Source organism: Somniosus microcephalus, chromosome 4 (assembly GCF_052327205.1).
Source record: "Somniosus microcephalus isolate GS21.2 chromosome 4, FLI_Smic_1.0, whole genome shotgun sequence".
In the NCBI taxonomy this organism is placed as follows: domain Eukaryota; kingdom Metazoa; phylum Chordata; class Chondrichthyes; order Squaliformes; family Somniosidae; genus Somniosus; species Somniosus microcephalus.
This window is the reverse complement of record NC_140990.1, coordinates 316085009-316202028: the sequence shown is the minus strand read 5'-3', so window position 1 is coordinate 316202028 and position 117020 is coordinate 316085009. Positions and strand designations below refer to the sequence as shown.

The window sequence follows — 117020 nt, the reverse complement described above, 5'->3', positions numbered from 1 at the left end:
ACGCGCGTTTCGGCCACAAGGCCCAACGCTGCAGAGCACCCTGCTCTTTCGATCAAACCAAGATGGCTGCCCGGCCCAACGCACCAGCCCCGCGCCGCCGCCTAGGCCCGCTCGACCGCACCCCCGCCACCACGATGGCCATCGGCACCGCAGGTAAACTGCTGTACATAACCGACTCTTTTTCAGGGCACAGATTCCTTTGCGACACCGGAGCCCAATGCAGCATAATTCCTGCCTCCCAGCTCGACATCCAGGCAGGCTGCAGCGGCCCACCCCTCATGGCGGCAAATGGCGCAGCCATCGCTACTTTCGGAAAGCGACGGGCCGAGGTTTGTTTCAACGGCCAGCGATTTACGTTGGATTTTGTGACGGCCTCGGTGGCACATCCTTTGCTGGGCGCCGATTTTCTTTGCGCCCACGGACTCCTGGTCGACGTCCGCGACAGGCGCCTGATCGACGCAGCAGCTTTCGCTTCACTGGCCTACCAGCAGAGCAACAGCCCGGCCCTCGTCGGGTCCTGCTCCGCCCCGGCGCATGACGACTACGCCCGCCTACTCGCAGATTTCCCGAGGCTCACACAACCGACCTTCTCAGCCGCGGCAGCCAAGCATGGGGTCGAGCACCACATTGCCACTACGGGACCACCAGTGTTCGCTCGAGCCAGACGCCTGGACCCAGCCAAGATGGCGGTGGCCAAGGAAGAATTCGCCACGATGGAAAAACTGGGCATCATCCGCCGCTCGAACAGCCCTTGGTCGTCCCCCTCCATATTGTGCCCAAGCCGGGCAGTGGCTGGCGCCCCTGCGGTGACTACAGACGGCTCAACGACGCCACCACGCCCGATAGATACCCCATTCCGCACATCCAGGACTTCTCGGCACACCTAGCAGGAAAGTCCGTCTTTTCCAAGGTTGACCTGATTTGCGGCTACCATCAGGTCCCCGTCCATCACGCAGACGTCCAGAAGACGGCGGTCATCACCCCCTTCGGACTGTTCGAGTTCCTGCGCATGCCCTTCGGGCTTAAGAACGCCGCACAGGCCTTCCAACGGCTCATGGACTCCGTCCTACGGGACCTGAGCTTCCTGTTCGTCTATCTGGACGATATCCTCGTGGCCAGCACGAGCAAGGCCGAGCACATCGCGCATTTGCGCTCCCTTTTCCAGCGCCTCAGCCAACACGGGCTAATCGTCAACCCGGCCAAATGCCAGTTCGGAGCAGCCCAAATTGACTTTCTCGGCCACAGAATCTCGCCAAGGGGAGCCATTCCCCTACCTTCCAAGGTGCAGGCGGTGGCGGACTTGCCCCAGCCCACCTCGGTCAAGGCGCTGCAGGAATTTTTGGGGATGGTCAATTTCTATCACCGGTTCGTGCCCAAGGCCGCCGCACTCATGCGCCCCCTCTACGAAGCCACCAGGGGCAAAACGGGTAAAGAGCAACTCACCTGGTCCAGCGAGATGGCGACAGCCTTCCACCAGACCAAAAGCGCCTTGGCCAACGCCACACTACTGGCCCATCCCATCCCGGGCGCCAAGACCGCCCTCACCACGGACGCCTCGGATTACGCCGTTGGCGCCGTCCAGCAACAGTGGGTCGAAGGCGCGTGGCAGCCACTGGCATTTTTCAGCCGACAGCTGCGCAAGAACGAGCAGGCCTACAGCACGTTCGACAGAGAGCTCCTGGCACTGTTCCTGGCAATCCGGCACTTCCGTTTCCTCCTGGAAGGCCGGCTGTTCACCGCATTCGTGGACCACAAGCCGCTCACTTTCGCCATGGCCAAAGTAACCGAACCCTGGTCCGCGCGCCAACAGCACCAACTCAACTTCATCTCGGAGTTCACCACGGACATCCGCCACGTCGCCGGCAAGGACAATTTGGTGGCCGACTGCCTCTCAAGACCCTCGCTCCACGCAGTGCACCTGGGCGTCGACTACGCCAGCATGGCGAGAGACCAGGCCGCCGACGCGGAGATCCAGGCCCTCAGGACGACAACTACCAGCCTCACCCTGGCCGACATCCACTTCCACGCAGCCGGCACAACCCTCCTGTGCGACGTCTCAGTCCCCTCCCCTCGGCCGGTCATCCCATCTGCCTGGTGCAAGCGAGTTTTCGACATCATCCACGGCCTCTCACATCCAGGGATGCGTGCGTCTCAGAAACTTATGTCCGCCAAGTTCGTCTGGCCTGGACTCCACAAGGATGTGAGAGACTGGACCAACACATGCATGGCGTGTCAGCGCGCTAAGGTCCAGCAGCACACCAAGGCGCCATTGGAGTGTTTCCCGGTGCCCGAGAGGCGTTTCGACCACGTCCACGTCGATCTGGTAGGCCCCTTGCCGCTGTCGCATGGTTTTACACACCTGCTCACGATCGTCGACCGCACCACCAGATGGCCCGAGGTGGTTCCCCTCGCCTCCACCACCACGACCGACGTCGCGCGAGCATTCGTCTCGACATGGGTGGCCCGGTTCGGCATGCCGACCGACATATCCTCGGACAGAGGCCCCCAGTTCACCTCCCACTTGTGGAATGCCATCACCGCCGGCCTCGGCACCAAGTTGCACAGGACAACAGCCTACCACCCGCAGGCCAACGGGCTCTGCGAGCGCTTTCATCATTCTTTGAATGCCTCCCTCCGCGCCAGCCTGGCCGACACCAGCTGGATCGACAAACTACCCTGGGTTCTCCTGGGATTGCGCACCGCGCCCAAAGAGGACCTCCGCGCCTCCGCGGCTGAGATGGTCTACGGCCAACCGCTCAGAGTACCAGGTGACTTCCTCCCCCTGACAACGGAGCCGTGGTCAGCCGCCAGACAGCTTTCCCTGCACCAGGACGCGGCCCAGCAATTCCGTCCAGTGCCCACTTCGCAACACGGCCCGCAGCCGTCCTACGTGCCTCGAGACTTACGACATGCGGAGTTCATCTTCGTGCGCCGGGACGCGCACAGAGGCCCGCTGCAGGCACCATACACCGGCCCCTTCCCAGTATTGGAGACGGGGGACAAAGCTTTTCTTATCGACGTCGGCAGGAAGCCGGACCTTATTTCAGTAGACCACCTCAAACCGGCGCACCTGGACCTCAGCGTCCCGTTTCGGCCGGCTCTTCCCCCACGGCGGGGCAGACCTCCCGCGTTGGCGGCGGCCCCACAAGAGGACCAAGACACGCCAGAACCTTACTTCCCGGCCGCCGCCCCACCTTCGCCGGCAGCCCGTCCAGCCAGCCCATTGCCAGACCAGCCGACGAACCAACCGGCCGACCTCCCAGACAGCCCTCCTCACACGCCAGATGGCTACTACAGCCGCTTGGTCAAACCTCCGCAGAGACTGACTTTTACAGTTAACGAGGATTCTGGGGGGGCGTATGTGGCGTTGCCACATTGGGGAAACACTGTGTATGTAGATAAACCTGTATAATCCCCTTTTAACTGCTGTATTCCCCTCCCCCCGCAAGACAGTTGCAAGCTGAGAGGAATGAGGCACGTTCAGACTTGCCTGCTGCTGAGAGAAGGAAAACCAATCAGGTTCCAGCAGGTGACCAATCCATGAGTCATCACAGGTTCGCGGGCTTCACGAATTCAGTACTGTATTGTGAGAGTTGGAGTAAAGACCTATTTCTTGTAGCTCGCTGTGTTGCCTATTTCTTTACGCGGGAGACCGTAGTCCCCCACATCCTTAGCAGAGAGGCCAATAACCAGGGGGCATAGATTTAAAGTAGTTGGTAGAAGGATTAGAGGGGAGTTGAGGAGAACTTTGTTCACCCAGAGGGTGGTGGGGGTCTGGAACTCACTGCCTGAAAGGGTGGTAGAGGCAGAAACCCTCATCACATTTAAAAAACACTTGGATATGCACTTGAAGTGCCGTAACCTACAGGGCTACGGACCAAGAGCTGGAAAGTGGGTTTAGGCTGGATAACTTTTCTTTGGCCAGCACAGGCACGGTGGGCCGAATGGCCTCCTTCTGTGCCATAAATTTCTATGATTCTATGAAAATGTTAACCTATCTTTCTCTTATCCCTTTCCTTCCAGTGCATGTTGAAGTGTACTTTTTTGAAGTTCTATAATCTTGGAAATAACTACTTATATTACTGAATAATTAAAAACTAGAAACTGCTGGAATTGCATACAGATTAATCGGGAAACCTGCACAGAAATAGATAGTATTTCAGATATAACCATTTAGAGGACGTTTGGAACGAAAGGAAGACTTGCATTTCTATAGCACCTTCCACGACCTCAGGACGTCCCAAAGCTCTTTACAGACAATGAAGTACTTTTTTTGAAGTGTAATCACTGTTGTAATGTAGGAAACGCGGCAGCCAATTTGCGCACAGCAAGCTCCCACAAACAGCAATGAGATAATGAGCAGGTAGTCTTTTTTTTTAAAGTGATAAATATTGTCCCTGTACGCCAGGTAAAACTCCCCTACTTTCTTCAAAATAGTGGCCGTGGGATCTTTTACATCCACCTGAGAGAGGGCAGATGGGGCCTCGGTTTAACATCTCATCTGAAAGACGGCACCTCCGACGCTGCAGTGCCCCCCTCCCTCCCCCTCAGTACTGCACTGGGAGTATCAGCCCTTTTGTGCTCAAGTCTGTGGAGTGGGACTGGAACCCACGGCATTCTGATTCACGACTGAGTCACTCAGTCACGGCTGATTCATTTTATGAAGCTCCTTTAATGGCACTGAGCTGTGTGAGCTATCCTTGGAACCTAGTGGGGGTGGGGCGGGGTGGCAGGGAGAGGGAGAATTACCAAGACAGTTAACCCCATTGATTCGATAATGTCTGCATTCATAAGTGACAGATTACAAACCTGCTTAAACAGATGGAGTGCCTGGATAGATCAGTGGATAAACTCAGTGCCATAAGACACCAGGAATGCTCCAGCGTACAAACTATTTACAGCACAGATACAGGCCGTTCTGGTCCATGCTAGTGTTTATGTTCCACACGAGCCTCCTCCCACCCCTCTTCATCTCACCCCATCAGCCTATCCTTCTATTCCTTTCTCCCTCATGCGCTTATCCAGCTTCCCCGTGAATGCATCTCTGCTATTCGCCTCAACCACTCCCTGTGGTAGCGAGTTCCACATTCTCACCGCTCTCTGGGTAAAGAAGTTTCTCCTGAATTCCCTATTGGATTTATTAGTGACTGCCTTATAACTATGGCCCCTTGTCTGGTCTCCCCCACAACTGGCAACAGCTTCTCTACGTCTATCAACCCTTTCATAATCTTGACGATCTCTATCAGGTCAACCCTCGGTCTCCCCTTTTCTAGAGAAAAGTGCCCAATTCTTGGCTTCTGCTGAGTTAACATAAGAACAAAAGAAATAGCAGCAGGAGTCGACCATTTGGCCCCTCGAGCCTGCTCCGCCATTCAATAAGATCATGGCTGATCATCGACCTCAACTCCACTTTCCTGCACTATCTCCATATCCCTTGATTCCCTGAATATTCAAAAATCTATCGATCTCTGTCTTGAATATACTCAACGACTGAGCCTCCACAGCCCTCTGGGGTAGAGAAATCCAAAGATTCACAACCCTCTGAGTGAAGAAATTTCTCCTCATCTCAGTCCTAAATGGCCGACCCCTTATTCTGAGACTGTGACCCCTGGTTCTAGACTCCCCAGCCAGGGGAAACATCCTCTCAGCATCTACCCTGTCGAGCCCTGTAAGAATTTTGTATGTTTCAATGAGATCACCTCTCATTCTTCCAAACTCGAGGGAATATAGGCCTAGTCTACTCAATCTCTGCTCATAGGACAATCCCCCCATCCCAGGAACCAGTCTGGTGAACCTTCGTTGCACTCCCTCTATGGCAAGGATATCCTTCCTTAGGTAAGGAGACCAAAACTGTACACAATACTCCAGGTGTGGTCTCACCAGGGCCCTATATAATTGCAGTAAGACGTCTTTACTCTTATACTCAAATCCTCTTGTAATAAAGGCCAACATACCATTTGCTTTCCTAATTGCTTGCTGTACCTGCATGTTAACCTTCAGTGATTCATGTACAAGGACAACCTGTTAGCTGATTCCAGGTACTTGTACAGTTTGGGACTTTTTTGGACAACCTGTAGGGGTGGCACCGAGTTGCACTAGTCTCGTACAAGGGCATGACTAAGATAATAAATAGACAATAACACAGCAACAGCACACAAATAACAATTACAGGAAACTCTTTTTTATCCAGCACCGACGGGACCGGCGTGGTGCCGGTTTATCAAAAAGTCCGGATTACAGAGAGGTATAGTAAAAGGTACGAGAGCTCCGTACACAGCAACAAATCCAGGCTTCCCTGTTGCATGGCAACAGGTGCAGGAACCCCGGTTACACGGCCACAGATCCAGGAACGGCCACTAATATGAAGTAAAACTTACCTGAACCTACTCCTGAATTTTGCCGGTTAACAGAGATTTCCGGTTATTTAGGTGCCGGTAAATCGAGAGTTTCCTGTACATTATAATATAAACAAAAAAGTGTCAGCCAGTGGCTCAGTGGGTAGCACCCTCGCCTCCGAGTCAGAAGGTTGTGGGTTCAAGTCCCACTCCAGAGACTTGAGCACAAAAATCTAGGCTGACACTCCCAGGGCAGTGCTGAGGGAGTGCTGCACTGTCGGAGGTGCCGTCTTTAGATGAGACGTTAAACCGAGGCCCTGTCTGCTCTCTCAGGTGGACGTAAAAGATCCTACGGCCACTATTTCAAAGAAGACGCAGGGGAGTCCTCCCCGGTGTCCTGGCCAATATTTATCTCTCAATCAACATAGTAAAAAGCAAATTATCAGGACATTATCTCATTGCTGTTTGTGGGAGCTTGCTGGGCACAAATTGTCTGCCGTGTTTCCTACATTACAACAGTGACTACACTTCAAAAAGTACTTCATTGGCTGTACAAGTACTTCATTTGGGACGTCCTGAGATTGTGAAAGGCGCTATATAAATGCAAGCCTTACTTTTTTTCTGTTTTGGAAATACTCAGCAGGTCAGGCAGCATCTGTGGAGAGAGAGCAATGGAGTTATTGTTTCAGGTATGTGACCCTTCGTCAGAACTGGAAAAAGTTAGAGATGTAACAGGTTTTAAGCAGATGCAGCGGCAGGAAAAGGGGGGAGGGTGCGGTGGGGGTGTGTGTGTGGGGGTCAGGGAAAGAACAAAAGGGAAGGTCTGTGATACAGCGGAAGGCAGGAGTGATTAAATGACAAAAGGGATGATGGTAAAGAGACAAAAGATGGGTGCAGTGGAACCGTAAATGGCAACAGCAGAATCATTACCAGCACCTGCTGTCTGACAAAGTGGGAGCAGTGGTTATGATCTGAAATTGTTGAACTCTGTGTTGAGTTCGGAAGGCTGTAAAGTGCCTAATCGAGATTTGAGGTGCTGTTCCTCGAGCTTCCGTTGAGTTTCATTAAATTCTTCTTCTTAGGCAGTCCCTCGGAACCGAGGATGACTTGCTTCCACATTAAAAATGAGTTCTCAGGTGACTGATGAGTCCAATGCGGGACCTACAGTCTCTGTCACAGGTGGGGGGGCAGACGGTGGTTGAAGGGGCGGGTGGGTGGGGTGCTTGGGTTGATGTGCACTGCCTGCGCTTGGCTTCTGCTTGCTCCCGGCGAAGAGACTCGAGGTGTTCGGCGCCTTCCCGGATGCTTCTCCTCCACTTTGTGCGGTCTGGAGTCAGGGATTCCCAGGTGTTGGTGGGGATGTTACACTTTTTCAAGGAGGCTTCGAGGGTGTCCTTGCAGTGTTTCCTCTGCCCACCTGGGGCTCTCTTGCCGTGCCAGAGCTCCGAGTAGAGCGCTTGTTTTGGGAGTCTCGTATCAGGCATGCGGATGATGTGACCTGTCCATCGGAGCTGATCGAGCGTGGTCAAAGCTTCGATGCTGGGGATGTTGGCCTGAGCAAGAACACTGACGTTGGTGTGCCTATCCTGCCAATGGATTTGCAGGATCTTGTGGAGGCAGCGTTGGTGGTACCTCTCCAGTGCTTTGAGGTGCCTGCTGTACATGGTCCATGTCTCTGAGGCATACAGCAGGGCGGGTGTTATAAATCTCATCATTCATCAAGAAACTACTCATGAAATAATGCTGGCCGGCCAACTGGTGGCGCCGTCCAAGGAGTATAAATACTCGGGCGTCGGCCCCAGCTTTTCAGGGACATTTTGTAAGACAAGGAACTAGTGAAGTACAACTAGACCTCCATGTTCTGAAACAAGTTGATTAAAGCCTTGCTTTATACTCAAACCAAGTGCATAGTGAGTTTTATTACGTCAGCGGGTATCGCTGCTGCTCTGTAGACCATGAGCTTAGTGCCAGGTTTGAGGTCCTGGTCTTCAAACACTCTCTTCCTCAGGTGACCGAAGGCTGCACTGGCACACTGAAGGCGGTGTTGGACTTCGTTGTCGACGTCCACCCTTGTTGACAGTAGGCTCCCAAGGTATGGAAAGTGGTCCACGTTGTCCAAGGCCTTGTTGTGGATTTTGATAATCGGGGGGCAGTATTGTGTGGCGGGGGCAGGCTGGTAGAGGACCCTTGTCTTACGGATGTTTAGTGTAAGGCCCATGCTCTCGTACGCTTCGGTGATGGTGTTGACAATGGTTTGGAGTTTGACCTCCGAGTGAGCGCAGACGCAAGCGTCGTCTGCATACTGTAATTCGACGACAGAGGATGGGACGACCTTGGATCTGGACTGGAGGCGACGGAGGTTGAACAGTTTCCTGTTTGTTCTGTAAATTAGCTCCACTCCAGTGGGGAGCTTACTGAGGGTTAAATTATAATGTTGTTGTGAATATCAATGAGACACTCGATCCACTGTGGTGCCCACCGGCTGCGGAAGGCCTCAAGCGTACCTGTGGGCGTCACGTGGACCACTCGGTCATGGACAAGACCGCGGAAGTTGGTGGGCAGCCAGGGTGACCACCCCCCACCTCCCCATGGATCCTGCCCATCTTGGATCTATAAATTTGCTGTTTTGGCGAAGCCCTAGATCTCCGACAGGACGCCCACCACCAGTCAGAAGATTTTGGGTTCAAGGGAGGAGGTAATACTAAATTTACATCGAATCTTGGTTAGACCACACTTGGGAGTACTGTACGCAGTTCCGGTCTCCATACGACAAGAAGAATATTGAAGCACTGGCGGATGTAAATCTTTTCTGCACTTGTAAAATCTGCAACGCACTACCTGAAAGGCTGGTGGAATCAGATTCCAGAGGAACTTTCAAAAGGCAAGTGGACATGTACTTGAAGAGGACTAATTTGCAGGGTTATGGGGAACGAGCAGCGGGTGTTGGAGTAAATTGGACAGCGCTTTCAAAGAGCCGGCACAGGCACGACGGGCCGAATGGCCTCCGTCTGTGCTGTAAGGTGTTAGTAGAATTGAGGGGATGCAACTGCCATGAAAGATTGAGCGGGTTGGGGCTTTTTCCCTGGAAAAGGGAAGACAAAGATGATGAAGGGGTTCGATAGGCTGGACAGGGAGAAACTGTTTCCACTTGTGGGGAAGTCCAGATGTTCTGGAGGTAGAACTGGGCGGTCTTAGTAATGCGGCGGATTTGTAGTCGGAAGCTCAATTCAGGGTAAAATATGACACCAAGGTTGCGAAAAGTCTGGTTCAGCCTCAGACAGATGTTAAGGAGAGAGATGGAGTCAGTGGCTAGGGAACGGAGTTTTTGGCTGGGACCAAAAACAATGGCTTCGGTCTTCCCAATATTGGAGGAAATTCTGCTCATCCCGAACTGAATGTCAGACAAGCAGTCTGACAATTTAGAGACTGTGGAGGGTTTGAGAGAAGTGGTGGTGAGGTAGAGCTGGGTGTCGTCAGCGTACATGTGGAAACTGACGCTGTGTTTTCGGATGATGTCGTTGAGGGGCAGCATGTAGATGAGAAATAAGAGGGGGCCAAGGATAGATCCTTGTGGGACACCAGAGGTAAGGATGCGGGAGCGGGAAGAGAAGCCGTTGCAGGTAATTCTCTGGCTACAATGAGATAGGTAAGAATGGAACCAAGCAAGTGCGGTCCCACCCAGCTGGATGATGGTGGAGAGAAATATAGAAACATAGAAGATAGGAGCAGGAGTAGGCCATTCGGCCCCTCGAGCCTGCTCCGCCATTCAATGAGATCATGGCTGATCATCCAAACTCAGTACCCTGTCCCTGCCTTCTCCCCATATCCCTTGATACCTTTAGCCTTAAGAAATATATCTAACTCCTTCTTGAATATATTTAATGAATTGGCCTCAACTGCCTTCTGTGGTAGAGAATTCCACAGGTTCACCACTCTCTGGGTGAAGAAATTCCTCCTCATCTCTGTCCTAAATGGCTTACCCCTTATCCTTAGACTGTGACCCCTGGTTCTGGACTCCCCGGCCATCGGGAACATCCTTCCTGCATCTAGTCTGTCTAGTCCTGTTAGAATTTTATAAGTTTCAATGAGATCCCCTCTCATTCTTCTAAACTCCAGCGAGTACAAGCCCAATTGACCCAATCTCTCCTCATACGTCATTCCTGCCATCCCAGGTATCAGTCTGGTAAATCTTCGCTGCACTCCCTCCATGGCAAGAACATCCTTCCTCAGATAAGGCGAACAAAACTGCACACAATACTCAAGATGTGGTCTCACCAAGGCCCTGTACAACTGCAGCAAGACATCCTTGTTCCCGTACTCGAACCCTCTCACTACGAAGGCCAACATACCATTTGCCTTCTTAACCGCCTGCTGCACCTGCATGCTTACCTTCAGCGACTGGTGCACAAGGACACCCAGGTCTCGTTGCACTTCCCCTTCTCCCAATCTATTGCCATTCAGATAATAATCTGCCTTCCTGTTTTTGCCACCAAAGTGGATAACTTCGCATTTATCCACATTATGCTGCATCTGCCATGCATCTGCCCAATCACCCAACCTGTCCAAATCATACTGGACTTTCTTTGCATCCTCCTCACAGCACACACGCCCACCCAGCTTTGTGTCATCTGCAAACTTGGAGATATTACATCTAATTCCCTCGTCTAGATCATTTATATATATAGTGAATAGCTGGGGTCCTAGGACCGATCCCTGCGGTACCCCACTAGTCACTGCCTGCCACTCGGAAAAAGACCCGTTTATTCCAACTCTTTGCTTCCTGTCTGCCAACCAGTTCTCTATCCAAGTCAGTACCTTGCCCCCAATCCCATGTGCCTTAACTTTACATGCTAATCTCTTATGCGGGACCTTATCGAAAGCCTTCTGAAAGTCCAAATACACCACACCCACTGGTTCTCCCTTATCTATTCTACCAGTTATATCCTCAAAAAATTCCAGTAGATTAGTCAAGCACGATTTACCTTTTGTAAATCCATGTTGACTTTGTCCGATCCTGTCACTGTTTTCCAAGTGCTCTGCTATTACATCTTTTATAATGGACTCCAGCATTTTCCCCACTACCGATGTCAGGCTTACCGGTCTATAATTCCCCGTTTTCTCTCTACCACGTTTTTTGAATAGTGGGGTAACATTAGCTACCCTCCAATCCATGGGAACTGTTCCAGAGTCTATCGAATTTTGGAAGATGACCAGCAATGCATCTACTATTTCTAGGGCCACTTCCTTAAGTACCCTAGGATGTAGATTATCAGGCCCTGGGGATTTATTGGTCTTAAATCCCGTCAATTTCCCTAACACCATTTCCCTACAAATACTGATTTCTTTCAGTTCCTCCCTCTCATTAGACCCTATGTTCCCCGACATCTCTGGGAGGTTATTTGTGTCCTCCTTTGTGAGGCGTCGGAGGAGGATGGAGTGGTCAACCGTATCAAAGGCTGCTGACAGGTGGAGAAGGACGAGGAGGGACAGTTTACCTTCGTCACAGTCACAAAGGATGTAATTCGTGACTTTGATAAGAGCTGTTTTCGGTACTGTGGCAAGGGGGCGGAAACCTGATTGGAGAGTGCAGTGGAGTTGCCCTGGCCAATACTTTTCATCCCAAGCCCAACACCACCATTATTTGGCCTTTTATCTCAGTGCTGTTGGTGGGAGCTTGCTGTGCACACATTGGCTGCTGCACCAGCCACTCCCTGCGCGTTGCAGCAATGATCACAAAGTGGGTGTGAAGCGCTTTTGGGGACATCCTGAGCTGCTGACAAGGCAAGGTTTTCCTTCAGTTCCTTTCTTTCCGTGACAACCCTTGTAGATGATTGATTAGTGGATGCATCGCTTTGCGGTGTCTGCGGCCTCTCTTTGACCTTTTAAAAAAAAAAATATATAACACCAAAAATATGCCTGCGTTGAGTGACACCAGTTGGGTGGCTGACCGCGCCTGCGTCCTGGGGATGGGGAGGTTTTGCTGGACGTTTCTTCAGCTTATTGTCCACGTCGCGGTGAGATCAGAGTGAGTGCAGGCCGGCAGAGAGAGAGAGAAAGAGGAAAAGGAGGGAGGGAGAGGAAGAGCAAGAGCGAGATCTCATTGACAGGTAGGAGCATTGGAACAAAAAGCCAGCCGACAATGAGCAGTACCAGCCGCTCCCCCAGGCTCTGCTGGACACTATTCTCTCGGGTTCGGCATCGCGTGTAATGTCTCTTTTTTTTAAACATTTGAAATAGTTTTCTGAGCTAAAGTCATTCTGTATTGCTGTGTGTGTGTGTGTTGTGTATGGGGAGGCAGACGAACTAATTTGCTTGAATTTATTTTCTAAAGAAAATCCCCAAAGCCATTTATTTGCTACTTTTATCCTATTTTGTGTCTGTGTCAAGTTTCTGAAACATTAGTAACAATCTAATTGTTCTCCTGGATACTTTGTAATTGTTGGTGGCCAGTTGTTACATTGTGTCCAGACTTTGCTCTGCGGCAACCCTTTGCTCCGCCCCCTCGGCGCGCTCATTGGGCGCCGGGCTCGTTCCGAGCTGCCATCCCATTGGCCCCCCGAGCTGTCAGTCATCCTCCACCATCTCCCCACATTGTGCGTCGGGCGGGTTTGGGAGGCCCTTCGGCCCGTCCTGCCTGTGCCGGCTCTTTCCAAGAGCGGTCCCATTCAATTCAATTCAAATCGCTTTATTGGCATGATAAGGTACATCTTATGTTGCCAAAGCATCGAAAAACATTTATGGTTGAACACATAAACGCAGATCTATTCATACATTGTATAAACAGATATATCCCTGAGTGTATAAATATACATTCGTATAATTTGTATATACTCTTTTCTTAGTTTTACTGGTTGTCACTCTGTTTATGGCAAGCTGTAACATAGTGTGCTGCTAAGGTTACACAGTTTCTTTGTTCCCCTAGTAGGTATGGGAGTTTTTGGTTGTCATTCAAATTTCTGAATTCAGGGCATATTTGTGTGAATTTTTGGTAGAAATTCTCCCTGATGCCCTAATATTTTCCACAAGCTGTGAGGAAGTGCATCGCTGTCTCCACTACTCCCTGACTGCAGTGAGAGCATATCCTGCCCTCTCTTGGCAGCCGGGTCTGTCTGTGTCTGCCTTTTTCGATGGCCAGGCTATGTTCACTAAGTCTGTACCTTGTCAAGGTTTTTCTCAGTTTGCTATCCTTTACCATGGTCAGGTATTCAGCCATGTTGTATTGTCTGTTTAGGGCCAAGTAGCAATTGAGTTTGTTTTGAGTTTTTGTTGTTTCTGCCCAATATGACAGGTATTTTTCCTTTTGCTTAGTGACAATTGTGTTGGGTCGAATTCTCTGTGCTACGATGTCACTGTCCTGGGGCTGGTTATTGTTAGTAGTGTTAGTGGTTGCTTCACTGAGTCCCAGGACTAGTTGACTGAGGGTATTCTTCTTTATGGTCCTCTCTTGGCATTTCAGGGCTTTGTAATGATAGCAGTGGGGGTTGCTCATTTTTAGGTGTTTCCAAAATTTGGTGGCTCTTTTTTGGATAGTAATTATTAATGGATATTGGCCTAGTTCTGCCCTGCATGCATTGTTTATGGTTTTCCTTTGAGTCCGGAGGATACTTTTACAGAATTCACCCACCCCACTCTGTGCCTTTACCCCATCGACCTGCAGTTTTTTTCTTCCCCCCCCCCCCCCCCCCCCCTCAAGTATTTATCCAATTCTCCTTTTTGAAAGTTATTATTGAATCTGAAAGAGAGAAAGAACTTGCAATTCTACAGCGCCTTGCACAAGCTCAGGACCTCCCCAAAGCGCTTTACAGCCAATGAAGTACTTTTTGGAGTGTGGTCACCGTTGTACTGTAAAGCCTCCTTGAAAAAGTGTAACATCCCCACCGACACCTGGGAATCCCTGGCCCAAGACCCCACAAAGTGGAGGAGAAGCATCCGGGAAGGCGCCGAACACCTCGAGTCTCTTCGCCGGAAGCCAAGCGCAGGCAGCGCAAGGAGCGCACGTCAACCCAAGCACCCCACCCACCCGTCCCTTCAACCACCATCTGCCCCACCTGTGACAGAGACTGCAGGTCCCGCATTGGACTCGACAGTCACCTGAGAACTCATTTTTAATGTGGAAGCAAGTCACCCTCGGTTCCGAGGGACTGCCTAAGCTAAGCTACATAAGAAATAAGGAGAAGGAGTCGGCCATTTGGCATTTCGAGCCGGCTCTGCCATTCAATAAGATCATGGCTGATCTCCGGCCCCATCTCCACTTTCCTGCACATGTAGGAAACGCGGCAGCCAATTTGCACACAGCAAGCACCCACAAACAGCAACGTGATAATTCCAGCACCCTTTCAGGCAGTGCATTCCAGGTCTCAACAACTTGCTGCGTTTATAAAAAAAAAAATAAAAAAAAATTCTCGCCTACAAGAATCCGCAGCACTGCCCATCTTAGTAAGGGCATCATCCTGTTTGTAAACACAAAGACAGGGCTTTCATTGCCAGAAGTTGGATTAGGGATTCTTTTTGGGGGGAAAAAAACAATATTTGAAGAGAACAATCACAGGATCACCTTTTAAAAAGAGATGGCAGCCAGTTGCTCAGTGGGTAGCACCCTCGCCTCTGAATGTTGTAGGTTCAAGTCCCACTCCAGAGACTTGAGCACAAAATCCAGGCTGACACTCCCAGTGTAGCACTGAGGGAGCGCTGCACTGTCAGAGGTGCCGTCTTTCGGATGAGATGTTAAACCGAGGCCCCGTCTGCTCTCTCAAGTGAACGTAAAAGATCCCAGGGCCACTATTGGAAGAAGAGCAGGGAGTTCTCCCCGGTGTCCTGGGGTCAATATTTATCCCTCAACCAACATCACTAAAACAGATTATCTGGTCATTGTCACATTGCTGTTTGTGGGAGCTTGCTGTGCACTAATTGGCTGCCGCGTTTCCTACATTACAACAGTGACGACACTTCAAAAAGTACTTCATTGGCTGTAAAGCACTTTGGGACATCCTAAGGTCGTGAAAGGCGCTGTGTAAATGCAAGTTCTTTTTTTCTAAAAGTGAAATAAGGTGGCTACTGTGTTGATTTTAACTGTAATTTATGAAAACAGCTTGCATTTATTTTTGAAAGCAGATTGGGGGGGTGGTGGGGGGTGCGGGTAGCAAGGTGAAGTAGTTTTAGGAGAGTGTTCCACTGCCTTTGATGGTGGAGCAGAGGGAATAGAGAGTAAACAGTAATCCAGCATCAGCAGGAGGGTGTGGCCTGGTTCATACAGCTAGAAAAGATCACTCGGATAACTCCGTGAAGCCTTGCGGGGACCTAAAGAAAGACTTGCATTTATGTAGCGCCTTTCACAACCTCAGCAAATGAAGTATATTTTTGAAGTGTAGTCACTGTTATAAACGTGGCAGCCAATTTGTGCACAGCAAGCTCCCACAAACAGCAATGTGATAATGACCAGATAATCTGTTTTTGTGATGTTGATTGAGGGATAAATATTGGCCCCAGGATACCAGGGAGAACTCCCCCTGCTCTTCTTTAAAATAGTGGCTGTGGGATCTTTTACACCCACCTGAGCGAGCAGACGGGGCCTGCAGATTTTAATGTCTCATCCGAAAGACGGCACCCCCGACAATGCAGTGCTCCTGCAATACTGCGCAGGAGTGTCAGCCTAGATATTTGTGCTCAAGTTTCTGGAGTGGGGACTCAAACCCACAACTTTCTGACTCGGGGGCGAGGGTGCTGCCCACTGAGCCATGGCTGACACGTGAGCCTGGGGATCTGGAGGTCGAGTCAGTGGGCGACCAGTGACGTTTGGCAAGGATGCGTGTGCAGGACTATTGTGCTGGAGGTAGGAGGCCGATGAAAGTGTTGAAGTCAATTTTTGAGGCAATAAAGGCCTCCAGCAGTTTTGGGGGGGTTTTAAGCAGGTGGAATAAAGCGGCCTAGGCAACAGACTGGATGCCTTGGCCGCAATGATATGGAGTCTTGCTGCGATGATACGGAGGTCTTTCTGCAATTATGCAGGGCTTTGGTGAGACCACGCCTGGAGTACTGTGCACAGTTCTGGTCTCCTTATCTGAGGAAGGATATACTTGCCTTGGAGGTGGTGCAACGAAGGTTCACTAGATTGATTCCTGGGATGAGAGGGCTGTCCTATGAGGAGAGATTGAGTAGAATGGGCCCATATTATCTGGCATTTAGAAGAATGTGAGGTGCCCTCATTGAAAGGTATAATATTCTCAGAGGGCTTGACAAGGTAGATGCTGAGAGTCTGGTTCTCCTGGCTGGAGAGTCTAGAACAAGGGGGCATAGTCTCCGGGTAGGTAGCTATTCATAGTGGCAGAAGGTGGGTAGTGGTGTTCCAAAAGGATCAGTGTTGGGACCACTGTTACTCACAATTTATATTAATGATTTAGACTTTGGAATCAAAAACACAATTTCTAAATTTGCAGATGACACCAAATTGGGGGGCGGGGTGGAGATAGTCAATACTGAGGAGGACTGCAACAAGTTACAGGAGGACATTAATAAACTTACAGTATGGGCATATAATTGGCAAATGAAGTTCAACACAGATAAATGTGAGATTACATTTGGTAGGAAGAATAGGGAGGTCACTTATTACTTGGAGGGTGCGAGTCTAGGTGGGGTAGAGGAACAGAAGGATCTCTGAGTACAAATCCACAAATCACTAAACGTTGTGACACAGGTTAGCAAGACCATAAAAAAGCAAACCAAGCACTAGGGTTTATTTCTAGAGGTACAGAATTGAAAAGTAGGGAAGTTATGCTAAACCTGTATCGAACCTTGGTTAGACCACACTTAGAGTACTGCATACAGTTCTGGTCGCCATATTATAGAATGTATAATTTAGAAACTGTGTTTTTGAGTCTAAATTGTTAATATAAATTGTGAATAACAGTGGTCCCCACCATCACAAAAGCCAGTCTTCAGCCAATTTGATTCACTCCACGTGCTATCAAGAAACGGCTGAGCGCACTGGATACAGCAAAGGCTGTGGGCCCCGACAACATCCCAGCTATTGTGCTGAAGACTTGTGCTCCAGAACTAGCCGCGCCTCTAACCAAGCTGTTCCAGAACAGCTACAACACTGGCATCTATCCGATAATGTGGAAAACTGCCCAGGTATGTCCTGTCCACAAAAAGCAGGACAAATCCAACCCGGCCAATTACCGCCCCATCAGTCTACTCTCAATCATCAGCAAAGTGATGGAGGGTGTCATCGACAGTGCTATCAAGCAGCACTTACTCACCAATAACCTGCTCACTGATGCCCAGTTTGGGTTCCGCCAGGACCACTCGGCTCCCCACCTCATTACAGCCTTGGTCCAAACATGGACAAAGGAGCTGAATTCCATGGGAGAAGTGAGAGTGACTGCCCTTGACATCAAGGTAGCGTTTGACTGAGTGTGGCATCAAGGAGACCTAGTAAAACTGAAGTCCATGGGAATCGGGGGTAAAACGCTCCACTGGCTGGAGTCATACCTAGCACAAAGGAAGGTGGTTGAAGGTCAATCATCACAGCCCCAGGACATCGCTGCAGGAGTTCCACAGGGCAGTGTCCTAGGCCCAACCATCTTCAGCTGCTTTATCAATGACCTTCCCTCCAACATAAGGTCACAAACGGGGATGTTCGCTGATGACTGCAGTGTTCAGCGCCATTCACAACTCCTCAGATAATGAAGCAGTCTATGTCCGCATGCAACAAGACCTGGACAACGTTCAGGCTTGGGCTGATAAGTGGCAGGTAACATTCGATAAGGTCCCGCATAAGAGATTAGCATGCAAAATTAAGGCACATGGGATTGGGGGCAAGGTATTGACTTGGATAAAGAACTGGTTGGCGGACAGAAAGCAAAGAGTTGGAATAAACGGGTCGTTTTCCGAGTGGCAGGCAGTGACTAGTGGGGTATCGCAAGGATCGGTCCTAGGACCCCAGCTGTTCACAATATATATATTAATGATCTGGACGAGGGAATTGGATGTAATCTCTCCAAATTAGCAGACGACACAAAGCTGGGTGGGAGGGTATGTTGTGAGGAGGATGTCGTGAAACTCCAGTACGATTTGGACAGGTTGGGTGATTGGGCAGAAACATGGCAAATGCACTATAATGTGGATAAATGTGAGGTTATCCACTTTGGTGTCAAAAACAGGAAGGCAGATTATTTTTTTGAATGGCAATAGATTGGGAGAAGGGGAAGTGCAAAGAGACCTGGGTGTTCTTGTGCACCAGTCGCTGAAGGTAAGCATGCAGGTGCAGCAGGCGGTAAGAAGGCAAATGGTATGTTGGCCTTCGTAGCGAGAGGGTTCGAGTACAGGAACAAGGATGTCTTGCTGCAGTTGTACAAGGCCTTGGTGAGACCGCACCTTGAGTATTGTGTGCAGTTTTGGTCGCCTTATCTGAGGAAGGACGTTCTTGCCATGGAAGGAGTGCAGCGAAGATTCACCAGGCTGATACCTGGGATGGCAGGAATGACGTATGAGGAGAGATTGTGTCAATTGGGCTTATACTCACTGGAGTTTAGAAGATTGAGAGGGGATCTCATCGAAACCTATAAAATTCTGTCAGGCCTGGACAGACTAGATGCAGGCAGGATGTTTCTGATGGCCGGGGAGTCCAGAACCAGGGGTCATAGTCTAAGGATAAGGGGTAAGCCATTTAGGACTGAAATGAGGAGGAATTTCTTCACCCAGAGAGTGGTGAACCTGTGGAATTCTCTGCCACAGAGGGCGGTGGAGGCCAGTTCATTGAATATATTCAAGAAGGAGTTGAATATATTTCTTAAGGCTAAAGGGATATGGGGAGAAGGCAGGGACAGGGTACTGAATTTGGATGATCAGCCATGATATTGAATGGCGGAGCAGGCTCGAGGGGCCGAATGGCCTACTCTTGCTCCTATCTTCTATGTTTCTATTCGCGCCACAGAAGTGCCAGGCAATGACTATCTCCAACAAGCGAGAGTCTAACCACCTCCCCTTGACATTCAACGGCATTACCATTGCCAAAACCCCACCGTCGATATCCTGAAGGTCACCATTGACCAGAAACTTAACTGGACCAGCCACATAAATACTGTGGCAACAAGAGCAGGTCAGAGGCTGGGTATTCTGCGGCGAGTGTCTCTCCTCCTGGCTCCCCAAAGCCTTTCCACCATCTACAAGGCACAAGTCAGGAGTGTGATGGAATACTCTCCACTTGCCTGGATGAGTGCAGCTCTAACACTCAAGAAGCTCGACACCATCCAGGACAAAGCAGCCCGCTTGATTGGCACCCCATCTACCACCTTAAACATTCACTCCCTCCACCACCGGCATACCGTGGCTGCAGTGTGTACCATCTACAAGATGCACTTCAGCAACTCGCCAAGGCTTCTTTGGCAGCACCTCCCAAACCGCGACCTCTTCCAGCTAGAAGGACAAGGGCAGCAGGCGCATGGGAACACCACCACCTCCAAGTTCCCCTCCAAGTCACACACCATCCTGACTTAGAAATATAGGGCCGATCCTTCATCGTCGCTGGGTCAAAATCCTGTAACTCCCTCCCTAACAGCACTGTGGGAGTACCTTCACCACACGGACTGCAGTGGTTCAAGAAGGCGGCTCACCGCCACCTTCTCAAGGGCAATTAGGGATGAGCAATAAATGCTGGCCTTGCCAGCGACACCCACATCCCATAAACGAATAATAAAAAAGAAGGATATAGAGGCACTGGAGAGGATGCAGAGAAGATTAACAAGGATGATACCAGAAATACGAGGGTATACATATCAGGAAAGGATGAACAGTACGGGTCTCTCTTATCTTGAAAGTGTGGTGAGAATGTGGAACTCACTACCACAGGGAGTGGTTGAAGCGAATAGTATAGCTGCATTTAAGGGGAGGCTAGACAAGCATATGAGGGAGAAGGGAATAGAGGGTTATGCTGATAGATTTAGATGAGGAAAGACAGGAGGAGGGTCAAGTGGAGCATAAACACCGGCATAGACTGGATGGGCCGAATGGCCTGTTTCTGTGCCATATATCCTATGATAAGGGGTCGGCTATTTAGGACTGAGATGAGAAATTTCTTCACTCAGAGGGTGGTGAATCTTTGGAATTCTCTACCCCAGAGGGCTGTGGAGGCTCAGTCGTTGAGTACATTCAAGGCTGAGAGAGACAGATGTTTGGACTCTAGGGGAGTCAAGGGATATGGGCATCGGGTGGGAAAGTGGAGTTGAGTTCGAAGATCAGCCATGATCTTATTGAATGGCGGAGCAGGCTCGAGGGGCCCTATGGCCTAATATTGCTCCTAATTCTTATGTTCCTCTGTGAGGTAAGAAGCTCGGCTTGGGTGAACAAGATGCTGAGGTCGCATATTTACGCTTTAATATGAGTAGAAAGAAAGAACTTTTTCTTTTATTCGTTCATGGGATCTGGGCGTCGCTGGCGAGGCCAGCATTTATTGCCCATCCCTAGTTGCCCTTGAGAAGGTGGTGGTGAGCCGCCACCTTGAACCGCTGCAGTCCGTGTGGTGAAGGTGCTCCCACAGCGCTGTGAGGGAGGGAGTTCCAGGATTTTGACCCAGCAACGATGAAGGAACGGCCGATATATTTCTAAGTCAGGATGGTGTGTGACTTGGAGGGGAACTTGGAGGTGGTGGTGTTCCCATGCACCTGCTGCCCTTGCAGGTATATAGAGCGTTTAATGACCTCCGAACATCCCAAAGCGCTTTACAGCCATTGAAGTGGAGTCACTGTTGTGATGTAGGAAACGCGGCAGCCAATTTGTGCACAGCAAGCTCCCACAAACAGCACTGAGACAATGACCAGATAATCTGTTTTTTTTTAGTGATGTTGGTTGAGGGATAAATATTGACCCAGGACTCCCCCGCTCCTCCTCGAAATAGTGCGGCGGGATCTTTTACGTCCTCCCGAGAGGTGCAGACGGGGCCCCCGGTTTAACGTCTCATCTGGAAGACGGCCCCTCCGACAGTGCAGCGCTCCCTCAGTACTGGGAGCGTCAGCCTGGATTGTGTGCTCTAGTCTCTGGAGTGGGACTCGAACCCACGACCTTCTGACATCAGAGGTGAGAGTGTTACCCACGGCTGACACCACATGGTGTCGATGGATGGTTTATGTTTTGGCGAGATTGAGCAGAAGGAAATTTTAGCTCATCTTAAAAGACTTGTGGGGGGGGGGGGGAAATTCCGTATCGCCCCGTTTGGGGCGCCATTATTGGCCGTGCGCAAAGTTTAGCGCCTGGCGCTAATTATCGCCTCCGACAGCAAACTTGGCTTTTATCGCCCCTGGAGGTGATTGGAGCGCTAAATCAGGCGCTTCACACCTGTCTTAAGGCGCAAAGGCCGAGGAGCGAGGCGCTACCTCAGAGCGCTGGCGAAGCAAGGAAGGGCAAATCAAAATAAACCTGCAAAGTGCTGCTCAGTACCCAAAACTCCTTCACACAGCGTTGAATCTCTCCAGAAGTCTCTCTCTCTCAAGTCACCGACAAAAAAAGGCAGGAAGCAGTCGCCTTTAAATAGCGCTCCCCCAGTCCCTTTCTGACAGCATAACGCTCCCCTCAACCTGTTGTTGCTAGCGGCAGGCGGTAAGGCAGGGGGCGCCACTCAATATCCGGTGCGGGGCGCTAACGGGGTGTTGCGCACTCGACTGACGTCACAATCTGCCGGCGCAGGAGATCGTGGCGGTAGTGTTTAGCGCTGCCGCAAAATGTCTAGTTAATTTTGCGAGCGGCGCAAACATTGCCGCGCCCGGGCGCTAGTTGCTTTGCGCCCCATTAGCGCCCTCTTGAGGTGCTAACGGGAGGCGCAAACCAACTGAATTTTTCCCCCTTGGTGTCTGAGAGGCAGTTGGAAAGTACAGCAACAGCTTCAGCTTGGCAAGCGTTTGTAATGGTGGAAAGGTCGAGTTACATGTGGACGGTGATTAAATGTTTGCAGACACTGATGATGAATCAGCTGCTTCATTGTCTTCCCAGAGGAAACTGACTGTTTTCTTTATAACAAATAACAACTCTTTACTGATGATGCTATGAATCATACATAGCAGAACGAACAAATACGCAGAAAGCAGCCCTTATATGGAGAATGCTTGAAATGCTGCCTGATTTTTTTAAATTAAAAACACTTCTGTAACTGGAGCTGAGGTTGGTATGTGGGGCACCTTGGCTCAAAAACTGCAAATTTAATCACTGAGTGGGAACATCGGAATGTGCAGCACTGGAATACACTACAACAAGTTGAACTTACGTAGTGTCTTTAACGTTGTAAAACGTCTCGAGGCGCTTCGCAGTGGCGTTATCAGACACACAAACATTTCTCTCACCGAGCCACATCAAAGAGCTATTAGGACAGGTGACCAAAAACTTGGTCGAAGAGGTAGGCGTTACCCTCCGTAAACCTGAACTCGTCCAGAACTCTGCAGCCCCGTGTCCTAACTCGCGCCAAGTGCCGTTCACCCATCACCCATCACCCACTGCGCTCGCTGACCGACATTGGCTCCCGGTCCGGCAACGCCTCGATTTTAAAATTTCTCACCCTTGTGCTCAAAGCCCTCCATGGCTCTCTCGCCCCCTTCCCTATCTCTGTGACCTCCTCCAGCCCCACAACCCTCCGAGATCTCGGCGCTCCTCCAATTCTGGCCTTTTGCGCATCCCCCGATTTCCTTCGCTCCACCATTGGCGGCCGTGCCTTCAGCTGCCCAGGCCCGAAGCTCTGGAATTCCCTCCCTAAACCTCTCCGCCTCTCTCTCCTCCTTCAAGACGCACCTTAAAACCGACCACTTCGTTGTTACAGTGGTTGTTGTTTTACGGAGCATCCTAAAGGAGTAGAGCGAGGTGGCGAGGTTAGGAGCAGACCACTACATCCATCAAGCTGCTCCCAGATTTTAAGCTTTCCTTTTTTTTTCTTCTGGGAAGTTTTTTCTACTTGAAGGCTGGGTTCCTTTCCCCACCTTTCCCTCCCTCCCCCGTCCTTCCCCTCTCTACTCCCACCTTTATCCCCATCTTTTCTGCAGGCCCCCCGCGGGGTACAGTTGCACAAGAGCCGCCCCGATGTGTGCCTTGGCTAAGTGATCATTCTTCATGTGTGCAGCTTGATGGTGAGCATTGGCAAGATATTCAAGGTCGGCAGTTTTGTCTGATTAACGCTCCTGTGAAGCGCTTTGGGACGTTTCACTATGTTAAAGGCGCTGTATAAATGCCAATTGTTATTTCTGTGAAGGGGGTGGGGATCTGTATTTCGGTTCTGGTCTCGTTTGAATCGGGCGTCTCGGTTGACTTTTTTTTGTCGCGCCACAGCTCGTCAGAAGGCCGAGTGGCGGAGGAGCCGTGTTTCTGGCGAAGCTGTGGTACATTGTTCAGGACTGATTGGCAGCGTTGCGGCTGCTTGGCCTGTGAGGCATATTAATAAGTGACTTGTGGTGCGGCCATAAATAGATCCTCACCACGGACTTGACGCTCAATGACTGAAAATAGAGGCCAGGGATTCTACTCATCTGAGATCAGCTGCATGTGTCTGCTGATGTGATACACATGTATATATTATTCATTATTTAAATGGTGTATATATTTATTATATATTAATTATTTAAATTATAGACATATATTTAAATGAAATATAGTTATTACTAAATAGCAATTATTTAAATTAGATATATTTGTTTAATTTAAATTGTAGACTATTATATATTTAAATTAAATATATTACATATGGCAATTATTTAAATTAGATATATTTAATTATTTAAATTATAGGCTTATTATTTAAATTATATTCATTACTAAATAGCAGTTATTTAAATTAGATATATTAAATTTTAGACATATTTAACTTATTTAAATTGCTATTATGTAATTATATTTTAGATATATTTAATTTAAATTATACATTATATATTTAAATTAAATATATTTATTACATAATAGCAATTATTTAAATTAGATATATTTATGAAATAATTATTCAAATTATATATATATGTATGAATTATTTAAATTAGATATATTCATCTATCAATAAATAAAAGCTAAATATAATATATCATTTATATTTATTTTTTAAATTATATCTATATTTATACATAATTTATGAATGTTGGATTAATACGTGTATCCCCCCCCCCCCCCCCCCCCCGCCAACTCCCCAAAACACACCACTGCCAACAACCTGCTCCATCCAGGGTTATCCCGCAGGTGATTTGCTGGGTGGCTCCTCGGTTCATGGCACGATTATCTTTTGGGTCGACGCATTTTGCCCAAATCAAAAACTGGGTCCACTTGTGCAAGAAAGGCTGTGAGGTTCAAGCCCCACTCCAGAGACTCGAGCACAAAAACCTAGGCTGACACTCCCAGTGCAGTACTGAGGGAGTGCTGCACTGTCGGAGGTGCCGTCTTTCGGATGAAACGGTAAACCGTGATCCCGTCTGCTCTCTCAGGTGAACGCAAAAGATCTATTTCAAAGAAGAGCCGGGGGGTTCTCCCCGGTGTCCTGGTCAATATTTATCCCTCAACCAACATCACTAAAAACAGATCACCTGTATGGAACAGACCACACTTGGAGTTACTGTGCACAGTTCTGATCTCCATATTATAAAACGGATATAGAGGCACTGGAGAAGGTGCAACAGAGATTTGCTGGAATGATACCAGAACTGAGAGGTTATAACTATCAGGAAAACATTGAACAGGCTGGGGCCCTTTTCTCCAGAAAAGAGAAGGCTGAGGGGTGACCCGATCGAGGTCTTTAAGATATGAAAGAGTTCGATAGGGTAGACGTAGAGAAGATGTTTCCACTTGTGGGGGAGACCAGAACCAGGGGCCATCAATATAAGGTAGTCACTAATAAATCCAATAGGGAATTCAGGAGAAACTTCTTTACCCAGAGAGTGGTTAGAATGTGGAACTCGCTACCACAGGGAGTGGTTGAGGCGAATAGTATAGATGCATTTAAGGGGAAGCTGGATAAACACATGAGGGAGAAGGGAATAGAGGATCTGGTGAGATGAAGAGGGGTAGGAGGAGACTTGTGTGGGGCATAAACGCCGGCACGGTAAATACTTTATAATTCTATGTACTGTGTAATCTGGTTATTATCACATTGCTGTTTGTGGGAGCTTGCTGTGCGCAAATTGGCTGCCGCGTTCCCTACATTACAACAGTGACTACACTTCAAAAAAGTACTTCATTTGGCTGCAAAGCGCTTTGGGACGCCCTGAGGCCGTGAAAGGCATGATATAAGTTCATTCTGGTGAGGAAAAGTCTGAGCATATTCCAGACCTTTTAAGATGTGTTTTGTCCCCAACCTGAGGTTCCTTCTGTGGGCTGAATAATGTGCACCATTCCCTAAGAGAAGGAGGGAGGAGCAGAAGAACCCATTCCCTGGTCTCTGCCCTCTGCTGGTCTGGAGGAGACACGAGCGCATCGCCTTGTGTGACTCGGCCTAGGATTCAACGTTCCTTCCCATCAGCGCAACAGGGACTGACAGTCACAGGCTAGTTTTCTAAATATGGTGGAGCGCTATGGAACTTGACATGGCCATGTCTTGTTTTCCGGTAGAAACACAACAACAACAACAACAACTTGCATTTACATAGCGCCTTTAACGTAGTAAAATTTCACAGGAGAGTTATTAAACTAAATTTGACACCGAGCCACATACAGAGATATTGGGGCAGGTGACCAAAAGCTTGGTTAAAGAGGTCGGTTTTAAGGAGTGTCTTAAAGGAGAAGAGAGAGGTAGAGAGACGGAGAGGTTTAGGGAGGGAATTCCAGAGCTGAGGGCCCAGGCAGCTGAAGGCACGGCCACCAATGGTTGAGCGATTAAAATCGGGGATGCTCAAGAGGCCAGAATTGGTGGAGTGCAGAGATTTCGGTTGGGGGGTGGTTGTAGGGCTGGAGGAGATTACAAAGATAGGGAGGGGTGAGATCATGGAGGGATTTGCAAACCAGGATGAGAATTTTATTGTTGTGAGAAGATATTAATTTCTGACTCGCCTCTTAACTTTTGTCTCACAGCCAGAACACAGCTGTGGAGGAAATGGCGGACTATTACAATATCTTGGGAGTCCCTCACAATTCCTCTCAGGAAGACATTAAGAAAGCGTAAGTATGTGCCTTGTCCCCTAGATGTGCGCGGATCACCTCTGCTGGACCACAGATATTTCTGAAGTGTGTGCGGGTAGTGTGTCTACTTGCAATGTGGCCTGGTACGTAGGAACTGCTAGAAGAAACAAGTTCATCTAGTTCACTTCTACCATCCTGGTAGTCGCACGATAACAACGATAATGGGAGTTGTTGACTAATTACAGCAATCAATCTCTATCAGTTAGTCTACAACAGACCCAGAGATGAGGCGAGGAAAACCCCCAGTGGTGGCGAGCTTTTTTTTTTATTCACGGGATGTGGGTGTCGCTGACAAGGCCATCACTAATTGTGGCGGAGCAGGCTCGAGGGGCTGAATGCCCTACTCCTGCTCCTATTTCTTATGTTCTTATGCACTTGAGAAGGTGGTGGTGAGCCATCTTCTTGAACCGCTGCAGTCCGTGTGGTGAAGGTACTCCCACAGTGCTGTTAGGGAGGGAGTTCCAGGATTTTGACCCAGTGACGATGACGGAACGGCCGATATATTTCCAAGTCAGGATGGTGTGTGACTTGGAGGTGGTGGTGTTCCCATGCACCTGCTGCCCTTGTCCTTCTAGGTGGAAGAGGCCACGGGTTTGGGAGGTGATGCCGAAGAAGCCTTGGCGAGTTGCTGCAGTGCATCTTGTAGATGGCATTTAATGCACAATCACTCCTCAAATACCTCATCCCTGACACTTTTATTTTTATAGTTCATTGTGAAGAAGAAGAACCAGTTTGTGAGTGGGTGTTTCCACTCACTGAGAACAGCCTTTGATGTGCTAATGTTAGCACCAGCTTGACAGGACCTCTGGGCAACGTTCCCTCTTTTTTTTATTTTAATGTCTTTGGGATGAGACATTAAACCGAGGCCCTGCCTGCCCACTCAGGTGGACAGAAATGGTTCCATGGCAATATTTCAAAGAGCAGGGGGAGTTCTCCCCGGTGTCCTGGCCAATATTAATCCCTCAACCAACATCACTAAAAATCAGATTATCTGATCATTTATCTCTTGCTGTTCGTGGGACGCTTCAAAAGTACAAAACCCAGGCAGAGAGGACCTGCGGGAAGGAGGGAGGAGGACAGTAGCAGATTGTGTGTGTGTGTGTCTGTGCTAGGCCGTTGTAGCAGAGCCTGGTCTCCAATCGTCTTGGATCCCCTTGCCATTGGACCAAGACCTCGCTCTGTCAAGCCCGTGTGGTAGCTGGTGTGCAACGGCCACCCCAGGTTAAAAGAATTCACGCACAGGCATCTTCCACCCTTTAAAATGAAGTTCGGGACCTGGAACGTCAGAACCCTCATGGACAACCCCACCCACCCGCCCCTTCAACCACCGTCTGCCCCACCTGTGACAGAGACTGTAGGTCCCGCAGTGGACTCATCAGTCACCTGAGAACTCATTTTTAGTGTGGAAGCAAGTCATCCTTGGTTCCGAGGGACTGCCTAAGAAGAAGAAGAATAACTCCTCCAGGCAAGTGGAGAGTGTTCCATCATACTCCTTATTTGTGCCTTGTAGATGGTGGAAAGGCTTTGGGGAGTCAGGCGGTGAGACACTTGCCGCAGAATACCCAGCCTCTGACCTGCATTTGTAGCCACAGTATTTATGTGGCTGGACCAGTTAAGTTTGGGAACCATAGGTCCAAAGTCACCTCTTTCCTCCTGAGCATGCTACACTGACCACACGTCATGTCTCAAAATGCTCCTGTACTGTAATCCCAGAATGTTATTTTCTGAAAGAAATCTATGAATTTGCATTTGAATGAATTGATACTCACTGCTTCCACCATTGCCCTCGGGAGCCTGTTCCATAGATTGACCACTCGCTCACTGAAATGTTATTTTCTGGGAGATGGGGCTACCTGCAGTCCTGCTTCCCCTTCCCCTCAGGCAGATGGCAGGTATACTGCTCCCTGTGCCTCTGGGAATCCATTGTCCACCTGCCTGCCGGCAGGAACCTTGCTGGAGCGGCAATCGGCACTCGCGTAGTTGACCCTTAGATGAGAATGCCTTTAGGAGTGAATCATAGAATGGTTACAGCACAGAAGGAGGCCATTCGGCCCTTTGAGCCCGTGCCAGCTCTCTGCAGGAGCACCTAATCTAGTCTCACTCCCCCCGCCCTTTCCCCGTAGCTCTGCAAATTTTTTTCCTTCAGGTACTCATTGAGTTCCCTTTTGATAGAATGAGTGTATAAACTTAAAATAGTTAAGCGCGATTACCCTAGCAGAAAAACAAATTAAATGTCTATCTAAGTCAGATATCCAGGCCAAAGTGTGAATATTGTAGGCTGCCTGCGAATTTCCTCTGAGGGCAGTGCTCAATGATGTGCTCCAGGATCTGATTAGGAGCTCTATAGTCGCACTGTTGGAGGTGCCGTCTTTCGGATGAGACGTTAAACCGAGGCCCCGTCTGCCCCCTCGGGTGGATGTAAAAGATCCCACGGCACTATTTCGAAGAAGAGCAGGGGGAGTTCTCCCCGGTGTCCTGAGGCCAATATTTATCCCTCAATCAACATCACTTAAAAAACAGATTATCTGGTCATTTATCACACTGTTGTTTGTGGGAGCTTGCTGTGCGCAAATTGGCTGCCACGTTTCCCACATTACAGACTGGTCTTGAAGTTAAAATCCCATGGGATCCAGGGCAAAGTGTCAAGTTGGATTCAAAACTGGCTCGGAGACTGTGACTGGAAGGCTGTTTCCAGTGGGGTTCCGCAGGGCTCAGTACTAGGTCCCTTGCTTTTTATGATCTACATCAATGATCTAGACTTGAATATAGGGGGTATGATTAAGAAGTTTGCAGTTGATACTAAAATCGGCTGTATGTTTGATACTGAAGAAGGAAGCTGTAGACTGCAGGAAGATATCAATAAATTGGTCAGGTGGGCAGAACAGTGGCAAATGGAATTCAATCCAGAGAATTGTGAGGTAATGCATTTGGGGAGGGCTAACAAGGAAAGAGAATACACATTAAATGGTAGGACACTGAGTAGTGTAGAGGAACAAAGGGACTTTGGAGTGCATGTCCACAGATCCCTGAAGGTAGCAGGCCAAGTAGATAAGGTGGTTAAGAAGGCATACGGAATGCTTGCCTTTATTAGCCGTGGCATAGAATACAAGAGCAGGGGGGTTATGCTTCAACTGTATAAAACACTAGTTAGGCCTCGGCTAGAGTACTGCGTGCAATTCTGGTCACCACATTACAGGAAAGATGTGATTGCACTAGAGAGGGTACAGAGGAGATTTACAAGGATGTTACTGGGAGTAGAGACACTTAGCTATGAGGAAAGACTGGATAGGCTGGGTCTGTTGTCCTTGGAACAGAGGAGGCTGAGGGGAGACCTTATTGAGGTGTATAAAATTATGAGGGGCCTAGATAAAGTGGATAGAAAGGACCTAATTCCCTTAGCAGAGAGGTCAAAAACCAGGGGGCACAGATTTAAAGTGATTGGTGGAAGGTTTAGAGGGGATTTGAGGGGAAATTTCTTCACCCAGAGGGTTGTGGGGGTCTGGAACTCACTGCCTGAAAGGGTGGTAGAGGCAGGAACCCTAACCACATTTAAAAAGTACTTGGATGTGCACTTGGGATGCTGTAACCTGCAGGGCTACGGACCAAGAGCTGGGAAGTGGGATTAGGCTGGATAGCTCTTTGTTGGCCGGCGCGGACATGATGGGCCGAAATGGCCTCCTTCCGTGCTGTAACTTTCTATGATTACAACAGGGACTACACTTCAAAAAAAGTGCTTCATTGGCAGTAAAGAGCTTTGGGACGTCCTGAGGCCGTGAAAGGCGCCGTAGAAATGCAAGTCTTTCTTTTTCATGATGGGGATGCTTTAATCTTCCCACCGGTTCATTCCAGCGGGCTGACCTGGTGTAACTCAGACGGTTTACAGCATCTAAAACATATCTTTGCAGAACCAGCAGCCTGAGCAAGATAATGCATCCGTGTTGGAATTTACTGCGTTCCTGTAGACAGTAGACCCTTAAACGGGATTTGCATGCATGCTACAACTGATGTATTGACATGAGATACAAGGTAGAGGACAGAAAATCTACCAACTTTTTAAATATTTCCATAATAAAGTATAAACCCGACACTAGACATGGCATCAAGGAGCCCTAGTAAAACTGAACTCGGGAGGGGGTGGGGCAGGGGGAACTCTTCACTGGCTGGAGTCATACCTAGCACAAAGGACGATGGTTGTGGTGGTTGAAGGTCAATCATCACAGCCCCAGGACATCGCTGTAGGAGTTCCTCAGGGCAGTGTCCTAGGCCCAAACATCATCTGCTGCTTCATCAATGACCTTCCCTCCAACATAAGGTCAGAAATGGGGATGTTTGCTGATGACTGCACAGTGTTCAGCGCCATTCACAACTCCTCAGATAATGAAGCAGTTCATGCCCGCATGCATCAAGACCTGGATGACGTTCAGGCTTGGGCTGATAAGTGGCAAGTAACATTCTCACCACAAGTGCCAGGCAATGACTATCTCCAACAAGCGAGAGTCTAACCACACCCCTTAACCATGCCCCTTGACATTCAATGGCATTACCATCGCCAAATACCCCACCATCAACATCCTGGGGGGTCACCATTGACCAGAAACTTAACTGGACCAGCCACATAAATACCGTGGCAACAAGAGCAGGTCAGAGGCTGGGTATTCTGCGGCGAGTGTCTCACCCCCTGACTCCCCGAAGCCTTTCCACCATCTACAAGGCACAAGTCAGGAGTGTGGTGGAATACTCTCCACTTGCTTGGATGAGTGCAGCTCCAACAACACTCAAGAAGCTCGACACCATCCAGGACAAAGCAGCCCGCTTGATTTGGCACCCCATCCACCACCTTAAACATTCACTCCCTCCACCACCAGCATACTGTGGCTGCAGTGTGTACCATCTACAAGATGCACTGCAGCAACTCGCCAAGGCTTCTTCGGCAGCACCTCCTAAACCCGTGACCTCTTCCAGCTAGAAGGACAAGGGCAGCAGGCGCATGGGAATACCACCACCTCCAAGTCACATACCATCCCGACTTGGAAATATATCGCCGATCCTTCATCGTCGCTGGGTCACAATCCTGGAACTCCCTCCCTAACAGCACTGTGGGAGTACCTTCACCACACGGACTGCAGCGGTTCAAGAAGGCAGCTCACCACCACCTTCTCAAGGGTAACTAGGGATGGGCAATAAATGCAGGCCTTGCCAGCAACACCCACATCCCATAAGCGAATTAAAAAAAAAAAAACTAGACAACAATAATAACTTGTATTTATACGGTGCCTTTAACGTAGTAAAACGTCCCAAGGTGCTTCACGAGCGATTATCAAACAAAAGAGTTTGACACCGAGCCACATAAGGAGATATTAGGACAGATGACCAAAAGCTTGGTCATAGAGGTAGGTTTTAAGGTGTGTCCTAAAGGAGGAGAGAGGCGGAGAGGTTTATGGAGGGAATTCCAGAGCTTAGGGTCCAGGCAGCTGAAGGCACGGCCACCAATGGTGGAGCGGTGGAAATCGGGGGATGCGCAAGAGGCCAGAATTGGAGGAGCGCAGAGATCTTGGAGCGTTGTAGGGGCTGGAGGAGGTTGCAGAGAGATAGGGAGGGGTGAGGCCACGGAGGTATTTGAAAACAAGGTTGAGAATTTTAAAGTTGAAGTGTTTTCCGAACCAGGAAGCCAGTGTAGGTCAGCGAGCACGGGGGTGATGGGTGAGCGGGACTTGGTGCGAGTTAGGATATGGGCAGCAGAGGTTTGGATGAGCTGAAGTTTACGTAGGGTGGAATGTGGAAGGCCGGCCTGGAGAGCGTTGGAATAGTCAAGTCTAGAGGTAACAACAGCATGGATGAACCTACTCATCAATAAGACATAGCGTTAGCTAGGATTTGCAAGTTTTGGGAATGATGACCCTGTGGTATTTGAAATATTCCATTCTCTTTCCATTTCTCTGCCCCCGACAGTTACCGGAAACAGGCACTGCGATGGCACCCCGACAAGAACCCAGATAATAAGGAATTTGCGGAAAAGAAGTTTCAGCAGATTGCGGCGGCGTATGAAGTACTATCGGACAGTAAGTGTGCATCCCAAATTACTTTCAGCGTAAGCTCGAGGAACAGCACCTCATCTTCCGATTAGGCACTTTACAGCCTTCTGGACTCAATATCGAGTTCAACAATTTCTGATCATAACCTCGGCCCCTATTACATTTTTATATATATTTTTTATCCACACCTTTGTTTTGTGCCCTTCCCCCTTTTTCTCTCTCCCACATGGCAGCTGTCTCTCATTCTGCCAGCGCATTTCACACCTAATCTAGAGCCGTCTTTTGTCTCCACTAGTCCTATCACCATCTCGTCTCGTTTTGAATACCTCTTAATGGCCTAGAAATTCGGTTGTTTGCGCCAGCGGTTAGCGCCTAAAGAGACCGAGAATTGGGGCGTAACCTAATGTTGGGGCGGGCGCAATGAAGATAGCGATAACTCCCATATAGACTATACATTTAACGCCTGCGCTAAGTGTTTGCGCGCGCCCGCGAGCGCAAGCAGATCATGACGTCATTTCATTGTGCAACGCCTTTTAGGGGCGCCTGAGCGGATATTGGGTGGTGCCCGGAGCCTTTACGCCTAGCGCTATTAGTGACAGTTCGAAGGAGCGTTAGCAGGCCCTTCTCGGAGTCGGGGGGCGCTATTTAAAGGGGACAGCTCTAGTACAGAAGCTTCAGCCACTTGGCCTGTTCATTGCGATCGTTGGTGGAGAGAGTTGGTGAGCTACTGTGGAGCAGAGTTTTTGGAATTTAGCATTAGAGTACTTGGGACCCTCAAACCTGTCCGGAGCAGTTGGAGCACTAGACCTAACAGCCTTTTGACCAACTGGCATCGGAATGGAAGATGCTTTGGAGGGCGACCGCCTCATGGCCGAACACTATGAAGGGGCAGAGAGATGGCGGGAGAGAGGGCCGGGATTGGCCAGAAGGAGGAGGGGCAATGGAGGTCAGCCAATCCGAGGGCATGCTGCGAGGGTCTTTAGGCAGCAGGTGTCATACCTTGACATGTCGGAGGAGCAGTGTGTGCGAAGGCTCCGATTTGGGATGGACGTTGTTACTGAGCTGTGCCACCTGCTTGCTGAGGATCTGCAGCCGCGTCTACGGTGCATGACCTCTCTGTCGGTGGCCGCTAAACTGACTGTTGGCCTCAATTTTTATGGCAACGGATCCTTTCAGTGAGCCATTGGGGACATCGCGAATATCTCTCAGGTTGCAGTCCACTGCTGCATCCGGCAAGTTACAGCTGCCCTTTATAGGCGAAGGCGTCAATTCATCACCTTCCCTCTGACCCTGGAGAAGCAGGCGGAGGAGGAGGAGCATGCGGACGAGGAGGAGGAGGAGGAGGAGGAAGATGGAAGGGCTCCTGAAAGTGGAAGGGCCATCCGTCACAGGCTCATGAGGACTCGTATCGAGGCCCCTCTGGCGGAATGATGAGTGTCTTAACTGCTGCACACTTTGGATGTTTGAAAGCCGCTGAAGGCCAGCATCACTGTAATTAGTCATGTACACCATAGCACATTTAAACTTCTCTTTATTGTCACAAAAGTCTTTCATTAAAGCAAAACAACGTCATGTCAACAGAAACCATAACTAACAAAATAACAGTTAACTCTTCGGCAAAGCCGCCAAACTAAACAAACTATTTCCAACAATTCCAACAGGTGAGGGTCTCCTTGATTTTGGCCAAAGAAACGTCTCAGGACCTCCCTCTACTGCTGGCCCCTTGATGGAGAATGACTTCTCTTTCGCGCTCGGCCCCTTCCCTCCCTGCTGCTCCTACGTAATTGAACCCCAGTGGCGGGGTGAAGGCTGGGGGACGCCTGCTGACTGTCTGGAAGCGCAGAAGCCCCTGAGGGACGGCCTGGCCGACCTCTGGGCTTGGAGGGTGCGGACGCAGGATGCTTGATCTGAGCATGGCTGGAAGCAGTGTGCACTGCAGGTGGTGGCAGCTGCACTGCAGACGTGCCAGCGCTGGCATGTGCAATGGTCACCTGCCGAGAGAGGACACCTGCACCATTGTCGGACGACACACTGGCTCTCTGAGGGGACCGGCTCGGCTCATCCGCCACAATCGCATGCTCCACTGATTCCTGGCCTTGTATGGGACTGGAAGGGCCCGGGGTGATCCTAGCTGATGCAGATAGGGTGGCTGCAGTGAGAGTTCGCGTTGCCTCAATCTGGGTGTGGACGAGGCCGGCAAGTGACTGCGTGGCAGCAGTGAGGACCTGTGAGCCAGGTGCGAGTGCTTCGGAGAAGCCCTTGACAGTTCTTTCCATTGCTTCGGACAAGGCCGGTGCTGACCGCTCCACTGCCTCGGACAAGCCCTGCACAGACCTTTCCAGGGATTGTCCGAAGCCCTGAACAGTCCTTTCCATAGCGGCCTCGAAGCCCTGGACAGTCCTCTCCATTGTTGGCCCAAAGCCCTCGACAGACCTCTCCATTGTTGCCCCGAAGCCCTGGAGAGTCCTGTCCATTGTTGCCCTGGAGAGTCCTCTCCATTGTTGCCCCGAAGTCCAACACACTCTTTGCCAGTGTATCTATTGACTGAGGCATCCTCCCCACTGCAGCCATCAGCTCAGTGTGCCTGAGCCAGGCCTGGGTGCTCATTTCAGCCAGGCGACGCACCTCCTCTGCACTCTGTGCAGCAGTCATCACTACCTGCCTTTCCCTCCGGGGAGACGGTGGTCGAACTTGCCTACCCACCTTGCGTTGCTGCATGCCGCTTGGTCCGGCAACTGCCTGATCCTCGGAGCCCCCTCCCCTCCTCTCCAGGGAACTACTATCCCCAGTCTGTACATGTGTATGCTCCCCTGAGATTGGAACGGATGGTCCGGCTTCCTCCTGATCCTCGCCTCCAGAGGCACTGGCACTGGCAGCTTCAGGGCGTGGAGCCCCAGTTGGTGATGCACCATCTGAAAGCAGGGAGGTGGAAGAGTGGCTTTAGCAAAAGGACAGGTTGGCGGAAAGGCATGGCAGATTGCGGCACACTGAGGAAGCATGCTGGCGGGGGGACCAAGTGGAAGGAGACAGCTGCAAAAGGTGAGAGCCTTACCCTCGCTGTCGAGAATGGGGTCGGCAGCTGCAGTGGTAACAGGACCAGACAGACGTCCTCCAAGAATCTGGTGCACTCTCTCCTCGAGATCCGTGAGAGTGACCACTTGTCCGCCACCGGTTCGACGCTGCTCCTTTCACATCGTCGCCAGCTTGGACTGCAGGGGAAAGAAGGGGAAGTTCTGTAACATGATGCCTTGAGAGATCATCTCATGCCCCCCATGGTGCAAGAGCCCTTACATGATGCCTTGAGAGATCATCTCATGCCCCCCATGGTGCAAGAGCCCTTACATGATGCCTTGAGAGATCATCTCATGCCCCCCCATGGTGCAAGGGCCCTTACATGTGGCCTTGAGTGAAATGTCCATGTGTGTGCCCAGAAAGGGCCGTGGGTGCTTGCTGACAGATGGCCATTGGGGTATCATGGCAACAGGGTCCTCGAAGTTAGGTGCAGATGGAGGGAATCAGAAGTTTGCATAACCAACACTCACCCTAACGACCCGAGTGAGGTCGTTGAATTTCTTCCTGCACTGAACAGGGGTCCTGGTCGCCATGCTGTTGGAGTTGACCCTCTGAGAAACCTCCCTCCAAGATCGCCGGTAAGCCTTTTGATTCGGCCTCTTGCCATTGTCAGGATACAGAACATCTCGACGGCGCTCAACTGCAGACACCAACTGGTCCAGAGCCTCAGTGCTGAAGCGCTCTGCTCTCTGTCTCACCTTCTCCATCCTCACCAAGTTTCTTGCGCCAGAGAAGGGCGAGCGCCGATTCTGAGGCCTACAGGGCGTTGAGTGTAGCAGCTCAGGCTGACTGACCCACCCCTTTAAGAGCCGGCCGGCGCCTGGAAGTCTCGTGGTCTCCGGTAATTGAGATCACCTGCGCTGCGCCCGTCCGTGCCGATATTGGGTAGCGCCTGAACTTTTGCGCCTTAGGAGCCCCGTGCAACATCTGAGTTAGTGCCTCAATCCCCTTTGGGGGCGATGCAACCCAATATCTCGCCAGGCAGCGATAAGTTTCGTCTGGCTATAAACTTTGCGCAGCGCCAGTTCTAACGCCTCAAGCGGGGCTATACCCAATTTCTAGGCCAATGTCTCTTCACTTCTCTTTTGTTCTCTCAGCCCCATTTCCCAGCCCCCAAACTGGCCTTTTAATCTTTCATTTCCTGTGTTTTTTCAGTCCTGATGAAGGGTTTCGACCTGAAACGTTGACTCGATTTTCTCTCCACGGATGTTGCCTGGCCTGCTGAGTTTTTCCAGCATTTTCTGTTGTTATTTCCTTGTTATTTCCAAATTATTTTCAGTTTGTTTGGCGTAAGGAGTTGTGCCCTATGGACTGTTCGACGTCGGAGGGGAGATACTTGTGCATTTGCTTGTGTCTCCCACCCATCCCCTTGTTACTATACCCTTAGACTTGCTCGCAACGCTATTAAATTAATGGGTTGGTAAGAAATTGGGCCGGTAATAACAGCGAACTATCAGCATTCGGTGTTATTACCCCTTTGGAACTGAGCGCCACTTCAGGATGTAGCGCAAGCGCGTCTAACCGCGGATATCCTGAAGTTGCGGTCAGTCGTTCACTGCTCCGACACTGGCTGCACTGTGACTGACGCTCCGCCCCCCCCCCCCTCCCCCCCACCCAACCCCCGCAAAGCCGGCAATCAGTGAAACTGACGAAAACTTGGGCTTTTCCACGGCAATATCGCTATTAAACACCCCATTAAATGCTCGGCCTTGTTGAAATAGATGTAACTGGGGTTTTAACAGCGTATTGACTGCTAAACAAATGTTAAGGCCCTGAAAAACTAATTTTTAATTTTGTGGAATGTCAAACTTCTCCATTATGGTAAAAATTACAAACTTAAAAACCATTTTTTTAGTTTTTTTAAAAGTTTGTTCATGATTATTTTAGTTTCTACTGTAGGAATGTCTAGTTCCTATCCAAAGACTGAGGTCCACTCAGGCGCTTAAACAAAATGAAGTTTAATGGAAACTAACAGGTTTAAACAAGTAACTGCAGGAGAACATCGAGTGTAGGTCTATTCAGTTCAGAGGCTCCACGAGGACTGCTGGCTGGTCCCGTGGTTGACGTCATGACATCATCACGTTCTTCCCGCCAGTGGGGGATCACGTGATGCACGGCGTGACATCATCGCGTTTACCCACGCTGTTAAAGTAATCACGCTCTATACAAGTAAACAGTATAAATAAAAATACAGACTCAGGCTGTAGCTAACATGTTGTTAAAGGGAATTATATACAAACGGTCTGAGTCCTTTAGTGGCTCCGCCACACTACCTTATCTCTGTGTGAGAGCCCCAATTGTTTTGCTTTGCTCTCTGAAACATTTTTTAAAAGTCTGGATAAAAGCAGGTTCTCATTTCCTGCTTCCTGGTCTGTTGAGAATTTCGCAATGTGATTGGCTGCTGAGGCGGCCTGTTGACGTCACGACAGCTGGCGTTAGGGATTCCCCATTATGGAGCGCTGCAACCTCTTGCACGTCGGGAAAGGCAAACTTCTCGCCGCGGAGGTCGTGAGATCTCCGCGGGCAGCTTCCTTCGGGGCCGGTGGTGAGCGCCTTTGCCTCGACGCTGACCGCAAGTCCCGGGCCCATTGTCTTTCAATGAAGGCTGTTAGCCATTCGGTTAAAACAGACGACCATGTGATTTCATGCGCGCGTGTTAAACGTTCATATCGCAAGAGAATAGTTTCTAGGCTAAGGGCTATTGTTAGGTGTAGGCGGAGAGCAAATGTTTGAGGCAGAACAGCCCCCTCTCCATCTGTGGCATTCTCGGAGATAAACAAATGATCTTAGCAGCTATGCTTCTCTCGAAGGGTAGTGTAATGGGGGACTTCATCCTTTTAATTTGGTTTAATGAGTAACCAGGGGACATAGATTTAAAATAATTGGCAGAAGGTTTAGAGGGGAGTTGAGGAGAACGTTCTTCACCCAGTCTGGAACTCACTGCCTGAAAGGGTGGTAGAGGCAGAAACCCACATCACATTTATAAAGTACTTGGATATGCAGTTGAAGTGCCGTAACCTGCAGGGCTACGGACCAAGAGCTGGAAAGTGGGATTAGGCTGGACTACACTTTGTCGGCTGAATGGTCTCCTTCTGTGCCGTAAATTTCTATGATTCTAAGAAAGTGTCTTTCATCAGATTCCTTTCCAAGAATCCAATAGTTACAGAGAATCAGTATGTAGCGTTCGTTTCTGCTGATTTTACATTTCTTTTCCTTTACCTGCATTGATTTTCATGGAACATAAGAATTAGGAGCAGGAGTAGGCCCTTCAAGCCTGCTCCGCCATTCAATAAAATCATGACTGACTTTCGACCTCAACTTTCCCACCCGATCCCCATATCCCTTGATTCCCTTAGTGCCCACAAATCTATCGATCTCAGCCTTGAATATACTCAATGACTGATCCTCCACAGCCCTCTGGGGTAGAGAATTCCAAAGAGTCACCACCCCCTGAGTGAAGAAATTTCTCCTCACCTCAATCCTAAATGGCCGACCCCTTATCCTGAGACTGTGACCCCTGGTTCTAGACTCTCCAGCCAGGGGAAACAACCTCTCTGCATCTACCCTGTCAAGAACCTTAGTGGAATTGCTTAATCGGAATAGACTACCGAAGATGAGGGAACTGAGTGCAGTTCATGCTGGAGCACCCCGTTATACTGACTGCTCATCCAGCTCCCTCCCACCGCCGTGTTCAATAACTTCTCCCCCCAGCGCCCTGTGTTACTGACTGTAACTCTACTGATGTTAATCCAGCTCCCTCACACTGTCACTCAGTAACCCCTCTCCCCAGCACCCTGTGTTACTGACTATCTCTACTGATGTTAATGCAGCTCCCTCACACTGTCACTCAGTAGCCCCTCTCCCCCAGCGCCCTATGTTACTGATTGTATCTCTACTGATGTTAATCCAGCTCCCTCACACTGTCACTCAGTAACCCCTCTCCCCCAGCGCCCTGTGTTACTGACTGTATCTCTACTGATGTTAATCCAGCTCCCTCACACTGTCACTCAGTAACCCCTCTCCCCCAGCACCCTGTGTCACTGACTGTATCTCTACTGATGTTAATCCAGCTCCCTCACACTGTCACTCAGTAACCCCTCTCCCCCAGCACCCTGTGTTACTGACTGTATCTCTACTGATGTTAATCCAGCTCCCTCACTGTCACTCAGTAACCCCTCTCCCCCAGCGCCCTGTGTTACTGACTGTATCTCTACTGATGTTAATCCAGCTCCCTCACTGTCACTCAGTAACCCCTCTCCCCCAGCGCCCTGTGTTACTGACTGTATCTCTACTGATGTTAATCCAGCTCCCTCACACTGTCACTCAGTAACCCCTCTCCCCCAGCGCCCTGTGTTACTGACTGTATCTCTACTGATGTTAATCCAGCTCCCTCACACTGTCGCTCAGTAACCCTCTCCCCAGCGCCCTGTGTTACTGACTGTATCTCTACTGATGTTAATCCAGCTCCCTCACACTGTCACTCAGTAACCCCTCTCTCCCAGCGGCCTGTGTTACTGACTGCATCTCTACTGATGTTAATCCAGCTCCCTCACACTGTCACTCAGTAACCCCTCTCCCCCAGCGCCCTGTGTTACTGACTGTATCTCTACTGATGTTAATCCAGCTCCCTCACTGTCACTCAGTAACCCCTCTCCCCCAGCGCCCTGTGTTACTGACTGTATCTCTACTGATGTTAATCCAGCTCCCTCACACTGTCGCTCAGTAACCCCTCTCCCCCAGCGCCCTGTGTTACTGACTATCTCTACTGATGTTAATCCAGCTCCCTCACACTGTCACTCAGTAACCCCTCTCCCCCAGCGCCCTGTGTTACTGACTATCTCTACTGATGTTAATCCAGCTCCCTCACACTGTCACTCAGAGGTTGAGGCGAATAGCATAAATGCATTTCAGGGGAAGCTAGATAAACACTTGAGGGAGAAAGGAATAGAAGGATGGGGTGAGATGAAGAGGGGTGGGAGGAGACTCGTGTGGAGCATAAACACCGGCACGGACCAGTTGGGCCGAATGGCCTGTTTCTGTGCTGTAAATTCTATGTAATTTATATAACACTTAATTTTCTTAACTTTTTTTTGTAGAAAGTAAACGGGAGGTTTATGACAAGTATGGAAAGGACGGATTAATTGGAACAGGTAAGAGGAAGCTGTTTGTTCCTTTTTCCCCCCTTTTCTTCACACCAAGGGTAGGAGCGATCTGGACCTCTCTTCCCCAGAAGGCTGTGGATGCTGGGGGACAGTAGGAACCTTCAAGACTGGGATCGAGAGACTTTGGTTTGGTAATTGAGGTGTTTATGATGATTAAAGGAGTTGATAGAGTAGAGAGAACAGGGGGACATGATCATAAAATTAGAGCCAGGCCGTTCAGGGATGATGTCAGGAAGCACTTCTTCACACAAAGGGGAGTGGAAATCTGGAACTCTCCCCCCCAAAAAGCTGTTGAGGCTGGGGGATCAATTGAAAACTTCAAAACTGAGATTTCCAGCTTTTTCCAGTTCTGATGAAGGGTCCCAGACCTGAAACGTTAACTCTGTTTCTCTCTCCACGGATGCTGCCTGGCCTGCTGCGTATTTCCAGCATTTTCTGTTGTTGTTTCAGATTTCCAGCATCCGCAGTATTTTGCTATTGATAGATTTTTGTTGGGCGAGGGTATTAAGGGTTACAGATACCAAGGCGGGTAAATGGAGTTAAGATACAGATCAGCCGTGATCTCCTTGAATTGCAGAAGGGGCACGAAGGTTTGAAGGGCCTCCTCCTGTTCCATAGGTTCAGTGTCTCTCCACAGGGGAATCTTGCTAAGGGGGTAGGAATGACTGGGAACCCCGTAGTGATGTTCGGTGTGAGAAGTGACGGGCCAGGCTACTCTATCAAAGCTGGAACTTATAAACTTATCTCATTGAAACTTATAAAATTCTAACAGGACTAGACAGACTAGATGCAGGAAGGATGTTCCCGATGGCGGGGGAGTCCAGAACCAGGGGTCACAGTCTAAGGATAAGGGGTAAGCCATTTAGGACAGAGATGAGGAGGAATTTCTTCACCCAGAGAGTGGTGAACCTGTGGAATTCTCTACCACAGAAGGCAGTTGAGGCCAATTCATTAAATATATTCAAGAAGGAGTTGGATATATTTCTTAAGGCTAAAGGGATATGGGGAGAAAACAGGGACCGGGTACTGAGTTTGGATGATCAGCCATGATCTCATTGAATGGCGGAGTGGGCTCGAGGGGCCGAATGGCCTACTCCTGCTCCTATCTTCTATGTAACTCCCTCCCTAACAGCACTGTGGGAGTACCTTCACCACACGGACTGCAGTGGTTCAAGAAGGCAACTCACCACCGCCTTCTCGAGGGCAATTAGGGACGGGCAATAAATGCCGGCCTTGCCAGCGACGCCCACATCCCGTGAATGAATAAAAATACAATAGATTTTCAAGGATGATCCCAGAATTGAAATGTTATAACTATCAGGAAAGATTGATCAGGCTGGCGCCCATTTCTCTTGATAAGAGAAGGCCGAGGGGAGACCTGGTGGTGATTTTTAAGATTGTGAAAGGGCTGGTGGTGTGGACGTGCAGAAGATCTTCCCAGTTGTGGGGGAGACCAAACCTAAGGGGCCATAAATATAAGGTAGTCACCAATAAATCCAACAGGGAATTCGGGAGGGAGTTCTTTGCTCAGGGAGTGGTTGGATTGTGGAACTCGCTGCCAGGGTGAACAGTTGAGCTGAATAGCACGGATGCATTTAAAGGGAAGTTAGGTGGGTACATGAGAGGGTGAAAGGAATAGAGGGATATATTGACAGGCGGAGATGAAGAGGGGTGGGAGGAGGCTGGTATGGAGCGTAAACACCGGCATGGACCAGTTGTGCCCAATGACCTGTTTCTGTTCTGTACATTCTCTGTAAAGCTCTCGCTGTGATTTCATTAAAAGCCCCGATTTATGGATCCGCTGCATCCTCACTCCGGTTCCACTCATTGGGATCTGTTTGCACTCCGTGCTGCTGTTTTGTCCACCGTTGCACTGTCACCAGCAACACACAAATGGAACGGCGAAGCCTTTACCTGTGACTCTTTTCCTTTTCCTTGCCCATTTTTTCCTCTACATACAAAATTGACGGGCAGGAAAAGTCTAAAATAGAGAAAGACTTGCATTTCTGTAGCGCCTTTCACGACCACCGGACGTCTCGAATCGCTTTGCAGCCAATGAAGTACTACTGAAGTGTAGTCACTGTTGTAATTTGGGAAACGCAGCAGCCAATTTATGCACAGCAAGCTCCCACAAACAGCAATGTGATAATGACCAGATAATCTGTTTTTTGTTATGTTGGTTGAGGGATCAATATTGGCCCCAGGACACTGGGGAGAACTCCCCTGCTCTTCTTCAAAATAGTGCCGTGGGATCTTTTACGTCCACCTGAGAGAGCAAACGGGGCCTCGGTTTAATGTCTCATCCAAAAGACGGCACCTCCAACAGTGCAGCACTCCCTCAGCACTGCACTGGGAGTGTCAGCCTAGCTTTATGTGCTCAAGTCCTGGGAGTGAGACTTGAACCCACAACCTTCTGACTCAGAGGCGAGGTCCACTAAAGCCTGCCCCACACTCATGATGGCTGGATCATTGTGACTAAAGACTTTCTCCCTCCCCCCCCACCCCACATAGCCAAGTAATCTCTTGGGAGAGGGAAAAAACACCCAGGACCAATAAGGGGGAAAAAGTACTCCTGGGAATTTCTTCTCCGACCCCCTCAGACAATGGAAACCAGTCCGGGAGATCGCACAGACCCCGTGTTCTCTATAAAGACACTGACCTTCTATGTGATGCGATCTCTGCCCCAGTCAGGAACCGGCCCAGCTCCCTCTAGAAGGCAGAGAGTCAGCACCCACCGCATCAGCCCGCAACACATTCCAGAGGCTCACTGCTCCCTGGGGAAAGAGAAACCGCCCAACACTCAGTCTATTCCTATTACATAGTTTGAACTCCCCGCTCACCCCCCACCCCCAACCCCCCGCCACCTCTCCCGACACGAAGCCCCGCAGTGCCCGAGCGGACACTATTCAACTTACGGCGGCGTCACGGCCGAGCTCGATTCTCCCCTCACCCGACGGCCGTCCAGTAGGAGTCTCCAACTGGTAGCAAGCGGGAGCGGAAATGCTCTTTACAAAGTCAAAACCACGTCCCAGAGAACGGTTTTGAGGCAAGTTACAGCGCAGAAACAGGCCATTCGGCCCAACTGGTCCGTGCCGGTGTTTATGCTCCCCATGAGCCTCCTCCCACCCCTCTTCATCTCACCCTATCAGCATATCCTTCTATTCCTTTCTCCCTCATGTGTTTATCTAGCTTCCCCTTAAATGTATCTCTGCTATTCACCTCAACCACTCCCTGTGGTAGCGAGTTCCCCATTCTCACCACCCTCTGGGTAAAGAAGTTTCTCCTCATTTCTCTATTGGATTTATTAGTGACTGTCTTATATTGATGGCCCTCTAGTTCTGGTCTCCCCCACAAGTGGAAACATTTTCTCCACGCTTACCCTATCGAACCCTTGCATTATCTTAAAGACCTCGATCCCTCAGTCTTCTCTTTCCCAGCATGTTCAATCTTTCCTGATGGGTATAACCTCTCGGCTCTGATATCATCCTTGTAAATCTTTTTTGTACCCTCCCCAGTACCTTTATATCCTTTTTATAACATGGCGACCAGAACTGTTCACAGTTCTCCAAGTGTGGTCTAACCAATGTTCGATACAAGTTTAACATAACTCCATTGCTTTTCAATTCTATCCTTCTAGAAATGAACCCCAGTGCTTGGTTTGCTTGTTTATGAACTAATTAACCTGCCTTGCTACTTTTAGTAATTTGTGTATCTGTAATTAGTGATCTGTGTTGCAATTTTTAACATGAATGTTTATTTCAATGTTTTTTTTCCAATAGGTGGCAGAGGCCCCAGCGTGGACCCAGAGTTTCCAGGGTTTGTGTTCTCGTTCCGTAGCCCTGACGAAGTATTTAGGGAGTTCTTTGGCGGGCGGGATCCTTTTGCAGAGTTGTTCGGTGAGCATACGCTGTTTTTGTTTCTTTTGCCCTGCCTTTCCCCCTCGCGGCTACATGTCCAGGCCCACTGCACAATACCATTAACCGCGGCAGAATTCTGAGAGTCCCCGTCTGTGGAATGCAACTGGCCCAAGGAGCACAATCAAAACTCGGCTGCCCCATGTCCTAACTCGCACCAAGTCCTGTTCACCCACCACCCACCTGAGCTCGCTTGCCTACATTGGCCACCGGTCACCGGCAACGCTTCAATTTTAGAATTCTCATTCCAGTTTTCAAATCCCTCCATGGCCTCGCTCCTTCCTATCTCTCTGTAACCTCCTCCAGCCCTGCAACCCTCTGAGATCTCTGCGCTCCTCCAATTCCGGCCTCTTGCGCATCCCCCGATTTCCTTCACTCCACCATTGGTGGCCGTGCCTTCAGCTGCCTAGGCCCTAAGCTCTGGAATTCCCTCCCTAAACCTCTCCGCCACTACCGTTCTCTCCTCCTTTTAAGACGCTCCTTAAAACCCAACCTCTTGTCCTAATATCTCCGTTTGTGGCTCGGTGTCAAGTTTTGTCGGATTTACGCTCCTGTGAAGCACCCTGGGGACATTCTACTACTTTCAAGGCGCTGCATTAATGCAGGTTGTTGTTAAATAATGTGAATCGTGACCTTCGATATTCTGAAACTTCACTGCTCCATGGTTGAAGGTGATGTCCTTTGTTGAGAAGTTAAAACCAGTCCAGTGGGCCGGGTGGTTACATAGAAACATAGAAGATAGGAGCAGGAGTAGGCCATTTGGCCCCTCGAGCCTGCTCCGCCATTCAATGGGATCATGGCTGATCATCCAAGTTCAGTACCCGGTCCCTGCTTTCTCCCCATACCCCTTGATCCCTTTAGCCTTAAGAAATATATCCAACTCTTTCTTGAATATATTTAATGTATTGGCCTCTAGTGGTAGAGAATTCTACAGGTTCACCACTCTGGGTGAAGAAATTCCTCCTCATTTCTGTCCTAAAAGGCCTACCCCTTATCCTTAGACTGTGACCCCTGGTTCTGGACTCCCCGACCATCGGGAACATCCTCCCTGCATCTAGTCTGTCCAGTCCTGCCAGAATTTTATAAGTTTCAATGAGATCCCCTCTCATTCTTCTAAACTTCAGCGAGTACAAGCCCAGTCGTCCCAATCTCTCCTTGTACATCATTCCTGTCATCCCAGGTATCAGCCTGGTGAATCTTCGCTGAACTCCTTCCATGGCAAGAATGTCCTTCCTCAGATAAGGCGACCAAAACTGCACACAATACTCAAGATGTAGTCTCACCAAGGCTCTGTACAACTGCAGCAAGACATCCTTGTTCCTGCACTCAAACCCTCTCGCTATGAAGGCCAACATACCAGTTGCCTTCTTAACCGCCTGCTGCACCTGCATGCTTACCTTCAGCGACTGGTGCACAAGGACACCCAGGTCTCGTTGCACTTCCCCCTTCTCCCAATCTATTGCCATTCAGATAATAATCTGCCTTCCTGTTTTTGCCACCAAAGTGGATAACCTCACATTTATCCACGTTATATTGCATCTGCCATGCTTCTGCCCAATCACCCAACCTGTCCAAATTATCCTGTAGTTTCTCGGCATCCTCCTCACAGCACAAACGCCCACCCAGCTTTGTGTCGTCTGCAAATTTGGAGATATTACATCTAGTTCCCTTGCCTAGATCATTAATATATATTGTGAATAGCTGGGGTCCAAGGACCGATCCCTGCGGTACCCCACTAGTCACTGCCTGCCACTCGGAAAAAGACCCGTTTATTCCAACTCTTTGCTTTCTGTCTGTCAACCAGTTCTCTATCCAAGTCAATACCTTGCCCCCAATCCCACGCTAATCTCTTATGCGGGACCTTATCAAAAGCCTTCTGAAAGTCCAAATGCACCACATCCACTGGTTCTCCCTTATCTATTTTACTAGTTACATCCTCAAAAAATTCCAGTAGATTAGTCAAGCATGATTTACCTTTTGTAAATCCATGTTGACTTTGTCCGATCCTGTCACTGTTTTCCAAGTGCTCTGCTATTACATCTTTTATAATGGACTCTAGCATTTTCCCCACTACCGATGTCAGGCTTACCGGTCTGTAATTCCCCGTTTTCTCTCTACCACCTTTTTTGAATAGTGGGGTAACATTAGCTACCCTCCAATCCATGGGTACTGTTCCAGATTCCATCGAATGTTGGAAGATGATCAGCAATGCATCTACTATTTCTAGGGCCACATCCTAAAGTACCCTAGGATGTAGATTATCAGGCCCTGGGGATTTATCAGCCTTCAATCCCATCAATTTCCCTAACACCATTTCCCTACAAATACTGATTTCTTTCAGTTCCTCCCTTTCATCAGACCCTATGTTCCCCGACATCTCTGGGAGGTTATTTGTGTCCTCCTTTGTGAAGACAGAACCAAAATATGTATTTAATTGGTCTGCCATTTCTTTGTTCCCCGTTATAAATTCCCCTGATTCTGACTGCAAGGGACCTACGCTTGACTTCACCAACCTTTTTCTCTTCACATATCTATAAAAGCTTTTACAGTCAGTTTTTATGTTCCCTGCAAGCTTACTCTCATATTCTATTTTCCTTTCTTAATTAATCCCTTTGTCCTCTGTTGAATCCTAAACTGCTCCCAATCCTCTGGATTACTGCTTTTTCTGGCCAATTTATATGTCCTCTCCTTGGATCTTATGCTATCCCTAATTTCCCTTGTTAGCCACGGTCGACTCACCTTTTTTAAATTTTTATGTCAAACTGGGATGAACAAATTCTGTCGTTCATCCATGCGGTCTTTGAATGTTTGCCATTGCCTATCCACCGTCCACCCTTTGAGTGACATTCCCCAATCAATCCTACCCAACTCGCGCCTCAGACCATCGTAGTTTCCTTTATTTAAATTCAGGACCCTAGTCTCTGAGTCAACTACTTCATTCTCCATCTTAATGAAGAATTCGATCATATTATGATCGCTCCGACTCAAGGGGCCTCGAACAATAAGATTGCTAATTAATCCTTTCTCGTTACATAATACCCAGTCTAAGATGGCCTGATCTCTGGTTGGTTCCTCGACATATTGGTCCAGGAAACCATTCCGTAAACACTCCAGGAATTCCTCCTCCACAGTATTTTTACCAATTTGGTTAGCCCAATCTATATGTAGATTAAAGTCACCCATGATGACTGCTGTGCCCTTATTGCACGCTTCTCTAATTTCCCTTTTAATGCCATCCCCAACCTCCGCATTACTGTTTGGAGATCTATATACCACTCCCACTAACGTTTTCTGCCCCTTGGTATTTCTCAGTTCTACCCATACAGATTCCACATCATTAGAGCTAATATCCTTCCTTACAATTGTGTTAATCCCTTCTTTAACCAGCAATGCTACCTCACCTCCCTTTTTGCCTATCTTTCCTGAATATTGAATACCCCTGGATGTTGAGATCCCAGCCTTGGCCACCCTGGAGCCATGTTTCCGTAATCCCAATCAAATCATAATCGTTTACCTCTATTTGCGCAGCTAATTCGTCCACCTTATTACGAATGTTCCTCGCATTAAGACACAAAGCCTTCAGGCTTGTTTTTTTAACGCTCTTAGACATATTAGAATTATTATTTACTGTGGCCATGTTTGATTTAAACCGTTGATTTCTCTGACTGCCACTTTTGTTTTTCTCCTTCCTATCTTTTGCTTTTATCCTCGTTTCCCTTTCCTCTGTCCCCCTGCTCAGGTTCCCAACCCCCTGCCATTTTAGTTTAAACCCTCCCCAGAGCACTAGCAAACACTCCCCCTAGGACATCGGTCCCGGCCCTGCCCAGGTGCAAACCGTCCGGTTTGAACTGGTCCCACCTCCCCCAGAACCGGTTCCAGTGTCCCAGGAATTTGAATCCCTCCCCGTTGCACCATTCCTCTAGCCATGTATTCATCTGAAATATCCTTCTATTTCTACTCTGACTAGCATGTGGCACTGGTAGCAATCCTGAGATTACTACCTTTTGAGGTCCTATTTTTAAATTTACCTCCTAGCTCCCTATATTCAGCTTTTAGGACCTCATCCCGTTTTTTACCTATATTGTTGGTACCTATATGCATCACGACAACTGGCTGTTCACCCTCCCCTTCCAAGATGTTCTGCAGCCGCTCTGAGACATCCTTGACCCTTGCACTAGTGGGGCAACACACCATCCTGGAGTCTCGTTTGCGGCCGCAGAAACGCCTATCTGTTCCCCTTACAATAGAATCCCCTATTGATGGAAGGTCCCGGAGTCGAAGGGGTGATCTAATCGAGGTGTGTAACATGATAAAGCGATTTGATAGGGTAGATACACAGAAAGTATTTCCTCTGGTGGGGAGAGTCCAGAACAAGGGGGCATCACCTTAAAATTAGAGCCAGGCCGTTCAGGGGTGATGTCAGGAAGCACTTCTTCACACAAAGGGGAGTGGAAATCTGGAACTCTCTCCCCTAAAAAGCTGTTGAGGCTGGGGGTCAATTGAGCTTCAAAACTGAGATTGATAGTCCTTTGTTAGGCAAGGATATTAAGGGTTAGGGAATCAAGGCGGGTAAAAGGAAAGACTTGCATTTATATAGCACCTTTCACTACCACCAGAAGTCCCAAAGCGCTTTACAGCCAATGAAGTATTTTTTGAAGTGTGGGCACTGTTGTAATGTAGGAAATGCGGCAGCCAATTGGCGCACAGCAAGCTCCCACAAGCAGCACTGTGATGATGACCAGATAACCTGTTTCAATGATGTTAGTTGAGGGATAAATATTGGCCCAGGACACCGGGGAGAACTCCCCCGCTCTTCTTCAAAATAGTGGCTGTGGGATCTTTTACGTCCATTTGAGAGGGCAAAGGGGAGTGGAAATCTGGAACTCTCCCCTAAAAAGTTGTTGAGGCTGGGGGTCAATTGAGATTTTCAAAACTGGGATCGATTAGATTTTTGTTGGGTAAAGGTATCCAAGGCCCTCGAACCAAGGCGGGTAAATGGAGTTGAGGAACAGATCAGCCGTGATCTCATTGAATGGGCGGAACAGGCTTGAAGGGTTTAATTTTCCCCTTTTTTAAAAAAAAAACAGATTTAAAAAGAATAAAAGAGAAAGACTTGCATTTCTATAGCATCTTTCATGACCTCAGGACGTCCCAAAGCGCTTTACAGCCAGTGGAGTACTTTTTAAAGTGTGGTCACTGTTGTAATGTAGGAAACGCGCAGCCAAATTTGCGCACAGCAAGCTCCCACAAACAGCAATGAGAGATTGGTTGAGCCAGGTCTCAGTTATTGCCACAACATCATATCCCCTTTTGGCTTTTTGTGCCTGCAGCTCACTTACCTTGTTGACCACGCTTCGTGCGTTCACATACATGCACTGTAAACCCATCTTAGACCATCCAGTAATCTCTCTCTTAGTTTGACCTCGCCCTAATACCTTACTATTTCTTACTTTAGTGCTCTCTGCCTCTCCCAATCTTTTCAGCACTTTATTCCCCCTTTCTAATGTCCTGGTGCCCACCCCCCCTGCCAAATTAGTTTAAACCCTCCCCAGCAGCACTAGCAAACCTCCCCGCGAGGATATTGGTTCGGGCCCAGTTGAGGTGCAACCCGTCCGGCCTGTACAGGTCCCACCTCCCCCAGAACCGGTCCCAATGCCCCAGGAATCTAAAGCCCTCCCTCCTGTACCATCTCTCCAGCCATGCATTCATCTGCGCTATCCTCCTATTTCTATACTCAATCGCACGTGGCACTGGGAGTAATCCGGAGATTACTACCTTTTTGAGGTCCTGCTATTTAATTTCTTTCCTAGTTCCCTATAGTTTGCCTGCAGGAACTCGTCCCTCTTTCTACCTATGTTGTTGGTACCGATATGGACCACAACCTCTGGCTGTTCACCCTCCACCCTCAGAATGTTCTGCAGCCGCTCGGTGACATCCTTGACCCTGGCACCAGGGAGGCAACATACCATCCTGGAGTCACGTCTACAGCCGCACCTGTCTGCTCCCCTAACTATCGAATCCCCTACCACTATTGTTTTCCCACTCTTCTTCCCCCGCCCCCCCACAACACAGCTGAGCTACCTGTGGTACTGCAGACTAGGCTCTGGCTATACTGCCCAGAGGAACCATCGCCCTCACCAGTATTCAGAACAGAATACTGGTTGGAGAGCGAGATGCACTCAGGGGACTCCTGCACTACCTGCCTGGTCCTCCTTGTCTGTCTGGTGGTCACCCATTCCCTCTCTGCCTGCACACTCTCTTTACCTGCGGGGTGACCACCTCCTGAAACGTGCTGTCCACGAAGCTCTCAGCCTCACGGATGCACTGCAGTGACGCCAGCTGCTGCTCAAGCTCCAAAACCCGGAGCTCGAACTCCTCCAGCTGACGACACTTCCTGCACATGTGGTTATCCAGGACACGGGAAGCATCCTAGAGACCCCACATGGCACAGGATGTGCATTCCACGTGACTGAGCTGCCCTGCCATGCCTTAATAGACTATTAACTAGAAACACTTACCAGCTACTCACCAATCAGCTCCTTCCCCGGATGCCACTTTAGCTGTTTTGCAGTTGTTGCTTTTGTTGTTGTTTTTGCTGGAGGTTCTCCGTCTCCTCACTGCTGCCGCCGCTCTCCGGTCTGCACTCTCTCTGGGCCTCCCGCTCGATTTATACTCCATCTCCTCGCTGCTCCGGTCTGCGATCTCTCTGGGCCTCCCGCTCGATTTATACTCCGTCTCCTCGCTGCTCCGGTCTGCACTCTCTCTGGGCCTCCCGCTCGATTTATACTCCGTCTCCTCGCTGCTCCGGTCTGCACTCTCTCTGGGCCTCCCGCTCGATTTATACTCCGTCTCCTCGCTGCTCCGGTCTGCACTCTCTCTGGGCCTCCCGCTCGATTTATACTCCGTCTCCTCGCTCCCGCCGCTGCTCCGGTCTGCACTCTCTCTGGGCCTCCCGCTCGATTTATACTCCGTCTCCTTGCTGCTCCGGCCTGCGATCTCTCTGGGCCTCCTGCTCGATTTATACTCCGTCTCCTCGCTGCTCCGGTCTGCGATCTCTCTGGGCCTCCCGCTCGATTTATACTCCGTCTCCTCGCTGCTCCGGCCTGCGATCTCTCTGGGCCTCCCGCTCGATTTGTACTCCGTCTCCTCGCTGCTCCGGCCTGCGATCTCTCTGGGCCTCCCGCTCGATTTATACTCCGTCTCCTCGCTGCTCCGGCCTGCGATCTCTCTGGGCCTCCCGCTCGATTTATACTCCGTCTCCTCGCTGCTCCGGCCTGCGATCTCTCTGGGCCTCCCGCTCGATTTATACTCCATCTCCTCGCTGCTCCAGCCTGTGCTCTCTCTGGACCTCCCGCTCGATTTATACTCCGTCTCCTCGCTGCTCCGGTCTGCGCTCTCTCTGGGCCTCCCACTCGATTTTGAGATGTTGAAATGATACGAGGCAGTACATAGAATCATATAAACTTACAGCACAGAAGGAGGCCCTTCGGCCCGTCGTGCCTGTGCTGGCTCTTTGAAAGAGCAGTCGTGCTCAGTCCCACGTTTCCGATTTTTGTCCGTAACCTTGTGAGTTCCTCATCCTCAAGAACCCGTCCAACTCCCTTTTAAAATCATTGATGTTAAAGTTAGAGCTAGGTCACTCGGGAGGGAAATCAGGGAGCATTTCCTCACACAAAGGATAATGGAAATCCGGAAAACTCATCCCCAAAAGGATGCTGGGAAAATGAAAGACTTGCATTTCTATAGCGCCTTTCACCAGCACTGGATGTCCAAAGCGCTTCACAGTCAATGAAGTACTTTGGAAGTGTAGTCACCGTGTACTGTGGGAAACACAGCAGCCAATTTGCGCACAGCAAGCTCCCACAAACAGCAATGTGATAATGACCGGATAATCTGTTTTTAGTGATGTTGATTGAGGGATAAAATATTGGCCCCAGGACACCGGGGAGAACTCCCCCTGCTCCTCTTCGAAATAGTGGCCGTGGGATCTTTTACACCCACCTGAGAGGGGCAGACGGGGCCTCGGTTTAACGTCTCATCTGAAAGACGGCATCTCTGACAGTGCAGCACTCCCTCAGTACTGGCACTGTGAGCGTCAGCCTAGATTTATGCGCTCAATTCTCTGGAGTGGGACTAGAACCCACTGACTGTCTGACTCAGAGGCGAGAGCGCTGCCCACTGAGTCACGGCTGATACTGGGGAGGGGGGAGGTGCAATTTAAACTTTCACGAATGAGATCAATAGATTTTTGTTGAGTAAGGGTATTGGGGGATATGGAGCAAAGGCGGGCAAATGGAGTTGAGGAGTAGATTGGCCGTGATCTAACAGGCTCGAAGGATATTAATGAATAGTTCCATTAATGCAGAAGCTTCTGTTGTTCTAATAGTGTTGGATTAATTTTCTTGTATGATGTAATGAATTGATGACTGATTTGTTATTTAACTCATTTTTCTCTCCTGATTCTTTTTTTATCTGCAGAAGACTTTGGTCCATTTACTGAAATGGGAGGGATCAACCGATCTCGACAGGGATCTGGATCCGTCTTTTCATTCTCTTTTCCCACTGGATCAGGTATGTTGGAAGCAATGTTCCCCGTAATTTTTTTATTGAGTGCGCGGCCCGTTCACATTGCAAAAGCCGGTCCCGGTGATGCGTGGAACCGGCAGAGAGCTGCGCGGCTCTGCACCTTAGAGGGAACTTTGGAAGTGGGGGAAATTGTTCAGTTAAGGGAAGTACTGTGTACAGTCCTGGGCACTGTGCCTTAGAAAGGATATTTAAAAAAAAAATCTTTCCTGGGATGTGGGTGTCGCTGGCAAGATCAGCATTTATTGCCCATCCCTAGTTGCCCTTGAGAAGGTGGGGGTGAGCCGCCTTGAACCACTGCAGTCCGTGTGGTGAAGGTGCTCCCACAGTGCTGTTAGCGAGGGAGTTCCAGGATTTTGACCCAGCGACGATGAAGGAACGGCCGATATATTTCCAAGTCAGGATGGTGTGTGACTTGGAGGTGGTGGTGTTCCCATGCGCCTGCTGCCCTTGTCCTTCTAGGTGGAAGAGGTCGCGGGTTTGGGGGGTGCTGCCGAAGAAGCCTTGGCGAGTTGCTGCAGTGCATCTTGTAGATGGTACACACTGCAGCCACGGTGCGCCGGTGGTGGAGGGAGTGAATGTTTAAGGTGGTGGCTGGGGTGCCAATCAAGCGGGCTGCTTTGTCCTGGATGGTGTCGAGCTTCTTGAGTGTTGTTGGAGGCTGCACTCATCCAGGCAAGTGGAGAGGATCCCAACACACTCCTGATATCCTCGGAAATCAGATTCACCAGAATGTTACCAGGGCTCGAAGGGTTAGATTATAGGAGAGAAGGTTAAGAGGTGATTTGATTGAGGTTTTTAGGAATTTGAAAGGATTTGATAAGGTAGATAGCGAGAAATGTTTTCCGCTGGTGGGGGGAGTCTAGGACAAGGGGACATAACCGTCGAATCAAAGCAAGGCCCTTTAGGAGAGAAATTAGGAATCACTTCTTCACACAAAGAGGGGTGGAAGTGTGGAACTCTCTCCCACAACAAGCAGCACATGCTAGCTCAATTAATAATTTTAAATCTGAGATCGATAAATTTTAGCTAGACAAGGGTATAAAAAGATATGGAGCCAAGATGGAGTTAGGATACAGATCAGTCACGATCTAATTGAATGGCGGGACAGGCTCGAAGGGCTGAATGGCCTCCTCCCGTTCCCATGTTCCGTACGGTTGCGAAGCTGTCTGAGACTTTACCTCTTATTAACCGAACACTTCCTCCAAATCCACCCCGTGGTTTCCGACCTCTAACCTGTACACTTTACCGTCGGCAGACTTCTTCTCTGCCAATGTCGGCGGGAGTGGAGTGAGCAGTTTCCGATCGATTTCGACCTCCACGAAGCTGGTTAATGGCAAACACGTCACCACCAGAATGTGAGTAACCGGGAGGAGAGTCGGAGAGTTGTTGTAATTGGCGCCAATGTTGTCAAATTGGCCATCTGAGTTAGTGACAGCTGTATTAACAGGATGGACTCTGTTCCCTGGTGGTTGCGGTGGGGACGGGGTGTGGTTGTAAGTGAGTGTAAAGAAAGAAAGAACTTGGAATTTCTATAGCACCTTTCAGGATCTCAGGATGTCCAAAGGTGATTTACAGCCAATTAAGTACATTGTAGTCACCTGTTGTAATGTAGCGAAACTCGGCAGCCAATTTGCGCACAGCAAACTCCCACAAACAGCAACGTGATAATGATCAGATAATCTGTTTTAGTGATATGGGTTGAGGGATAAATATTGGCCAGGACACCGGGGATAACTCCCCTGCTCTTCTTCGAAATAGTGCCATGGGATCTTTCACGTCCAACTGAGAGAGCGGACTGGGCCTCGGTTTAACGTCTCATCTGAAAGATGATGCCTTGTCATCGTTGAACCCATGACCTTCTGACTCAAATGAGAGTGCAGAGGGAGCTTTACTCTGTATCTAACCTGTGCTGTACCTGCCCTGGGAGTGTTTGATGGGACAGTGTAGAGGGAGCTTTACTCTGTATCTAACCCGTGTTGTACCTGCCCTGGGAGTGTTTGATGGGACAGTGTAGAGGGAGCTTTACTCTGTATCTAACCCGTGTTGTACCTGCCCTGGGAGTGTTTGATGGGACAGTGTAGAGGGAGCTTTACTCTGTATCTGACCTGGGCTGGTCCTGCCCTGGGAGTGTTTTTTTTCTTTCTCACCTTGATGCCTCTTTATCAAAATATAACCTATGTATTTTTGCCCCCCCAGAATTGTGGAGAATGGTGAAGAGAGGGTGGAAATCGAGGAAGATGGGCAGCTGAAATCGGTCCGAGTGAACGGTAAGCGAGATAGGAGGTCCACGAGAGACTAGGCCGCATGCAGTCAACTCGCCGGCAGCAGCAGGGAGTCCTGGGGAACAGCTAAAGAGATCAGTGGGAAGTGAATGGCAACGAGACAGGAAGGATAGAACACACCAGCATTAGAAATTTTGACTAGAGACATTCAGCGCTACATGCAAGAGTCCAGAATAAATATATTGTAGAAATAAAGAAGCACCTTCCCTTGTCCGTCCCATTTGCCCCCCGGCCTTGTTTATTCTCGATAGAACCAGCTAGTGCTAGAGCAAGTACGTTGGTAGGCCGTGCCCTCCATTTTGATTACACTTGACGATCAAACTGGTCGGAGGAGGTAGCATGTGGTCAACACGCGGTGACCTGGTGTAGGGTGAACTTGGGTTTGGTCAACACCACTCCCCCTTCCCCAAACCCCTCATTGGAACAGGAGTAGGCCATTCAGCCCCTCGAGCTTTGTACTTTGTGGCGTTCTTTGAAAACTCGCACCATTTATCTTTTACTATTGTGACTATGGGGTCGATTTTCCTGGAGCCGTCAGGCGGGGTTTCAGGCGTGTTGGGGGGGGGGGGAAATCCCAAATTCGGGGGTCCCGACACCATCCCGCCCAAAACCCCCCTCCACGCAAGTTTCAGAGGAGGTGGGTACCCGCCCCGCACTGGGACCCGCCGACCCGAGGCGGGAAGGGATTAGTGCCAATTAATTGCCTGTTAACAGGTAGTTAACAGGCAGTTTTTAGCCTAATCCCTATTTTGAGGGGTGTCGTATGGGATTCCCGACGGCTCCAAACCACGCCAGGTTAGAGCAGGCGGGCCGTCGGGTTGAAGGACTTGGAGGGGTCGCGATGTCGGTGTTCAGGTGAGTGATGGGTGCATGAGTGCAAAGGTAAGTGTGTTTTGTGTGTCTAAAGTGTCTAAAGAAGTTTAAATTACCTGTACTTACCTTAACAGCCTTTCTTCCTGTAGGTGTCGGGAGCCCATCACTCAGCCGTCACTGAAAGCAGAATGGCTGCAATCTGTCAAAAGTGACAGCCTTCAGCTTTCAGTGCCGGTGAGAGTTCTAACTGAGTCTGTGAAGAAGGACTCAGGTTAGAACTCAGACTGCCAGTGTTTGACAGCTTCAAACAGCTGTGAAACACTGATATTTCATCTGTCAAAAACTCTTGACAGATGAAATTTCAATCTGTGACGTCACCTGTTGCTGGGTGGCCCTTAATTGGTCTACTGAGCCCGCTGGGCGGGCTCAACAAGGTCAATCAAGGGAAAATCGTGTGGATTGGCCGAACGTCGATGTAGGCGGGACTAAAACCTGAAAGTTGTAGTCCCGACAGCTGGAGGAAAATCGACCCCTATATCTCAGATTCCAGTGTCCAATTCAATTCAATGTTATTTGCCATATGTACTAGTACAATGGAATGCTTACTCCCCGTTGGGACACTTCAGCTATTTTTACAGCGCGGTGTTCAGAAAGTCAATTCTTTGGCATCCAGTGGCAGTGGGAGCACGATGTCCCTCAGCTGCTCCGTCCTCCTCGTCACTGCGACCTCCTCCTCACTGTTGCCGGCTCGGCTCCACGTGTGGTGGCCTGCTTCTCCCGCTCACCCTCTGGCCACCATTCCCGGCTCCCCTCCTCCCAGTCGGACTGCGAGTCGTCGTGGCTGCTGCTGCTGCTCGATGCGCTGCGCTGCCTCCGCCCAACTTGCCGAACACCTCGCTCCGGTTGTGGGAGCGAGCGGCGAGAGCGGGCCGCCCGAAGCAGGGAGAGCGCGCTAGCACCGGACTGTCTCGGTCGCCATCTTGACCATCGAATGGGGATGGGGCTGGGCTTATAGGAGCAGGAGTTGGTCACTTAACCCGTCTTGTGTGTGTTCCACTATTCAATTAGGTCCTGGCTGATCTGTATCTTAACTCCATCTACCCTCTCAGCCGTTGCTCAGTGGGCAGCACCCTTGCCTCTGAGTCAGCAACGTTGTGGGTTCAAGTCCCACTCCAGAGACTTGAGCACAAAAATATAAGCTGACACTTCCAGTGCCAGTACTGAGGGAGCGCTGCACTGTCGGGGGTGCCGTCTTTCGGATGGGACATTAAACCGAGGCCCCGTCTGCCCTCTCAGGCGGACGTAAAAGATCCCACGGCCACTATTTCGAAGAAGGGCAGGGGAGTTCTCCACGGTGTCCTGGGGCCAACATTTATCCCTCAACCAACATCACTGAAACAGATTATCTGGTCATCGTCACAGTGCTGCTTGTGGGAGCTTGCTGTACGCAAATTGGCTGCCGCATTTCCTACATTACAACACGCCCACACTTCAAAAAATACTTCATTGGCTGTAAAGCGCTTTGGGACTTCTGGTGGTAGTGAAAGGTGCTATATAAATGCAAGTCTTTCCTTTTACCCGCCTTGATTCCCTAAACCTTAGTATCATTGCCTAACAAAAGACTAAATTGACCCCCAGCCTCAACAACCTTTTAGGGGAGAGAGTTCCAGATTTCTACTCCCCTTTGTGTGAAGAAGTGCTTCCTGACATCACCCCTGAGTGGCCTGGCTCTAATTTTAGGTTATGTCCCCTTGTTCTGGACTCTCCCCCACCAGAGGAGATAGTTTCTCTCTCTCTACCCTAGCAACTCATAGAAACATAGAAGATAGAAGTAGGCCATTCACCCCTTCGAGCCTGCTCTGCCATTCAATGAGATCATGGCTGATCATCCAAATTCAGTACCCTGTCCCTGCCTTCTCCCCATGTCCCTTGATCCCTTTAGCCTTAAGAAATATATCTAACTCCTTCTTGAATATATTTAATGATTTGGCCTCAACTGCCTTCTGTGGTAGAGAATTCCACAGGTTCACCACTCTCTGGGTGAAGAAATTCCTCCTCATCTCTGTCCTAGATGGCTTACCCCTTATCCTTAGACTGTGACCCCTGGTTCTGGACTCCCCGACCATCGGGAACATCCTTCCTGCATCTAGTCTGTCTAGTCCTGTTAGAATTTTATAAGTTTCAACTCCTTTAATCATCGCAAGCACCTCAATTGGATCACCCCTTAATCTTTTAAACAGAAAGGAATACAAGCCCAGTCTGTGCAACCTGTCCTCATAATTTAATGGATATATTTCTTAAGGCCAAAGGGATCAAGGGGTATGGGGAGAAAGCAGGGACAGGGTACTGAATTTGGATGATCAGCCATGATCACATTGAATGGCGGAACAGGCTCGAGGGGCCGAATGGCCTACTCCTGCTCCTATATTCTATGTTTAACCCTTTTAGTCCCGGTATCATTCTGGTCAATCTGCGCTGCTCCCCCTCCAAGGCCGATATATCCTTCCCGAGGTGCGGGGCCCAGAACTGAACACAGTGCTCCAGATGGGGTCTGACCAGAGCTCTGTACAGCTGTAGCGTAACTTCCACCCCTTTGTATTCCAGCCCCTTGAGATAAAGGCCAACATTCCATTCGCCTTTTTAATTATTTTTGTACCTTTCCCCCAGCTTTTAGTGATTTCTGTACAAGGAACCCTAAATCTCTCGGCTCCTCCACAGTCCCCAGCTTCTCACCATTTACAAAATACTCGGATCATCTTGTGTCCAAAGTGGATGGCCTCACAATGAACTCACGTTGGCTACAGTTTTGCCCACTCACTTAATCGATCAGTGTCCCCTTTGCAACTTTCTGCTCTGATCCCTTATCTGCCGCGTTGGTTACCCCCCCCTCAAAGGGTCTCAATCTCCGAGAGGGCCTGGGCAGGAAGGCTCCCAATAGGAGCCTGCAGAGGAAGAGGAAAATCAGGCCTGGGTGGCGCCTTGTGCAGCCTGGTGGCTGTCTACGGGGTCACGGGGGTGGTGGCCGAGGGAGAACAGGCAGAGCGCCCTGCTTTAGGCCTGCAGTGGTCGCAGGTCCATGAAGATCTAAAGATGTCGCAAAGAAAACTGTGGGAGAAGATATTTTTGTAAAAGTGTTTGTAGAATCATAGAATGATACAGCGCAGAAGGAGGCCATTTGGCCCATCGTGCCTGTGCCGGCTCTTTGAAAGAGCTCGCCAGTTAATCTCACTTCCCCTGCTCTTTCCCCATATTCCTGCAAAATGCTCCCCCTTCAAGTATTTATCCAATTCCCCTTTGAAAGTTACTATTTAATCTGTGTCCATCGCCCTTCCAAGCAGTCCATTCCCGATCATAACAGCTCGTTGCGTAAATTTAATTTTCCTCATGTCCCCTCTGGTTCTATTACCAATTATCTTCAATCTGTGTCCTCCGATTATCGACCCTCCTGCCAGTGGAAACAGTTTCTCCTTATTTACTCTATCAAAACCCCGCCATGATTTTGAACACCTCTATTAAATCGCCCCTTAACCTTCTCTGCTCTAAGGAGAACAACGGTAGCGATAGGGGTAATGATAACCAGAGTGTGACAGGAAGGGACAGAGCGTACAAGCATAAGAGTGCACCAGCAAATAGGGTCAGAGTAGGGAAAAATGGTAAAAAGACAAAATTAAAGGCTCTTTATCTGAATGCACGCAGCATTCGTAACAAGACAGATGAATTGACGGCACAAATAGAAATAAATGGGTATGGTCTGATAGCCGTTACAGAGACGTGGTTGCAAGGTGACCAAGGCTGGGAACTGAATATTCAGGGTTGTTTGACATTTTGGAAGGATAGGCAGAAAGGAAAAGGAGGTGGGGTAGCTCTGTTAATAAAGGATGAGATCAGTACAGTAGTGAGAAATGATCTTGGCTCGGAAGATCAAGATGATGAATCAGTTTGGGTGGAGATAAGAAATAGTAAGGGAAAGAAGTCACTGGTGGGAGTAGTCTATAGGCCCCCTAACAGTAGTTACACTGTAGGACAGAGTATAAATCAAGAAATAATGGGGGTTTGTAAGAAAGGTACTGCAATAATCATGGGCAATTTTAATCTTCATATAGATTGGACAGATCAAATTTTTAAAAATTAGTTTATGGGATGTGGGCGTCTCTGGCAAGGCCAGCATTTATTGGTGGTGAGCCGCCTTCTTGAACCGCTGCAGTCCGTGTGGTGAAGGTACTCCCACAGTTCTGTTAGGTAGGGAGCGCCAGGATTTTGGCCCAGCGACGATGAAGGATCGCCGATATACTTTGTCAGGATGGTGTGTGACTTGGAGGGGAACTTGGAGGCGGTGGTGTTCCCATGCGCCTGCTGCCCTTGTCCTTCTAGGTGGAAGAGGTCACGGGTTTGGGAAGTGCTATCAAAGAAGCCTTGGTGAGTTGCTGCAGTGCATCTTGTAGATGGTACACACTGCAGCCATGGTACTCCAGTGGTGGAGGGAGTGAATGTTTAAGGTGCTGGATGGGGCACTAATCAAGCAGGCTGCTTTGTCCTGGATGGTGTCGAGCTTCTTGAGTGTTGTTGGAGGCTGCACTCATCCAGGCATGTGGAGAGTATTCCGTCACACTCCTTACTTGTGCCTTGTAGATGGTGGAAAGGCTTTGGGGAGTCAGGAGGTGAGACACTTGCCACAGAATATCTAGCCTCTGACCTGCTCTTGTTGCCACAGTATTTATGTGGCTGGTCCAGTTAAGTTTCTGGTCAATGCTGACCCCCCCCCCCCCCCCCCAGGATGTTGACGGTGGGGGATTCGGCGATGGTAATGCTGTTGGATGTCAAGGGGAGGTGGTTAGACTCTCGCTTGTTGGAGATAGTCATTGCCTGGCACTTCTGTGGCGTGAATGTTACCTGCCACTTATCAGCCCAAGCCTGAACGTCGTCCAGGCCTTGTCGCAAGTGGGCAAAGACTGCTTCATTATCTGAGGAGTTGTGAATGGCGCTGAACACTGTGCAGTCATCAACGAACATCCCCACTTCTGACCTTGGCAAAGGAAGCCTTGAGGATGAGTTCAGAGTGTATTCGGAACGGTTTCTTAGAACAATCCATGTGGAACCAACCAGGGAACAGGCTATTTTAGATCTGGTAATGTGTAATGAGACAGGATTAATTAATGATCTCATAGTAAAGAATCCTCTAGGGAAGAGTGATCATAACATGAAGAATTTCACATTCGGTTTGAGGGTGAGAAACTTGGGTCTGAAACTGATGTCTTAAACTTAAATAAAGGCAATTACAAAGGTATGAAGACAGTTGGCTAAAGTGGACTGGGAAAATAGATTAAAAGGTAAGACAGTAGATAAGCAGTGGCAGACATTTAAGGAGATATTTCATAACTCTCAACACAAATATATTCCAGTGAGAAAGAAAGGGCTAGATTTTCATTGAGGAGGCGGGTATGAGGCGGGACTACAACTTTCAGGGTTGTAGTCCCGCCTCCATCGAGTTCTAGCCAACCCACGCGATTTTGACTTGATTGGCCTTGTTGAGCCCGCCCAGCGGGCTCAGCAGGCCAATTAAGGGCCACCCGGCAACAGGTGACGTCACAGATTGAAATTTCATCTGTCAAGACCTTTTGACAGATGAAATATCAGTGTTTGACAGCTGTTTGAAGCTGTCAAACACTGACAATCTGTACTCCAGGTTAATTCCTTCCTCTCAGGATGATTTAGAGATCTCCCCGGAACAGAAAGCAGAGGCTGCAGATTTTGACAGCTGGCGGCCATTCTGCTTTCTGTGCCGGTGAGATGAGGGACTCCCAAGACCTGAAGGAAGAAAGGCTGTAAAGGTAAGTAAAGGTTAGTAGAACTTCTTTAAACACTTTACACACACCAAACACATTTACCTCTGCACTCATGCACCCATCACTCACCTGAACACCAGACATCTCGACCCCTCCAAGCCCTTCATCCCGACGACCCGCCTCGCTAACTTGGCGTGGTTTGGAGCTGTCGGGAATCTCACATTTCAACAATGAAAATAGGGATTAGGTTAAAAACTGCCTGTTAACTACCTGTTAACAGGCAGTTAATTGGCACTAATCCCCTTTCCGCCTTGGGGAGTCGGGTTCCAATGCGGGGCGGGTACCCGCCTCCTTTGAAACTGGCATGGAGGCGGGTTGGGGGCGGGATGGGTTCGGGACTCCCGATTTCGGGATTTTAGATCCCCACACGTCTCCAATCCCGATTCCATGGCTCAATGAGAATTCAGCCCAAAGGCTCTACAAGAAGGATCAACCATCTGTGGCTAACTAAGGAAGTTAACGATGGTATCAAATTGAAAGAAAAGGCATACAATGTTGCGAAGATTAGTGGTAGCCCAGAAGATTAGGAAATTTATAGAAATCAGCAAAGGAAGACTAAAAAAAAATTAAAGAGGGAAAAAATAGATTGAGAGTAAACTAACAAGAAATATGAAAACAGACAGCAAGAGCTTCTACAAGTATATAAAAAGGAAGAGAGTAGCTAAAGTAAACATTGGTCCCTTACAGGATGAGACTGGGGAATTAATAATGGGAAACAAGGAAATGGCAGAGACTTTGAACAAATATTTTGTATCTGTCTTCACGGTAGAAGACACTAAAAGCATCCCAATAATAATAGAAAATCAAGGGGCAAAAGGAAGGGAGGAACTTAAAACATTCACTATCACTAGAGAAAAAGTACTAGGCAAACTAATGGGACTAAAGGCTGACAAGTCCCCTGGACCCGATGGCCTGCATCCTAGGGTCTTAAAAGAAGTGGCTGCAGAGATAGTGGATGCATTGGTTGTAATCTTCCAAAATTCCCCAGATTCTGGAAAGGTCCCAGCGAATTGGAAAAACGCAAATGTAACGCCCCTATTCAAGAAAGGAGGGAGACAGAAAGCAGGAAACTATAGGCCAGTTAGTCTAACATCTGTCATTGGGAAAATGTTGCAATCCATTAAGGAAGCAGGACATTTAGAAAATCATAATACAATCAAGCAGAGTCAACATGGTTTTATGAAAGGGAAATCGTGTTTGACAAATTTATTAGAGTTCTTTGAGGATGTAACGAGCAGGGTGGATCAAGGGGAACCAGTAGATGTCGTGTATTTGGATTTCCAAAAGGCATTCGATAAGGTGCCACATAAAAGGTTACTGCACAAGATAAGAGCTCACGGTGTTGGGGGTAATATATTAGCATGGATAGAGGATTGGCTAACTAACAGAAAGTTGAGATAAATGGGTAATTTTCAGGTTGGCAAACTGTAACTAGTGGGGTGCCACAGGGATCAGTGTCGGGGCTTCAACTAGTTACATTCTATATTAATGACTTGGATAAAGGGACCGAGTGTGCAGTTGCCAAATTTGCTGACAATACAAAGATAGGTGGGAAAGCAAGTTGTGAGGAGGACACAGAGTCTGCAAAGGGATATCGATAGGTTAAGTGAGTGGACAAAAATTTGGCAGATGGAATATAATGTGGGAAAATGTGAGGTTATTCACTTTGGTAGGAAGAATAGAAAAGCAAAATATTATTTAAATGGAGAGAGACTACAGAATGCTGCGGTACAGAGGGATCTGGGTGTCCTTGTACATGAAACACAAAAAGTTAGCATGCAGGTACAGCAAGTAATTAGGAAGGCAAATGGAATGTTGGCCTTTATTGTAAGGGGGATGGAGTATAAAAGTAGGGAAGTCTTGCTACAACTGTACAGGGTATTGGTGAGACCACACCTGGAGTACTGTGTACAATTTTGGTCTCCTTATTTAAGGAGGGATATACTTGCATTGGAGACAGTTCAGAGAAGGTTCACGAGGTTGATTCCTGAGATGAAGGGGTTGTCTTATGAGGAAAGGTTGAGCAGGTTGGGCCTATACTCATTGGAGTTTAGAAGAATGAGAGGGGATCTTATTGAAACATAAAAGATTCTGAGGGGGCTTGACAGGGTAGATGCTGAGAGGATGTTTCCCCTCGTGGGGGAATCTAGAACTAGGGGCCGCCCATTTAAAACGGAGATGAGGAGGAATTTCTTTTCTCAGAGGGTCGTGAATCTTTGGAATTCTCTACCCCAGAGAGCTTGGAGGCTGAGTCAGTGAATATGTTCAAGGCGGAGATAGACAGATATTTGAGGTACAGGAGAGTCCAGGGTTATGGGGAACAGGCAGGAAAGAGTAGTCAAGTCCGAGACCAGATCAGCCATGATATTATTGAATGGCGGAGCAGGCTCGAGGGGCCGAATGGCCTACTCCTGCTCCTGTTTCTTATGTTCTTAACCCCAGCTTCGCCAACTCTCCACATTACTGAACTCCCTCATCCCTGGTACCATTCTGGTAAATCTCCTCTGCACCCTGGGAAATGTAGTTAGGAATTTGATATGCCTCACTCACTGAGTGCTTCATTTTGAATTGCTGATGGCTTCAATTGTAGCCCTGTTTCAGTGTACTACAGAGTAGGAGTGGAATATAGGTTTGTTCCCCAGTGCAGTGAGTTCCTGAACCATCGTTGGGGAAGTACAGTATGAGGAGAGTGTTGTTCACTCTTTGTTCAAGCCTGTTGTGATCATCTGTGTCAGCCTTGGCTCACTGGTAGCGCTCTCACCTTATGTCGGAAGGTCATGAGTTCGTAGGATTACATAGGTTTACATAGGATATACGGCACAGAAACAGGCCACTCGGCCCAACCAGTCCATGCCGGCATTTATGCTCCACTCGAGCCTCCTCCCGTTTTTCCTCATCTAAATCTATCAGCGTAGCCCTCTATTCCCTTCTCCCTCATGTGCTTGTCCAGCCTTCCCTTAAATGCATCGATACTATTTGCTTCAACCACTCCCTGTGGTAGCGAGTTTCACATTCTCACCACTCTTTGGGTAAAGAAGTTACTTTTGAATTCCCTTTTGGATTTCTTGGTGACTATCTTATATTGATGGCCTCTAGTTATGCTCTTCCCCACAAGTGGAAACATTCTCTCTCTATCCACTCTATCAAAACCTCTCATAATTTTAAAGACCTCTATTAGGTCACCCCTCAACCTTTTTTCAAGAGAAAAGAGGCCCAGCCTGTTCATCCTTTACTGACATGCATACCCTCGCATTTCTGGTATCATCCTTGTAAATCTTCTCTACACCCTCTCCAGTGCCTCTATATCCTTTTTATAATATGGCGACCAGAACTGTATACTCTAGAGATAAACCCTAGTGCTTGGTTTGCTTTTTTATGGCCTTGCTAACCTGTGGCACAACTTTTAGTGATTTGTGTATTTGTACTCCGAGATCCCTTTGTTCCTCTACCTCACCTAGACTCGCACCCTCCAAGTAATGTGACCTCCCTATTCTTCTTACCAAATGTAATATCTCACATTTATCTGTGTTGAACTTAATTTGCCAATTATATGCCCATTCTGCAGGTTTATTAATGTTCTCCTGTAATCTGTTGCAGGCCTCCTCAGTATTGACTATTCCCCCCCCAAATTTGGTATCATCCACAAATTTAGAAATTTTGATTCCAATGTCTAAATCTTTAATGTAAATTGTGAACAACAGTGGTCCCAGCACTGACCCTTGTGGAACACCACTACCCACCTTCTGCCACTATGAATAGCTACCCTTTACTCCTACTCTCTGCTTTCTGTCTTGAAGCCAGCCAGCAATCCATTCTGCTACTTGTCCCCTCACTCCGCATTCCCTGACCTTATTCATTAGTCTATTATGGGGTACCTTATCAAAGGCCTTTTGAAAATCTAGATAAATTACATCTACTGCATTACCCTTGTCTACTCTGTTAAGAAGGCAAATGGTATGTTGGCCTTCGTAGCGAGAGGGTTCGAGTACAGGAACAAGGATGTCTTGCTACAGTTGTACAGGGCCTTGGTGAGACCGCACCTTGAGTACTGTGTGCAGTTTTGGTCGCCTTACCTGAGGAAGGACGTTCTTGCCATGGAAGGAGTGCAGCGAAGATTCACCAGGCTGATACCTGGGATGGCAGGAATGACGTATGAGGAGAGATTGTGTCGATTGGGCTTATACTCACTGGAGTTTAGAAGATTGAGAGGGGATCTCATCGAAACCTATAAAATTCTGTCAGGCCTGGACAGACTAGACGCTGGAAGGATGTTCCCGATGGTCGGGGAGTCCAGAACCAGGGGTCACAGTCTAAGGATAAGGGGTAGGACACTTAGGACTGAAATGAGGAGGAATTTCTTCACCCAGAGAGTGGTGAACCTGTGGAATTCTCTGCCACAGAGGGCGGTGGAGGCCAGTTCATTAAATATATTCAAGAAAGAGTTGGATATATTTCTTAAGGCTAAAGGGATCAAGGGATATGGGGAGAAAGCAGGGACAGGGTACTGAATTTGGATGATCAGCCATGATCTCATTGAATGGTGGAGCAAGCTCGAAGGGCCGACTGGCCTACTCCTGCTCCTATCTTCTATGTTTTTATGTTTTTACCTCTTCAAAAAGTTCAATAAGTTTGGTCAAGCAAGACTGTCCCTTTTGAAATCCATGCTGACTATTCATTATTATACTTTTCAAATTCTAGATGTTTTTCTATTTTCTCCTTTAGTTGGGATTCCATTATTTTTCCTACCACTGATGTTAAGCTGACTGGTCTATAATTCCCTGGACATGTTCTATCCCCCTTATTAAATATTGATATTACGTTAGCTATCCGCCAATCCTCTGGCACCACACCTTTTTCTAACTAATTATTAAATATGTGTAGTAATGCCCCTGCTATCTCTTCCCTAGATTCTTTTAAAATGCGTGGATGCAATCCATCCGGACATGGGGTTTTATCCTCTTTGAGTTTGGTTAGTTTATTTAACATACCCGAGCCCCACATCAGTGCCGATTATCTAGGTTGACACTCCCAGTTTCAGTACTGAGGGAGCGCTGCACTGTCGGAGGTGCCGTCTTTCGGATGGGACGTTAAACCGTGGCCCCCGTCTGCCCTCTCGGGTAGATGTGAAAGATCCCGTGGCCGCTATTTGAAGAGTTCTCCCCCGTGTCCTGGACAATATTTATCCCTGGATCTATCCTATCAAATAATTTATCCCGTTGCTGTTTGCGGTATCTTGCTGTGCGCAAATTGGCTGCTGCGTTTCCCTGCATTACAACAGTGACTTAAAAAGAAAAGGAAAGAAGTTGCATTTATATAGCAGCCTTTTAGGGGCTCGGGACGTCCCAAAGTGCTTTACAGCCAATGAAGTAGTTTTGAAGCGTTAGGCACTGTTGCGATGTACTTCACAAAGTACTGTTGTGATGTACTTCACAAAGTACTGGATTGGCGATGAAGCGCTCTGGGGGTGTCCTGAGGACGTGTGTCGCCGGTTCATGTTATGTGCTGGATGAAGCCCCCGAGGCTCTTTCCTCTACCGTGCTTCTGCGACAGACCTTTCCACTGCCCAGCTTGGCGACTGACGGCCAGCCAGTGGAGAGCGGCAGTGGTGCGTGTTGTGCGTGAATGCCACCCGTGCCTACGAGTTGAAACCATGTCTGTCACCCCTCCCTCCCTACCTTCCAAATTTCCACGCAAGTGCATCCTTAATTAGGGAGCTGGAATTTTCGTGGAACCTAGGAGCTGAGGATAGAGGGGTAAAGAAAGATCTCGGGACGTCCCAAAGCGCTTTACGGCCAACAAAGTACTTTCTGAAGTGCAGTCACTTGTACTGTGGGAAACGCGGCAGCGAATTTGCGCACAGCAAGATCCCACAAACAGCAACGTGACAATGACCAGATCTTCTGGGTTTTTTTTATAGTGATGTTGGTCGAGGGATAACTATTGGCCCCAGGACACCGGGGTGAACTCCCCTGCTGTTCTTCAAAATAGTGCCGCGGGATCTTTACGTCCACCTGAGAGGGCAGACGAGGCCTTGGTTTAACGTCTCATCCGAAAGATGGCACCTCCGACAGTGCTGCACTGGGAGTGTCAGCCTGGATTTTGTGCTCAAGGGCCTGGAGTAGGGATTTGAACCAACAACCTTCAGTCTCAGAGGCGAGAGTGCTTCCCACTGAGCAAAGAATATCTCCCTCAGAGCTGCACTGTCATAAAAAGCCCAATTGGTTCACTAGCATGCCTTAGTGAAGGAAACCTGCCATCCTTAGCCAGGCTGGCCTATACGTGACTCCAGTCCCACACAAACATGGTTGGCTCTTAACTGCCCTTTAAAGTGGCCCAGCAAGTTGTATCAAACGACCACAAAGAATAACCAGAATAATAAGCGGACAGATCACTCGGGCTGCGACCTGGACATCGAATCAGGACATGACAAAAGGCACACCCAGCCCAGTCGACCCTGCAAAGTCCTCCTCACAGACAGCTGGGGACTGGTGCCAAAGCTGGGAGAGCTGCTCCACAGACTGGTCAAGCAACAACAGCCTGACTTAGTCCTACCCACAGAATCATACCCATCAGCCAACGTTGCTGACTCCTCCTTCACCATTGCTGGTCACACCGGCAGGACAGACCCACCAGGGGTGGGGGGCACTGGCGGGAGTTGAGTGCGGGGGCACTGGCGGGAGTTGAGTGCGGGGGCACAGGCTTCCAAAGTGGGCGTCCAGAATTTGGTTTGAGGGTATATAACTATAAACGAGGCTGTATCATGTAACGAGAAACTGTTACAAAGCTTCAGTTCTGAGGTAACAACAGAAAAAGCTGGAAAAACTCAGCAGGCCAGGCAACATCCGTGGAGAGAGAAACAGTCAACGTTTCAGGTCGAAGACCCTTTGTCAGAACTGAGAAAAAGCAGGAAATGAAACAGATTAAAAAGCAAGTTGGGGGCTGGGAAATGGGGGAGGGGATGAAAGAACAAAAGGGAAGGTCTGAGAGGTGAAGAGACATTAAGAGATATTCAAGGCGAGACGAGATGGTAATAGGACAGGTAAAGAGACAAAAGACGGCTCTAGATGAGGTGTGAAATGCGCTGGCAGAGTGAGAGACAGCTGCCATGTGGGAGAGAAAAAAATGAGAAAAGACACAAACCAGTTTTTCTCAGTTCTGAAGAAGGGTTTCGACCTGAAACGTTAACTCTGTTTCTCTCTCCACGGATGTTGCCTGGCCTGCTGAGTTTTTCCAGCTTTTTCTGTTGTTATTTCAGATTTCCAGCATCCGCAGTATTTTGCTATCGTATTATACTTCAGTTCTGTGGTGATGGCTCCTCTGATTGACTGAGGATCACCTCTAATAGCTTAACAGAGACTCTTGATTGAGGAAATCAATGAGTGCATGGTAATGCTTTCCCACACTCTTCCCAATCAGCACCTGTTAGGACCGACTTGTACCTACATTGTGAATCCCCAGTCCTGACTGTTTCAGGTATTCATCCCTCACGCAATCCCCGATTTTAATCACTCCATCATTGGCGGCCGTGCCTTCAGCTGCTGAGGCCCCAAGCTCTAGAATTCCCTCTCTAAACCTCTCCGCCTTTCTCTCCTCCTTGCTGCTCCTTAAAACCTGCCTCTTTGACCAAGCTTTTGGTCACCTGTCCTAATATCTCCTTATGTGGCTCAGTGTCAAATTTTGTCAGATTAACATTAGAGCATAAGAACTAGGAGCAGGAATCGGCCATTCGGCCCCTCGAGTCTAATCCGCCATTCAATAAGATCATGGCTGATCTTCTACCTTAACTCCACTTTCCCGCCCTATCCCCATATTCCTTGATTCCCTTAGTGCCCAAAAATCTATCGATCTCAGTCTTCTGAGGTAATGAATTCCAAAGATTCACAACAACAACTTGTATTTCTATAGCACCTTTAACGTAGTAAAACATCCCAAGGTGCTTCACAGGAGCGTTATCAAACAGAATTTGACACTGAGCCGTGTAAGGAGATATTAGGGCAGAAAAGAGGTAGTTTTTAAGGAGCGTATTAAAGGAGGAGAGAGAGGTGGAGAGGTTTAGGGAGGGAATTCCAGAGCTTGGGGCCCAGGTAGCTGAAGGCACGGCCACCAATGGTGGAGTGATTAAAATCGGGTATGCTCAAGAGGCCAGAATTGGAGGAGCGCAGAGATCTGATAGTTGTAGGGCTGGAGGAGATTAGAGATAGGGCCATGGAGGGATTTGAAAACAAGGATGAGAATTTTAAAATCGAGGTGTTGCTTAACACTCTGAGCGAAGAAATTTCTCCTCATCTCAGTCCTAAATGGCCGAACCCTTATCCTGAGACTATGACCCCTAGTTCTAGACTCTCCAGCCAGGGGAAACAGCCTCTCGGCATCTACCCTGTCAAACCCTCTAAGAATTTTAAACATTTCAATGAGATCATTTCTCGAGTTAGACCCATTCTACTCAATCTCTCCTCATAGACAACACTCTCATCCCAGGAACCAGTCTGGTGAACCTTCATTGCACACACTCCAAGGTAAGTATATCCTTCCTCAGGTAAGGAGACCAAAACAGTACACCGTACTTCAGGTGTGGTCTCACCAAGGCCCTGTACAATTGCAAGACTTCCTTTCTCTTTTACTGCAACCCTCCTAGCAATAAAGGCCAACATGCCATTTGCCTTCCTAATTGCTTGCTGTACAGCGCCTTGGGACGTTTTACTGTGTTAAAGGCGCTATATAAATGCAAGTTATTGATTCGCCTGTATAAACATCTTCCTTCTTTGCGACGTGTATTCAAATTCAAGTCAAATGTTGAAATTACATTCTCCCCTCTTTGCTGTCTGTACAGACTTGAAGAAATGAGTTTCAACCCAGTTCTTGGTTTGCCTGTGACGACTGCACAGAATTTCCTCCCCCTACCTTCCCCCCCCCCCCCCCCCCCCCCAATGCAACACAAGATGACAATCCCACCCAAGAGCAGCTGCAAGAATGACTGGAAGGCGGGCGATTGGGGTGGGGATGTCGGAGGTTGAGGGTCAAGGCGCCCTCAAGGGGAAAAATACTCCATTAGCACCAATGTTGTGCACATTAATGAGCATGAATCATAGAGTGATACAGCACAGAAGGAGGCCATTCGGCCCATCGTGCCTGTGCCAGCTCTTTGAAAGAGCTCTCCAATTAGTGCCACTCCCCCCTGCTCTTTCCCCAGAGCCCTGCAAGTTTTTCCTTTTCTAGTATTTATCCAATTCTCTTTTGAAAGTTACTATTGAATCTGCTTCCACTGCCCTTTCAGGCAGCGTGTTCCAGATCACAACAACTCGCTGCGTTAAAAAATTCTCCTCATCTCCCCTCTGGTTCTTTTGCCAATTACCTTAAATCTATGTCTTCTGGTTACTGACCCTCCTGCCAGTGGAAACAACAATTTCTCCTTATTTACTCTATCAAAACCCTTCATGATTTTGAACACCTCTATTAAATCTCCCCTTAACCTTCTCTGCTCTAAGGAGAACAACCTCAGCTTCTCCAGTCTATCCATGTAACTGAACTCCCTCATCTCTGGTACCATTCTAGTAAATCTCCTCTGCACACTCTCTAAGGCCCCATTTTAAATTGCTACACATTCTAACTAAAAGTGCTCCTGTATATCTCTGGGGAGATGATGGTTCCTCTGGGGAGAGCAGCCAGAGCCAAGGCCACGGCAACACGGGTGGCTCAACTGTACAGGGGGGTTGGAAGAAGAGTGGAAGAGCAATAGTGATAGGGGATTCATTAGTTAGGGGAACAGATAGGTGTTTCTGCAGCTGTAGACGTGACTCCAGGATGGTATGTTGCCTCCCTGGTGCCAGGGTCAAGGATGTCACTGAGCAGCTGCAGGACACTCTGAGGGGGGAGGGTGAACAGCCAGAGGTCGTTGTCCATATCGGTACCAATGACATAGGCAGAAAGGGATGGGGTCCTGCAGGCAGACTATAGGGAGCTAGGAAAGAGATTAAAAAGCAGGACCTCAAAGGTAGTAATCTCTGGATTGCTCCCGGTGCCACATGCTAGTTACACCTCAACAGAGCTGGGACCAATATTCTCACGGGGAGGTTTGCTAGTGCTGTTGGGGAGGGTTTAAACTAGCTTGGCAGGGGGATGGGCACCAGCATATAGAAGTAGAAAAGAGGAATAAGGTGCATAAAAGAGTGAGTGTGCTGGATAGTACTAGAGAAGATAGTAGTACTAGAGGCAGAAATCGTACCATATTAGATAGGAGCAGACTAAGAAAGACAACGAAAAATTCAAAAATGGGTTTAGAATGCATGTACGTAAACGCACAAAGTGTGGTGAATAAGGTTGGTGAGCTACAAGCACAATTAGCCACGTGGCAATATGATGTTGTGGCAATAACGGAAACGTGGCTTTAAAACGGTGAGGACTGGGCACTTAATATTCAAGGGTACAAGGTGTTCAGAAACGATAGGGAAGGAAAAAAGGGAAATAACAACAGAAAATGCTGGAAAAACTCAGCAAGTCAGGCAACATCCGTGGAGAGAAATTTGAGTTGACGTTTCGGGTTTGACCCTTCTTCAAAACTGGAGAGAAAAGGAACTAGATCGAAGGCAGGGCTGCGATCGGACAAAAGAATAAAAGAACCAAAAGAAGTAAAAGAGATTAGAAGCTAGACGAGATGGTAATAGGCTGTGATTAGGTGTAAAGTGTACTGGCAGGGCAAGAGATAGCTGCCAGGTGTGAGAGAGAAACAAAAGGAAAGGGGGGGGGGAAAGGAAAGGAGTGGAAAAATATAAGTGAAAATGAAATAGGGGCCAAGGTTATGATCTGAAATTGTTGAACTCGATATTGAGACCGGAAGGCTGCAGACTGCCTAATCGGAAGATGAGGTGCTGTTCCTCGAGTTTACGTTGAGCTTCCGTGGAACAGTACAAGAGGCCAAGGACGGTGAGGTCCGAGTGGGAATGGAGCGGTGAATTGAAATGACAGGCGACCGGAAGCTCGGGGTCACCCTTACGGACTGAACGGAGGTGTTCCGCAAAGCGGTCACCCAATCTGCGTTTGGTCTCCCCAATGTAGAGGAGACCGCATCGTGAGCAGCGAATACAGTATACTAGATTGCGAGAAGTACAAGTAAATCGCTGTTTCACCTGGAAGGGGTGTTTGGGGCCCTGGACAGTGGGGAGGGGGGAGGTATAGGGGCAGGTGTTACATCTCCTCCGCTTGCACGGGAAGGTGCCAGGCGAAGGGGAAGGGCTGTTTGGGGTGATAGAGGAGTGGACTAGGGTGTCTCGGAGAGAGCGGTCCCTGCGGAATGCTGAAAGGGGAGGGGAGGGGAAGATACGTTTGGTGGTGGGATCACTGGAGGTAGCGGAAATGCCGGAGGATGATCCGTTGAATGTGGAGGCTGGTGGGGTGAAAGGTGAGGACAAGGGGAACCCTATCGTGGTTCCGGGAGGGAGGGGCAGGGGTGAGGGCAGAGTTGCGGGAGATAGAACTGACACGGTCGAGGGCAGTGTCAACCACGGTAGAGGGGAATCCTCGGTTGCGGAAAAAGGAAGACATGTCTGAAGCACTGGTGTGGAAGGTGGCATCGTCGGAGCAGATACGGCGGAGGCGGAGAAACTGGGAGAATGGAATAGAGTCCTTACAGGAAGCGGGGTGGGAGGAAGTGTAGTCCAGGTAGCTGTGGGAGTCAGTGGGCTTGTAGTAAATATTGGTCGATAACCTATCCCCAGAGATGGAGACGGAGAAGTCGAGGAAGGGAAGGGAAGGGACACCCTAGTCCACTCCTCTATCACCCCAAACAGCCCTTCCCCTTCGCCTGGCACCTTCCCGTGCAAGCGGAGGAGATGTAACACCTGCCCCTATACCTCCCCCCTCCCCACTGTCCAGGGCCCCAAACACCCCTTCCAGGTGAAACAGCGATTTACTTGTACTTCTCGCAATCTAGTATACTGTATTCGCTGCTCACGATGCGGTCTCCTCTACATTGGGGAGACCAAACGCAGATTGGGTGACCGCTTTGCGGAACACCTCCGTTCAGTCCGTAAGGGTGACCCCGAGCTTCCGGTCGCCTGTCATTTCAATTCACCGCTCCATTCCCACTCGGACCTCACCGTCCTTGGCCTCTTGTACTGTTCCACGGAAGCTCAACGTAAACTCGAGGAACAGCACCTCATCTTCCGATTAGGCAGTCTGCAGCCTTCCGGTCTCAATATCGAGTTCAACAATTTCAGATCATAACCTTGGCCCCTATTTCATTTTCACTTATATTTTTCCACTCCTTTCCTTTCCCCCCCCCCCTTTCCTTTTGTTTCTCTCTCACACCTGGCAGCTATCTTTTGCCCTGCCAGTACACTTTACACCTAATCACAGCCTATTACCATCTCGTCTAGCTTCTAATCTCTTTTACTTCTTTTGGTTCTTTTATTCTTTTGTCCGATCGCAGCCCTGCCTTCGATCTAGTTCCTTTTCTCTCCAGTTTTGAAGAAGGGTCAAACCCGAAACGTCAACTCAAATTTCTCTCCACGGATGTTGCCTGACTTGCTGAGTTTTTCCAGCATTTTCTGTTGTTATTTCGGATTTCCAACATCTGCAGTATTTTGCTATCGTACTAAGGAAAAAAGGGAGGTGGGGTGGCAGTGCTGATTAAGGAAGACATTGTAGTGTTGGAAAGGGTGGATGTTCTTGAGGGGAAAAGGACAGAATCCATTTGGTTAGAGGAGCAGAATGGGTCTGATCACACTATGGGGGGTATTCTATAGGCCTCCAAATAGTGAGAGGGAGGTAGAGGAGCAAATCTGCAGGGAAATCGCAGAGATATGCAAGAGCTATAGAGTGGTGATATTGGGGGACTTTAATTACCCAAATATTGATTGGGATAATGCTAGGGTAAAGGGAAAGGAGGGGGAGGAATTTCTGAAATGTATTAAAGAGAATTTCCTTGACCAGTATGTTCTTGGCCCAACTAGGAAGGAGGCATTGCTGGATCTGGTGCCGGGGAATGAGCTGGGCCAGGTCAACCAAGTGTCTGTGGGAGAACACTTGGGTACGAGTGATCATCGTATCATAAGATTTAGATTAGCAATGGAGAGGAGCAAGGAACAATCCAGAGTGGAACTTCTAAACTGGAATAGGGCTAACTTCAATGGGATGCAAAAGGATCTAATCAGGGAAAAATGGAACCAAAGACTGACATGAAAAACTGTAATGGAACAATGGGTGATCTTTAAGGAGGAGCTGTTCCAAGTACAGGCTAGGTACATTCCAACAAGAGGGAAGGGTAAGGGAACCAAAGCAAGGGCTCCTTGGATGACGAGGGAGATAGAGAAGATGATGAAACAAAAAAGAGGGTGTATGATGCATGTCAGGTGAATTGTTCAAGGGAGAACCAGACCAAATACAATAAGTTGAGAGGGGAAGTGAAGATGAAAATAAGATTGGCAAAGAGAGAATATGAGAGTAGAATGGCAGTTAACATAAAAGGGAACTCAAAAATCTTCTACTGGCATGTAAACAGTAAGCGGGTAGTAAGAGGCGGGGTGGGGCCTATTAGGGACAAAGAAGGTGATATATGCTTAGAGGCGCAGGGCAAGGCTAGAATACTCAATGAGTACTTTGTATCGGTGTTTACTAAGGAGGTGGATGCTGACAAAATATCGGTAGAAGTGGAAAAGGTAGAAGCAATAGAAGGGGTGAAAATTGATAGACAGGATGTACTAGAATGGCTGGGTATGCTTGGAGTGGACAAGTCGCCTGGTCCAGATGGCTTGCATCCCAAGTTGCTAAGGGAATTGGGGGAGAAGATAGCGGAAGGGCTTGCCATCATTTTCAATCTTCCCTAGATGCGGGGGAGGTGCCTGAGGATTGGAAAGTGGCAAATGTGACACCATTGTTCAAGAAAGGGTGTAAGGACAATTCTAGTAACTACAGGCCGGTCAGTTTAACATCAGTGGTGGGTAAAGTTTTAGAAACAATAATCAAAGCAAACATTAACGGGCATTTGGAGACGTTTAAGCGAATTAAGGAGAGCCAACTTGGATTTGTAAAAGGCAGATTGTGTTTGACTAATGTAATTGAATTTATTGATGAAGTAACAGAGAGGATTGATGAAGGGAATGCAATGGATGTTGTCTACATGGATTTTCGGAAGGCGTTTGACAAAGTACCACATAGAAGGCTGGTTAACAAAATTGAGGCTCATGGAATAGGCGGGTCAGTGGCAGCTTGGATAAGGAATTGACTTAAGGATAGAAAACAGCGAGTTGTGGTAAATGGCTGTTTTTCCAGACAGGAGGATTGTAGACAGTGGTGTTCCCCAAGGGTCAGTGCTGGATATTGGAATACAGAGTAGAATTTCTAAATTTGCTGATGACACCAAACTTGGGGATATGGCAAACAGTGAGGATGATACCAATCGACTGCAACAGGACATAGAAAAGTTAGCAGAATGGGCAGACAAGTGGCAGATGGAATTTATTAGAGAAGTGTGAGGTGATGCATTTTGGCAGAAGGAACAGGGAGAGGCAATATACACTTAATGGCAGTTTTAAAGAGTGTGCAGGGACAGAGGGACCTGGGAGTTAATGTGCATAGGTCCCTGAAAGTGGCAGGACATATTGAGAGAGTGGTTAACAAAGCATATGGGATCTTGGGCTTCATAAATAGAGGTATTGAGTACAAAAGTAGAGAAGTTATGCTGAACCTTTATAAAGTGCTGGTTAGGCCGCAACTGGAGTATTGCATCCAGTTCTGGTCACCACACTTTAGGAAGGATGTGAAGGCCCTCGAGAGGGTGCAGAGGAGATTTACCAGAATGGTTCCGGGGATGGGGGATCTTAGCTACAAGGACAGGTTGGAGAAGCTGGATTTGTTTTCATTAGAGCAAAGGAGGTTGAGGGGTGATTTCATAGAGGTGTACAAGATTATGACGGGTTTGGATAGGCTAGATGGGGAAAGGCTGTTCCCACTAGTTGATGGTACAAGGACTGGGGGACACAGATTTAGGGTTTTGGGCAAGAGATACAGGGGGGACATGAGGAAAAACATTTTTATGCAGCGAGTGGTGATGACCTGGAACTCGCTGCCGACGGAAGTGGTGGAAGTGGAGACACTCAATGTTTTCAAGGGGAGACTGGATGGGGAGTTGAGGGAAATAAACTTGCAGGGCTACGGGGATAGAGCGGGGGAATGGGACTGACTGGATTGCTCTACAGAGAGCTGGCATGGACTCAATGGGCTGTAGACTCTTTGGGCTGGATTTTAATACTGGAGGCGTGTAGGAGGCGTGACAACAACTTTTTGGGTTGTAGTCCCGCCTCCATCGAGTTGTGGCCAACCCACGCGATTTTTACTTGATTGACCTTGTTGAGTCCGCCCAGCGGGCTCAGCAGGCCAATTACGGGCCACCCGGCAACAGGTGACATCACAGATTGACATTTCATCTGTCAAGAGCTTTTGGCAGATGAAATATCAGCGTTTGGCAGCTCTTTGAAGCTGTCAAACACTGACAATCTGTACTCCAAGTTAATTCCTTCCTCTCAGGCTGATTTAGAGATCTCTCCGGAACAGAAAGCTGAATGCTGCAACTTTTGACAGCTGGCGGCCATTCTGCTTTCTGTGCCGGTGAGATGAGGGACTCCCGAGACCTGAAGGAAGGAAGGGTGTAAAGGTAATTAAACTTCTTTAAACACTTTAGACACACCAAACACACTTACCTCTTCACTCATGCACACATCACTCACCTGAACACCGGACATCTCGAACCCTCCAAGTCCTTCAGCCCGACGGCCCGCCTCGCTAACTTGGCGTGGTTTGGAGCCGTTGGGAATCCCACACTTCAGGAATAAAAATAGGGAATTGGCTAAAAACTGCCTGTTAACAGGCAGTTACTTGGCACTAATCCCCATCCCGCCTCGGGAAGGCGGGTCCCAGCACAGGTCGGGTATCCGCCTCCTTTGAAACTGGCATGGAAGCGAGTTGGGGGCGGGATGTGTTCGTGCCCCCCGATTTCGGGATTTTAACCCCCCACACGCCTCCAATCCCGCCTCCACGGCCCAATGAAAATCCTGCCCTATAACACTTAAGTGGCGATTCCTATGTGACGATCGCAGCTGAGCTTAATCCCGTCTTGCCCTGTCGCTCAACAACAACTTGTATTTACATAGCGCCTTCAACATAGTAAAACATCCCAAGATGCTTCACGAGCGATTATCGAACAAAAATTGACACCGAGCCACATAAGGCAATATTAGAACAGGTAAGTTTTATGGAGGAGCGGCGAGGCGGTTTAGGGAGGTAATTCCAGAGCTTGGGGCCTAGGCAGCTGAAGGCCAATGATGGTGTGAAGGAAATCAGTGATGCGCAGAAGGCCAGAATTGGAGTCCAATTCACACACTTTCTCTGCCGCCAGATAACGTTTAGGTGCAGGAGTTCGGGCTGGCTGACTGATTCTGTCCCCCTCCTCTCCCCTATCCGTCCGGAGGCTGACTGCAGCAGGGAAACGGTTTTTACACTCCCACACGATCCTCCTCCCACCCACACCTTGAGTATTGTGTGCAGTTTTGGTCGCCTTATCTGAGGAAGGGTGTTCTTGCCATGGAGGGAGTGCAGCGAAGATTCACCAGACTGATACCTGGGATGGCAGGAATGACGTATGAGGAGAGATTGGGTCGATTGGGCTTATACTCGCTGGAGTTTAGAAGAATGAGAGGGGATCTCATTGAAACTTATAAAATTCTAACAGGACTAGACAGACTAGATGCAGGAAGGATGTTCCCAATGGTCCGGGATCCAGAACCAGGGGTCACAGTCTAAGGATAAGGGGTAAGCCATTTAGGACTGAGATGAGGAGGAATTTCTTCACCCAGAGAGTGGTGAACCTGTGGAATTCTCTACCACAGAAGGCAGTTGAGGCCAATTCATTAAATATATTCAAGAAGGAGTTAGATATATTTCTTAAAGCTAAAGGGATCAAGGGGTATGGGGAGAAAGCAGGGACAGGGTACTGAGTTTGGATGATCAGCCATGATCTCATTGAATGGCGGAGCGGGCTCGAGGGGCCGAATGGCCTACTCCTGCTCCTATATTCTATGTTTCTACCTCATCTCGCCTTATCAGCACCGTCTTCTATTCTTTTCTCCCTCAGTGTTAGCCGTGGCTCAGTGGGCAGCACTCTCTTGCCTCTGAGTCAGAAGATCGTGGGTTCAAGTCCCACTCCAGAGACTTGAGCACAAAAATCTAGGCTGACACCCCCAGTGCAGTGCTGAGGGAGGTGCTGTACTGTCGGAGGTGCCGACTTTCAGATGAGACGTTAAACCGAGGCCCCGTCTGCTCTCTCAGGTGGACGTAAAAGATCCCACGGCACTATTTTGAAGTAGAGCAGGGGGAGTTCTTCCCCGGTGTCCTGGGCCAATATTTATCCCTCAACCAACATCACTAAAAAAAAACAGATGATCTAATCATTATCACATTGTTTGTGGGAGCTTGCTGTGTGCAAATTGGCTGCTGCGTTTCCTACATTACAACAGTGACCACACTTCCAAAAAAAGTTCTTCATTGGCTGTAAAGCGCTTTGGGACGTCCGGTGGTCGTGAAAGGCGCTACAGAAATGCAAGTCTTTTTTTTCCTGATGTGCCTTGCTTCTCTAGTGTTCCTGCTCCTACTGCTCCCTTCCTGCTGCTCTCCCGAGTCTCTCCAAGTGTCTGGCCGTGCTAGGCTCAGGCCCTACTTGTTTGCTAGTCTCTCCCACACCACCCAACGCACTCCATAGCTTGCCACCAGCAGGTGCTGGAGTGACCCTTTTCCCCCCCCCCCCCCCCCCCAATTTTGCCCAACATGCTCACCGCTCCCCACAATGATGGGACTGAAATTGGGGTACCTGTCAAGTGGGGAATGATGCCTCCAAACCCATAACCCACTGCCCTGGGAACTGCATTGCTGTGCTGCAGAAACCTCACAGGAGGAGGCCATTCGGCCCATCGTGCCTGTGCCGGCTCTCTGGCAGAGCTTTCCAATTAGTCCCACTCCCCCCTGCTCTTTCCCCACAGCCCTGCAATGTATTTATCCAATTCACTTTTGAAAGTTGCTGTTGAATCTACTTTCACTGCCCTTTCAGGCAGCGCATTCCAGATTGTCACAACTCGCTGTGCAAAAATATTTCTTCTCATCTCCCCCTTAAATCTGTGTCCTCTGGTTTCTGGACAAATCTGTTACCGACCCTCCTGCCAGGATCTATGCGAACATCTTTCTTGGGGCGGGTGAGCGGGACTTTTGTACACGGTTCAGGGCCTGCGGGTGCGGCCTGTGGTCAGAGACTTGGGGCATGTGGGCGAGGACATGGCCTGGGGCCACATAGCCTGTGGGTGGGGCCTCGGGGCATGTGGGCGGGACCTCGGGACGTGGGCGGGGCCACATGGCTCATGGGCACGGCTGTGGGCGTGGCCTCGGGGCATGTGGGCGGGGCATCATGGCCCATGGGCGTAGCTGTGGGTGGGGCCTCATGGCATGTGGGCGGGGCCTCGTGGCATCTGGGTGGGTTGTGTGGACGGGGCCTCGTGGTTGGTGGGTGTGGCCTCGTGGCCTGGGCCTCATGGCCGGTGGGTGGGGCCTTGGCCTACAGGTGGTTGCTATTAACTGTCAGTCCATCCCATCCAGGTGCAGAAGACCAGGTGGCCCTCGCCTTGGAGCTGAGCCGGCGGGAGCAGCTGGACCTTCAGCGGGAGCCCTCGCGAACCACGCACGCCCAGCTGTCGCCCTACGGCTATGAGGACGAGGAGGATGACGAGGACTTGCAGCTGGCCATGGCCTACAGCCTCTCCGAGATGGAGGCCCATGGGCACGGAGCAGGTGGGCGCGGTGGGCAGGGGAAGAGGCGGGCCGTTGGCGGAAAGACGGCAGAGGCGGAGATGGCGGGGGTAGCGCCCATGGACGGGGAGAGGCCGGGCGGGGTAGTGAGGAGTGTGAAAGCCAACCCGGCGCATGGGGCCGCTAAGCCCGCTGACGGCACAAGCAAGCCCACAGACGTCGGCGGGCGCGGGGCAGAGGCGGCGAGCGTGGCCAAGGCTTCTACAGAGGGGCAGCCAGCGAAGAAAAAGAGGGGCTGGAAATGCCTCATCTGCTGAGCTCTGTCGGTGCTGATTGGTAGCTGGTGCGATTGACGTTGCCCCTTTCCCCCGTCCCCCAACCCCAGTATAGGAGCTGGAGGAACAGTTCATAAATGTACACAAGGGTGAAAGTAAATGGGATTGACGGGCCATTGCTACTCTCTTTCAGGGTCTCTTTGATTGCAGTCAGTGATAACACTGTCTTCTTGATCTAAGTTTTGTGCTGCTTTACTCTGTATCTAACCTGTGCTGTACCTGCCCTGGGAGTGTTTGATGGGACAGTGTAGAGGGAGCTTTACTCTGTCTCTAACCTATGCTGTACCTGCCCTGGGAGTGTTTGATGGGGCAGTGTAGAGGGAGCTTTACTCTGTATCTAACCCATGCTGTACCTGCCCTGGGAGTGTTTGATGGGGCAGTGTAGAGGGAGTTTACTCTGCATCTAACCCGTGCTGTACCTGCCCTGGGAGTGTTTGATGGGACAGTGTAGAGGGAGCTTTACTCTGTCTCTAACCCATGCTGTACCTGCCCTGGGAGTGTTTGATGGGGCAGTGTAGAGGGAGCTTTACTCTGTCTCTAACCCATGCTGTACCTGCCCTGGTAGTGTTTGATGGGGCAGTGTAGAGGGAGCTTTACTCTGTATCTAACCCGTGCTGTACCTGCCCTGGGAGTGTTTGACGGGACAGTGTAGAGGGAGCTTTACTCTGTATCTAACCTGTGCTGTACCTGCCCTGGGAATGTTTGACGGGACAGTGTAGAGGGAGCTTTACTCTGTATCTAACCTGTGCTGTACCTGCCCTTGGAGTGTTTGACGGGACAGTGTAGCGGGAGCTTTACTCTGTATCTAACCTGTGCTGTACCTGCCCTGGGAGTGTTTGACGGGACAGTGTAGCGGGAGCTTTACTCTGTATCTAACCTGTGCTGTACCTGCCCTGGGAGTGTTTGATGGGACAGTGTAGAGGGAGCTTTGCTCTGTATCTAACCCATGCTGTACCTGCCCTGGGCGTGTTTGATGGGACAGTGTAGAGGGAGCTTTACCCTGTATCTAACCTGTGCTGTACCTGCCCTGGGAGTGTTTGATGGGACAGTGTAGAGGGAGTTTACTCTGTATCTAACCTGTGCTGTACCTGCCCTGGGAGTGTTTGATGGGACAGTGTAGAGGTAGCTTTACTCTGTATCTAACCCATGCTGTACCTGCCCTGGGAGTGTTTGATGGGACAGTGTAGAGGGAGCTTTACTCTGTATCTAACCTGTGCTGTACCTGCCCTGGGAGTGTTTGATGGGACAGTGTAGAGGGAGCTTTACTCTGTATCTAACCTGTGCTGTACCTGCCCTGGGAGTGTTTGATGGGACAGTGTAGAGGGAGCTTTACTCGGGAATCAAGAACAATGGTACATAATCTCAAAAGTGGAGCTTGCGTAACTATATTACTCAAAGGGTAGGAGAAATCTGGAACTCTCTTTCCCCCTAAAGGCTGTGGATGCCTTGGGACAATAGGAGCTTTTAAGATTGCGATTGATTGTTGTTAGGCAAGAGCATCAAGCGAATAGGACGGGTAAATGGAGTGAAGGTACAGGGCAGCCGTGATCTAGTTGAATGGCGTACTCCTGTTCCTAATGTTCCGACCCCTTTACTCCTCAGCATGGAGGATGCTTAGTGGGTAGAGAAGGTGTTGTGTCTTAGCATGGGGCGGGGGGGTAATTTTCCTTCCCATTACTCACCTGTGTGTGTTTGTATAAATCTACGGGGATGGTTTCGGCCTACACTTGACGCTGCTTTACGTTATTAACCCACGCCACTACACCAACCGATGTGCCAAATCATAGCAACTTTTTTGTAAAATGCACCGCTTTAACGAGTGGCAGTTTGGAACCATCGCTTCTCTTGCTCTTTGTCTCTCTCTCTCTTTTTACCAGACGCAGACTTCCAGGCTTATTCGGGCTGACTAGCCACAGTTCTGTTCCTGCAGGTAATGCTCACGTTTTTAAATTTTTTTTTAAATCGTCGTCGTTGTATTTAATCTCTTGCTTGCTGCGCCGGTCACCTGACTCATTGCCACGATGTGCTGCAGCTGGCCTGCAATCACTGTCACTTGTCTGTTTGGCTCGGTTTTATTTCAGGTCGTTTGTTCCCTGTTGCTCGGATTGGAAAGAAACCGTGGTGGGAGGGGGATTTTAACCCCACTCGCTCAGCGGCAACCCGGCGGGCGGGCGGTTAAAATCGCCCTGGCTCCTAACCCGTCCGAAGGCTGCCACAATCGCAACGTCTGCAATTTTAACCTGCTCCCCTGAGCAGGCAGTGAGGACTCGCGCCCAGAGCCAACAGGGTCCTTCTTTGAAACGTACAAGATTCTGGGGGGGATTGACCGGGTAGATGCTGAGAGGCGGTTTCCCCCTAGCTGGAGAGTCCAGAACTCGGGGCATAGTCTCAGGATAAGGGGTCGGCCATTTAAGACTGAGATGAGGAGGAATTTCTTCACTCATAGGGTTGTGAATCTTCAGAATTCTCTGCCCCAGAGGGCTGTGGAGGCTGAATTGTTGAGTATATTCAAGGCTGAGAGCGATAGATTTTTGGACTCTAGGGGAATCAAGGGATATGGAGATCGGGCGGGAAGGTGGACTGGAGGTCGATGATCAGCCGTGATCTTATTGAATGGCGGAGCAGGCTCGAAGGACTGAATGGCCGACTCCTGCTCCTAATTCTAATGTTCGACAAACATAAAAACATAGATGATAGGAGCAGGAGTCGGCCATTCGGCCCCTCGAGCCTGCTCCGCCATTTAATGAGATCATGGCTGATCATCCAAATTCCGTACCCTGTCCCTGCTTTCTCCCCATATCCCTTGATCCCTTTAGCCTTAAGAAATATATTTAACTCCTTCTTGAATATATTTAATGAATTGGCCTCAACTGCCTTCTGTGGTAGAGAATTCCACAGGTTCACCACTCTCTGGGTGAAGAAATTCCTCCTCATCTCTGTCCTAAATGGCTTACCCCTTATCCTTAGCCTGTGACCCCTGGTTCTAGACTCTCCTGCCATCGGGAACATCCTTCCTGCATCTAGTCTGTCTAGTCCTGTTACAATTTTATAAGTTTCAGTGAGGTCCCCTCTCATTCTTCTAAACTCTAGTGAATATAACCCTAATCGACCCAATCTCTCTTCATACGTCATTCCTGCCATCCCAGGTATCAGTCTGGTGAATCTTCGCTGCACTCCCTCCATGGCAAGAATATCCTTCCTCAGATAAGGCGACCAAAACTGCACACCATACTCAAGGTGTGGTCTCACCAAGGCTCTGTACAATTGCAGCAAGACATCCTTGCTCCTGTACTCGAATCCTCTCGCTATGAAGGCCAACATACCATTTGCCTTCTTAACCGCCTGCTGCACCTGCATGCTTACCTTCAGCGACTGGTGCACAAGGACACCCAGGTCTCGTTACACTTCCCCTTTTCCAAATCTATTGCCGTTCAGATAATAATCTGCCTTTCTGTTTTTGCCACCAAAGTGGATAACCTCGCATTTATCTACATTGGGCAGATGCATGGCAGATGCAGTATAATCACCCAACCTGTCCAAATCATACTGGAGTTTCTCTGCATCCTCCTCACAGCACACATGCCCACCCAGCTTTGTGTTGTCTGCAAACCTGAAGATATTACATCTAGTTCCCTCGTCTAGATCATTAATATATATTGTGAATAGTTGGGGTCCTAGCACCGATCCCTGCGGTACCCCACTAGTCACTGCCTGCCACTCAGAAAAAGACCCATTTATTCCAACTCTTTGCTTCCTGTCTGCCAACCAGTTCTCTATCCAAGTCAGTACCTTACCCCCAATCCCATGTGCATTAACTTTGCACGCTAATCTCTTATGCGGGACCTTATCGAAAGCCTTCTGAAAGTCCAAATACACCACATCCACTGGTTCTGCCTTATCTATTCTACCAGTCACATCCTCAAAAAATTCCAGTAGATTAGTCAAGCATGATTTACCTTTTGTAAATCCATGTTGACTTTGTCCGATCCTGTCGCTGTTTTCCAAGTGCTCTGCTATTACATCTTTTATAATGGACTCTAGCATTTTCCCCACTACCGATGTCAGGCTTACCAGTCTATAATTCCTCGTTTTCTCTCTACCACCTTTTTTAAATTGTGGGGTTACATTAGCTACCCTCCAATCCATGGGAACCGTTACAGAGTCTATAGAATTTTGGAAGATGACCAGCAATGCATCTACATTTTTTATAGCCACTTCCTTAAGTACCCTAGGATGTAGATTATCAGGCCCTGGGGATTTATCAGCCTTCAATCCCATCAATTTCCCTAACACCATTTCCCTACAAATACTGATTTCTTTTTATAGAAACATATAAACATTTTAGCAGGAGTCAGCCATACATACGCATGCTGTGGCCCGATGACGTCATTGAGACCCAACTGTGTCATTTTAACTCCGGCCCGAGCAGGGAATCTGCCTGGAGTTAAAATCGGGACCGTTTAACTTGTGTGGAAACCGACACAGACGCGGCCCTTTTGAGATGGTGCGCGAGCGACGGCTGTGCGATCGGGATCTTAACGTTTACTAATACCTTGTTTTTTTTTGTCTATGTTTTATGCAGGAGCACTTGTACTTGAGAACTGTAGCAAAGTTCACTGGGTTTATGGAAATGGTTTAGCCATTTAAGAAAAACAATGCACCACGTGTACAATGTTTCTTGCACGCTATTTAGTGAATTGTTCTGTGTTGAATTTTTGTCTATGCTGCATTGAAGAGGGGGGAGTGGAGGGTCATTGCTGCTTCTGTCTATTGTCAGGGTTTATGTATAAGCCCCCCCTTCAAAAAAATGTACGGTCTGACGTGTACATTGTAAATTCATACGTTGTAAATATATGGTTGGAACTTGTACCCAGTCGCATCTTATAGAATCTTCGTGTGATACAACAACTTGCATTTATATAGCGCCTTTAACGTAGCAAAACATCCCGAGGCGCTTCACAGGAGCGTAAATTAGACGAAAATTTGATACTGAACCACATAAGGAGGTATTAGGACGTGCGACCAAAAGCTTGGTCAAAGAGGTAGGTTTTAAGGAGCATCTTAAAGGAGGAGAGAGAGGTTTAGGGAGGGAATTCAGAGCTTGGGGCCTCGGCAGCTGAAGGTTGTAAAATAGAGTTCTGGCTTATTACAAGTTCTGATTACACCATCTGGTTATCCTCTGTAATGTACACAATTCTGGATTATTACAGGAACTAATTACACCCTGTAATGTCTAGAATTTTAGGAGACTGAAAGGATCTGATGACACCCTCTAGTCTACTGAACTCTTTATCATCAGTGTCAGCTGTGGCTCAGTGGGCAGCACTCTCGTCTCCGAGTCAGAAGTGGTAGGTTTTAAGGTGTGTCTTAAAGGAGGAGGGAGAGGTGAAGAGGTTTAGGGAGGGATTTCCAGAGCTTAGGGCCCCGGCAGCTGAAGGCACAGCCGCCAGTGGTGGAGCGATTAAAATCGGGGATGTGCAAGATGCCAGAATTGGAGGAGTGCAGAGATCTCTTGGGGGGGTTGTAGGGCTGGAGGAGGTTACAGAGCTAGGGAGCTTACTTCTACAAGCTTAGCAACCCCTACTGAACCATTTAGGACTGGCTGCTCTGTGGCCTCTTGAGGTTTTAGTCCGTTCCTAATGTTTCCACCTCCTGGTTTACGCTTGATCCTTTGGAATACAGTGGGATCTCATTTAATACAGTTCTGTTCCTCTTTAGGAAGAAGTGTTGTTGACTTCACTCAACCAGGGTGACCCTACAGTTGTCCTCACCACCTCTGGGCTGGGGGAAGTGGGGGGACTTTGGCCATAAAACCAACCAGAGATTCCTGCTCCTGGGCCCCACTGATACCTGGGATGGCAGGAATGACGTATGAGGAGAGATTGGGTCGATTAGGCTTATACTCGCTGGAGTTTAGAAGAATGAGAGGGGATCTCATTGAAACTTATAAAATTCTAACAGGACTAGACAGACTAGATGCAGGAAGGCTGTTCCCGATGGCGGGGAGTCCAGAACCAGGGGTCACAGTCTAAGGATAAGGGGTAAGCCATTTAGGACTGAGATGAGGAGGAATTTCTTCACCCAGAGAGTGGTGAACCTGTGGAATTCTCTACCACAGAAGACAGTTGAGGCCAATTCATTAAATATATTCAAGAAGGAGTTAGATATATTTCTTAAGGCTAAAGGGATCAAGGGATATGGGGAGAAAGCAGGGACAGGGTACTGAGTTTGGATGATCAGCCATGATCGCATTGAATGGCGGAGCAGGCTCGAGGGGCTGAATGGCCTACTCCTGCTCCTATCTTCTATGTTTCTATGATGGAAAGTTGGGTGAGGGTGAGGATTAGGCTTGTGGGAAAGGCGGAAGAGCGGGTGGTTGGGGTGGGGTGGTTGGGGGCGCGTGGAGGGGGCTGTGCTATCTCCCCAGAGTCCAACAGACGCTATTCACTGCCTTGGCTTGTGTATGGAGAATGGGCGCTTGGCCAAGTTTCCAGAGAGCAACCATCGTAGAACCGGAGGGGGAGACACCTGGAGAGAAAAGGGGAAGGGGAAGGGGCAAGAGGATCGGGGGCTAAAGAGGAGATTTACTAGACTGGGACCAGGGATGGGGGGGTTTCAGTCACATGGAGAGACTGGAGAAACTGGGGTTGCCCTCCTTAGAATTGAGAAGGTTTGGAGAAGATTCAATAGTGGTGTTCAAAATCATGAAGAGTAAATGAGAAGAAACTGTTTCCACTGGCAGGAGGGTCGGTGACCAGAGGAGACAGATTTAAGATAATAGGCAAAAGAACCAGAGGGGAGATGAGAAGAAATATTTTACACAGCAAGCTGTTGTGATCTGGAACGCGTTGCCTGAAAGGGCGGTGGAAGCAGATTCAATAGTAACTTTTAAAAGGGAATTGGATAAATACTTGCAAAGGAGAAATTTCCAGGGCTACGGGGAAAGAGCAGGGGATTGCGCTTTCAAGGAACGATGGGCCAAATGGTCTCCTCCTTTGCTGTAAGATTCTATGATGAGAGGAGAGTTTACCTGGAGTAAAATGTATGGCCGTAAACTTCCTCCGAGCCGCTCTTTGCAGGTAGGCGGGGTTCCTGCTGCACTTACGGCAAAGTTACGTCAGCGCAACGGGAGCAGTGCCGAGGAACTGTCCCGCCGATTCCCAACATCAAGATTCATCTAATGCAGTGGGACTGAATTGCAGTTGGAGTTCTCTGGGGTTATCTACAACGGAACAATGACTGCACGGAGCTCCGCAGAATGTTCTTGAATAAACTACAGATGGACAATCTTGTGTTGCTTCCGAACTCGGCGTCCTTGTCTTGACTTCTTCTGTCTTTTCCTTCTGGAACACTACCAAAGGCACTGATAAATATTTATAGCATGGCACGGAATTTGCGGTCGGGATAACGGAGGACTGGCAACGTTCATTCCGCCTTTGAAACTGACCGCAACTTCGGGATCTGGCACGGGTGCAAAAATCCCCCAGAGTTGCGGTCTGTTAATGACCGCTCCGAAACTGGCTGCGCTGTGTGTCCCCCCCGAGCCGGCGATCAGTGAAATCTCGCAAATCGTTGAAACTGACGCAAGCTTCGGCTCTTCCGCAGTGATCACGCTGTTAAATTCCCCACTGAAAGTCAGACCCAAAGGGATTGGGTGTAACTGGGGTTTTAACAGCCTTATTACTGCTAAAACAAAGGTTTATGGGCTGGGAAAACTAATTAAAATGTTGCGCAGTGTGAAATTTGTCCATTTTAATTAAAATTAAAAAATTTTAAGAAACTTTTCAAAGTAAAAAAAAAAAAAATTTGTGTAAGTTTGTCCATCTTTATTTCACGTTTTGCCCTTTCCCCATGTGAGAGCCCCAATCTTTGTTTTGGTCTCTCTAAACATTAAAAAAAAGTTAGGGGGAGAAATTGGGTACCTTTGCGCCTCCTGTTATCGCCTCCTGGAGGTGGAGGGAGGGGATAACGGGGCACTAACCACTTACTATGACAAATGGATTGAGAAAGGGGCCTTCATCACATTGAGTTGAACCTCTTCCAGCAGACCAACGTCAATATAAACAAAATGGTCTTATTTTAAAGGGGGCGCAGGAACAGAGAGACCTAGGGGTGTACATAAACCGATCTTTGAAGGGGGCGGGACCAGTTGAGAAGGCTGTTTTTAAAACAAAGCTTATGGGATTCTAGGTTTTATAAATAGTCATAGGCCGTGAATTTAACGGAGGAGGTGGGATGGGGGCGGGAGAGCTGGTTTCCGGGGTCCAGTCCTGCTCCCGCCTGCCTCCGCTCTCTAAATGTGATTTTCCCTTGATTGGCCTTGTTAAGCCTGCGGGGCTTACCAGCCAATGGACAGGAAGCGGGTCTGATGACGTCATTTGATGACGCGTCTTCAGCCGGTTTCCTTAAAGGGACCATGTCCACATGGAGTTTGACAGTTCTGTCAGTGTTTGACAGCATTGAGGAGCTGCAAACACTGACAAGCACTGCACAAAGGTGGACGCTTGCACCCAATATGCTGATGGAGGGAGTCACAGCATGCAGGGAGGTTCTTTTCCCTTCCAAGGGCGGAAGAGACCTCCCCAGGATACCAACTTACCTTGCACCTCCACCCAACCCGCCCTAGCTACTTTATCACTTCCCCATCTCACTCGCCACACCTCACACTCACCCTCATCTTACTGCAAGCACACCAACTAACAATACACAAGGGTGGGCACTTGAGAGGTTTAGCCAATGTCCATGTGAAGTTTCTGGTAATGTGTTAACCAGTGAAATCTCTTTTTCAAAAAGTGCCCCTTATTGGACAGATCTGAGTGCACCTTGAGAAGTGTCTTACTGAGTTCCAGTGATTGTTCAGACATAATTCCACCGCCCCACCCCGATATGTGTGCATGGAATGGTTTGGACATTAAAGGGATGCTTCACGGTGCGGGTATGGGATGCTGTCAACCTGGCGCATCATGTGGCAGCCAGGGTTTACAGCGTCAAGTGAAGAAAATCTGGCCATGGTGATGCCATCGCCGGCCTCCCGGGCAGCAATGTTGTCAAGGGCTGATGCCCTGTGTCCAGTGCAGCATCAGGTGATCACAGAATCACAGAAACCCCACAGTGCAGATAGAGGCTATTTCGGCCCATCGAGCCTGCACCGACACATATCCCACCCGATCCCCGTAACCCCACATATTTTAATCCCCCTAACACTAAGGGTCAATTTATCATGGCCAATCAACCTAACCTGCACATTTTTGGACTGTGGGAGGAAACCGGAGCACCCGGAGAAAACCCACGCAAACACGGGGAGAATGTGCAAACTCCACACAGACAGTCACCCGAGGCCGGATTCGAACCCGGGTCCCTGGCGCTGTGAGGCAACAGTGCTAACCACTGTGCCACCGATGGCGGAGAAGGTTGGTGATGTTGGTGGTGGGGCTGATCGTGGAAGGATTCGGAGGACCAAGGTCTGATTGTTTCATTGGCTCCGATGTTGCTGCAATAGATGGCAGCTGCAGGCGAGATGACAGAAGCGATCTGACAATGGTGAGGGAGGTTCTCCCAATGAAGTGGCACTGGACATACAGTTGGATCTAAAAACTTGTAAGCTAAAGGAATCTCTATATGTATTAAAAATGCAGTAACCAACATTTTCTGTGCACTGAAACTCACCATCTGCAACATGGCATCCTTTACACCACTGTCAGCTTTTCACAAACATCATAGCAGACTCAAAACACGGCATGTTGAGCTGGTGTGTTCCCCGAACAGCAGGCAACCCATGGGGGAGAAGGTAAAATTAGAAGTATGTCTCAAAATAGTCTTAAATTGGCTCTTAACAAGCCATTTAACGAGCTGAATTTTATCCCCCACCGCTTGGTATCGGGTCAGTTCTGCGCTGACAGACCCGACACCTGGGAGACTCGCGTGGAGGCGGGTTGATAGTGGATTTTTACAGCGGACCCGCCTCCAAACCCGCCCCCTGAGCGCTATTAAATTTGCGGCCATAGAGTACAAAAGCAAGGAAGTTACGGTAAACCTTTATAAACCGCTGGCCAGGCCCCAGCTGGAGTATTGTGACCAATTCTGGGCACCGCACTTCAGGAACGATCTCAAGGCCTTGGAGAGGGTGCAGCGGAGATTTACCGGAATGGAACCAGGAATGAGGGAATTCAGTTATCTGGAGAAGCTGGGATTGTTCTCCTTAGAGCAGAGAAGGTTAAGGGGAGATTTAATAGAGGTGTTCAAAATAATGAAGGGTTTAGGTAGAGTAGATAAGGAGAAATTGTTTCCAGTGGCAGGAGGGTTGGTAACCAGAGGACACATTTAAGGTAATTGGCAAAAGAACCAGAGGGGAGATGAGAATTTTTTTTTTACGCAGCGAGTTGTTGTGATCTGGAACGCGCTGCCTGAAAGGGCGGTGGAAGCAGATTCAATAGTAACTTTCAAAAGGGAATTGGATAAATATTTGAAGAGTTGAAATTTGCAGGGCTACGGGGAAAGAGCAGAGGGAGTGGGGACTGATAGGAGCTCTTTCAGAGAGCCGGCACAGGCACGATGGGCCGAAGGGCCTCCTTCTGTGCTGTGAGATTCCATGATTCAAGGATGTTAAAAAAAAAAAATCCATTTGGCTCTTCAAAGCTCATCCATCTGGAGTTCCAACTCTCCCGTCCAGGCCGGCATCTAGCGGTGTTGCAAACACCCCTAAGGTGCCGACCCATTCTCTTGCATTTGTCGATATAAACAGGGATGATTTGCTTGCAAGATCATCCTCAATTTGTAAAAGTGGCATGATGCCAGCTTGGTCAAAGCTCAACAACTTCCCCCTCTAGTGTCCGGATGATTAAACTACACCCCCCCCCCCCCCCGCTTCGCTTCTAATAGCTTTGCGAGTTACTCTGAACATTTATTAAATGTGTGTGTGCAATAGCCCTTCAGATATTAATTTATTTTTCACTATTTTGTATTTGTAAATGCGGCTCAATATCTGGGATTGTTAATATCCAGCATTTATTTAATGTTTTATCCTCTTAACCAGCTTTTTCTTCTTGTTACTCATTCTCTGGATGTGGGTGTCACTGGCAAGGCCAGCATTTATTGCCCATCCCTAATTGCCCCTGAGAAGGTGGTGGTGGGCCGCCTTCTTGAGCTGCTGCAGTCCGTGTGGTGGAGGTGCTTCCACAGTGCTGTTAGGGAGGGAGTTCCAGGATTTTGACCCAGCGACAATGAAGGAACGGCCGATATATGTCCAAGTCAGGATGGTGTGTGACTCAGAGGTGGTGGTGTTCCTGTGCGCCTACTGCCTGTGTCCTTCTAGGTTGTAGAGTTCGCGGGGTTGGGAGGGAGGTGCTGCCGAAGAAGCCTTGGATGGTGGGGGGGGGGGGGGGAAAGTCTAAAACCAGGGGTCATCAGTATAAGATAGTCACTAATAAATCCAATAAGGAATTCAGGAGAAACTTCTTTACCCAGAGAGTGGTGAGAATGTGGAACTCGCTACCACAGGGAGTGATTGAGGCGAATAGCAGAGATACATTTAAGGGGAAGCTGGATAAACACATGAGGGAGAAAGGAATAGAAGGATATGGTGATAGGGTGAGATGAAGTAAGGTGGGAGGAGGCTCGCGTGGAGCATAAACACCGGCACGGACCAGTTGGGCCGAATGGCCTGTTTCTGTGCTGTACATTCCATGTAATTCCCAAGCTGGCCCAGTTGTGAATGCACTGGCCGGTGCAGTAGTGAGTGGTACAGACCCAGTGCTGATCAACGCTCTGTACAAGGTTAGTTCATTTCAGCCAGTAGCTGCCCAGAGGAGTGTGGTAAAAATACCAGGTGGGGCTCCTGCACTCAATTACCGGCCTAGCCCCCCCTGCTGGAATGTGTGCGAATATGTACGTGTGCGCACGAGTGGCAGCAAGTACGAGGGTGGCATCAACGTTCCCTCTAATTTTTATCTGGGGGGGGGGCTACGTGGCCCATTCAGAATTCCGCGCGTGCGCGTTTCTTTTCCGTTTAAAAGCCGGTGAGCCAGCTGCGCGGCCGCACAGCTTAAAGGGAACATTGGTGTGTGTGTGTGCATGAGCGTGTGTACATACACGAGCGTGTGTGTACGTGCACAAGTGTGTACATGCATGAGCGAGTGTGTACATGCGCGCACGAGCGAGTGTGTACGTGCACAAATGTGTATGTGTGCGCATGTGTGTACATGCACGAGCGAGTGTGTAATTGTGCGCATGGGTACGTGCACGAGCGTTTGCGTGTGCGCATGTGTATGTGCATGAGCGAGTGTGTGCGCGTGTACGAGCGAGTGCGTATGTGTGCGCATGTGTGTACATGCACGAGCGACTGTACGTGTGCGCATGAGCGAGTGTGTACTTGCACGAGCGAATGTGTACATGTGCGCATGAGCATGTGTACTTGCACGAGCGAGTGTGTACGTGTGCGCATGAGCGTGTACTTGCACGAGCGTGTGTACGTGTGCACGAGTGTGTGTACTTGCACGAGCACGCGCACGTGCGAGTGTATGTGCACGAGCGAGTATGTGCACGAGTGTGTGTACGTGCACGAGCGAGTGTGTGTGCATGTGTGCCTGTACGTGTGTGCATATGTGCGCGTGTGCCTTGTAAAGGGTTAATATCTTCGCTGAGGCAGCAGTTACAAGAGCCAGTTTGTTAATGGCTTTACTTCCTGGACCATTATAAATGTGCTTGTTAAGTTAATGCTTTCTGTCTTACACAAAGGCCTTGGCCTAGAAATTCAGTAAGGCGCTGCCAGCTTTGCGGCCAGTTACCGCCCAAAGAGGGCTTCTGCGCCAATAGAGGAGTTTGCGCTGATATTCAGCGCAGCGGTAATGGCGGCGGTAGCCGTTAGCGCTGCGCCGGCACCGATGACGTCATCGGTGTGCGCAGTGCCCCGCTACCACCCCGACCCCCATATTGAGTTGCGGCCGCCTCTTCCGCAGCGGCCGCAAACAGCGATCAGAAAACGGGGCCGTACTGTAGCCTTAGTGGGGCGCTTTAAGGTGGAGGTGCGGCCGGCCGCTTTTTCGGCGGCCCCCTGCCCGCACCTCCTTCCCCGGCCTCCTCCACGCCCCCCCCCCCGCGGCATTGCCGGCTGCTTTCCGCGAACCCGGCACTTCTCCGTGGGGCCGGGCTCATTTGCCGGCACTATCCAGCGGCGATCTCCCCGTTGAAGGCACCTCCCCCTTAAGAGGAGGAGGCCTGCAGTACCGCAGCCTGCCGCTCCGCAGCGGGTGGCGCAGCGGCGCCTAGAGCGCTGAAATTCAGTTTCAGCGCCCCAAGCGGGGGCGGGCACACCCTGGAATAGCGCCCGGTTCCGACTTGGGGCGCAAAAACTGAATATCTGATGTTCGCAACTGGCTCCGCGCTCAGCGCTAACTTTTGGGCGCACGCCAGCTGGCGGGCCCAAAGTGAATTTCTAGGCCCTTGTCTTTAAGGCCAGATTTGTTAATGGTCTTACGGAGTCGGCTACTGTAACTATGCTTGCTGGTCGGTGCTTTCTGTCTGGAAGACACCGTACACAAGGGCCACCGGAGATGGAACCTAATCATGAGATTCGAACACAATGATCCGATCACCAGCTCAGCAAAGTGAAGCTCAGACAGCCATCAACAAGGACTGTGACTAACCCATGTTGAAAAAAGGTATAAGAATGTTAACATCCAAACCCCAAACCACACGGAGGAGACGACTTCAAAGGGGAGAGAGAGGGTGTCCAGCGAAGACTCCCATGTCAGCGCGTTCCCTCGGCCTTGGTTGTGCGGGAAATGAAGCTTGTATTTTAACCAATAGCAAAACACTGCGGATGGTGGAAATCTGAAATAACAGAAAATGCTGGAAAAACTCAGCAGGTCAGGCAGCATCGGTGGAGAGAGAAACAGAGTTAACGTTTCAGGTCGATGACCTTTCGTCAGAACTGGAAAAAAGCAGGAAATGGAACAGATTTTAAAGCAAGTGTAGTGGCTGGGAAAGGGGGGAGGGGATGAAAGAACAAAAGGGAAGGTCTGTGATAGGATGGAAGGCAGGAGAAGTAAAGAGACATTAAGAGATATTCAAGGCAAGAGGAGATGGTAATGGGACAGGTTCAGAAACAAAGGATGGCTCGAGATGAAGTGTGAATTGCGCTGGCAGAGTGAAAGACAGCTGCCATGTGGAGGGAAGAAAAAAAGGCCAAAGTGTGGATAAAAAATATATGATAGGGGCCGAGGTTATGATCTGAAATTGTTGAACTCTGTGTTGAGTCCAGAAGACTGTAAAGTGCCTAATTGAAAGACGAGGTGCTGTTCCTCGAGCTTACGCTGAGCTTCCGTGGAACAATGCAAGAGGCCGAGGACGGTGAGGTCTGAGTTTTGTATTTTAACCAAGTCATTATTATCCAAGTTTCTATAATGCATGGTGTGTGTGTTTAATAAACGGTTCTGGTTTACTAAAGTGAGCACCCTTTGTCGTCACCATTCATTCCAGTTGAGTCTAAGTAAATAAGGACATTTTAAAACCGCCTACAGTGTGCCTGCGCTGGGGTTGAGGCGAGTGGGAGCCGAGGAGTCTTCTGCAGAACTACATCTTCAGAGTGAAGAGGGAGGGAAACGCAAGAAGGACACAAGAGGCTTTTGGTTTGCAATTTGCACAGACCTCACGAACAAAGTTTATTCACATCAAATATACAAAATTAAATTCATTTTTTTTTAGAAATTTTCTCTGAAGGTTCGTAATGAGATGCTGCAGTGGGAGATTTGACCACAAGCTAGGGACATCACAAAGCAGCAGGTTATTTTATATTTCGACACACACACAGAGTAACGTCAGTTTCACGGGATTCGATTTCTGTTTCCACTTTAACCTGGACGAGTGCTGAAACCGATCGGGGGTCGTGTTAGTTACACTTCCCATTTGGAAAAGGTGTGGGATTCCCTTTACCCCCCCCCCCCAAACGAAGCCAAGCCGCAGATGCGGATCGCTGCTGGTTTCCGACAGTCACACCGTAAACAGACCCCATCAGGTTGCACCGCGCTGCCCTCAGCCCAGCGAGCACGGGGAGAGAGGCCGTGGCTGGAGAAGGACTGGCTGTTTTGGAACTATGCAGGGGAGAAAGGGGGAGAGAGAGAGAGAGAGAGAGGTGGGGCGTTGAAGTTAAGAGGAGGAATCTTCCCCTTCGCCAGTGGAATCGATGACGAGCCACATGCCATCTGCTGGACATTCATCTCACAAACACCACAAGATCCTCTTTGTTACGAAAGTAATGATTCAATGTGCGTTAGGTCGGCAGTCTGTGTGTTTAAAGATACGGGTTTAAAAAAAAATGGTTCCCCTGCTGTTAATGTCCCGGTTTGCAATCCCAGCCTCATCCTATGGACAGCTGTCTTGCTTCAGAATCTCAAAAAAGAAAGCCTGTTCTGGAAGAAATACCGTCGCAATAAACTAGTGTTTACACTTTAAATGCCATCACTTCCGTCAACGAGCGACTTTAGGGGCCAATTTTAACCTAAAATCGTCCCGTCGGGAAACTGGCGGGGATTGGAGGCGAGGCTGGTTTTTGCACCCCGCCCGATTTCACCCTCTGTTGAAGTCAATGGGGGAGGAGGAAGCAACAGCGAGTGGGGCCTTAAAATCTGCCGTTACACCCGATCCCGTGGGATTCCCGTCCACCGGGCTAGGTTAAAATTGCAACCCAAAATCTCAGGCCGTTAAGAACATGTTTGGCAGTCTGAGTAAGGGACAACTGGTGGCTCTTTCAGAGAGCTGGCACAGGCATGAGGGGCGGAATGGCCTCCTTGTGTGCCGTATGATTCTGAGGAGTGAGCGCTTCTGTAAACCTGACGATAAATTGACGGGGGTGGGGAGGAGGATGGAGGCAGTTTAAATTCTTCGCCAGCAGCCGGTCCTAGACTCTTGGCCCTCTGGTCCCAACGCTCTGCACCTCCGGGCAGCAATGGACTTCGACGGACCCGCAGTTGCCAAACGGACCTGTGGGTATCTGGGTCGGCACTCCCGCCAGTATACCTGCGGGCTGCCTAGATAAACACTCACCTGTCAACACTGATATGGGCGGGGCGGTCTAACCCGCAATGACCACACACGGTCGGTGCTCCCAATTTCCTACAGTGACATTCTTTCGGTTGAATTTAGACTTGCGCAGTCGGTGACCCTTTGCGGAAAGTGGGGGTGGGGGCGGGGGGAGAGGAGAGTGGGGGAAGGGGAGTAATTTTAACTTTGCGCCACACTGTAAAACAGGCAATAGCGCACCGGCAGTCCGTCTTACATCGCTCCTGCTTTTTATTATGATCAATCGGAAGAGATGTAAAAGGGGTCTGGAGATTTGCTGTCACCGGTTTTAAACTTTTACACAAAGTCGAGATCTAAACCTCTCTATATTGCTTACCATGTAAGGCAGAAAGTCAGATTTAAAAAAAATAACCATGGGGCTGTTAATCAGATAGTTTCCAGGTATACACTATGCCCTCATATATATTAGATATGTATGTATAATATATGTTGGGCCAGAAGTTGCTGTAGCAGGGCATCGAGCGCCATTAACCGTCGAACTTGCCCCCACCAAACTGCAAAACTCAGCTCAAAACTTTTTTTTTGCCCACAAAGTGCAAGCCGATAACGGCGGGGAGGAAATCGGAGCATTTGGGGATGCTAAGGGCGCGAGGCCATTTTCGTGAAGCTAACGGGCGAGCGACGCGATGCGACGCGGTACAGCAATGTTTCGGACATTGCCGTCTAACCCGGCGGGCGTCTGCCGCGCGCCTGGATTTGCTGTGGCCCAATTTACCCCATAAATAACGACGAGTGCCATTGGCAAATTCCGGCCCATTATACAATATATATATTTATCTTTATATATATATGAAGAGAAAGCCCCTCTCAGAAATTTCACTGCACTGCGTGTTGCTGTTTCCAAGGCGAGATACGAAACAAAACACGTGAGAGAGAAGACACGAACACAGCACAGGCCGGCGGTGGGGGGGGTGAATCCACGGAGAACGAAGCGGTTCCGACGGCTGGCCGCTCGCTCGCTCGTCGAGCGTTACGCGGTGAGTTCACTGAGGCAGCGCCTTCAGGATGGCGTTGACTTCCTCCGCCACGGCGGTCAGGGCGAACTCGAACTGGTCCTGCGCCAAGAATAAAGAGGGGACTTGGTTTAGAATCAAAAAAAAACCCTGACGTCTCTGACATGAATCAGTCATTCATGAAAGAAAGACTTATGAAATAATACTGAGCGGCCTGCGGGTGGCGCTGTCCAGGGAGAGTATAAATACTCGGGCATGGGCCCAGCTTGCACAGGACATTCTTAACAGGAACTAGTGAAGGACACAACTAGACTGCCATGTTGTAAAACAGTTGATTAAAGCTTTGTTTAACGCTTAGACCAAGTGCCTAGTAGTTTTCTTACGTCAGTCTCCGTCCGTGGGCCCTTTATTTACCGGCGGTGTCAGCCGCGGGGCGGCTCAGCGGGGTGGCGCTCTCTACGTCCTCGGAGTCATGGGTTCAAGCCCCGCTCCAGAGACTCCAGCCCCGTAATCTAGGCCGACACTCCCAGTGCCAAGACTGAGTGAGGGCTGCACTGTCGGAGGTGCCGTCTCTCGGCTGAAAACCGAGGCCCCGTCTGCCCTCTCGGGTGGATGTAAAAGATCCCACGGCACTAATTCGAAGAGGAGCAGGGCAGTTCTCCCCAGTGTCCTGGCCGCCTTTCACGACCTCAGGACGGTCCAAAGCGCTTTACAGCCAATGAAGTACTTTTTTTGAAGTGTAGTCACTGTTGAAACGCGGCAGCCAATTTGCGCACAGCAAGTTCCCACAAACAATGACGTGATAATGAACAGAAATTATCAGTTTTTTTTTTAGTGATGCTGGTTGAGGGATAAATATTGGCCCCAGGACACTGGGGAGAACTCCCCTGCTCTTCTTCCAAATAGAGACCATGGGATCTTTTACCTGAGAGAGTTTAACGTCTCATCCAAAAGACGGCACCTCCGGCAGTGCAGCGCTCCCTCAGTACTGCACTGGGAGTGTCAGCCTGGCTTATTGTGCTCAAGTCTCTGGAGTGGGACTTGAACCCACAGCCTTCTGATTCAGAGGTGAGAGAGTGCGACCCACAGCTGACTCCAATAATAATCTTTAAAAGGTGAACTGGATAGAAACTTGAAGCAATGTTCCCTCTAATTTTGTTTTGGGTGCGTGGCCCACTCAAATTTCCGCGCATGCGCAGTTTTTCCCATTGTGGAGCCGGCACGGGACCTGCGCAGGGCCTCCGAACAACGGGACCACTGACTTGAAGGGGACAAGATTGCAGGGCTCTGGGGAAAGAGCAGCGTGGAGTGGGATTAATTGGAGAGCTCTTTCAAAGAGCCGGCACAGGCACGACGGGCCGAATGGCCTCCTTTCTGTGCTGTGTGATTCTATGATAGCGGTTCTCTCGATGTTACTCTGTGGAGCCAATCTGGTGACGTAGGCTGTGGGTCACTAAGAGAGCCTAGATATCGGTGAGGCAGGGGGTCCGGCGGGGAAGGGGAATACCAAGAAATGAACCGCCACAACAGACCCGAAGGGAACAGGCAAAGCTCAATGGCTCTGAGGCCAGCTTGCACTCAGTCTCCCATTCCTGCTAACATTCAAAAATGGGAGAGAGATGTCTGCTGTCAGCTGTGGCTCAGTGGGTCGCACTCTCGCCTCTGGGTCAGAAGGTCGTGGGTTCAAGTCCCGCTCCAGAGAACTGTGCGCGGAAAGCTAGGCTGACACTCCCAGTGCAGTGCTGAGGGAGTGCAGCACTGTCGGAGGGGCCGTCTTTCGGCTGAGACGTTAAACTGAGGCCCCGTCTGCTCTCTCAGGTGGATGTAAAAGATCCCACGGCCACTATTTCGAAGAGGAGCAGGAGAGTTATCCCCGGTGTCCTGGCCAATCAACATCACGATAACAGATTATCTGGCCATTATCACATTGCTGTTTGTGGGAGCTTGCTGTGTGAATTGGCTGCCGCGTTTCCCACATTACAACAGTGACTACAATTCAAATAGTACTTCATTGGCTGTAAAGCGCTTTGAGACGTCCGGTGGTCGTGAAAGGCGCTATAGAAATGCAAGTCTTTCTTTCTGTGGCTCTGCAAATGGCAGAGGCGGGACTATTGATGGAAAAAAGGAAAGCAAGACTTGCATTTCTATAGCGCCTTTCACGGCCACCGGACGTCTCAAAGCGCTTTACAGCCAACGAAGTACTTTTGAAGGGCAGTCACTGTCATAATGTAGGAATGGAGACCCCGACAATTCCCAAACTCCAGCGGGGGGTTAAGACGTACCTTAGTGCACACCATGCCAGGCCTTTGGTCTCGTATGTGTTCTAGAGTAGCAGCGATATCGATCTCCTTCACACCTAGTGCACAGATCATAAACATACATGAAGAGACTGCAGGCGATAAAAAGGCGTGTTATGCCATTAACAGTGTTAACATAACAAACCCATATAAAACCAACATGTTAACATACTCTTCTTCTTAGGCAGTCCCTTGGAACTGAGGATGACTTGCTTCCACATTAAAAATGAGTTCTCAGGTGACTGATGAGTCCAATGCGGGGCCTACAGTCTCTGTCACAGGTGGGGCAGACGGTGGTTGAAGGGGCGGGTGGGTGGGGTGCTTGGGTTGATGTGCGCTCCTTGCGCTTGGCTTCCGCTTGCTCCCGGCGAAGAGACTTGAGGTGTTCGGCGCCTTCCCGGATGCTTCTCCTCCACTTTGTGCGGTCTTGGGCCAGGGATTCCCAGGTGTCGGTGGGGATGTTGCACTTTTTCAAGGAGGCTTTGAGGGTGTCCTTGAAGCATTTCCTCTGCCCACCTGGGGCTCTCTTGCCGTGTCGGAGCTCCGAGTAGAGCGCTTGTTTTGGGAGTCTCGTATCGGGCATGCGGACAATGTGACCCGCCCATCGGAGCTGATTGAGCGTGGTCAAAGCTTCGATGCTGGGGATGTTGGCCTGAGCAAGAACACTAACGTTGGTGTGCCTATCCTGCCAATGGATATGCAGGACCTTGCAGAGGCAGCGTTGGTGGTACCTCTCCAGTGCTTTGAGGTGCCTGCTGTACATGGTCCATGTCTCTGAAGCATACAGGAGGGCGGGTATCACTACTGCTCTGTAGACCATGAGCTTGGTGCCAGGTTTGAGGTCCTGGTCTTCAAACACTCTCTTCCTCAGGCGACTGAAGGCTGCACTGGCACACTGAAGGCGGTGTTGGACTTCGTCATCGACGTCTGCCCTTGTTGACAGTAGGCTTCCGAGGTATGGAAAGTGGTCCACATTGTCCAAGGCCTTGTCGTGGATTTTGATAATCGGGGGTCAGTACTGTGTGGCGGGGGCAGGTTGGTAGAGGACCTTTGTCTTACGGATGTTTAGTGTAAGGCCCATGCTCTCGTACACTTCAGTGAAGGTGTTGACGATGGTTTGGAGTTCGACCTCCACGTGAGCGCAGACGCAAGCGTCGTCTGCATACTGTAATTCGACAACAGAGGATGGGACGACCTTGAATCTGGGCTGGAGGCGACGAAGGTTGAACAATTTCCCGTTTATTCTGTAAATTAGCTCCACTCCAGTGGGGAGTGACTAGACCCAGTCACATACAATCGGGGTAATAATGACTTTGGGCAATACTGATTCACCATTGAGATGCAGAACGAGCGGCTGAATCAATATTGCCCGCTTCACCCCCGTCACCCAAAGTCTAAATTACCCAGCAACACGTTAAATAAAATACTGCAGATGCTGGAAATTTGAAACAAATTGTTGGCAACACTCACTGACATGAATCTTGTCATTCATGTGCAAATGACTTATGAAATAATACTGGGCGGCCTGCTGGGGGCGCTGTCCAGGGAGAGTATAAATACTCGGGCACGGGCCCAGCTTGCTCAGGACATTCTTTAACAGGAACTAGTAAAGGACACAACTGGACCTCCAAGTTGTAAAACAGTTGATTAAAGCTTTGTTTAACGCTTAGACCAAGTGCCTAGTAGTTTTTTTTACGTCACTCACCAGGTAAGGAGGTATATTTTATTTTTTAAATTATTCATTCTGGGGGTGTGGGCGTCGCTGCCGAGGCCGGCATTTATTGCCCACCCCCTAGTTACCCAGAGAAGGTGCTGGTGGTGGGTTTCTCACTGAGAGGGCAGGTTAAGAGTCGACCAAAATAACATCAGAAAATGCTGGAAAAACTCAGCAGGCCAGGCAACATCCGTGGAGAGATTTAATGTTGCCTGGCCTGCTGAGTTTTTCCAGCATTTTCTGTTGTTATTTCGGATTTCCAGCATCTGCAGTATTTTGCTATCATTAAGAGTCAACCACACTGGTGTGGGGACTGGAGTCACATGTAGGCCCAGGCCCGGGTAAGGACGGCAGGTTTCCCTCCCCCAAAGGGGCATCAGTCAACCTGATGGGTTTTTACGACAATCCGACAGCTTCACGGTCACTTTTACTAACGCTGGATTATTATTTCCTATTTTTAACACCAAATTCAAATTCTCAAACCGCGGCGGTGGGAAGTGAGCTCCTGTTCTCTGGGTTATTAGTTCCGGCCTCTGCATCACTCGTCTACTAACATAACCACAGTTAATGTTTCAGGTAAAACCCTCCATCAGAACTGGAAGATATTACAAACGAACAGCTGAAAAGGAACAGAGTGAGGGAAAAGGGACAGGGAGGAAAGGTAGGGGAGAATCTTGAGCTCATCAATACGGGGGATACTCGGGCCGAGGAACAGAACAATAATCACACCCAGTGCCAGCATCAAACACTCCTGCGGAGTTAGATACAGAGTAAAGCTCCCTCTACACTGTCCCATCAAACACTCCCAGGGCAGGTACAGCACGGGTTAGATACAGAGTAAAGCTCCCTCTACACTGTCCCAACAAACACTCCCAGGGCAGGTACAGCACGGGTTAGATACAGAGTAAAGCTCCCTCTACACTGTCCCAACAAACACTCCCAGGGTAGGTACAGCACGGGTTAGATATAGAGTAAAGCTCCCTCTACACGGTCCCATCAAACACTCCCAGGGCAGGTACAGCATGGGTTAGATACAGAGTAAAGCTCCCTCTACACTGTCCCATCAAACACTCCCAGGGCATGTACAGCATGGGTTAGATACAGAGTAAAGCTCTCTGTACACTGTCGCATCAAACACTCCCAGGGCAATAACTGCACGGTTAGATAGAGTAAAGCTCCCTCTACACTGTCACATCAAACACTCCCAGGGCAGGTACAGCATGAGTTAGATACAGAGTAAAGCTCCCTCTACGCTGCCACATGTAAATGCCAATTGTTTCTTCCCTTCTCCCTGCCAATAATGTCGCTTAACCCCAATCCCCGAATTCTTGCACCAGTGTCTAACGCCATCCTCCTCAGGCTCTCTCGGTTTGAGACACTGGATGATCTGGACCTTTCAGACATTGAATCCGAGACGGGACAGGGTGACACCGGACCGGGAGAGCCACGCTCCCCACCTGAGGATTACCTTTGGACATTCTGTTGAGGACCATATCGATCAAGGTGTACGTTCCAGTTCTTCCGGCCCCATCACTGCAAAACGGAGACAGTCGTGTCAATCGCACGCTTGGAGGACAGGTGTTTGTACACGTGTGTGCTGTGAGTGGGTGTACGCGAGGGCACCGTCATAGCGCGAGCAAAACCCGGGAGAAAAACATCATCGGGTAGTTAAAGAAAGTTGCGTACTTTAAAAATGTCCTTTGAATGTTTTTGGTTCTACGTTATCCGGACCTACATTGGCTCCCGGTTAAACAGCGCCTCGAATTCAAAATTCTCATCCTTGTTTTCAAATCCCTCCATGGCCTCACCCCTCCCTATCTCTGTAATCTCCTCCAGCCCCACAACCCCCCGAGATATCTGAGCTCCTCCAATTCTGCCCTCTTGAGCATCCCTGATTATAATCGCTCCACCATTGGCGGCCGTGCCTTCTGTTGCCTCGGCCCTAAGCTCTGGAATTCCCTGCCTAAGCCTGTCTGCCTCGCCACCTCTCTTTCCTCCTTTAAGACGCCCCTTAAAATCTACCTCTCGGACCAAGCTTTTGGTCACCTGCCCTAATTTCTCCTTATGTGGCTCGGTGTCAAGTTTTTTTGTCTTAAAATACTCCTGTGCAGCGCCTTGGGATGTTATACTGCGTTAAAGGCGCTATATAAATACACGTTTTATGTGCTTTAAAAATGTCCTTTGAACGTTTTTGCTTCTACGTTACCCGGACCTACATCGGCTCCCGGTTAAGCAGCGCCTCGAATCGGAAGAGAGTAGCTAAAGTAAATGTTGGTCCCTTAGAGGATGGGACTGGGGAATTAATAATGAGAAACAGGGAAATGGCAGAGACTTTGAACAAATATTTTGTATCAGTCTTCACGGTAGAAGACACTAAAAGCATCCCAATAATAATTGATAATCAAGGGGCTATAGGGAGGGAGGAACTTAAAACAATGACTATCACTAGAGAAAAAGTACTAGGCAAACTAATGGGACTAAAGGCTGACAAGTCCCCTGGACCTGATGGCCTATATTCTAGAGTCTTAAAAGAAGTGGCTGCAGAGACAGTGGATGCATTGGTTGGAATCTATCAAAATTCCATGGATTCTGGAGAGGTCCCAGCGGATTGGAAAATTGCAAATGTAACGCCCCTATTCAAGAAAGGAGGGAGACAGAAAGCAGGAAACAATAGGCCAGTTAGCCTAACATCTGTCGTTGGGAAAATGCTGGAATCCATTATTAAGGGAGTAGTAGCAGGACATTTAGAAAATCATAATACAATCAAGCAGAGTCAGCATGGTTTTATGAAAGAGAAATCGTGTTTGACAAATTTGCTAGAGTTCTTTGAGGATGTAACGAGCAGGGTGGATAAAGGGGAACCAGTAGATGTGGTGTATTTGGATTTCCAGAAGGCATTCGATAAGGTGCCAAGTAAAAGATTACTGCACAAGATAAGAGCTCACAGGGTTGGGGGTAATATATTAGCATGGATAGAGGATTGGCTAACTAACAGAAAATAGAGTCGGGATAAATGGGTAATTTTCAGGTTGGAAAACTGTAACTAGTGGGGTGCCACAGGGATCAGTGCTTGGGCCTCAACTATTTACAATCTATATTAATGACTTGGATGAAGGGACCAAGTGTACTGTAGCCAAATTTGCTGATGATACAAAGATAGGTGGGAAAGCAAGTTGTGAGGAGGACACAAAGTCTGCAAAGGGATATACAGGAAACTTTGGTTTATCCGGAGGTTATATGTCCGGAATACTCGATCTAACGGCAAAAATCAGGAGCCGTTTTCTATAAGTTTTTTTTAGTTCTTGTTGCTTTTTTTCCCCAGTCAGGCACTGCAAGGTCTGTAGCTATAGCAACAGCTTCAGCTAGAGACGCTTGCAGCTGCAGCCGACTGTTTAGAAGCTGTTGCTAAACAACAGTGCTTGTTGTCAGATACGGAGATGAAAACCTCCGTATGCTTCAACATTAACTTTGTATGTCCGGCAGTTTTTGATAGATCGGCAACAGCTCGGTCCCGTCGGTGCCGGATATCACAAAGTTTCCTGTAGATAGGTTAAGTGAGTGGGCAAAAATTTGGCAGATGGAGTATAATGTGGGAAAATGTGAGGTTATCCACTTTGGTAGGAAAAATAAAAAAGCGAATTATTATTTAAATGGAGAGAGACTACAAAATGCCACGGTACAGAGGGATCTGGGGGTCCTTGTACATGAATCACAAAAAGTTAGCATGCAGGTACAGCAAGTAATTAGGAAGGCAAATGGAATATTGACCTTTATTGCAAGGGGGATGGAGTATAAAAGTAGGGAAGTCTTGCTACAACTGTACAGGGCGCTGGTGAGACCACACCTGGAGTACTGCGTGCAGTTTTGGTCCCTTATTTAAGGAGGGATATACAGTACTTGCATTGGAGGCAGTTCAGAGAAGGTTCACGAGGTTGATTCCTGAGATGAGGGGGTTGTCTTATGAAGAAAGGTTGAGCAGGTTGGGCCTATACTCATTGGAGTTTAGAAGAATGAGAGGGGATCTTATTGAAACAAGATTCTGAGGGGGATTGACAGGGTAGATGCAGGGAGGATGTTTCCCCTCGTGGGGGAATCTAGAACTAGGGGGCATAGCTTCAGGATAAGGGCGCACCCTTTTAAATTGGAAATGAGGAGGAATTTCTTCTCTCAGAGGGTCGTGAATCTTTGGAATTCTCTACCCCAGCGAGCTGTGGAGGCGGAGTCATTGAATATATTCAAGGCAGAGACTGACAGATATTTGAGCTACAAGGGAGTTGAGGGTTATGGGGAGCGGGCAGGGAAGTGGAGTTGAGGCCAAGATCAGATCAGCCATGATCTTATTGAATGGCGGAGCAGGCTCGAGGGGCCGATTGGCCGACTCCTGCTCCTGTTTCTTATGTTCTTAAGTGGTTGTTGTTGTAAAAAGAGACTGGAGATAGGAAATTTATCCAATCGGATAATGAAGAGCCTGCCTGCTTTCCAATTGGCCGTGGGAAGGTGGGTGGGGGTGGGGGCGCGCGGATGGAAGTGTCGGGCGACCAATGGTGGGGGGGCCAATGGCGGTCATGTGACGAGACCTCCGGGAATACGCCCAGCCAGAGTTGGCAACCCTTACTGTCAGGCAGGAGATGTGCGAAAGTTGGATGTACCGCTCTGCCGGGGGGGGGGGGGTGGTTGAAGCAAGCCTGACCCAACGGCCCGAATCAGCTGCAGAAGAGGGGCAGGTGGGGTCACAATCCACTTTAAAAAAAAAACCAAAAACAGGCACTCATCCACGGCAGTGCGACCTACTATTTTATCAGGCCCAAGGCCACGGCAGTGAACCGAGCTCACCACAGCAACGGTCAATTCGCCCAGGTCTCCACCGGAGGGCAGTCTCCTCCACTGAAAGCTCAAGTCCAGTTATTGCAATCAGGGCAAGGATTCAGCTGATGCTCATTGAGTTTACGAAACAATCTTGCTTGGTTTGCTAGCCAGTGACCCGCACCACGCTGCGACTGTATTGTACTGTACTCTCCTTTTGAAAAATTATTTCTAAATTTAAGATAATTGGCACAAAAAAAAGCCAGAGGGGAGACGAGGAGACATAATCTCTTACGCGGCGAGTTTTTGTGATCTGGAACGCGCTGCCTGAAAGGGCGGTGGAAGCAGATTCAATAGTAACTTTCAAAAGGGAATTGAATAAATACTTGAAGGGGAAAAATGTGCAGCGCTCTGGGGAAAGAGCGGGGGGGGGTGGGGGGGGGATTGGAAATAATTGGAGAGCTCTTTCAAAGAGCCGGCACAGGCATGATGGGCCGAATGGCCTCCTGCCGTGCTGTGTGATATATTTTGTAGTTTGGGTTCGGATCAAATGTAGACGGTACAGAAAATCAGACAGAACGCACCGTGTAATGATCAGATGGAACGTGAGACAAGGCCCTCTGCCCCAGACACGGTCACCCTCTCTGTGAGACTCTCATGCATCTAATTGAGGTTTTTAAGTTGATTAAAGGAGTTAATAGGGTGGATGGAGAGAAACTATTTCCTCTGGTGGGGGGAGTCCAGAACAAGGGGCGTAACCTTAAATTTAGAGCCAGGCCGTTCAGGGGTGATGTCAGGAAGCACTTCTTCACACAAAGGGTAGTGGAAATCTAGAACACTTTCCCCCAAATAGCTGAGGGATAATTGAAAATTTCATCACTGAGATCGATAAATTTTTTGTTGGGTAAAGGTATTAAGGGTTACGGAACCAAAGCGGGTAGATGGAGTTAAGATACAGATCAGCCATGATCTCATTGAGTGGGCGGAACAGGCTCGAGGGGCTGAATGGCCTCCTCCTGTTCCAGTAATGTTGACACCTGGGAGAGTCAAAACCCAGAGGGAAAAAAATAATCTGTGGACTATTTGAGGGAAGACGCTGGGAAATTCTTTCCTGTTAAGGTAAATAGGGAAAATCTATTGCCATTAGTGAGTCAGTCAGTAACTGGAGGGCATCAATATAAGATCATCGGCAAAATCACAAAATGAGGGTTTAGGACACCCTTCTCTACACACAGGGTTGTTACAGCTTCGAATGCTTTGCCACAAGGAATGGTTGAGGCCGAGAACATTGCGTCTTTCAAAGGAATGCTGGATCAATATCAAAGATACAGGACTATGGAGAGAGAGAGCGAGAACAGGGCAGGGCAGTGGAATTAGTCTGGGATTGATACAGGGCTATGGGGAGAGAGCGGGGCAGTGGAATTAGTCTGGGATTGATACAGGGCTATGGGGAGAGAGCGGGGCAGTGGAATTAGTCTGGGATTGATACAGGGCTATGGGGAGAGAGCGAGGCAGTGGAATTAGTCTGGGATTGATACAGGGCTATGGGGAGAGAGCGGGGCAGTGGGATTAGTTTGGGATTGATACAGGGCTATGGGGAGAGAGCGGGGCAGTGGGATTAGTTTGGGATTGATACAGAGCTATGGGGAGAGAGCGGGGCAGTGGGATTAGTTTGGGATTGATACAGGGCCATGGGGAAAGAGCGGGACAATGGGATTAGTTTGGGATTGATACATGGCTATTGGGAGAGAGCGGGGCTGTGGGATTAGTTTGGGATTGATACAGGGCTATGGGGAGAGAGCGAGGCAGTGGGATTAGTTTGGGATTGATACAGGGCTATGGGGAGAGAGTGGGGCAGTGGGATTAGTTTGGGATTGATACAGGACTATGGGGAGAGAATGGGGCAGTGGGATTAGCTTGGGATTGATACAGGGCTATGGGGAGAGAGCGGGGCAGTGAGATTAGCTTGGGATTGATACAGGGCTATGGGGAGAGAGCGGGGCAGTGGGATTAGTTTGGGATTGATACAGGGCTATGGGGAGAGAGCGGGGCTGTGGGATTAGTTTGGGATTGATACAGGGCTATGGGGAGAGAGCAGGGCAGTGGGATTAGTTTGGGATTGATACAGGACTATGGGGAGAGAGTGGGGCAGTGGGATTAGCTTGGGATTGATACAGGGCTATGGGGAGAGAGCGGGGCAGTGGGATTAGCTTGGGATTGATACAGGGCTATGAGAAGAGAGAGCAGGGCAGTGGGATTAGTTTGGGGTTGATACAGGGCTATGGGGAGAGAGCGGGACAATGGGATTAGTTTGGGATTGATACAGGGCTATGGGGAGAGAGCGGGGCAGTGGGATTAGTTTGGGATTGATACAGGGCTATGGGGAGAGAGCGGGGCAGTGGGATTAGTTTGGGATTGATACAGGGCTATGGGGAGAGAGCGGGGCAGTGGGATTAGTTTGGGATTGATACAGGGCTATGGGGAGAGAGCGGGGCAGTGGGATTAGCTTGGGATTGATACAGGGCTATGGGGAGAGAGCGGGGCAGTGGGATTAGTTTGGGATTGATACAGGGCTATGGGGAGAGAGCGGGGCAGTGGGATTAGCTTGGGATTGATACAGGGCTATGGGGAGAGAGCGGGGCAGTGGGATTAGTTTGGGATTGATACAGGGCTATGGGGAGAGAGCGGGGCAGTGGGATTAGTTTGGGATTGATACAGAGCTATGGGGAGAGAGCGGGGCAGTGGGATTAGCTTGGGATTGATGCAGGGCCATGGGGAGAGAGCGGGGCAGTGGGATTAGCTTGGGATTGATACAGGGCCATGGGGAGAGAGCGGGGCAGTGGGATTAGCTTGGGATTGATACAGGGCTATGGGGAGAGAGCGGGGCAGTGGGGTTAGTTTGGGATTGATACAGGGCTATGGGGAGAGAGCGGGGCAGTGGGATTAGTTTGGGATTGATACAGGACTATGGGGAGAGAGCGGGGCAGTGGGATTAGCTTGGGATTGATACAGGGCTATGGGGAGAGAGCGGGGCAGTGTGATTAGTTTGGGATTGATACAGGGCTATGGGGAGAGAGCGGGGCAGTGGGATTAGTTTGGGATTGATACAGGGCTATGGGGAGAGAGTGGGACAGTGGGATTAGTTTGGGATTGATACAGGGCTATGGGGAGAGAGCGGGGCAGTGGGATTAGCTTGGGATTGATACAGGGCCATGGGGAGAGAGTGGGACAGTGGGATTAGTTTGGGATTGATACAGGGCCATGGGGAGAGAGCGGGGCAGTGGGATTAGTTTGGGATTGATACAGGGCTATGGGGAGAGAGCGGGGCAGTGGGATTAGCTTGGGATTGATACAGGACTATGGGGAGAGAGCGGGGCAGTGGGATTAGCTTGGGATTGATACAGGGCCATGGGGAGAAAGCAGGGCAGTGGGAGTAGTACAGGCCTAGGGTATGGGGCAATGGGGACAGGACTAAATAGAATGGTGTTTGAGAGAGCCAGCACGGCCACCATGGACCACTGCTACACCAGGTCCGGACTGAGGACCAGGGATGAGAACTCCTCCCTTAGTCTCTTACCCACAACCCCTGCCCCCTTACGTTGATGGCTTTGTAAGAGTGGGCAGAGGTTCTGCCCCCAGAAGGCCTCAGCTGGAGTATTGCGTCCAATTCTGAGCACCGCACTTTAGGAAGGATGTCAAGGCCTTAGAGAGGGTGCAGAGGAGATTTACCAGAATGGTACCAGGGATGAGGGACTTCACTCACAGAGAGAGACTGGAGAAGCTGGGGTTGTTCTCTCTTAGAGCAGAGAAGGTTAAGGGGAAATTTAATACAGGTGTTCAAAATTATGAAGGGGTTTTAATATGAGTAACTAAGGAGAAACTGTTTCCAGTGGCAGGAGGGTCGGTAACCAGAGGCCACAGATTTAAGGTAATTGGCAAAAGAACCAGAGGCGACATGAGGAAACATTTTTACGCACCGAGTGGTTAGGATTTGGACTGCGCTGCCTGATGGGGCGGTGGATACAGATTCAATAGCAGTTTTCAAAAGGGGAATTGGATAAATACTTGAAGGAGAAAAAATAGCAGGGATATGGGGAAAGAGCGGGGGAGTGGGACTAACTGGATTGCTCTTTGAAAGAGCCGGCGCAGACTCGATGGGCCAAATGGCCTCTTTCTGTGCTGTACTATTCTATGATTAACTGGTGAACCAAGAATAGAATCAGGAAGGAATTAGACCACAGACATCCCAGCAGTTTGAAAGCATAAAACACACCATTAAGGATCAGTAGACACACATCAGTAAGCGCTCAGAGATCTATCTCCCTGTATAGCACTGGGGCAACTTATTACGACATACCTTGCTCCGATGACTGAGGATTGAGTTACTCATCGGGAGCCCATTCGGAACTAAGCTGAGCCAGACCAAACTCATTTCACACAGGGAGCCTTACAGCCAGCAGGCAGACCAGACTCATCCCATCGGTCTGGACATGGAACTGGGGAGCAGACAGCGTCTAGCCCCACCCAGCCCGCTTGCAAGTCCTTAGCCATAATCTTAACCGTTTCTCCGAAGGAAGCGGTGGTTAGCGTACATTCACAAAGCTGGATGGAGTCGGAGGAATCTTGCTAAAAGGACCTCCTTACCTGCAGTGAACGATTATGGGGCAGGAACGGCCTCTGTAGCACTTGTTCACCTTCCTGCAGAACAGAATGAAACACCTTACATAAGTATTTTCAGCCCAGAAACAGGCCATTCGGCCCAACAGGTCCGTGCCGGTGTTTATGCTCCACACAAACCTCCTCCCACCCCACTTCATCTCACCCCATCAGCATGTCCTTCGATTCCTTTCTCCCTCGTGTGTTAGAGGAGATCATCCGTTGCTCTGTTTACCAGAAGAAGATACCATTTAATGTAAGTACCGAGAGGGACCGAGAGGATCATCGGGCCCCTGCACTACAATCACCATGCAGCCTCTTCCAGTGAGAACCACCGCCCTCGACGTACAGTTACCCCTTAAACAGCAACTTTCAACAATTCAAAATCAGAGCAGAGAAGGTTAAGGGGAGATTTAATAGAGGTGTTCAAAATTATGAGGAGTTTTGAAAGAGTAGATAAGGAGAAAGTGTTTCCAGTGGCAGGAGGGTCGGTAACCAAAGGACACAGATTGAAGATAATCGGCAAAAGAACCAGAGGGGAGATGAGGAGAATTTTTTTTTTATGCGGCGAGTTGTTGTGATCTGGAATGCGCTGCCTGAAAGGGCGGTGGAAGCAGATTCAATAGTAACTTTCAAAAGGGAATTGGATAAATACATCAAAAGGAACAATTTGCAGGGCTACGGGGAATGAGCAGGGGGGAGTGGGACTAATTGGAGAGCTCTTTCAAAGAGCCGGCACAGGCACGATGGGCCGAATGGCCCCCTTCTGTGCTGTATCATTCTATGAAAATCAGCAAGCGAGAGTCTCTGTCCCTTCCAACCATCCACCAGGGTTCAGAGTAGGTACAATTCCACGTGCGGTACGGTGGTGTCCTGGTTATGTTAGTGGAATTAATGTGGAAGCAAGTCATCCTCGGTTCCGAGGGACTGCCTAAGAAGAAGAGATGTTAGTGGACTAAACAGAGAACATGAATTCAAATCCAACATGGCAATTTGAGAATTTGAATTAAGTTTTAATTAAATCTGGAAATAAAAATCTAGTATCAGTAACAGTGACCATGAAGCTATCAGATTGTTGTAAAAAAAAAACAATGGGTTCACCAACGTCCCTTGAGGGAAGGAAACCTGCCGTATTACCCTGGTCTGGGCCTACATGTGACTCCAGTCCCACACCAACGTGGTTGATTCTTTAAAGGCCCTCTGATGTGGCCTAGCGAGCCCCTCAGTTGTAACAATCTGCTACCAGCGGTTCAAGAAGGCGGCTCACCACCACCTTCTCAAGGGGCAACTAGGGATGGGCAATAAATGCAGGCATTGCCGGCGATGCCCACATCCCGGGAATAATAATTTAAAAAAAAGTCACTGTTGTAATGTAATTAAACGCGGCAGCCAATTTGCGCACAGCAAGCTCCCACAAACAGCAATGAGCTAAATGACCAGGTCATCTGTTTTTAATGATGTTGATTGAGGGATAAATATTGGCCCCAGGACACCGGGGAGAACTCCCCCTGCTCCTCTTCGAAATCGTGGCCGTGGGATCTTTTGCATCCACCTGAGAGAGCAGACGGAGCGGGCGGAGGGGGGGGGGGGGTGGGTGTTTCGGTTTAACGTCTCATTCGAAAGATGGCACCTCCGACAGTGCAGCACTCCCTCGCCGCTGTCAGACCAGGGAATGAGATGGCACAGAAGGAGGGGGAGGGGGGTGGGGGGGAGGAAACCTTTCTCCAACCAGTATCACAGAATCACAGAAACCCCACAGTGCAGATAGAGGCCATTTCGGCCCATCGAGCCTGCACCGACACATATCCCACCCGATCCCCGTAACCCCTACACCAACACATATCCCACCCTATCCCCGTAACCCCTACACCAACACATATCCCACCCTATCCCCGTAACCCCTACACCAACACATATCCCACCCTATCCCCGTAACCCCTACACCAACACATATCCCACCCGATCCCCGTAACCCCTACACCAACACATATCCCACCCGATCCCCGTAACCCCTACACCAACACATATCCCACCCTATCCCCGTAACCCCACGTATTTAATCCCCCTAACACTAAGGGTCAATTTATCATAGCCAATCAACCTAACCCGCACATCTTTGGACTGTGGGAGGAAACCGGAGCACCCGGAGGAAACCCACGCAAACACGGGGAGAATGTGCAAACTCCACACAGACAGTCGCCCGAGGCCGGATTTGAACCCGGGTCCCTGGCGCTGTGAGGCAACAGTGCTAACCACTATGCCACCGTGCTGCCCTGGCATCGGCATCACTCTCTCAAACTGCAACGCAACTGTGCTGGTTCAGCGAGAAGTTACCACCCGAAAAAGAGGAGGTCAGAGGGCACAAAGAGGAGAGCTGGTCCCGCCATGCTCCGAGCAGCAGTCACAGCTGCCAATGATCACTTTTGTGACTATGCAACTGGACTTGACACTACTAGCTGCAAATCACAAAAATGACACTGGGAGCCATCAGAGAGGAGTGTCGCGGAGGCAGGCATCGCGGGGTTAATAAAACGCTGGTTAAAGAGGGAGGAAGAGGAGGTTATAGCCACACAGCAGCTCGCACCAGCCGCCCGGAGTCTAAACTCCTGGCTGGTAACACGCAAGCAGGTTAGTTCCTCATCACATGGATCCAATTCTTACTCAGCAAGGGAGCCACGGTAACAGGCAGCAATCAGTAAAGCAGAAGCAATCAGGCAGTTTGCCAGACATCAGTAATCATCGATGTGTTGTCAGCACGGTTCAAGGCTTTTTGGTATGAGTGCTTTTTTGTGCTAATCCAGGAGAGAGACATATATCTGGGGAATGGACCTCCTTCCCATTGTGGGCAGCCGAGGTACAGCACGGGTTACATACAGAGTAAAGCTCCCTCTACACTGTCCCATCAAACACTCCCAGGGCAGGTACAGCACGGGTTAGATACAGAGTAAATCTCCCTCTACACTGTCCCATCAAACACTCCCAGGGCTGGTACAGCACGGGTTAGATACAGAGTAAAGCTCCCTCTACACTGTCCCATCAAACACTCCCAGGGCAGGTACAGCACGGGTTAGATACAGAGTAAATCTCCCTCTACACTGTCCCATCAAACACTCCCAGGGCAGGTACAGCACGGGTTAGATACAGAGTAAATCTCCCTCTACACTGTCCCATCAAACACTCCCAGGGCAGGTACAGCACAGGTCAGATACAGAGTAAAGCTCCCTCTACACTGTCCCATCAAACATTCCCAGGGCAGGTACAGCATGGGTTAGATACAGAGTAAAGCTCCCTCTACACTGTCCCATCAAACACTCCAGGGCAGGTGCAGCACGGGTTAGATACAGAGTAAAGCTCCCTCTACATTGTGCCGTCAAACACTCCCAGGGCAGGTACAGCATGGGTTAGATACAGAGTAACGCTCCCTCTACACTGTCCCATGAAACACTCCCAGGTACGGTACAGCACGGGTTAGATACAGAGTAAAGCTCCCTCTACACTGTCCCATGAAACACTCCCAGGGCAGGTACAGCACGGGGTTAGATACAGAGTAAAGCTCCCTCTACACTGTCCCATCAAACACTCCCAGGGCTGGTACAGCACGGGTTAGATACAGAGTAAAGCTCCCTCTACACTGTCCCATCAAACACTCCCAGGGCAGGTACAGCACTGGTTAGATACAGAGCAAATCTCCCTCTACACTCTCTGAACAGCCTTCCTCAGCATTTTTGCATTGCATCGAATCGCAGAAATTCCGAGACCTCATGTCCGCCTCACACCCCTCCCCCATTCTCCATACCTGCGGAAGTCCAGCAGTGGTCGGGTGGAGGATGGGATGCCCTCTGCTGGCCAGCTGAGGAAGTGAAACTGGGTGAGAGTCCGCGTCTCCTGGGACTGCAGGTTCTTCAGGTAGAAGCTGCGCACCAGGAAATCCTCGCACCAGATGTGCTCGGAGACCAGGTTGACCTGTGGAAGCAGCAGGAAAGGGTTATGTATGTACATCGCACGAATCATTCCCTCCACCGTAAACTCCTATTTAAAGGAAAAAAGATTCACTGCCGGATTCCCCAATGGTTCAGTGAGGTTGGTCAGTGAAAGAAAGACTTGCATTTCTATAGCGCCTTTCACGACCACCGGACGTCCCAAAGCATTTTACATCCAATTAAGTATTTTTGAAGCAAAAAAGAAAATACTGCAGATGCTGGAAAGCTGAAATAAAAACAGAAAATGCTGGAGATACTCAGCAGGTCAGGCAGCATCTGTGAAGAGAGAAACAGAGTTAACGTTTCAGGTCGATGACCAGGTCAGGTTCTGACGAAAGGTCATCAACCTGAAAACGTTAACTCTGTTTCTCTCTTCACAGATGCTGCCTGGCCTGCTGAGTATCTCCAGCATTTTCTGTTTTTATTTAAGTGTTTTTGGAAGTGTCGTCACTGTTGTAATGTAGGAAACGCGGCAGCCAATTTGCGCACAGCAAGCTCGCACAAAACAGCAACGTGACAATGACCAGATAATCGTTTTTTTAGTGATGTTGGTTGAGGGACAAATATTGGCCCAGGACATCGGGGATAATTCCCTTGCTGTTCTTCAAAATAGTGCCGTGGGATCTTTTACGTCCACCTGAGAGGGCAGACGGGACCTCGATTTAACATCTCATCCGAAAGACGGCCCCTCCGGTAGTGCAGTGCTCCCTCAGCAAGGCCCCGGGAGTGTCGGCCTGGATATTTGTGCTCAAGTCTCTGAAGCGGGACTTGAACCCACAACCTTCTGACTCAGAGGCGGGGGTGCTGCCCACTGAGCCACAGCTGACACTTCAAGGTCAGTTGGGAGTACATGCATGATACAATTGGCCTCAGTACCCTTGAACTGGGGGGGGGGGGGAGGGGTTATAAAAGGCTCAAACATGATGCCACACATGGTGGAACAGCCCACCGACACTTATCACCAAGGTTCGCCCGTAAACTATGGGCACTTGGGTGCGGTGTGAATCGGCAATTGGCACCTGTGGAACTGCAAAACAATAAAGGAGTCAGCTCCATCGGGATAGGACCAGGAAAAGATAGGTGAAAACCAACGTTCCCGCTAAGCCGCACGGCCCCGCGGATGTCTGGAGGTCCCGCACAGGCTGCTCACCGGCTTTTCAACGGAAGTAACCGCGCATGTGAGAGAAATTGAAAGGGCCCACACATGAGAGAAATTGAAAGGGCCCACGCATGTGTGAGAAATTGAAAGGGCCCACACATGAGAGAAA

General features: G+C 49.3%; 2 protein-coding genes across 6 annotated transcripts in view; one reads left to right on the top strand and one right to left on the bottom strand.

Moving 5' to 3' along the window:
* The first annotated feature begins 12253 nt into the window (after window positions 1–12253).
* On the top strand, window positions 12254–88580 carry dnajb2 (DnaJ heat shock protein family (Hsp40) member B2). 5 transcript variants are annotated; one of them, XM_085986781.1, is made up of 11 exons: window positions 12259–12360; window positions 26349–26435; window positions 32406–32515; window positions 40657–40710; window positions 44502–44618; window positions 53115–53207; window positions 54478–54577; window positions 55419–55489; window positions 80791–80982; window positions 83153–83205; window positions 88355–88442. In XM_085986781.1, exons 1-10 carry the CDS (start codon window positions 12302–12304, stop codon window positions 83179–83181), a joined length of 912 nt encoding a protein of 303 aa, XP_085842907.1. In that variant the 5' UTR covers window positions 12259–12301; the 3' UTR covers window positions 83182–83205; window positions 88355–88442. The 5 variants fall into 5 exon arrangements, with proteins under 5 accessions (XP_085842904.1, XP_085842907.1, XP_085842905.1 ...); XM_085986779.1 differs by lacking the exon at window positions 88355–88442 and adding an exon at window positions 85858–86144 and having other exon boundaries at window positions 12260–12360; XM_085986778.1 differs by lacking the exon at window positions 83153–83205 and having other exon boundaries at window positions 12254–12360; window positions 88355–88580.
* A 7314-nt stretch (window positions 88581–95894) lies between these two features.
* LOC147120628 (receptor-type tyrosine-protein phosphatase-like N) overlaps window positions 95895–117020 on the bottom strand; it is a 395267-nt gene continuing 374141 nt past the window's right edge. Inside the window, 5 exon segments of the mRNA XM_085986775.1 lie at window positions 95895–98404; window positions 100585–100658; window positions 103782–103846; window positions 111761–111814; window positions 115569–115735. Of these exon segments, the coding sequence (XP_085842901.1) occupies window positions 98333–98404; window positions 100585–100658; window positions 103782–103846; window positions 111761–111814; window positions 115569–115735 (432 nt within the window). The 3' untranslated portion in view covers window positions 95895–98332.

Excerpts from the sequence above, each read along its gene's own strand:
- dnajb2 (XM_085986776.1), top strand. The coding sequence starts at position 12,475 with ATGAGCAGTACCAGCCGCTCCCCCAGGCTCTGCTGGACACTATTCTCT. Across the intron at positions 26,436-32,405 it reads CAGGAAGACATTAAGAAAGC|TTACCGGAAACAGGCACTGC; the intron begins GTAAGTATGTGC and ends TGCCCCCGACAG. Across the intron at positions 44,619-53,114 it reads TCCTTTTGCAGAGTTGTTCG|AAGACTTTGGTCCATTTACT; the intron begins GTGAGCATACGC and ends TTTTATCTGCAG.